At 41.7% G+C, this 144,179-nt stretch overlaps 4 protein-coding genes across 17 annotated transcripts in view; 3 read left to right on the plus strand and 1 right to left on the minus strand.

The window, feature by feature from the left end:
• Positions 1–19,670: 19,670 nt before the first annotated feature.
• LOC106571412 (neuromedin-B receptor) lies at positions 19,671–34,737 on the minus strand. The gene is made up of 3 exons (XM_014144470.2): positions 34,143–34,737; positions 26,569–26,914; positions 19,671–22,333 (listed from the first exon to the last, which is right to left on the minus strand). The coding sequence occupies exons 1-3, from the start codon at positions 34,541–34,543 to the stop codon at positions 21,950–21,952; spliced, it is 1,131 nt and encodes a 376-aa protein (XP_013999945.1). The 5' UTR covers positions 34,544–34,737; the 3' UTR covers positions 19,671–21,949.
• Positions 34,738–35,857: 1,120 nt separating this feature from the next.
• Positions 35,858–40,631, plus strand: LOC106571413 (gap junction epsilon-1 protein). 3 transcript variants are annotated; one of them, XM_014144473.1, is made up of 3 exons: positions 35,858–36,424; positions 37,762–37,944; positions 38,346–40,631. In XM_014144473.1, exons 1-3 carry the CDS (start codon positions 36,395–36,397, stop codon positions 38,739–38,741), a joined length of 609 nt encoding a protein of 202 aa, XP_013999948.1. In that variant the 5' UTR covers positions 35,858–36,394; the 3' UTR covers positions 38,742–40,631. The 3 variants fall into 3 exon arrangements, with proteins under 3 accessions (XP_013999948.1, XP_013999946.1, XP_013999951.1); XM_014144471.2 differs by lacking the exon at positions 35,858–36,424 and adding an exon at positions 37,097–37,268; XM_014144476.2 differs by lacking the exon at positions 35,858–36,424 and adding an exon at positions 37,102–37,332.
• A 636-nt stretch (positions 40,632–41,267) lies between these two features.
• On the plus strand, positions 41,268–90,925 carry LOC106571414 (vacuolar protein sorting-associated protein VTA1 homolog). Its single transcript, XM_014144477.2, has 8 exons — positions 41,268–41,533; positions 54,396–54,490; positions 62,410–62,537; positions 66,356–66,431; positions 68,984–69,095; positions 80,886–81,128; positions 82,072–82,149; positions 89,645–90,925. Exons 1-8 carry the CDS (start codon positions 41,443–41,445, stop codon positions 89,788–89,790), a joined length of 969 nt encoding a protein of 322 aa, XP_013999952.1. The 5' UTR covers positions 41,268–41,442; the 3' UTR covers positions 89,791–90,925.
• A 4,088-nt stretch (positions 90,926–95,013) lies between these two features.
• LOC106571415 (adhesion G-protein coupled receptor G6-like) overlaps positions 95,014–144,179 on the plus strand; it is a 62,255-nt gene continuing 13,089 nt past the window's right edge. For 2 of the 12 annotated variants that reach the window (XM_014144486.2, XM_014144478.2), the window contains exons 1-18: positions 95,014–95,322; positions 99,517–99,605; positions 118,524–118,874; positions 121,209–121,811; positions 122,998–123,045; positions 126,656–126,721; positions 128,032–128,100; positions 130,038–130,103; positions 130,220–130,285; positions 130,681–130,749; positions 131,065–131,142; positions 134,370–134,438; positions 142,427–142,515; positions 142,707–142,759; positions 142,888–142,926; positions 143,122–143,264; positions 143,572–143,683; positions 143,952–144,040. In XM_014144486.2, coding sequence (XP_013999961.2) covers positions 95,321–95,322; positions 99,517–99,605; positions 118,524–118,874; positions 121,209–121,811; positions 122,998–123,045; positions 126,656–126,721; positions 128,032–128,100; positions 130,038–130,103; positions 130,220–130,285; positions 130,681–130,749; positions 131,065–131,142; positions 134,370–134,438; positions 142,427–142,515; positions 142,707–142,759; positions 142,888–142,926; positions 143,122–143,264; positions 143,572–143,683; positions 143,952–144,040 — 2,101 coding nt within the window. In that variant the 5' untranslated portion in view covers positions 95,014–95,320. The remainder of the gene's footprint in view (positions 95,323–99,516; positions 99,606–118,523; positions 118,875–121,208; positions 121,812–122,997; positions 123,046–126,655; positions 126,722–128,031; positions 128,101–130,037; positions 130,104–130,219; positions 130,286–130,680; positions 130,750–131,064; positions 131,143–134,369; positions 134,439–142,426; positions 142,516–142,706; positions 142,760–142,887; positions 142,927–143,121; positions 143,265–143,571; positions 143,684–143,951; positions 144,041–144,179) is intronic. The other 10 variants (XM_014144479.2, XM_014144480.2, XM_014144483.2 and 7 more) reach the window with 10 other exon arrangements.

Here is a 144,179-nt window from a genome sequence, read left to right on the forward strand (position 1 = left end):
TTAAATGTCAGGAATTGTGAAAAACTGAGTGTATGTAAACTTCCGACTTCAACTGTATGTCACAAAAATAGGTAAAGCCTCGTTAGTGTGTTGCGTCTTTCCGTCTTAAACAGTATTGCAGAGAAATTCCAGTAAAGCAGTATAACTCACAGATTTCTCAAACGGACATTTTGAGACTTGCTAGCCACAGTCTAATGCTATCAACAGCAATCAGATCACAGTCTGCTACCTAGCAGGACCTAACAGCACTTATTGGATCACCAAGTAACAGGCCTGATGTTAAAAAAAACACAACATTTGTCTAGAAAAACACGTTTTTCCAAAAGAATGTGATGCTGACTAGATTCCATCTGTTGTGTGTGTATGTGCATTTGCATGTGTAGGTCTCCATACTCACACTTATACAGACACACTTATTGCTTTCCTCAACCAACTCTCTGCCTCAGGATAGGAGGATCCACTAACTCATAAATAATCGCAGGCGCCTCAGCTCAGTACTTCCACTCTGCTGGGTAAATGCATTCACTGTGACAACTTTGACATTGACTTGGCACTTAATGTTTTGTCTATATTTTCTTACCCTGAAGAAGATGAGCTCATACTGAGGGTAACACAATACGGTTCATTATCACCTTTCTCTGATTCTTTGTGCTGTGCAATTCAGCTCTTCCTCAGCCATACATTTTGTAATGGTGTTCAACAAAACAAGGAAAATTATAATTCAATCAAATTGATATCAAATGAAGAGATTGTTTCCAACTACAGTTACCATCCTCAGAGGAAATTCAATTTAATAGAAGACAGAGTGTCACCCTTCAACATTCATTTTCATTGGATAATATTGTGTTTCACAGATCTGGCAACGAAAATAACATTCAAAAATAATAGATTAATTCATAAGTTAAGAACAATTCTAGAGAATTAACTTTAAAGTTTAAATTAAGTTAAGATTATTCTCTCTGTCTGTTTGAAACATTGGCCTAATGTTCTCTGCACTGTTAATAGGGCAACAGTAATGGCCATTTTGTTCCAAAGGGGCAGCTAATATTGAACTTTTGTTTATTATTATTATAAAAGTCTATCTGAGTAGGCACAGATGCAATAACATTGGCACATTGACATTTACAACAGTAAGATGCATTGTACCATAACACATTAGCTTGAGCTAATTTGCAGTGCCCGGCCCTAGATAAACATTAACATGACAAGAAAATCCAGAAAAGAAACTAAACAAAATAAAATAAAAAACAAATAAATACACATACCTAAAGATATACAATACCAGTCAAAAGTTAATTTTACTATTTTCTACATTCTACAAAACTATGAAATAACACATATGGAATCATGTAGTAACCAATAAAAGTGTTGCCAGTCTTTGCCTTGATGACAGCTTTGCACACACTTGGCATTCTCTCAACCAGCTTCACCTGGAATGCTTTTCAGGAGTTCCCACATATGCAGAGAACTTGTTGGCTGCTTTTCCTTCACTCTGCGGTCCAACTCATCCCAAACCATCTCAATTGTGTTGAGGTCGGGTGATTGTGGAGGCCAGTGTCATCTGATGCAGCACTCATCACTCTCCTTCTTGGTCAAATAGCCCTTACACAGCCTGGAGGTGTGTTGGGTCATTGTCCTGTTGAAAAACAAATAGTCCCACTAAGAGCAAACCAGATGGGATGGTGTATCGCTGCAGATTGCTGTGGTAGCCATGCTGGTTAAGTGTGCCTTGAATTCTAAATAAATCAGCAACAGTGTCACCAGCAAAGCACATTTCCTCCTCATTGCTTCATGGTGGGAACCGCACATCTGTTTACAAAGACATGGAGGTTGGAACCAAAAATCTCAAATTTAAACTCATCAGACCAAAGGACAGATTTTCACTGGTCTAATGTCTATTGCTCGTGTTTTTTGGCCCAAGCAAGTCTCTTCTTCTTATTGGTGTCCTTTAGTAGTGGTTTCTTTGCAGCAATTTGACCATGAAGTCCTTATTCACGCAGTCTCCTCTGAAGAGTTGATGTTGAGATGTGCCTGTTACTTGAACTCTGTGAAGCATTTATTTGGGCTGCAATCTGAGGTGCAGTTAACTCTAATGAATTTATCCTCTGCAGCAGAGGTAACTCTGGGTCTTCCTTTCCTGTGGCGGTCCTCATGAGAGCCAGTTTCATCATATCGCTTGGTGGTTTTTGCGACTGCACTTGAAGAAACTTTTTTCCCGGATTGACTGACCTTCATGTCTTAAAGTAATGATGGACTGTTGTTTCTCTTTGTTTATTTGAGCTGTTCTTGCCATAATATGGACTTGGTCTTTTACCAAACAGGGCTATCTTCTGTATACCACCCCTACCTTGTCACAACACAACTGATTGGCTCAAACGCATTAAGAAGGAAATCAATTCTACAAAATAACTTTTAACAAGGCACACCTGTTAATTGAAATGCATTCCAGGTGACTGCCTCATGAAGCTGGTTCAGAGAATGCTAAGAGTGTGCAAAGCTGTCATCAAAGCAAATGGTGGCTACTTTGAAGAATCTCAAATATAAAATATATTTTGATTTGTTTAGCATTTTTTTTGCTTACTACATGATTCCATATGTGTTATTTCATAGTTTTGATATCTTCACTATTATTCTACAATGTATATAATAGTAAAAATAAAGACAAACGAATGAGTAGGTGTGTCCAAACTTTTGCCTGCTACTGTACATGCACACAATACTGTACATATACATGTAAACAATAACAAACAAAAACTAAACATACAGTTACAAAAACACAGCCCCAGACCAAGCCCACAAGTAAATGACCAAGCCTGATGGATAATAGCCATTGCCCTCCAGTCCAGAACATGGCATTATCTGTGTCCAGAAACCCTATTAATAAGAGGTCTATAAGTGATCATATGTTTGACCCAATTTGAAGTAGGATATTTGTGAAATCAACATTGTGTGTAGAAACAAAAGTGCAGTATCAAATTAATCTCCTAAAACAGTTGAGACTTGTTTTCACTGTTCTACTGATTTTCTTTCCATGTTTATCAAACTTAAGCCGAGAGTCTAAAATGATTCTGTGATATTTAATATTAGAAATCTGCCTGATTCGCTCTCCTTTGATCATAATGTTGAGTGACTCTACCATTTGCTGTTTTCTGGAGGAAATGCAAATCACAAAAGTCTTGATATTCAATGTCAAGCATGAGTTATCAAGCCATTCTACACTTGAAACCATATGTTGTGTCAACAGATCAGTAACCGCAAGACATGTTTTTCCTGCCACATAAACTACAGCAAGGGTTTCCCCCCAAAAAAATTGGCCCATGACCCCATTTTGATATTTGAAAATTCTTGCAACCCCAACCATGTGCAAAAAAATATGCAATTAACAACCAATGTATACTTTTTTATTTGGGGCTAAGACAGTCAAATGAAATATATTCTAACAGTATTTCTGATTGTCTTCTCAACTCACCATCGCATACTTTTAATGTGGGGCTACTTTGAAAGTCAATTGCAAATTAGTCTGACGTAATGTATCTTATCGCTCCACCACTAATGAGATGGGTGTGGCTTGATGCATGTCGTGCCAGAGCTTATCAAAGTCGGTGGGCGTGGACGACAGTGCGCATCTGATCTCTGCTGTCACGTCCAACCTGGATGGATATTTGGTTTTAATGCAGACAAGAGCACTGAATCCAGCTTCAGACAGATATGAGCTGATGAAGGGTACCATGAGTTTAATGGTGCTTTCAAGACAGCTAGGAACTTAAACATACGAGGTCAAATCGTGATGTCAGTGGTCTTCAGGTCGGAAAGTCAGAAAGTCGGAGCTCTAGAAAGAGGCCCGAGTTCCCGAGTTGGAATTCCGAGTTAGATGACCATTCCAAACTATTTTTCCCAGTCGGAGCTAGTTTTGTCTTCAGTTGTCTTGAAGGCACTGAAGTCAGAAGTTTGACATTTCCAAGATCCCAGTTCCGAGTTCAGTGCTTTTAACACGGCAGGGTATTCCCTTTTGAGTCAGGAACCAAAGCTCCCCCGTAGTGACCCGTGAATGGATTCGGTCACATGACAGCTCGATCAACTGTTCCATTTCACTTACTGGCATGTCAATTGAGCCAGGATCATAGTCAAATGGATTGGGAAGTAAGTCCCAAAGTGCTCTTCCAAGCATTGGAGGTGAGCAGTCATCCCTTGTGTGGGACACTTACTGATGCTGTTTTCTGTTAGAAACATACACAGCCGAGTGAATGTGGCATGTTTCGCTTTTCAAAGACTCTCTCCAATAATAATTATTTCCGCTGAATCCACTAATTTGGTCACTCATCTGTAGAATGTTTTTTATTTTCCCTGCATGCTTGCGTTCAGCTCATTCAGTTTCCCAAATATGTCTGTTACATAGGCAAGGAGAAACATTATTTTCATCACACAGAAAGTCATCCAAGTCTCTTTTTCTTTTTTACATCCATTGTGAATGACAACAGTTCCACTCTCAATATTTCCAACATTCCCCCTCGATAACCACCATCGGTATGAAATAGAACATGGTCATGCTCTGATCCCATATCTCCGCATAGTTTTGCGAACAAGCGTGCGCGCAGTGGATGCGGTTTGATGTAGTTTACAATTGAAGTTACCAGCTGCAGTATACTGTATCTCCAAGTGTTGTGCTCAGCTCTTTTGACGCCGTTTGCTCTCAGTGTATCATAAAATGCGTCCATATAGCAGAGGGAGACACATTAATAACTAGAGTGTAGTGGCCTGCCCACCGTCACGCCATAGATGGAGCCCCATCTGTATAAAAGCCCACTATTCGACCCCATTGAATCTGGTTTGCGTCACTATAGCCACACAGCACACTGCACATCCCCTGTGCCCTTTCATTCTCGGGAATCGTGAGACAGAACAATATGTCCTCGTGAATAGCATCCCCGACATGTATAGCAAACAAAAGTCAGTACATGGGCATCTCCGCCCTCTCAGGAGACCATAAGCTGGGGAGTTTTTGAGTTGTTCAGTCGGTTTCCTCTTGATTGTTAGCAATAACATAAATTATTTGTTTAACAGTGTTATTTGACAAAAGTATTGATGTGAGTTTCTGTGCCTCTGCCTCCCCACACACTGTTTTTGTCACGTCCTGACCAGTAGAGGGTGTAGTTGGGTCAGGACGTGGCAGAAGGGAGTGTGTGTTTTTTATTGTTTCATTGATTTTGGCCGTGTGACTTCCAATCAAGCACAGCTGTAGAGGGTTGTGGTTGATTGGGAGTCACACATAAGTTGCCTATGTTTCCTTTGTGTTTCGTGGGTAATTGTGCTTGTCAATGTGGTTGCACCTGACAGGACTGTGTTGGCTGTCAGTTTTTGTTGTTTTTGTAAATGCATAGTGTTCGTGACATTAAATATGACGAACCCTAACCCCGCCGCATTTTGGTCCACTTCTTCCATAGACAGCCGTTACAGAATTACCCACCAAACCCGGACCAAGCGGCGTAAGAGGAAGGAGCAGCAGGAGTACAGCGTGATGGACCAATGGACTTGGGAACAGATCCTGGACGGAGAGGGACCATGGACTCAGGCTGGGGAATATCGCCTCCCGCAGTGGGAGATTGAAGCGGCGAGAGCGGAGAGACGCTATTACGAGGAGAGAGAGCACAACGAGCGCGAGAGGCAGCCCCAATAATTTTTTTGGGGGGGGCACACGGGACAGTCGGTGGAGCTGAGGTCGGAACCAGAGCCAGTCGGGATGACATTGGAGGTGAGCGAGGGATATGAGACAGAGACTGTGATGGGATTAATGGGGAAATTAGGAGAGAGAGAGATGAGAGAGCTGCTAGTATGGTGCATTAAGTACGGCATTCGCCCTAATGAGCGTGTCGTGGGAATGATGTCACTTGAGGCAGCTCTCCATACTCGTCCTGAGGTGCGTGCTGGTTGTCTGGTAAAGACTGTGCCTGCGCCCAGAAACAGGCCTCCTGTATGTCTTCCCAGCCCTGCACGTCCTGTGCCTACGCCCAGAACCAAGCCTCCTGCATGTCTTCCTAGCCTGGTCAAGCCCGTGTCTCCTCCGCAGACCAGTCCTCCAGTGGGTCTCTCCACCCTGGTCTCTCCTGTGCCACCTCCTCAAACCAGGCCTCCAGCGGGTCTTCCCAGACTGGTGAGTCCAGGGCCTGCGCCCAGAGCCAGGGCTCCGTTATGTCTCCCCAGCCTGGTGAATCCTGAGCCGGAACTGCCACAGTCACCAGAGCTGCCCGCCAGTCAACTGTCACCAGAGCTGCCCGCCAGTCAACAGTCGTCAGAGCTGCCCGCCCGTCAACAGTCGTCAGAGCTGCCCGCCCGTCAACAGTCGTCAGAGCTGCCCGCCAGTCAACAGTCGTCAGAGCTGCCCGCCAGTCAACAGTCGTCAGAGCTGCCCGCCAGTCAACAGTCGTCAGAGCTGCCCGCCAGTCAACAGTCGTCAGAGCTGCCCGCCAGTCAACAGTCGTCAGAGCTGCCCGCCAGTCAACAGTCGTCAGAGCTGCCCGCCAGTCAGGTCTACAGCTGGGTGTCCCACAACAATCGGTTGCCCTGAACTGCCGGAGTGGCCAGACTGCCCTGAACTGCCGGAGTGGCCAGACTGCCCTGAACTGCCGGAGTGGCCAGACTGCCCTGACTTGCCCGAGTTGCCAGACTGCCCTGAACTGCCGGAGTGGCCAGACTGCCCGGAGCTGCCGGAGTGGCCAGACTGCCCGGAGCTGCCGGAGTGGCCAGACTGCCCGGAGCTGCCGGAGTGGCCAGACTGCCCGGAGCTGCCGGAGTGGCCAGACTGCCCGGAGCTGCCGGAGTGGCCAGACTGCCCGGAGCTGCCAGAGGTGCCCGCCTGCCAGGATCTGCCAGGGTGCCCTGCCTGTCCTCCGGCCCAGCCCGAGGGGCCCTCCTGTCCTCCGGCCCAGCCCGAGTGGCCCTCCAGTCCTCCGGCCAAGCCCGAGTGGTCTGTCTGCCAGGGTCAGCCCGAGTGGCCCGTCTGCCCGGCGCAGCTATCGGCGCCACCAAAGTGGGCGACGCCGAAGGTGGAGCGAGGTCCACGTCCTGCACCTGAGCCACCTCCAGGATAGGTGGGTTGGGGAGGGAGGGTGTAGCACAGTGCCGTCGGTGACGGCAGCCACCCTCCCTTCCCTCCCTTATTGTTTAGGTGTTCCTTTTTGTTGGGGATTTTCTTGTGTGTTCTTTTTTTAGGTGCATCCCGGGGTCTGCACCTTGAGGGGGTACTGTCACGTCCTGACCAGTAGAGGGTGTAGTTGGGTCAGGACGTGGCAGAAGGGAGTGTGTTTTTTTTATTGTTTCATTGATTTTGGCTGTGTGACTTCCAATCAAGCACAGCTGTAGAGGGTTGTGGTTGATTGGGAGTCACACATAAGTTGCCTACGTTTCCTTTGTGTTTCGTGGGTAATTGTGCTTGTCAATGTGGTTGCACCTGACAGGACTGTGTTGGCTGTCAGTTTTTGTTGTTTTTGTAAATGCATAGTGTTCGTGACATTAAATATGACGAACCCTAACCCCGCCGCATTTTGGTCCACTTCTTCCATAGACAGCCGTTACAGTTTTCACCATATCAATTGTGGCCGGTAATATCAAAGTCTCTGCAATAGTGTGTGGTTTCATAGCATAGTAAGCCATTCACTGTAGGAATGATTCAAGTGCAACAGTCAAGTGCAGCCTCTTGCCATGATCTAAGGGCACTCTCTGGCTGAATTTTATATTTTAAATTAGAATAATTTTCTTTTAGATTTTTCAGGTTAACCACATTACACAAAGATGATATTATATATTATTTTGTATAATATAATACTTTTTCCCGTGACCCTATTTTCATATCAGGCGGGTCACGACCCTTAGTTTGGGAACTGCCAAACTACAGTGTCATCAGCATACATCTGAATAGTAGCCCCTGGACATACCTCAGGAAGATAATTTATGTATAAACCAAAAATATCGGACCTACAACCGATTGTTGTGGGACACCCAGCTGTAGACCTGATGCTATTGATCACTACATTTTGTTCCATGTTCTTGAGATATGATTCAAACCATCTTAGTGCTTTGTTAGAAACATTTTACCTCGAATGCTTTGAGGCCAGGATACTGTCTGACTGTTTCTGGTTATTCTGGTGGGCCCATGAAGCATTTGACAGAAATCTAGCTTTGTCATGACTGCTTTTGCCCGGTTTTTCCATTTTGTTGATATGGAAAGTCACCAAAAACCAGCCATTTTGACTTGGATTTAAAATATTTAAGTAGTTCTTCTAATTTTACATAATATCACATGCAGGGGGATTATACACAACTAGAATATTACAATTAATGTGTGATGACAGAGACACACTTACACCTAGAGATTCTATAGATGTTTCACTTCTTTGCACTTAATCGAGTCCTGTACTCCATGTACTGTTTCTGCCTTGATGCAAAGCTGTCATCAAGGCAAAGAGTGGCTACTTTGAAGAATCTCAAATATAAAATATATTTTGATTTGTTTTACACTTTTTTAGTTACTACATGATTCCATATGTGTTATTTCATAGTTTTGATGTCTTCACTATTATTCTACAATGTATAAAATAGTAAAAAATAAAGAGAAACCCTTGAATGAGTAGGTGTGTCAAAACTTTTGACTGGTACTGTATATAAAACGCCCCTCCTCTCCCAGTGGTTCTATTTCTTCTAAAACATTTGTATCCAGGAACATCAGTTAGCAATCATATAAAATGTTACTACGAAGCCAGGTTTCTTTAAGGCATCAAAAAAACATCTAGATTCGACCCAGTAAGCAATGATCTAATCTCGTCATACTTTGGGATCTAACTTCTTATATTCAGATGTCCTCCAAATATGCCTTTTGATCTTACTCAGGGATCTCAGACCACTTTAGCATGATTGACCGTTAGGAAAATTAAAGCTTCCTCTGTTTTTATATAACAATGCCTGCAAGACTCTTCGATGTTCTCCCCTCTTGGACATTCAAAATGTGTTAGTCATACAACAATACACTAGGGTTTTTTCAGTCACTTAGGAGACTAGAAAGTTATATACATTTTCTCCATCTCCATTCAAATCATGTAGTATTCTTATGTTTTGTCATTGCCTGCTATCTGCTCTCTCTCTCTCTGATTGATAGTTTTGCAATCTGTTTTGGTTGAGAGCTGGACATCCCTTTCTTGGCTAGGAGGCTGATCCAGGGGAAGTTTCTCCCCTCCATAACGCCCTCTTCTTATCAGGTGTCACTATTCCAGACTCTGATGTTGAGCCCGGTGATCTTGATACTCTAGGCCACTTTCTTGATTGCTGATTGGATGTAGGAAAGAAGTGAAGATTGATTATCCTCTTCTCCACTTCCTAATGAGTTGCACCATCTTTGATTCCCCTTGTTGTCCTCCACTCTGCCTTTGTTGATTGAGTTTAGGGTTCCTTTTTTGGTATTTGTTTCCTTTTTGCTCCTTTTCTCATTCTCTGCTACTTCCTCAGCCTTCGTTTTCTTTTAATCATCCTTCAGTAATTGCATTTTAATCGATTCTGACTGCCAAGTCACAGGTTAGTAATGTAGATATGGGTCAAGGAGGAGGAAATCTCATGCACTAAGAACAGTTGCTCTCTAGGCAAAATAGTATAGACATGGTTATGCAATGTAATTGTAATGAATACTCAGGGAGAAAAAGGTGTAGATTCACCCACAGAGCGCGGCAGGTGTTTATTTCGCCTTCACAGAAGGCAGGAATCATGGTCACAGGCAGGCAATGGTCATACACAGGTAGACAAACAGGCAGGTGAATCAAAACTAGGACTGAAGGCTATAACTGGTTCTCACAAACAAGCTAGGAAAAGACTTAGTAGAGTCAAAACAAAAAATACCTCACAAAGGCACAAACAGCATGAACTGAACTAAATAAGGAGCTGATGAGACCAGGTGAGTGACGAACACAGGTGAAATCAATGAACAAAAATGAAAGACAGGGCTACGTTCAAGAACACAACGAAACAGAACATAATGTTGACTAATAAAATAAAAACAGAACCTTACAGTAATACAAAGTAAGTACTGCATAACAATGCTTCTCAGTCTTTGTTTTGGATTGTGAAGCTTTTTATGTAAGTGTGACTGTCTCTGATTTATCCCCTACTTATCCACTTTGAATTATTTCCAGCAATAATAGCAGAACTGCCAAGTCTGTAATCCCTATTCAATGATGACAATAGCAGTTTTCTCAATGCATAATAATTAAGTTCACACAACATGTAATTTAGGTGCTGTTGAACACATTCGTAATTACTGTACACAGCTGGAAATACTTTCCCTATAGGCGCTGGTGACAAGGTGACAAGACTCCATTCAGCCTGTTGAAGCTTTCCTCAGAGGACTCTCCTCTCTTCATTCATTGATGACCTCCCATGGCTGCAATAGCGTTGAAGATAAAGGATTGTCATGGAAAGTGCACAAACAACAGCAATCATCTCTCCAACAGACCAATCAATTGATTGTGAAGCGCATTGGTCCACAGAGATCTGTTGGAGCTGACGGTGGACTACAGAAGACAGCAGACACAGCAGAGAAAGCATGCCCCCATCCATATTTACGGGGCCGCAGTGGAGAGGGTCAAAAGCTTCAAGTTCCCTGGGCAGTATTTCTGTTATATATCTGAAATATGTATTTAAATTACTTCTGAGTGATTTGTAATTTGTATTACACTAGGCTGAACTACACTCCAATGTATTTTGTAACAAGATACTTTTGAGAGCTGTAATTTGTATTTTCAAAATACAAAATACTTTTGTAAGCAGTTCACCATTTTGTGGCCCCCATTCACCCTGTTAGTATCAGAAGTCTGATGGCACTGTGGTGTGATAGGAGAGTCTGCTAAATCAACTAAATATAAATGTAATGTAAAAATGAACAATTGCAAAGCATGCTGAGTATTATTCTAATGAGCCCCGCTCCTAAACAAGTCCAATACTAATACACAGTGTTCTTTGCAGTTCATTTGGCTATGTTCATATACAGTACATTTACATTTTGGTCATTTAGCAGACACTCTTATCCAGTGTAAAGGAGTGTGTTACTGGCTGCAGAGAAGTCAGGCACAGAAGAGCAGATATGGGTAGCAAACGGAGCCCTTTGTTGAGGCAAACAAAACACGGCACTCAGAAAACGAAACACACACGGGTTACAATAACCCGGCGCAAACCAGCCTGGAGTACACGTACATTTACACATAACAATTCCACACACAGACATGGGGGGAAACAGAGGGTTATATGCAAGACGAGTAATGAGGGAATGCAAACCAGGTGTGCGAGAAAACAAGACAAAACAAATGGAAAATGAAAGGTGGATCGGCGATGGCTAGAAGACCAGTGACGTCGACCGCCGAACGCCGCCCGAACAAGGAGAGGGACTGACCTCGGTGGATGTCGTGACATCCAGAGTGTCTTACAGTCAGTGAATTCAACTAAATATGTTTTTGTATTTTAAAATACATGTACTTTAATTAAATACATAGTTTATTTTGATACATTCATCTTCATCATATTTTGTCATTTTATTTTGTAATTGTATTTGGTAATTTTTGGCAAATCTCTGGCAACAGTGCCTCAGGAGGCTGAAGAAAATTGGCTTCGTTGGCCCGTTAAACCCTCACCAACTTCTATAGATGTACCATAGAGAGCATCATGTCGGGCTGTATCACCACCTGCTAAGGCAATTGCACCGTCCTCAACCGCAGGGCTCTCCAGGGGGCACACTGCCTGCTCTCTAGGACATCTACAGCACCTGGTGTCACAGGAAGGCCAAGAAGATCATCAAGGATCTCAGCCACCCAAGCCACGGCCTGTTTACCCCACGACCATTTAGAAGGCGGAGACAATACATGTGCATCAAAGCTGGGACCGAGAGACTGAGAAACAGCTTCTCTCTCCAGGCCATCAGACTGTTAAACAGTCACCACTAGCTGGCCTCCGACCAGTAGTTTGCATTCTACCCTGCGCTGTAGAGTCTGTTGCCCTATGTACATAGAGTGGATGAACACTGGTCACTTTAATAATGTTTACATACTGTTTCACCCACTTTATATGTACAGTACAGTTGAAGTCGGAAGTTTACATACACCTTAGCCAAGTATATTTAAACTCAGTTTTTCAAAATTCCTGACATTTAATCCTAGTAAAAATTCCCTTTCTAGGTCAGTTAGGGTCAACAGTTTATTTTAAGAATGTGAAATGTCAGAATAATAGTAGTGATTTATTTCAGCTTTTATTTCTTTCATCACATTCCCAGTGGTTCAGAAGTTTACATACACTCAATTCATAGTATGGTAGCTTGCCTTTAAATTGTTTAACTTGGTGCAAACGTTTCGGGTAGCCTTCCACAAGCATCCCACAATAAGTTGGGTAAATTTTGGCCCATTCCTCCTGACAGAGCTGATGTAACTGAGTTAGGTTTGTAGGCCTCCTTGCTCGCACATGCTTTTTCAGTTCTGCCAACAAATTTTCTATAGGATTGAGGTCAGGGCTTTGTGATGGCCACTCCAATACCTTTGACTTTGTTGTCCTTAAACCATTTTGCCACAACTTTGGAAGTATGCTTAGGGTCATTGTTGATTTGGAAGACCCATTTGCTTTAACTTCCTGACTGATGTCTTGAGATGTTGCTTCAATATATCCACATCATTTTCCTCCCTTATGATGCCATCTATTTTGTGAAGTGCACCAGTCCCTCCTGCAGCAAAGCACCTCCACAACATGATGCTGCCACCCCCGTGCTTCACGGTTAGGATGGTGTTCTTCGGCTTGCAAGCCTCCCCCTTTTTCCTCCAAACATAACGATGGTCATTATGGCCAAACAGTTCTATTTTTGTTTCATCAGACCGGAGGACATTTCTCCAAAAAGTCCGACCTTTGCCCCCATATGCAGTTGCAAACCGTAGTCTGGCTTTTTTATGGCGGTTTTGGAGCAGTGGCTTCTTCCTTGCTGAGTGGCCTTTCAGGTTATGTCAATATAGGACTCATTTTACTGTGGATATAGATACTTTTGTACCTGTTTCCTCCAGCATCTTCACAAGGTCCTTTGCTGTTGTTATGGGATTGATTTGCACTTTTCACACCAAAGTAAGTACATCTCTAGGAGACAGAACGCGTCTCCTTCCTGAGAGGTATGACGGCTGCTTGCTTACTATTGTTTGTACAGATGAACGTGGTACCTTCAGGCGTTTGGGAATTGCTCCCAAGGATGAACCAGACTTGTGGAGGTCTACAATTTTTTTTCTAAGGTTTTGGCTGATTAAAGGCACAGTCAAGCTGTTTTCCAAGGTGTTTAAAGGCACAGTCAACCTAGTGTATGTAAACTTCTGCCCTGCTGGAATTGTGATAGAGTGAATTACAAGTGAAATAATCTGTCTGTCAACAATTGTTGGAAGAATGACTTGTGTCATGCCTTAACCGACTTGCTACAACTCTAGTTTGTTAACAAGACATTTGTGGAGTGGTTGAAAAACAAGTTTTAATGACTCCAACCTAAGTGTATGTGAACTTCCGACTTCAACTGTATATACTGTATTGTAGTCATAATAATTTTTTCTGGATTATGTGTGTGTTGTTGTTGTACTATTGCTAGGTATTAATGCACTGTTGGAGCTAGAAGCACAAGCATTTTGCTGCAGCTGCGATAACATCTGCAAATCTGTGCATGGGTTCAAAAAACATTGATATGATTTTGATGGTGTTTGTTTCTGCTGCTTTGCTGGAGATGTTTGTACACTGCCTGCCTGTCTATAAGTGGGATAAGCCACTTCAGCAGTGGCTCCCAGTCATATCTAATAAGAGAGCTAATAAGTGGAAACTGCCTGACAAGACAGAGATGGTTTGACTGAGGCAGATGGAGAGAGAGGGAGCTAAAGTAGGAACCACACATCACCTCCTCACACTAACACCACATGGGGTGGATGGCATAGAGCAGCTCCCCTGGCAAGCCTCTGGTCTCTGTGATGACAACCTTTCACAATTAAATCCAATTAATAATGTCCTCGAAAGGCCGACCTGGAATTTACAGATGAGATACCAACAAATAAACAAATGGGATGGTTTGTACACTAATTACATGATATGTGTGCTAATCAGAGGGCATAATATAGGTTAAGAGAACTACAACTTGTGTTCTGTGTTGTGTTGTACAATCATGTTTAATAATAACACAGAGCCCTAGGCTCACATTATCTGTATAGTGGAATGGTTCTTTCGAGTATACGGCTGAATTCAAATAGTCTTTTGAGGCAAAGGAAAGTTCCTAATGCTTTTGGTTACCTGGATGTTTTTGACGGGCAGCAAGGAAAAGAGCGTTTTAATTTGTTGAGTGAACAAAGGAAGGACACTACATCAGTGCTACCTACTTTCTTTTACCAAGAATGCACAAGAGCAACCTTTGCAGAAACCTTTTTGACAAATGTCAACGAAACTCTACCTAAAGAGTGGCAGCAAGTAGCCTAGCAGTTAGGAGTGCTGGGCCAGTAACCAAAAAGTTGCTGGTTGAAATCCCTGAGCTGGCTAGGTGTATTTTTTACCTGATGTGCCCTTGAGCAAGGCACTTCATCCTAATTGCTCCTGTAAATCGCTCTGGATAAGAACATCTGCTATATGACAAAACATTTTAATAATGGTGTGGTTTGACAGTTTAAAATAATCTAGGGACATTCTCTGAAACATTTGGTGAAATTATTCAATGCCACTAACTAATTGTGAGTTTTTTCAATAAATATGGATTAATAAATCATGCTTCATATTTCAATTTAGTTACATCTCAGAAACAATCCAAATGCACCCTATGTGTTTCTGCCACTTCGTCATTCAAAGGAAGTTAATCCTCCAGCTATGTTTTTTTTTACTTTTACTGTTGAAAAGCGATATCCCAAGTATAAATACAGTAAAGTACACACACTAAAGGGTAAAAGAAAATATGTTTTACGCAAAATAGTTTTTTTAGACACAACTGCAAACTTCAAGGAGTAGGGCATTCAAGGAGTTGGTTTGATGGGAAGTTCTTGAGATACTCTTTGAAGAGGTAGAGTTTCAGATGTTTTCGGAAGATGGGCAGGGACTCTGCTGACACAGCCTCCAGGGTAAGCTAGTTCCACCATTCGGGTGCCAGGACAGAGAAGAGCTTGGACTAGGCTGAGAGGGAACTGCCCTTCCGTAGGGGTGGGAGGGCCAAGAGACCAGAGGTGGCAGAACGGAGTATTCAGGTTGAGGTGTAGGGTTTGAGCATAGCCTGAAGGTAGGGAGGGGCAGCTTCTCTTGCTGCTCTGTAGGCAAGTACCATGGTCTTGGAGTGGATGCGAGCTTCGTCTGGAAGCCAGTGGATTGTGCGGAGGAGTGGGGTGACATGGGAGAACTTGGGAAGGTTTAACACAATGTGGGTTACAGCATTCTGGATGAGTTGCAGGGGTTTGATGGCAAAAGCAGGGAGCCCAGCCAACTGTGAGTTGTAGTAGTCCAGACAGGAGATGACAAGTGCCTGGATTAGGGCCTGCAACGCTTCCTGTGTGAGGTAGGGTCGTACTCTATGGATGTTGTAGAGCATGAACCTGCACCGCTTTGATGTTTACAGAGAACGGCAGGGTGTTGTCCAGGGTCACGCCAAGGTTCTCTGCACTCTGGTTCTTTACTTCAATGGGTCTTTTTAAAACATCATTGCTATGTAGACACATCAAATGAAGTCATGCATAGTTTATATAATTATTTCGTCAATATTAATGTGTTGAATTATAATGTCCTCAATGGCAACTGATGTCAATTTAACCGACAAGCTTTGATTAGATTATTCTGGTCATGTAACATTCAAACGGGAATGACATGCATCAATAGCTACTATAGTTATGAAAATCTGAATATCTGGATTGAATATCTGGCTTGTTCTAACTATTTAAAAAAGTCAGTTACGTTAGCAAAAAGTATGCTGTTCTCATGTAGGATAACTGATTTGAATTTGATGTGACTTATGTTTTGTGTTTTTCATCATTTATGAATTGGGCCAGGAGTAATTCCAGACCATGTTGTCTGGCCATGAAGCTGATAGCAAAGTTGATGTTCACCAGTGGTATCATACCAAATCAGACTTTGGTTCTTCCAGAGAAATCAACAAACTTCAGACCTGTTTTTGACACATGCTGAAAGTGTTTTGGATCCATCATTCAAGTACGCGTTTTCACAGGTTCTGCCTTCGAGGATATGTCTTTGTTTGTGGCTACTTAATGCACCCTTGTCTTCTCATGCATGTGGCAAATGAATGCTTGAAATGGTCTGTTTTATCAAATGTTGAAAGCAGGAACACTTGAGACCAAATAATGCACATATTGCGTTACCTTTACATTAATGAGCGTATGTTACATCAAACACCTAGTTGTGGCACAAAAATGATTATAAAGTAGACTGTATACATATTTCTCCTTGTATTTTATTTTATCTCTATGCACACTCACGCACACTGTCACTCCAACACGTACGCACGCACGCACACACACACACACATACAAGCTGCTGCTACTCTGTTTAACTTCTTCTGAAAAAACCTACACTCGATCCCTCCGATGTCAACAACTACAGACCAGTATCCCTTCTTTCCTTTCTCTCCAAAACTCTTGAACGCGCCGTCCTTGGCCAGCTCTCTTGCTATCTCTCTCAGAATGACCTTCTTGATCCTAATCAGTCAGGTTTCAAGACTGGGCATTCAACTGAGACTGCTCTTCTCTGTGTCACGGAGGCTCTCCGCACTGCTAAAGCTAACTCTCTCTCCTCTGCTCTCATCCTTCTAGACCTATCTGCTGCCTTTGATACCGTGAACCATCAGATCCTCCTCTCCACCCTCTCCGAGCTGGGCATCTCCGGCGCCGCCCACGCTTGGATTGCGTCCTACCTGACAGGTCGCTCCTACCAGGTGGCGTGGCGAGAATCTGTCTCCGCACCACGTGCTCTCACCACTGGTGTCCCCCAGGGCTCTGTTCTTGGCCCACTCCTATTCTCGCTATACACCAAGTCACTTGGTTCTGTCATATCCTCACATGGTCTGTCATATCATTGCTATGCAGATGACACACAATTAATCTTCTCCTTTCCCCCTTCTGACAACCAGGTGGCGAGTCGCATCTCTGCATGTCTGGCAGACATATCAGTGTGGATGACGGATCACCACCTCAAGCTGAACCTCGGCAAGACGGAGCTGCTCTTCCTCCCGGGGAAGGACTGCCCGTTCCATGATCTCGCCATCACGGTTGACAACTCCCTTGTGTCCTCCTCCCAGAGTGCTAAGAGCCTTGGCGTGACCCTGGACAACACCCTGTCGTTCTCCACTAACATCAAGGCGGTGACCCGATCCTGTAGGTTGATGCTCTACAACATTCGCAGAGTACGACCCTGCCTCACACAGGAAGCGGCGCAGGTCCTAATCCAGGCACTTGTCATCTCCCGTCTGGATTATTGCAACTCGCTGCTGGCTGGGCTCCCTGCCTGTGCCATTAAACCCCTACAACTCATCCAGAACGCCGCAGCCCGTCTGGTGTTCAACCTTCCCAAGTTCTCTCACATCACCCCGCTCCTCCGCTCTCTCCACTGGCTTCCAGTCGAAGCTCGCATCCGCTACAAGACCATGGTGCTTGCCTACGGAGCTGTGAGGGGAACGGCACCTCCGTACCTTCAGGCTCTGATCAGGCCCTACACCCAAACAAGGGCACTCCGTTCATCCACCTCTGGCCTGCTCGCCTCCCTACCTCTGAGGAAGCACAGTACCCGCTCAGCCCAGTCAAAACTGTTCGCTGCTCTGGCACCCCAATGGTGGAACAAGCTCCCTCACGACGCCAGGACAGCGGAGTCAATCACCACCTTCCGGAGACACCTGAAACCCCGCCTCTTCAAGGAATACCTGGGATAGGATAAAGTAATCCTTCTAACCCCCCCTTAAAAGATTTAGATGCACTATTGTAAAGTGGTTGTTCCACTGGATATTATAAGGTGAATGCACCAATTTGAAAGTCGCTCTGGATAAGAGCGTCTGCTAAATGACTTAAATGTAAATGTAAATGTAACTTATACCCTGTTGCCTAGTCACCTTACCCCTATACATATCTACCACTATCACTCCAGTATATCCCTGCACATTGTAAATATGGTACTGGAACTGACTGACCTTGTATATAGTATGCTTACTTACTTTCTTGTTCTCTTCATATTTCTTGTTTTTATTTCTTGTGTGTTTTTGTTCTACCTTATGTTATTTTTAGTATTACTTATTATTATTTAGTTGTCGATTACTGCATTGTTGGGTTTAGAGCTTGCAAGAAAGGCATTTCACAGTACTTGTGCATGTAACATTAAAACTTGTAACTTGAACAAGGAAGTAAAATTCTGTGTATTTCCAACCCAGTAGTATTTCATATGATAGATGCACAATGGTGTGCTGGTTCATAAATCGTATCATAAGCTAAAAGCTAATCATACTCTGCCAGCAAGCCATTCATTGTGTCTCTCACTTTATGCCAAAAATGTATACTGTTTGCATATCCTCGTCAAGCAGGTGTAACCTGTGTTGTACATATTGTTGATGGATAAACAACTCACAGCACAATTAACACAATTCAGTAGTAAACTTCCTTCTTTCTAGGAGTCTTTATTTGTTGAATACTCCTGAGAGCCTGAAAAAGTCTAAATCGGCAATTAAAACCACATCAAATTATGTTGATGTATGTCAATTTTGTGTATAGAGCACACTTCCTCCAGGATTTTTTCAATTTTCTGCAATGTTGTTTCAATTTTCTGCAAACCAGCATATGGAACAACTCTCTGAAAAATGTGTCCTTCCTGGTCTGAAAACAGTGACAAACATACTGTAACACCAACTGTTCATGCCATCTGGAATCCTTGGGACGTCTCAACTCTGACATTACCCCACTGAAGTTGACATTTAAAGGGGTTAAGGTAAGGATTAAGGATAGGGTTAGGTAAGGGTTAAGGTTAAAGTCAAGGTTAGGGTAAGGGTAAAGGTAAGGGTAGGGTTTAGTGTAGGGACGTCCCAAGGATCCTGGATTTGCCCTAATCTAGCACCAACGGCATGTGGGGGGAGGGTTCTTGAAATGTAACATCCAATCAAAACGTTTTTGCAATACAAAATTCTCCAGGCCTCCAAGGGAGGCGTGACAACGACGTGATTTTGGAGGTATGGCAACGTGAGACTACAGGTTTCTATACATTTCCCTCTACTTCTATCAGTGCATACATACAGTATATTCATGTATCAGGACATCGACCTCCCACCTCCTATGGCTATAAGCCCACCGTGTTTGCGCTGGGAATCACCCTATTCAGAAAATGATGAAGGAAATGAAAACAAGATGAACCACTGCGATTTCAAACCAAATCAGGCCTGGGAGATGGAGATAAAGTCCCCTTTAAAAAGAGTGTTTTATTTACAACAGATCCATTATCTCTGCTGTGTCTCTCTTGTCTGACTAAATGCGCTCTCTGAAATTAATAAAGACAGGTTGCTCACCTTAACATTGGCATGGTCCTGAATAAATAAGACTAATGCATGTTGGGGAGGAATGTGAAATATGCATACGGACAAACATCTATGGACATACCACATGTAGGTGCATACCACAGACCCAACAGGCTAAATCTTGTGAGTAGAATTTATTAATTTGATCACATTTATATTATATGTAATAACGTAATAGCAACACAAAGTATATATTTGCATGTCAAATATCAATATTCCATAAATAATATGTGATTCATAAGCAGAACAAATTTGAATGAAAGCATACATATCATAACATTACAATTGTTCACAGACAATTTCACCTGGCACATTTAACATGACATACTTTCACATTTGTTGTGATGGTATTACATGCTGTGGATATACTTTTCCACAGACAAACAGCAGGAGCCTTGGAGGATCCGTTCCTAATTCAACAAACATTGTAAATCCACAGAAATTAGGAGCTCATAGTATCACATTGCGTTGATAGCAACGAGGTCCTTTATATGATGAAGAATTTCAAACACATGCATTTTTCATTGTACATTGTACATAGTGTTTCAAGGTATCACAAATGATGAAGGAATCGAGAACTATGGTAGAATAACACAGATATATTTCCATGGCACTGAAAAGGGGACAGACGATAGAAAATAGCTGTAGACTCAGCCATTTACTTTTCTCTGTTGTTACGGACACAGATCTCTTTTCCAGTGAGGGACCTGTTGACTTATCACTTGAGATCAGTGTATCAGGACATGTTACTAAGGCTGCATTTAGGCAGCCTGATTCTAATCTTTTTACACTTTTTTCCACATCAGATCAGCTCTTTTGCCAATAATTGAGTAAAAGACTCAAATTGGGCTGCCTATGTAAATGCAGCCTATTAAACAGATTGATTTTGTACAAAAACGGCCGTTTTTCTGTTTAAGAGGAAGAGATAGGATTTGATTGAGGACGTTAATGTGTAACGTGTTAGTTGGTTTAATCCAGTAATCATGATCTCCTGAGTGATAAGTGTAATTAAAGATATTCTCTGGTACTTTTGTATACTTGTTAGCCAGTAGTTCTGAAAGTAGCACCCACGAGCCAAAAGTGGTCCCCCGAGTATTGCATACTCCATCACAAATGTACAGATATGTGCACCACGTCATTGCTCTCTATCTCTTGTTCTACTGTGTGTGAGCGTTGCTAACTGTCACTCAAATGGCAAAGGGCTGAAACTCATTGACTGAACTCAAATTGCTACGGAGCTTGCCCACGTGGGGGTAAATGTAGGAAACTGGAGCCTACAGCTTACAGAAAACAGTCGCTTTCAAACTAGGAATTTCGTGGCTTATTGAGGTCAGACAGTAATTCTGCTCATAGATTATGTATGTATGAACTACACATTGACACATCCAGCCCAAAGGTTTAAAAAATACTTACTAGTTGCCAAAGTATAGAAGCATGTCTTTAAATGTAATTGAGTGTAATTGAGCATGATTAATCATGTTCAGAAAGCACACTGTTCTTAGAGCGTATTCCTTTACATGCTCAATGAAGCTATGCTGTGCATGGAATGGTCAACGTTTGCAAAATAACAACACAATATTATACAAAAAATGTACAGCATTGTTGCAGCATTTGCAGTTCAACGTACTGGGACACGTTTTACTTAACAAAACAGCAAACATTGGTGTCACATTGAGCATCTGAAGATAAACATTCAAACATAGCACAGGAAATGGCATTGTCAAAGTGAATATATATCTCATGAACAAATTTGTATGGTGTTTATCATCTCACTGTCCTGCAATAGTGGCATGCAGGTTCCCATCAACACTTGGTAAATGTTGGTTTCATTTCCAGCGTACATTTCCTGTGGTCCCCTCTGTCTGCTTTGGCACTTCTATCCACTTTCAGGCAGATGTTTGAGGGAAATAATTACTTAAAGGGACATTATGATTTTTGTTGAAATTACCCTTAACTCCTGTGCCCCCTTGGGAGCCATTATAATGTTGTTTTTAAGTGCATGGACAGATTTCCTGTCATAAAAGCAATTGCCTGCTCTTTAGGTTTGGAGTTTGGGCAGTATGTGTCACAGACAGCATACAGTATATCTATACAAACTCTGTGAAGTGATACATGCATCAGATTGACCAAAAAACATGAAAAGTGGAACATTGTGGATACCAGTATTTACGACAGATTTGTTGACAAACATGTTCAGTTCAATACTTTCAGTTCATAGGTGACCATCTCATCTGCAGCAATATGTAGCATTGTGGGAAATGTATAGACAAGGCGGCTTCAAGCCAAACATTTTCTTTTGAGCACACATGCATGTCCTTTTCAGAATAGTCCACCTTGTAAAGTTTTGCACGTTATCTTTTTTTGTTGTTGGTGCCACTCCTACCACTCCTAAACCTACAGAGAGACCTCCTGCCTGTTGCCATGTCCATTGATGACAGTAGGGGTGGTCTTCTTGATGGAGGTCATTCTTATGGCTGAGGTGCTCTGCTGGTAGCTCGTGTTGCGCTCGTGGTGGGGCTTCTTCTTGCAGTGCAGTGAGCTGTTGAAGTGCCTGCGGAAGCTTTCGCTCAGCAGGTAGAGAGCAAACGGGTTGACACAGGAGCTGGAGAAACTTAACACCCGGGCTAGCAGGGTGATGATGAGGTGGGTCAGGGAGGAGTCGATCTGACGGTAGTTGAAGGAGCGGTACATGTACAAGACATGGTTGGGGAACCAACAGAGAGCGAAGAGGCCCACGAAAACCAGAACAATTTTGGCAAGCCGTTTTCTCGTCTCCATCTTGGGAAAAAAAAAGACATGTAGTGTTTGAAAATACATATTATATAACATAAAGCCATTTCAATCTTCCAGAAGGATTACAGAATACAAAATACAGAAGGTCTCCCTCCAGAACGACTAGAGAATACAAAATACTGAAGGCATCCCTCCAGAAGGATTACAGAATAGAAAATCCAGAAGGATCACAGAATACAGAAGCCCTATGAAATAAAATGTGTCCAAATCACTCTCTTCTGTATTTTGAATAATAGTGCACAGGCTACAGGCTACAGGCTACAAGTAGTATGGCTATTGTCCTTTAGTATCAATACAGTATGTACCAGACACCAATCAAGTATGAACAAACAAACAAGAGCCATCAGTACTTTAAGTGCCCTGCAGTCAGCACTCTTCAGAAGGGTCAAAGATATCTGTACTGTCATAACCTTTTATCGTATGAGCAGAAATGTCAAACAAGAAGGTCCAGTCCAATCAACATTTCATCCCACAGAGTGTCTGACAAACAGCACAGATAACAGCTTCTGAGTACTGCTGTCATCCTATTTGAACCATCAGTGAAGTGAGCAGGAGATTGAGCTCTGAAATGCAAGTCTGGGTTGGTTTTATATCCTGGGTAATTGTCATGATTTAGCTCGCCATTCAATGGCAGCCAGCTATCAAGACGTGATGCTGGCACTCTGCCCACAATCCTTTTAGGTTCTTCAACAAAAACCTGAACAATCCACTAACTTGTCAGCAACTTTTCTTCTGATCAGCACTATATCTTGTATTGAACTGGACTTCATAAATTATTCAGAAATGTATTAGAATCTTAGTCAATAGCAAGCTGTTATATCTGGTTAGTTAGACAGTAAAGATGGTCTACATTGATATGGATGTCAAAATTAAATAACTTTGCTTATAATTCGGCACAGTATCAACAATCTTTCATAGCCAAACATGTAATTCCCTACATTGTTGTTATCGCGTCACAATAAGTTATTCACTGTTGTATTTGCTGGTCTCAGTAAGAAGTGTGGGGTATGAATTATAAACTATTCCTACTATAAACTTCTACAGCCGACAAGGAAAGTTTTATTTATGGAACTGTGTGCCAGGGAAAGTTAACAGACTGTAGCCAAGGCCATAGTTCTAAATACAGGAGGCTTAACTAATATTGTCTTGATTATGCTGTCACTGTGTTTTGTGTGTTAGCCTACTTTTGTGTAGAAAGCCTGCCAAATGAATCCTTCCAGAGCAATTGTTGCATATCATAACAGCACAATAACACCCCTGGCATAGGGAGATGGTTGGACTGTATGTTTACATTCATACATATCACGTCTGAAATCATATTCACTAGCAGTGTCTGCCTGGACAGTGTCATTGTTCATATTAAATTGTAAATCTGCAAACACCATTGTAGGGACCATCCTCTATTCCAAAGTGATTTAAAATAGATAAAGATTAGATGATTATCGGAAAGCCTATTTTCTACGGCCTTTATTGAAAATGTATCGTACAGCAGTTCATCATTTCCAGCACCACCCCAACATCAACATATGTGAAAATGTCGCGTTTCTATGTTTTGTAGTAAAACGTTTAGAGAAAGGTAACTGTTTCCAATGACATCATCAACCAATTAGTAGGCAATGCATACTCACGATTGGTCAAAATCACACAATTCACACCAATGATGTCATTGGAAACACTTATTTTCCTGTATCTTTCTTCTACAAAACATAGAAACGCACAATTTTCACATATGTTGATGTTGGGGTGGTGCTGGAGATAATGATTAGGAAGTTGAAAAATGGTGAAGTTTCCCTTTAAGACCACTGTTACTATAGCTTTTCATAAAGTAATGAATAGAAACTGTCTTTCCGAAGTGCATGTCTGTTAGACATGATAGATAGAGATTCAACCAATACTGTTTCATTATGTCTCAAACAATTACCAGAATCATGTGTTTAGGGTCAGCAAATCTCTCTCTCTCTCTCTCTCTCTCTCTCTCTCTCTCTATCCCGTCTTTCATCAGGCTAATGCAACTTGTCATATAATTAGTGTTAAATACCTTTAAATGTCTTTCAGTAGAGACAGATGCTATCAGAGTTTTCCTCTAAATGAGACTTGAGCCTCTGCAGCCCAATCCCCCTGGACCTGTCTAATAGGAGATGTACACAGCCACAACATCAACAGTCTGTGTTGTTCTTCTATTTTAAGGGTTCACCCAAATGATTAAGTCCTTTAATTTGATTTGAAATACAAATGCACAGAAACAAATCTAGAGACAATAACTTTGATTAGTGGGGATATAGTGCCGGGGATTACTTTGAGGCAGAGACAGTAAAAGCTAATGTGCATTTGAAGGTTCAATGATTTGGTCATCCTCCAGGCTTCTCGTATTTTCACGTGTCGCACAGATGTATACCAGATTCACTGGGTATCTACTGTAGAGGATAGCTGGGTCTCGGGTCTCTTATTGCCTCACAGCTGTGAATAAGACAACACATGAAGCCCTTCCAGCACCACTCATCAATACTGTTTACTATGCATTGCTCATTGTTGATATCAGCCTCACATTGGCCAGTGTAAGCACCTACTTGCATATTTTATGACCTGGATTCAGGTCAGGTCTGAGTCAGGTTCTCATTGATTGGAAGCTGGGTATGGGTTTTGGTTTTGGACTATATCTGTTTACTCATGCTCTTGGTTGGGTAGTGATCTGGATTTGAGCCCATTTGTCTGATGATTAGTTAGAAGTTCTTAACTTTGTATGAAATATTAAAGCAAAGCAGCATCTGATTTAATGTTCTTTGGTCAATGGACGCTCAAATGAATGTACCTGACCAGATCATTGCTTACATTTAGAATTTACTTCCTCCTTCCCCTGATGTATAATTTATTACCTCTGCAGACAGTAAAGATCGAGCATCCATGCAACGATCAGTGATACATCTTGACATGGTCCTCCACTTGCCCTTTACAACATTTAAAATATTTACTTGGTGTATTTGACTACAAATGGAAATGTCTGCATTAAAACCCGGAGCCTCTTCACATTAAAACCTGTAACTAGGGTTCCGGGGTTATGTCAAAAATAAAACAAATCCTGTGTAGCAAGAAAATGTGTGATGCTGTTCAGTTTCGTCAAATTCAAATGTGCACTCTATCTCAACGTGCACTCTAGCTTAATATGCACTATAACATGCAATAATGTTTGGGACTTTTTCAGGAAACCTGGTTACTGGATTTCATGTAACAAGCCCCAAGATTCATGTGACCAACATACAGTGCCTTCGGAAAGTATTCAGACCCGTCTGCCTACCCTACCATAAAGGCCTGATTGGTGGAGTGCTGCAGAGATGGTTGTCCTTATGGAAGGTTTTCCCATCTTCACAGAAGAACTCTGGAGTGACCATCAGGTTCTTGGTCACCTCCCTGACCAAGGCCCTTCTCCCCTGATTGCTCAGTTTGGCCAGACAGCCAGCTCTAGGAAGAGTCTTGGTGGTTCCAAACTTCTTCCATTTAAGAATGATGGAGGCCACTGCGTTCTTGTGGACCTTCAATGCTGGAGAAATTCTTTGGTACCCTTCCCCAGATCTGTGCCTCGACACAATCTTGTCTCAGAGCTCTACGGACAATTCCTTCGACCTCATGGCTTGGTTTTTGCATTGACATGCACTGTCAACTGTGTGACCTTATGTAGACAGGTGTGTGCCTTTCCAAATCGTGTCCAATCAATTGAATTTAGCACAGGTAGACTAGAATCAAGTTGTAGAAACATCTCAGGGATGATCAATGGAAACAGGATGCACCTGAGCTCAATTTTGAGTCTCATAGCAAAAGGTCTGAATACTTAATTAAGGTTTTTTTGTTTTTTATTTTTAATACATTAGCAAAAATTTCTAAAACCTGTTTTCACTTTGTTATTATGGGCTATTGTGTTTAGATTGATGAGGGGGACAAATTACTTCATAAATCTTAGAATAAGCCTGTAACGTAATAAAATGTGGAAAAAGTCAAGGGGTCTGAATCCTTTCCGGATGCACTGTATGCTCCCTACACCGGTATTATCAAACAACAGATGTGTTGTACCCTAAAAGCATGGAATGAGATATTCAAAATGTCCAATTCAAATGGATCCATCAAGTTACCTAATGTTCTTAATATGCCGTTCCTAATAACCACAACTGTAAAAGTCAAACCTCATTCGTGACTTGTTTGATATACAGGATGTTGTTGTTGTTACCTACCTGTCTCTTAGTGTGCTCACTGATCTCCCCAGGCATGTCGTGAGCACTCTTGACCAGCGTCCTGGCGATGTGGTAGTAGTACACAGAGATGATCCACAGGGGAATCAGGAAGTACACCAGGAATATGAGGACAGAGTGGATCTTGGGATGCATCTCATTGGAGAGGGGATAGGGCACACAGGCGGTGAAGGTCACGTTCTTGTCCTGGATGTGTACTACCTGGGAGAAGATGGCCTCGGGCACCGCCAGCAGGACGGAGATCACCCAGATGGACACAGCTTTCAGACACGTCCAGAACACAGCACTAGATGTCTGGATGTCCATAGGATTCACAATGGCTTTGTACCTGAAAACACAACAACACAAGACCAAAATGTAATCTTGGTGTCAAAGGCTACAGCGAAACTCCAGGATCAGGACAGACATGACACTCAGAAGCAGTGATAGACAGATATGACTGAACCTGTGATCATTAATTATTTGATGGTTCGCTGCAACTCACACACTGATAATAGACTCACAAAACCTTTTTCAGACTCTCCAAACTTTTTTCAACCTCAGTGAAGCATTACTGTAGATAGAACAAATTAACGTTAATGGAAAGCCTTTACTGACATTTTCATATTAATAATGAAATTACATTCAAAGCAGTCTTTTCCATGCAAATGGGATTAAATGGCCAGCTGTCCTTACTGTTCTAATTTCCTTGTCTAAAATCAAATGTCAATTATGTGATTATATTTAATTAATCTAATTAACTTTAGGAGGCTTTGACAAAGACAAGGAATTTCTGAGTCCATGAGTACCGAATAGAAGCTTTATGGAGTGTTAGAGGGGATATTTTACATACACATGAAAGATCTATGGAGTGCATGATGATTGCACTAGCTAACAAATGAATGTCCTGACCGTAACACACCCAAAATAATGATATCCTTGGATTGAGATCAAGGGTTCCAATAATTACCAGTAAATGAAATTATAAAGATTTAACTGAAACAATAATGTGTTTCTGCACTGCTGCCAAAGTGCATCTAAATATTGATATAAACCCAAATGTTTACAAGCTGATCAATAAAACAAATGTATAGGTTAGACTTTGGCCTGATCTCCCGTGTAAATCAACACTCAGTGTTATGTGTATAGAATAATTAAGTTCTGCTAAGTCAAACAATATAGGAAATGCGGGGGAAAAATATAGGAAATGCGGGTGCAACAGAGGATGTTCGCTCCATTGGGCATAAAGAGATTTGTTGCTCCAATGATATAAGATTTTCCACATCCTGACTGTTTTCTAACGATATTTCTGCAGATGAAATGTCTGATCTGGAGGAGAATCTCGATTGGCAGTTGGAGGTTTGTACACTGCCCTTGACTGTGCTGTTCCAGCAGCCTCGGATGCCTTCTGCCTGTGTAGAAATCCCCCATAGTCATAGACCACGCTGCCTCAGGCGGCAACAGACAAGCACAGAAAATGGACACATTGATACCGCACCAGAGAGAAACAAGGATGGGTTTATTGTCTGAATTTACATGAACAAACCACTGTAATCCCACTTTATTGTGTTTTCATGTTTGTGAGCATTACCCAGGTGAGTGCTAATAAGATACAATTATTTAAAGCCCTCACATCGAGTAAGCATACAAATGGCTTATTTTCATTGCTCTTCACCACAAAATGACATGCTGAATTGGACTAGGGAAACCATAGAGAGAACAGCTGTAGACTGCAATCTCACCATATGGCCCCTAGTGACAGGGATGGCCAAAAGTCATGGTCATCTCCAGTGACGATTGACATAGCCAAACTTTTCCTCCAACTGATAGAGCTCTATATTACATTCTGTGTCATAGAAAGAGTCATTACAAAGCACTGTACCATTTTTGGACTTCTATAATGGCATGCACAATGGGTATTATTTATATCAGAGAATCCCATGGACTTTAATATGATAATAAAACATTTATACTTTCATATTGATGTCCAGACCTGAGTCAGACCAGGAATTTTCATGACACCAGTTAACTTTTAGCTGAGGTAGGAGCTCTTAATACCAGAAGACAGGTTATTTGTTGGGATATAGAATGGTAACTTGAGAAGGTCACTGTCTCCATGCATCAGTGGTCTTGGTGAGGGTATGTGTGGGGGAGGAAATGGTCTGCTAGGTCAAATTAAGGTCCCAAACAAAGATTCAGGCATGGTTGCCCTTTTAATCTCACACACTCAGACAGTAAATTATGCACTGTGCAGATTATTCTGTATGACTCCTCTTGAATGCCTGATGATAACTGAATACAACTGAACTGGGCTTGCCACCCTCATTCTTTATGGAATACAACATGAAGAGCTTATTTTCAAAACACTATATATACACTACCAGTCAAAAGTTTCAAAACACCTACTCATTCAAGTTTTATTTTTTATTTTTACTATTTTCTACATTGACAACATCAAAACTATGGAATTACACATATGGAATCATGTAGTAACCAAAAAAAGTGTTAAACAAATCAAAATACTGTATATTTTATATTAGAGATTCTTCAAATAGCCACCCTTTGCCTTGATGAAAGCTTTGCACACTCTTGGCATTCTCTCAACCAGCTTCACCTGGAATGCTTTTCCAACAGTCTTGAAGGAGTTCCCATATATGCTGAGCACTTGTTGGCTGCTTTTCCTTCACTCTGCGGTCCGACTCATCCCAAACCATCTCAGTTTGTTTGACGTCAAGGGATTGTAGAGGCCAGGTCATCTGATGCAGCACTCCATCACTCTCCTTCTTGGTCAGATAGCCCTTACACATCGTGGAGGTGTGTTGGGTCATTGTCCTGTTGAAAACACTAAGCCCAAACCAGATGGGATGGCATATCGCTGCAGAATGCTGTGGTAGCCATACTGGTTAAGTATGCCTTGAATTCTAAATAAATCACAGACAGTGTCACCAGCAAAACACCTCGACACCATAACACCTCCTCCTCCATGCTTTACGGTGGGAAATACACATGCAGAGATCATCCGTTCACCCACACCGCATCTCACAAAGACACGGCGGTTGGAACCAAAAATCGCCAATTTGGACTCCAGACCACAGGACAAACTTCCACCGCCTAATGTCCATTGCTCATGTTTCTTGGACCAAACAAGTCTCTTCGTCTTATTGGTGTCCTTTAGAAGTGGTTTCTTTGCAGCAATTCGACCATGAAGGCCTGATTCACACAGTTTCCTCTGAACAGTTGATGTTGAGATGTGTCTGTTACTTGAACTCTGTGAAGCATTTATTTTGGACTGCAATTTCTGAGGCTGGTAACTCTAATGAACTTATCCTCTGCAGCAGAGGTAACCCTGGGTCTTCCATTCCTGTGGCGATCCTCATGAGAGCCAGTTTCATCATAGCATTTGATGATTTTTGCAACTGCTCTTGAATTAACTTAAAATGTTCTTGAAATGTTCCATATTGACTGATCTTCATGTCTTAAAGTAATGATGGACTGTTGTTTCTCTTTGCTTATTTGAGCTGTTCTTGCCATAATATGGACTTGGTATTTGACCAAATAGGGCTGTCTTCTGTATACCCCCCTCTACCTTGTCACCACAGAACTGATTGGCTCAAATGCATTAAGAAGGAAAGACATTCCACAAATTAACTTTTAAGAAGGCACCCATGTTAATTGAAATGCATTCCAGGTGACTACCTCATGAATCTGGTTGAGAGAATTCCAAGAGTGTGCAAAGCTGTCATCAAGTCAAATGGTGGCTATTTGAAGAATGTCAAATATAAAATTGATTTTGATTTGTTTAACACTTTTTTGGTTACTACATGATTAGATATGTGTTTGTTCATAGTTTTGATGTATTCACTCTTATTCTACAATGTAGAAAATAGTCCCAAAAAAATTAAGAAAAACCCTTGAATGAGTAGGTGTTCTAAATCTTTTCACCGGTAGTGTACATTTTCTGAAATTGTCACATTCTGACCAGTAAAGGGGTTATTTGTTATTGTAGTTTGGTCAGGACGTGGCAGGGGGGTATTTGTTTTATGTGGTTCGGGGTGTGTGTTTATGTAGAGGGGTGTTTGGTTAGTGTTTTTCGGGGTTTTTGGACTATGTTCTATGTTAGTATATTTCTATGTTCTAGTCTAGTCGTTTTAGTTCTATGTTTAGTTTATTGATTTGGCCTTCAATTGGAGGCAGCTGTTCCTCGTTGCCTCTGATTGAAGGTCCTATATAGAGGGGTATGTTTTGTTAGGGTTTTGTGGGAAGTTGTGATTGCATAGCTGTGTTTAGCCTGTAATCCTGTTCGTTTGTATGTTTTCTTGTTTTGTTTTCTTGTTTTGTTTTCTTAAGTGTTCAAAATAAATATATAATGAGCACTCAACCCGCTGCGCTTTGGTCCACTTACTACGACGCCCGTTACAGAAATGTTTAAAGAACTTCTGAAAGAGTGAAAAACACACAGATCTATCTAATCATAGCATGGGGTTGTTTAATGACAGACAGGTCATTCCAGTGCGTCAGCCCAGTCCAACTCGTCCTGTTCCTGCTCCTCGCACTAGCCTTGAGGTGCGTGTATCCAGTCTGGCATCTCCAGTACCAGCCCCACGCACCAGGCCTCCAGTGCGTCAGCCCAGTCCAACTCGTCCTGTTCCTGCTCCTCGCACTAGCCTTGGGGTGCGTGTATCCAGTCTGGTACCTCCAGTACCAGCCCCACGCACCAGGCCTTCAGTGCGTCAGCCCAGTCCAACTCGTCCTGTTCCTGCCCTCGCACTAGCCTTGGGCGTGTCTCCAGTCTGGTACCTCCAGTACCAGCCCCACGCATCAGGCTTTCAGTGCGCAGTCCCCGTCCAGAGCTTCCGACGACAGTACCCCCGTCCAGAGCTTCCGGCGACAGTACCCCCGTCCAGAGCTTCCGGCGACAGTACCCCCGTCCAGAGCTTTCGGCGACAGTACCCCCGTCCAGAGCTTCCGACGACAGTACCCCCGTCCAGAGCTTCCGACGACGGTACCCCCGTCCAGAGCTTCCGGCGACGGTACCCCCGTCCAGAGCTTTCGGCGACAGTACCCCCGTCCAGAGCTTCCGACGACAGTACCCCCGTCCAGAGCTTCCGACGACGGTACCCCCGTCCAGAGCTTCCGGCGACGGTACCCCCGTCCAGAGCTTCCGGCGACGGTACCCCCGTCCAGAGCTTCCGGCGACGGTACCCCCGTCCAGAGCTTAAGGCGACGGTACCCCCGTCCAGAGCTTCCGGCGACGGTACCCCCATCCAGAGCTTCCGGCGACGGTACCCCCGTCCAGAGCTTCCGGCGACGGTACCCCCGTCCAGAGCTTCCGGCGACAGTACCCCCGTCCAGAACCGAGTGAGACGGCCCACAGTCCGGAACCAAGTGAGACGGCCCACAGTCCGGAACCGAGTGAGATGGCCCACAGTCCAAAACCGAGTGAGTCGCCCTACAGTCTGGAGCTCCCAGAATCGTCCGTCTGCCCGAGGTCTACAGCAAAGTGCTTCAGCCCGAGGTCTACAGCGATGCGCTTCAGCCAGAGGCATTCAGCGGGGGTGGACAGGTTAGGTGGGGGACTAAGGCCAGAGCCTGAGCCACCTCCACAGTAGGAGGATTGGGGAGGGGGGGGGTGTAGCACGGGAACCGTCGGTGATGGCAGCCACCCTCCCTTCCCTCCCTTTAGTTTGGGGGGTTTATTTAGTGTCGTCCAACTCATCCTGTTCCTGCTCCTCGCACTAGCCTTGAGGTGCGTGTATCCAGTCTGGCATCTCCAGTAAAGGGGTTATTTGTTATTGTAGTTTGGTCAGGACGTGGCAGGGGGGTATTTGTTTTGTGGTTCGGGGTGTGTGTTTATGTAGAGGAGTGTTTGTTTAGTGTTTTCCGGGGTTTTTGGGCTATGTTCTATGTTAGTATATTTCTATGTTCTAGTCTAGTCTTTTTAGTTCTATGTTTAGTTTATTGATTTGGCCTTCAATTGGAGGCAGCTGTTCCTCGTTGCCTCTGATTGAAGGTCCTATATAGAGGGGTATGTTTTGTTAGGGTTTTGTGGGAAGTTGTGATTGCATAGCTGTGTTTAGCCTGTAATCCTGTTCGTTTGTATGTTTTCTTGTTTTGTTTTCTTAAGTGTTCAAAATAAATATATAATGAGCACTCAACCCGCTGCGCTTTGGTCCACTTACTACAACGCCCGTTACAGAAATGTTTAAAGAACTTCTGAAAGAGTGAAAAACACACAGATCTATCTAATCATAGCATGGGGTTGTTTAATGACAGACAGGTATTTGCAAGACAAATAAACATGTTTTTTTTGCTAAACGCAGTATATCTGTCACATCCTGACCATAGAAAGCTGTTATTTTCTATGGTAGAGTAGATCAGGGGGGTGTTCTAGTTTAGTTTTTCTATGTTGTCATGTTCTAGTTTTGTATTTCTATGTTGGGTTTTGTTTGGGATGATCTCCAATTAGAGGGAGGTGGTCATTGTCTCTAATTGGAGATCATACTTAAGTAGGTGTTTTTTCCACCTGGGTTTGTGGGAGATTGTCTTTGAGTTAGTGTTTGTGTCACCTCTGCGTCACGGTTTGTTTTGTTATTCAGTTTATTTATATGTATTGCATAGTTTCACAGTGGAAAATAAAATATGGAATGACACACACGCTGCATTTTGGTCCGCTCCTTCCTACTACAACCGTAACAACCGTAACAATATCCGCCTAAGTAGTACTGCTAGGTTTTACACTGTCAAATGTAACAAAAAACTACATTTTTTATAAAGAACTGTACAAATGATATATTTGTGAAATCAATATAAAAAATTATAAATACAGTAATATGAGATCTGTATGTAAAACATTAACATTTAACATTTTAGTAATTTAGCAGACACAGAACGACTTAGTTAGTGCATTCATCTTAAGATAGCTAGTTGAGACAACCACATATCACAGATACATATTCAGCATATGAACATTCCATTCCAGCTAAAGAATAGATATGTAGCGTTTGTTAGAAGAAAAAAATAACATTTTAATACACACCTAAAATCTATGAAGCAATATTTTACACACACATGAAGGTACTCATAAGCAATCATTTCTGGTGAAAAAAACACAACTGTGAAAAATGTGTGGATATAGTGTTTTGGAAATAAACTCAAAATACTCTTATTCTTGTGATTTGTCAAATGTACAGTGCCATTTTTTTCGAATCTCAGCATTCATGCTGCTACTTCCAGGGAAGATAAATGGCCATTCTAACCGTGTCTCTCCTGAATAAAACAATATAACACAAATCAGGCTTATTGAAGTCAATACAACCAGCAGGTGTACACTATTTGATTAATTTTAAACATTTCTGAGGCCACACTTGGTTTGTCAATCAAAATATCCACAGATTTGTCAGTGACATTTACACAGCATTGAATTATGATAAAACTTGTGTTGTCAATAAAAATAATCATAACAATTGATGAATCATTATGAATTACATTGGTAATTATTCTTAACATTTGCAATTAGGTATACATAACAATAATATTGGCAATAAGAATACTTCCCATTCATCTATTCTTGATCTTACCTGTCAGCGCTGAGAGCCGTGAGAGTGAACACTGAGACTCCGACTGAGGTGAGTTGAATGACCGGTATTAGTTTACAAGCCACAACACCGAAGATCCACTCCTCAAAGAAGTATCTGAATGCGTCCACTGGAACACAAGTGACCAAAAGCAAAAGATCCCCAGCTGCCAAACTCGAAATAAATATGTTGGGGACGCTCCTCATTGCACTGTTGGTGATAAAAATCTTAACCAAGGTAATGTTCCCCAACAACCCAATCGTTATGATCAGAATATACACAGTCGGTATGACACATCGTATAATAAAATAAATAGTTTCCCTTCCATCAGGTATCCAATCATCAGTAAAGTTATAAAAGACAGAATGTCCAGTAAAAGATAAGTTATCTAAAATGTCGTCCATTGCTACTCGGGGATTTGTACAATGATCACTTTGCTGAAGATGTTGACCATCTGCCAAAGCAGGTCTGAGGCGCGGGAGCTGTCCTTCCAACAAAGTGCTGAAACCGCCGGGGTGCTAAAACGCACGACTGAAGCCACACTGACTGGCGCGCAAAAGAAGGAGGCACTTTTTCAACACGCATACAGCACCGATGACGGAAAATAACTCACACCAGTTTTGCATATGATGTGTACCATTGTCAAGGTTACTCACATACTATTTCATAGTGGTAATTTGATTGACTATAAACGGAATAAACTAATAAGCTATACTGGATTTCCTTAAACAAGCACCAAATACCCATTTCACGTTCAGGATGAGAAAGCTGTGCTTGAAAACATTTGTGATATAGGATGAGCTGTTCCTTGAGTCTACTAAGGAAAATCCAATGTCATTTTTCGAAACGGAAACCTCTCATTATGCAAACTGAGCGGGGTTTTGGTCTCCTGCACAGGTATTTCATTGTCAGCCAGCCCTTATCTGTAGGAGCTGTATGGTGTCGTTATTTGAGTCACCAGCCACCAGGGGAAGTGAGTGGAGGGAGAAATCCAATAAATACGTAATCAGGAAAGCAAAGCAGTGAGAGTGGGAAAGTTACAGAGACCAGAAGAGGTCCTATAGGGGCGAGTGACATATATCAGAACATAAACGAACCTATTCCCCACACAGCGGTTAAATAAAAGCCGAAAGAAAAGCGAATGTCATTTTTCGAAACGGAAACCTCTCATTATGCAAACTGAGCGGGATTTTGATCTCCTGAATGTCAATTTGAAGTGATAAAACACAGATTAGATAGATAGATAGATAGATAGATAGATAGATAGATAGATAGATAGATAGATAGATAGATAGATAGATAGATAGATAGATAGATAGATAGATAGATAGATAGATAGATAGATAGAGAGAGAGAGAGAGAGAGAGAGAGAGAGAGAGAGAGAGAGAGAGAGAGAGAGAGAGAGGCACATTGAGTATTTCCAAGTTAATACAATCGGAAAATCTAATTTGTTATTATGAAATATTCACAGTACTTTACCATGACTGATTAATATGAATGAAGTCATTCAATGCTAACTCTATCTATCCGTCACTGTCCATCAATGCAGAGCAGTCTACAGTGCCAATGGAAATGGGTATGGCTGTGAGTTGTATTTTAAAGTGTTTTTAATGACATGGCAAGGACTAGAAATCCCGTAGGCGTAATCCTATCACAGAAAAATCTGCCTTAAATGCCAATGTGCCATTGAGAATGTCCATAATCAATGTGGTCTAGGCTACTGTTATTCTCAGTTTGTGCGTACAACGGATTCAAATTCAAACCACTCATCTAGTTAATGTAGTTGTAGGCTATTCTAGTTATAGCATATGTGCTTAGTCCTTATGTTTGAATTGACTAAAAACGAGTCTATTATGAAATGGTATCGTTTTATTATCCCATATGATAAACTCCATAGCGCACTTGTTTAGGGAATTTCCCTCCGTTAGGCTGTGTGGCTTTACGCTGACGGATGAGGACAGCGACAGCTAAGCGCTTGCGTCGTCGTGTGGACCACTTGCCCTCTGACTGGATGTTTGCGGGACAGTGTTAGCTTTATTTAGGTAATTAGTGCCTCTGTCCGTAACGCTCTCTACTGACTGCCACAAATGCCTGATCTCACTGGTGCTTTGCTTTTTGGTTTGTTGTTTGATCTCTGACACAAGAACACCTTAAGTAAAAGAAACGCATCCATCATGGTACTCTTCCAGCAGGTATCTCCCAGGGAGCGCAAGAGTGGCATGAGTTTAGGACCCAAGCTCTGATTGAGAGGGGGAATGAACAGCACTCCGCCTGGATTATGGTTGGTGTGTGGACTTTATTTTATTACCTGATTTGTTTATTATGTCGTTTTTTGTCTGCTGTGTGTTTGCTCTAGCTCGCCGAGGCTGGGACAATTTGGTGAATGATCTTCCAGAAGTACTTACAGTGCAGGGTGTGTACCGCGATGTTGCAACAGGGAGAAATTGCGTAAAGTTATTTTCATAACTTTTTCGTGTGCCTCAAGTCAGATAAAATATGTCACAGTATTCTGAGTTAAATATATTTGAAGATGATAAAAATGATAAAACATTAGCTTAAATATTTTGTTTTTGACTCTTATTTTGTCAGAAGTTGTTTACTAGGTCCTAAATCACTTCTTTACAATTGTCATTTCAAATGTCATCCATGAAATTATGTGGAAATTGACATTACAATTCTTTAGATGTAGTGCTAAAACTAACTTTCGAACACCATTTTCATCTCAAATTGTTCATTTGGAAGCTCAAAATAACGTGCCCTCAGGTGCCACTATTGTATTGTACTATTTTGTTTTCTCTCCCCCATTGTGTTTTACAAAAGTTTTTTCGCTGACTTAGTTCAATGGGGATTATGAGCCGACCACATGCCCCGTGCCTTTGTTTTCCCTTTCCTGTTGTGTTTTTTTCTACTGAGTGAGTAAATTGATGAAGGCACCGCGGATAAAAGACAAATATGCATTGACAAGGGCTTTCAGTGGCAAAAGGTCATTAGGAGCTTCAGAATTATAGTGGGCTTTGCCTGATGCCAGCATATTGGCAATGAGGGCCACGGGTTACAATATAATTGAACTGGGAGAATAGCAGCAAAGTCATGTCTTTAAACTACATTAAGAACTTTTACGAAGGATGTGTAAGTATGGTGATACCAAGAATATATAGAATATTGGACGATGGTCGTGGTCACTTTGAGCCCAGTGAGTTCTCTGAATTATTTATCTATCTGACTGTAGCATAATAGAGTGGATAGACTTGTATTTGTTGCAGAATTAAATAAGAGTGTAAATATAGTAAATGTCCTACTCTCTGAATAGATGTGTGTTGTTTAAATATGACCCTATTACTGCCATTCTCCATGCATTACTGATTTATAAGCATGTTTGTAGTTGTTCCATTTAAATCTGATCATATTTGGTCCATCTGCTATTGTCGATGAGGATGCATTCCAAACGTTTCATCTGTTCATTACTCCCTTTCCAAGCTGTTTTGATAGTTTGTGTAATTCATTAAATTACAATCATACTCATGCTTCCTCAATCAGTTTTCACACATTCATTTATTAAATTTGTTTTATAAACAAATGCTGTTTTAAAGCCTTTTTGTGTGTTTGTGTGTTTGTGTTTTAGCTCAGGCCTCCGACGGTGATAGGCCAGTTCCACACCCTGTTCTTTGGCTCTGTTCGGATGTTCTTTCTGGGCGTCTTGGGCTTTGCAGTGTATGGCAATGAAGCTCTCCATTTCAGCTGCGATCCAGACAGGAGGGAGTTAAACCTATACTGTTACAACCAATTTAGGCCTATAACACCTCAGGTAAGAGTGCTTCCTGCATTAAATGATTTCACATGAGAAAGTCCATCTCTTCAACTATTCAGAAACCTTTTATAATCTGCCAGAATCAGCAAACAGTGCTCATTTGAGAGCTAATCTGATAAATGGTATTGGTAAAGAATCAGAGATCACCAGTTTGCACGCTATGCCATGGTGATATGCGAACAAAGGATTTTCGTGCACTTTTCACATCATCCATTCAAATGACAAAACATTTTATTCCAGTCATGAAAAGACAGACTCGAATATGTACTTTTATTCAATGTGAATAACAAAGTAATGAACAGACAGGACTCAAAGATTAGCTGTTATTGAATGTGAACTTGTGAATAGGTTGTTTTTCCACTCATCTGACCATAACCATAATGTTCTTCTGCTTGCAGGTATTCTGGGCATTGCAGCTGGTAACTGTTTTAGTCCCTGGAGCTGTATTTCATCTCTATGCTGCCTGTAAAAACATTGACCAGGAGGAAATCCTTCAGAGACCTATATACACCGTCTTCTACATAATCTCTGTCCTACTAAGAATTATTCTGGAAGTCATCGCTTTTTGGCTACAGAGCCATCTCTTTGGTTTCCAGGTTCACCCACTCTACATGTGTGATGCCAGTGCCCTAGAAAAGACGTTCAACATCACCAAATGCATGGTGCCGGAACACTTTGAAAAGACCATATTTTTAAGTGCAATGTACACTTTCACTGTGATCACGTTGCTGCTGTGTGTTGCTGAGATATTTGAGATACTCTGTAGGAGATTAGGTTACTTGACCAATCAATGACCTGTGTGTTATTTGCTACAGAGTTCTAGGTCATATTTCAAATTTCTGTTTGTCTTATCCAGGTCTGACATGGACACAAAGGCCGAAAACGACATACCTCTGCTTTTTTTGTTGGGAGTTGACAAGCAAAGACACTTCTTTCCATAATCCCATTGTTAAAATCAAGTAACACAGATTTAAATCTACTTTTGTCAGTAGGCTAAGGATATAGTTGTATCGTATGCAGCTTTCAATCATTGGCCCAAGTAAGAAAGAAACCTGTTATGAAAAATTATAGTTCTTGTACCCAGTGAAAAGTATTATAGCATTGTTGTAGTCTTCTTAGGGGCCTATAGACATATAATGTTGTCTAATTGTCCAGTTTAACATATGGCCAATGTCATGTCATCAAGGTTAACATCCTAATACCCTACGACACAAGCTAAAAATGGGTTCATTTTAAGGCATTGAACTAGGCCTACAGATGAAAAAAGGCAGGCAAAAATGTATCCTAATGAAACTTAGATTTGATTTCAATAGTTGGCCTTTAATATGTTCAGGTCATAATAAATTATTAAAGGGATACTTTGGGATTTTGACAATGAGGCTCTTTATGTAGATCCCCAGAGCCAGATTAACTTGTAGATACCATTTTTGTGTCTCTGTGTCCAGTATGAAGTAAGTTAGAGGTAGTTTTGCGAGCCATCGCTAACTAGCGTTAGCTCAGCAACTGGAAGTCTATGGGTATCTACTAGCATAATAGCAGACTTTGAGTCATTGCACTAACACTAGTTAGCACTGACTCGCAAAACTACCCTAACTTCCTTCATACTGGACACAGAGATATACAAATTGTATCCACGAGTTCATTGGATTCTGGGGAAGTGGATAAAGGGCCTAATTGTCAAAATCCTGAAGTATTCCTTTAATAGAAAATGTGTATTCATTGAAGAACCGGAGTATATAAAGGTGCTCAAGATAGTTTGAATTTGAAAGATTTTGGAACATCTCCTTTGATGATTACTAAATTAAGGTTTTGAAATACTGTAAATAGGAATGATATCATTAACAGTTAAAGAAAATGGGTTTCCATGCTCCCAGATTTATCATGCAGTTCTACAACCCACTGTAGGTTTAAGTGTAATTGCTGATAAGTGCGCTGGTCACAGTGTGTATGGATAACCCATATTTGACTGTTTTAAGACCCTTTTCATAGCATGTAGTATCATGCTTTTGATTTAACCCTGTGTTGTAGCCGTACTGAAAATGATTACCTCTTTTGTTTTGTATCTGTAAGTTATTATCAGGCATCCATCCAACTTTTGTTATTATTTTCAGCTAAATGTATCATCTCAGGTACAATATGGCACACTGCTTTCTGGTATTTGTGACAGATGGATGGTTTTAATGTTTGCCTCTTACATTTTGTACAATAAGCTGAGGTAACTGTTAAAAGAAGCAATGACATTCATTTGGTTGTCAGTAAATCTGAGGAGTATTTTTGGGAAGTGGGATCAATTAGTTAGCAAGCTAATTCCGATATACACTCAGTCTGAAATTCTGCGGATTGTATGCTTAAAAAAGATGTTAACTTGATTTGAGCTAATTTCAGGTTCATCTTTATTAATCAGAAACTCCAGGTTTCAATGAAACTATGAATATCTAGCTGACAAGAAATTAATCCTACATCATGAAATACACCACAAGGACATATTATTTGTTTTGTATGTTTTTGATTTAACTAATGTTTAGTTGCATTGTTTAGTTTTCTTAGGGTAATTGAAATTCATTTAATAACATCTAGTTTGTCTGTTTTGACTTTCCGATATGTACTTCATAAAAATGCATTCAACTTTTCACATTTGTTTAATAAAAGGGGCACATTTTATGACCCTCTTTATGTTCAGACAATATTGTTCTGCAATGTGCTGTTTCTGAAAAATCTGTCTGTGCTGCTTTTTAGGTAAAGCTCAAACACTTTCTTATGTCTCAAAAGTATCAGTGAGATGATAGATTTTTTAATTTTATTAGAGGTGGTGCTATGCTGCTACTATTTTGTACTGAAAACTGTATTGACAAAGCAATCCTACAATAAGAGGTATGCTGCATGCCCTGTTTCAATTTTTTTCTATACATACCATATGTTCATGATAGCCCCATGCATTTGCTTGGGGAAAAGTTGTCCTAATGTAGTAGGCATAGAATGACACTTGAGCAGAGGTCCCACTTTGAATATTAAGGGGAACGAAAGTTGTATCCCTGAAAAACGGATGGTAGCGTATTCTGGCGAGTCTAGGGAAAAATCTATATGCAGTTTAATCACAGTGGATCATTGTGGTGTTGAAAAACTTACCTACTAATCTATAAGCTGCATGCAGATCCTTGATGACAATTTACTACAGATATGCCGTAATTCTCGTTGATTCTCATTCCATTCATATCATAATAAGATTGTTGGCTACTCACAACCCGTAAGATCACCATGGAACGCATTGCAAATAGGCTCACACAGTAATCAATATGTTGTCAATGTCAATATGATGCCGTTTTGCTTTGACAGTCCTCCTTTCCTGCAGATGGCGCTAAACGTATTGAACAAGAAAGCGGAAGAATTCTGCGCAAGGAGGAGCATTGTTGTTGAGAGTTAGCTAGTTTGCAAGCCACATTGCCATTAATGTTGACTAATCTACCATAGTTAGCTAGTGTATTTACATTATTAGAGATGGCGCTCCCACCACAGCTAAAAGCCATTCAACACTATCTAAGAACCGCACAGGAACATGAGAAGAGGGATCCTGTCGTGGCTTACTACTGTGAGTTTGTACTTGCTAGCCAACTCGGATAGCTTGCCATTATTGTACGTTTATGTTCAGCTGTCAACTCCATTAGGGGGACAGGAACCGTTAAATCGCTAGCTAACTGTTCTGTGAATATAACGTATGAGGTCGACAGCTAGCCAGCCATGTCATTTATCTAACTATAGCTAGTTAACGTTAGTTAGTTATGGAATCATAACAATAATACCAGAGGTACAGTAGTTAGCTGCTAACGAATGACAGCTTGCTAGCTACAACTTCGACACTTTTTTGTTGTTGTTGTTGTTGTTGTTGTTGTTGTTGTTGCTGCTGCCAGTCTTACTAATGTTAGTGGTTACTTAACAGATGTTTACTTCTTAACTTTGCCGACTTCTCAGTCGGCTTTATCAAAAGTAGTCGAGGTTCATAGTATTCATAACTAACGAATTGTTAGCTAGCTAACGTTAGCTAGCTAGTGTATTGCAAAGAGTACTATAAGAGTACTCTATCTAACTATGTCACATTCTTTGAAAAAGGCTATGCCAGTTAACTATATGGTAAGCTTTGTGGTATGGCATGACTCATTTGTAAGGCGTTGCCAGCTGCCTAGGGTAGGGATACAGTTCATGTGACCAGAGCCTGGCTCGATATCTAGCTTGCCAAACAGGAAAATAAAAATAGGTATATTTTCTCAAGTCTAGAAACGTCTACAAATGACTTACTTTACTTGACCCTTTCTTAGCAAGCACATTTCATTCAGTGCCACTACATGGTCTATGACTAGGCTATGTTGTTATCAAGCGCAGCCTAATTGCTTTCTGGTGGATTGTGGCAAGCTAACGTTAGCTAGCTAGTTATTTTACACAAAGGACGTTTTCTTTCAAAATAGTGTGACCGACAGGGCACTGTACTGTCTCTTGGTCATCTGGGCGATTTAAGACTTTGTTAGCCTACTGAGCTTAAGCCTTGTTTTAGGCTAGCTCTGGGAGCTGACAGGAGTCCTAAACTCTCTGACAAAATCATGAAAACATTATAGTTTAGTGAACTACTAGGCTGCAGTACCTCTGCAGTGTCTAACATAAGGCTAGCTGCCATCCAATGCAATGTTATCACAAGAATCCTTTTGTGATAGGGTCAATCTTTCCTGCCATTCTCATTGATCGTATTTGGTTATTCTACAACATGCTTTGGGGACTTCTGTAATATAAGGCTTAAGAGTTGTTAGATGTTAGATGGAATGTTTCAAAACAAGTGTTTGAAAAACATTTTTATTCATGTACTGTAAGGTTGAGAAAAAAGTGTTTTATTAAAGATTATACTCTGGGTGGTTCGAGTCCTGAATGCTGATTGGCTGACAGCTGTGGTATATCAGTCCATATACCACGGATATGACAAAACATACATTTGTATTGCTCTAATTACGTTGGTAACCAGTTTATAATAGCAATAAGGCATCTCAGGGGTTTGTGGTATATGACCGATATACCACGGCTAAAGGCCGGACAAGTAGGTGTGCAAAGGATTATGGTCATTGTAGTTAATTACCATGTTTTCTGCACTAAATTGTTGAATATTTGCTTGTTGGAAACAACAACTCCCTACTACATCAGAGTTTGGGTTTGATCTGATTTAGCTCTAGAGAAACTGCTCAATGTGCATTGAGCAACAGAAACAAATTAAATGGAATTCAAATAATTGAAACAACAGGTCAAATAGTTGTTTAAAAAACGTAAAATAACAAATGTCAGTTAATTGCTTAGCACTACTAAGCTACAACATATGCGAATATGAAACCAATGGGAGTTTGTGTTTTTAGATAATTGAGACTAGTTTTTTTATTTTTACACAATATTTAAAATAATTCCAGAAATTATTAAATAGTTTGACAATTCTGTTTGTAAGCTTTTAAATTATATAATTCTCAATCGTTTATCTTTTCCAGTGACGAAGACATGGATCAACTCTGAGAACCTTTTATCTCTTGAATGTTCTGGCATTGATGTCCAAAGTCACCTTCTGAGCACTTCTACAATGGGCAAATATATATATATATATATATATATATATATGGTTTCATTCAAATCAAAACTGCTGTTGTCAAAAGTGATTGAATTTAAATATATTTACCATGGCTCATTACAGAGATACTGATGACTGACAATGGCTGCTTTTGGCTGAATGGGATGTGCAGAACATGCTATGAGGTGGATTAGCCAAATATGCTGAGGAACATGTTTTTCCAGTTTGGCATCACTGCGCAGTTTCACTGCCCGCCTGGTTCTTGTATTTTAATTGCAATGGCGGGTGTGTTGGTAGAATTGAAAGGACATGAGTAGAGAAATTAGTGTCCTTTGGATGAAGTCTGTCCTGTTTTTGTGTGCCTTATTGGATAAACCCTATTGATATTTTTCTTGTGTATATAATTAGGGCTGGGGATTGTCAGTTGATGGGCTTAGACAAAGTCTGGTAGCTTTGGTGTTTCTTGAGTTCTCCAATTGTGTCTGATTTTATTTAGGCTGGTTTGGGGTTTGGACTGAAGCAGAGATGGTTGAAGGTCTTTCAGCGTGAGTTCCTTGTTTCATGGCCCATGAGCATCAGAGTGGACCAGTAATTCAACATGCCACTGGAGGTCAGCATCGACATATCTCTGAATGACTCAACCCCATTGTCTTTGGAAGAAGGTTGTAGAGCTGACGGCCATAGTGACTCAGGCTTTTCTCTCAAACTGAATTTGCCTTTGTTTTGAAATGTTATGGTTAAGAGAACCTTCATTGCTCTAAATCGAATTGTCAAGAATCAAGACGATATAGTAACCTACTTGATTGCAGAGTATCCTATATCCCAGGCTATTCTAGCTTCCAAGGTCCAATGTAAATCAGACTCTCAAGAGGAAAATGGCTACCATTATTTGAACCAGACTGAATAGGATCAAATTGACTAGTCTACCTAATGTAATAAGGATTTTCTCACAGTTATTAGCCTGAAATGTTGATGGTCTGGATGAAACCATCTGAATAGCAAATGAGCTTCCTCTTTTGTCAAGCATTCAGCACATGACAATGGTTAGAGGACTCAAGACCTATAGGAGCCCTAGGTTAGTGTATTCATTTAGCGGATTAGTGGTGGCAGGCTTTACAAAAGAGTGGTGCAACAATCATTATTTTTCTTTATCGGCGAGCCATTATATTACATTGACCAAAATACGCAAAGCCTATTTGTGCAATGTTCATCATCTGGGCTATAGCTTACTTGATCCATTCCATACAACTAGGGAAATTCATGGTTTAAACAAAAGCACTGATTTGTTTCCCTATAATTACCCACCATTATTGAACCCAAGCACCCCCAGGCCAAACAATGACTACAAACAAACTTCCACTTAATGGATTGCATTTTCCCTAATATGAATGTCCAAGCTAGCAGCAGGATACCACAGTGATTTAATATCCCGCCTCAGCAGCACATAGTAACCCTAACCAACACAAAGGCTTTCATTTCAAATAGAACATTGTGTTCTCCTGCTGCTTTATATTGTATAAAACCTGGCCAACTTGAAGCACAGAAGTAAAAATGGCTGAACCTCCGGTTCGACTGTAGCACCATGGGCCTGTATTCTGCCTCCTAGTGTAGGCCCCTGCGCCCTGGCATTGTGCTATAGTATTAACCTATGGAAAAGGCTCTCTTTGAGTTGTTTTCCCTCACGCTTCCGGGACTTGATCTAGTCTTCCGATTGAACTGCAGCTATAGTACATAATAACATCCTTGTAGTGAGGAGAGCTGAATGCGCGGGCTACCATCCCAGAGTACACAATTCTGTTCTCATTGCAAATGTCAGTGAAGACTTGGTGACGCCCAAACTGAGGACTCAGCTCACACTCTTTTTATGACTAATGTCAAGCTTGCGTTGGGGATGCATGCCAGGACAGGCATGTATTCCTCCCATTTATTTCCATTTGACAAGGATTTTAGTCAAGTTCTACCATATCTCAAACCAGAAAGATTGACAAAGTTATAGGCCGATTTGTTACTTCAACATACATTAACACGGATGTCATGGTTTAGGCCTACGCAGTGGAGGTTCAACTACCACACTGTCTATTTCTGTGGAAGAACATCTGCAGGGGGAAAAGTTGACTCACTTTTGAGATGGGAAATATTCGTAACATTCAGTGTATTAAATGAATGACACTAATCCCTGTGAATCAAGCTACATTGGACAGTCAACCATCCCCTTTAGCTATATTCCACATTTATGAAATAAAAGTAAATACAATTTTATTCATCACGTGCTTCGTAAACAACAGGTGTAGACTAACAGTGAAATGCTTACTTACTGGTCCTTCTCAACAATACAGAGAGAAAGAAAATAGAGAAATAATGGAAAAGTAAAATAAATAATAATAAATAGAAAATAAGTAACGTTAACTTTGCTATATACACAGGGTACTGAGTACATGTGCAGGGGTAAGAGGTAATTGAGGTAGATATGTACGTATAACTTGGAATAAAGTGACTGATATTAAACTGTAGCAGCAGCATATGTGATGAGTCAAAGTTAGTGCAAAAAGGGTCAATGCAGATAGTCCAGGTAGCTATTTGGCTACCTATTTAACTTTCTATCAGGAATGGCTTGGGGGTAGAAGCTGTTCAGGGTCCTGTTGGCTCTAGACATGATGCATCGGCACCGCCGCTGTTCGGTAGCAGAGAGAACAGTCCACGACTTGGGTGGCTGGAGTCCTCAAATTTTTGGGACCTTCCTCTGACACCGCCTGTTATAGAGGTCCTGGATGGCAGGGAGCTCGGCCCCAGTGATGTACTGGGCTGCACGCACAACCATCTGTGGAGCCTTGCAGAGGAATGAATGCTGCTGACTGTCTCTTTTTGTGTCATTGGACACTGTAGTTTGTCATTCTCCTACATCTCTATCTGGGGGAGAGAATACTGTAACCCCCCTGGCCATTCATGAAGTTCCCTTACTCATCAACCCCCTTCCACACTCACACACACAGTTCTGCCCATGGCAAAATAATTTCCCCTTCTGAAGTACAGTGGATTATGGATTTTATTTTCATGGCCTTGCGTCTGTCGTGAATGGTCTCAGTGTTGCATTGTTTCAGAAGAGGAGAATTAGATGTTAAGCTGTATGGGCGTAATGGCTTGACAAAGGATGACATTGTTAGTGCCCGCTGTGATGTGCAGTGACCATCATCATATCTGAGCAAAATGATCCCCATTGCTTTCGTTATGGCTAACTGTTTAGGGAATATCAACACGTGGCCTTTGGCATAGTTTTAATGGACTTTTACCCCTTTTTCTCCATAATTTCGTGGTATCCAATTAGTAGTTAGTGTTGTCCCATCGCTGCAACTCCTGTACGGACTCGGGAGAGGCGAAGATCGAGAGCCATGCTTCCTCTGAAACACGACCTCGCCAAGCCGCACTGCTTCTTGACACACTGCTCGCTTAACCCGGAAGCCAGCCGCACCAATGTGTTGGAGGAAACACCGTACAACTGGCGACCGAAGTCAGTATGCAGGCGCCCGGCCCGCCACAAGGAGTCCCTAGAGCATAATGGAACAACGACATCCCAGCCAGCCAAACCCTCCCCTAACCCGGTCGACGCTGGGCCAATTGTGCACCGCCTCATGGGTCTCCCGGTCATGGCCGGCTGCGACAGCTCGGGATCGAACCCGGGCCTGTAGTGACGCCTCAAGTACTGCGATGCAGTGCCTTACACCGCTGCACCTTGGCTCAAACTTTTGGAAAGAGTTTTCTAAAATTGTATTTTCTCCTGATTTCTGACATGCTTTGTTTTGATATATGACAAATGGTGAAGCCATTTTAAAAGCTAATTGTGAGCATAATGAATATTGTGCTTCTATCTAAGCTGAACCTACTAGAATCAAATCTAAACTGCTTCAGCCAACCAAAAGTAGTGACTGTATTCTGTTTTGCTTCTGTCTTGTAAATTGGTCACCTTAACGTGTCTTTCCGGGGTTTTATGTTCAGTTGTAATTTGAATTGAGTCAGTGTTATTGTAGGAGAGATGGAGATAACCATGTAACAGGCCCACTATTGGTTTCAAGCCCCAGGCTTTTTCTTGTTAATTTTTAATGCAGCAGCATTCAACCTGCCATACACTATGATGGCGTCCCAGGTGTTGAAAACCAAACAAAATATAGAATTTTGCTCACTATATGAGGCCGTACAACAATATCTGTGCCTTGAATGCAGAATTTAGCCTAGCTAGATATCTTAAGGCAATGTTGTTACAATTATAACTGACACATGCCTATCACACATGGATCTGGACTTTTGCCCACTCATAGGCTTCATACTTAGAGCAGCCCTGTATCAAAGACACAGACCCCTTCATTAAAATGAACGATCAGTGTTTTTGCCATACTTAGAGAACTCCCAGCTGGGTATATTTGCTTTTTTATTTTCCGCTGGGAAGTAGTAATTGCCAGTCCACCCTGTTTTACAATGTAATGACTGTGAAATTAGAGTTAGATGAGTGATTTAAAACTCAACCTTTGTCATAACATGCACTGTATGATACCCTATCCCACCTTGGAAATGTGACATTTGCTGATTTAGTATAACTTTATTTTTGTATTACTAAAATGCTCTATTGATGTGCTGCTGACGTGGAAGCTGATGTTGGCTTGCCTACTTTTTCAGCTCACAGGCGGGTCTATGGAAACCTGTTGCATTCAAGGCAAACAGGGCTGGCCAGGCAGTTGTCAAAACGTATAGGTCAGAATGACAAGTGCACCACTTGTTGTAGCCTATTCTATGAAGACAGCTTGCTGTTGAAATGTTGGTGAATAAATTATTGCATCGGTGCTAGGGATGGACATGAGTAATCGAGTACTGAACGGACGTCACAAAGCTCTGTCTTTAACCAGAGATAATAATAATAATAATAATAATAATAATCAAATACTGTAAAACTATTTGATGGAATGTGCTTTGTGGCTGCCCGAACGGGCCATTGAAAATTGTTTTGAAGACAACGTTGATTTGCTTTGACTCTAGTGTTCCATTTGAGCATGTGCATTTGCGGGGCACAACAAGAAATAAACCAAGCCATGCATCACACAGTTCCATGTCTCATTCCCTCAATTGCGTTCTGACCGCTCCATACATACACGTGCTGACTGCGCACACGAGCTCCTGTTAGGTCTACATAAATAAATGCCTATAAAAACGTATCTAACTGATGGGATACACAAGCTACATTCCTTGCCAAATGACGACAATTTTATCACACATTCAAAATGGACTGGTTGACTGAAGTAGGAAAACGTGTTCCAACAATGAGCTGCAGTTTTGGAATAATATTCCCATCTATTTTCCGCTTAGGCTACATTGCGAACTGCTAGTGCCATTTTAAAATTGGTTAGCCTAGGCTATAACCCCCTAAACATAGACAGGTTCCACACTGAAAATACGCACAAAAATAGTTTGATAAAGACAGAGCATGTTTCACCAGAATCATTAAGCATAGGGCTGGCTACTCACCAAACAAATGTATAGGCTGTAATTCATTACCATGCAGTGTTCAATGTGGAGTTGTTCATCCATTCAGAAAAGTCTAAACAACTGGCAGAATAAACTAATATCTGCATAGCGAAAAGACAGATTTTGTAACCCTGAAAAAATATTTTAATTCGCCAAATTGAGCCACGTTAAAAAAAAATTCTAGACGCGAGATGATCCGCACTTCGCAGTGGAAACTTTTTTCATTTGGAAAAATATTCTCTTATTACTTTTTTTTTACTATAAAATAGGTGTTTTGATTGTGATAAGGGCTTGGGAAATAAGTGCGTCTTGTCTGCAAAATTAACAATATAAGGCCATAGTCTTCTACAAGCAATCGCCACTGCTGAGGTTACTGCCTATTTGAAGATTGTGTTTCACGATATAGTTTATATTACGGTTTCATTAAATTAAATGGCACATGCTTTTTTATTGAATGAATATATATATGGGTCAATTTAGCAATTAAGATAGTATCTCTAATGGTTATGATAAATCAGGGGCGAAAATCTGATATCAACTTTGGAGGGGACAATTACATGAAATTTTCTCAAGAGCAATTCCTGAGGGGGACACCAAAAGTAGTGCTGTAACACATAGCCTACATTGTAATATGGTAAATGTATATTGAGGAACCAAAGAAATAAGGTGTTTGCCGTACTCCTAACTACCGGTACCCAAAACTACACAACTAATCACAACAGCAATACCATTGCCTTTAACAAATCTTAGTTCAGTCACCAGTTTAAGTTGAGAGTGGGGGTATCCATGGCATTTTCCAATTATGTTCCTATTTTACAAGTCAAAAAAATTGAGAACCTTTCATAATGTTGCCAAACAAAGACTCAACAAACTTACCTGAGACTCCCTGTCTCTGCCAGTCTGTCCCTGCATATCTGTCCCCAACTCTGCTGTCTGTGTGCCATCTGTTGCCTGCTCTGCCTAATGACATCATTGTGAAACATTTCCATTAGAATTTCATTTCTTTCTTATAAACATTTTATCAACTAGTCTTTGAGATATTAAGGCTACTAGGGTTCTTACTATGCGTTTTGGTGTATTGAAAAATACTCTGATGTCCGTCTTTTATTTTTCTGCCATTTTTCTACCTGGCTGGCTGGCTGGCTACACACACAGTGTGTAGGTTATTTACAGTAGGAGATGGGCTTCTATCATCTTTAATCATTCTATTTGGGCTTCAATCTAAAAGGTAGCTAGCAAATGTGAAACGGATTAAAATGACAAGAGTTGACAGCTGTATGAGTTCACCATTTACACAACATATGCTGCAACCTTTTGTAATTTTAATAGTTTGTTTCATATTGGCTGGCTTCCAACAATAGCTGAATTTGCAAAGCTAGCGAGCACCAATTCAGTTTCAGTGGTGTTTGCTATAATCTTTGCTACCCGGGTTAAATAAAGGTGAAATAAAATAAATAAATAAATAAAAGTTCCCTTGCGACAATTTAGCTTTTGCAACGAGACCATTAAATATATTTATTAAGACAATGGTAGAAGAGAGTGTAGTTCTGTTCAGTTTGGATTTCAGTTTATCGCTAACCTTATCACAGGGACTTTGAAGCACTAACTTACAGTAGATACGACCTCTCTGTTACCTAGCAAGCTAAGGAACTGGCAGTGGATCAAACCATTGTGAGGCAAAGGGTGGGGGGGGTCGCAATCTTTTGAAACTTAAAAACGCGCTATTAAGTGTCTATAATCAGCACAATTGCTTTCATTGCGTATTATTAATATTATTTAAATTACATAGTTATGTTTCAGTGATATATTGGGGGGGACAAATCATATTTTTCCCAGGATGGGGGGGTCGTGTCCCCCCCGTCCCCCCCCGGGATTTCCGCCCCTGTAATAAATGAGGCATTGTCGCAACACTTGGCATAGGCCTATAGATAAATGCACACATTTCTTTACAGTTTGGGTCCCACCTAGGGCGGCAAATTCAAAAACAACAAAATGTCATAATTCAACTTTCTCAAACATACGACTATTTTACACCATTTTAAAGATACGTCTCGTTGATGTAACCACATTGTCCGATTTCAAAAAGGCTTTACAGCGAAAGAAAAACATTAGATTATGTTAGGAGAGTACATAGACAAAAATAATCACACAGCCATTTTCCAAGCAAGGACATGTGTCAATAAAACCCAAAACACAGCGAAATGAAGCATTAACCTTTGATTATCTTAGGACACTCCTAGGACATTATGTTACACAATACATGTATGTTTTGTTCGATAAAGTTCATATTTATATCCAAAAACAGCATTTTACATTGGCGCGTGACGTTCAGAAAATATTTGGCCTCCAATACTGCCGGTGAATCAGCACAACAATTTACAAAAATACTCTTCATAAACGTTGAGAAAATATTCAACTGTTATTCAAAGAATTATAGATGAACATCTCCTTTATGCAACCGCTGTGACAGATTTCAAAAAAGCTTCACGGGGAAAGCACACTTTGCAATAATCTGAGTACTGCGCTCAGAAAAATACACCAGGCAATACAGATACCCGCCATTTTGGAGTCATCTAAAATCATAAATAGCATTAGAAATATTCACTTACCTTTGATCTTCATCAGAAGGCACTTCCAGGAATCCCAGGTCCACAATAAATGTTGTTTTGTTCAATAAAGTCCATAATTTATGTCCAAATAACTTCTTGTTTGCATGTTCAGTAAGCTACTCCAAATGTAGAAAGCGCGCCGAAAATTTCAGGACAAAAAGTTATATTTACGTTCGTTGAAACATGTCAAACGTTGTAAAACATGAATCTTTAGGGCCTTTTTAACGTAAAACTTTAGTAATATTCCAACCGGACGCTTCCAATGTCTTGAAAAACGTTATGGAACACAGCTACCTCCTCACGTGAAAGCGCGTAATTGTGGCCTGTCATTCTCTCGGTCATCAGACTCCAGGAGGTCTTATTCGCTCTCTGTTGACTGCAAAAGCCTGAAACACGTTCTAAAGACGGTTGACATCTAGTGGAAGCCTTAGGAAGTGCAAATTGAACCCTAAGTCACTGTATACTGAATAGGCCCAGTCTTGAAAAACTACAATCCAATTCCTGGTTGGATTTTTTTCTCAGGTTTTTGCCTGCCATATGAGTTCTGTTATACTCACAGACACCATTCAAACAGTTTTAGAAACTACTAATAATATGCATATTGTAGTTTCTGAGCCAGAGTAGTAACCTGTTTATATTGGGTACGTTTTTTCATCCGGCCGTGAAAATACTGCCCCCTAGCCCAGACAGGTTTTTAAAGCACTCTTTGAAGAATGGCAAACAATTATGTCATGTTTTTTGGCTAGACAGGCTCTAGGCTACAAGCTGATCTAGTGGCTCATCTTTTAATTTCCTAAGGGACAGCAGCATCCTTCACACTGTTAGCATTTAAATCGCGAACGTGTGGAAGGTATGATCTTAATTTTAGAGGCGGACACCTACTTGGGTGCTGGTCCGGAAAAAAAATTAACCTGCCTGTCTGACTTTGTGTAGCTAATGACTTTGAACTCACTGCATCGATGATTGTTGTTTTGTCCCGGTTGGAGACCGCTCATTATTAAGGCTCTGACTGCAGTCCTTCAGAGGCTCACACTTCAGGCTGTAGACTACACGTTCAAAGCATCAGTGTGCTGCTTTTTTGTTCTGCCTCTTCACGGCATTGCTCTTATTCTGAGTGGCTTCTTCCAGGCAGTGTTTTGTGTTATGTCTATAGCCTAGTCAGTTCAGGGGTCGGCAACAGGCGGCCCACGGGCCCCAACTCACCCAAGTGATTATACATTTTTGGCCCCCCAAAAGTTTTTTTTGTCAAAATAAAAAATATAGATCTGGGGGTGGGATAAAAGGATTGTTATTTTCCAATCCAATCTCATTAGCGCTTACTTGTCAATTTGAAGTGTAAAAACAAAATAGAATTACGTTTTGGTCCCCCAACCATCCACTTCACCCACGGCTGAATCTAGTTGCCTAGTCATATATAATTTCCCACATCTTCATTCATGTATCACGTCAATAGAAGGTCTGTCAATTAGGTATGGCGCTTTAGAGTTCTTTGTTGGTTGGAAACTGCAGCACTCGAAACAGCTGTAAACCCAGAGCTGTTGGATTTGGCAATGGCCTCTCAAACATTGAGTGTGTGTCAAAGTTGCACACAGGGAACACTTTAAGGCTCATGGGACAGTCCTTCACCAGATGTCTGGGTGTGCGCATGTTTTCAATCTCTGAAAACTGAGAGAAGAGCGCTAATGGTCCTGAGCCTGGATGCATAAAATCAAAGGATGCAAGGATCTGTCAACATGGAGGAGAGGGTGGATGGACAGCGTGTGTTGAAAACATGAGCCAAGATTCCCTCTTGGCTGCTATGTGCTGAGTGAAACAATGCTAAGGATATAATAACAATAATGCTAATATTTACACAGCCTCTTTCACGGACTTGCACTGTTGGGAGGTTGAATCAGTTAACTCAAAGTGAGCGTCATAACTCAGAGAAGAACGTGAAAACAATCTTGCAACCTTTCGGTTACTAGTCCAACGCTCTAACCACTAGGCTACCTGCCGCCCCAACATGCTGGACAAATGGACACTTTGGGTGATTTAGGGTAGCCTACTTTAATTTGAAAGACCTTACCCTGAACCCCAAAAATGTTTGACCATGTAACAGAACTATGTCCAGTCCACATTTGATTTTACCATATGAATTGCTGTTCGTGATAATAAAGAGAGAGACTCTACTCTAACTTTTAGTTTCAACACAGTGTACAAAACATTAGGAACACCTGCTCTTTCCATGGCATAGACTGACCAGGTGAATCCAGGCTATGATCCCATATTGATGTCACCTGTTAAATCCATTTTAGTCAGTGTAGATTAAGGGGGGGGCAGGTTAAGCCTTGAGATAATTGAGACATGGATTGTGTATGTGTTCCATTTCAGAGGGTGAATGCAAGACAAAATATTTAAGTGCCTTTTTAAACGGGGTATGGTAGTAGGCGCAGGCGCACAGGTTTGTGTGTGTCAAGAACTGCAACGCGGCTGAGTTTTTCACGCTCAACAGTTTCCTGTGTGTATCAAGAATTGTCCAACACTCAAAGGACATACATCTAACTTGACACAACTGTGGGAAGCTTTGGAGTAAATATAGCCCAGCATCCCTGTCGAACACTTTCGACACCTTGTCGTCCATGCCCCGACGAATTGAGGCTGTTCTGAGGGCACTCAGTGTTATTCTGGGAAACATGAAGTGTCGTCATCACCCCTGACACATTGCTCTGAGATAAAATAGTGATACCCTTTTCCTTCTCTTTCAGGTCGGCTTTATGCCATGCAGACGGGAATGAAACTGGACAGCAAAACCCCAGAATGTCGGAAGTTTCTTGTGCAACTGATGGATCAGTTAGAAACGGTGAGATAATTAGTCAGCTACACTAAAGGTTGGATACAGCCTTTGGAATGTTTAAACAAGTTTGCACACAATGACACATTTATCTACTATTTCCCAATTGTCTTCACATTATGATTTGTTGATTTTTGGGTAAGATATCATAATGTAGTTATCATAATGTACTTCTTCATATTCCTTGTTAATTCTATCTATTTCCTCTATTCTGTACCAATATCCACTAAATGAAGCTTATCACGTCGTGAATCTCTGAGGGCAGTTTAGTAATGAATATCTTCAAAGCCATTGGCTGCTAAGTGCACTTTAGGAGTCTTGACATTTGACTATTTTCAAAGCTGGTCAGGAACAGGCCTTTCAGTGGATTCAGTTTCCCTTCAGAATTGGATTTTGACACTGCCTCTCAAAAAGGACATTAACAACAAAGCGGCAGCCTCCCTTGATTTGAGTTCTGCGAACATGATTGAAATGTCTGCACCTCATCATTTTCAGTTATAAGAGTGAAATACTCGTTGATTCCAAACATCTGTAGTGTAATTGCCGTATGATCTAAATATAGGAGGAATTTTGTGATTTACATTGTCAAATTTCTCAAAAGGTGAATGCCAAATGTAATTTCTGCTTGTTTTGAGGGTCTAACAGTAATTCTTTAGCTTGTCCATCAGATATTCATATCTATAATCGTTAATAATGTAGCCCCTATATGTGATTAGGTCTACTTTTAAAGTTATCCAAGGAGAAATTTGAATCTTTGAGATAGTTAGATCACACATTTAGTCAAAGCTTCGGTAAGACTGTAATCTGAACCACCATTAGTTACGGAAAGCATGCCTTTTGAATAATGGATTCCTTCAGAAATGTACTTCTGAAATTTCTTGAGTGGAATTGTGAGACATGCAATAAAAAAAACATCTGCTTTGAGTTTTAAGCTCTGTGTTTAATGTAAGACCTGCTCGGCATATACAGTACGTTAGGAAAGTATTCAGACCCCTTGACTTTTTCTACATTTGTTACGTTACAGCCTTATTCTAAAGTGGATTAAATTGTTTTTTTTCCATCATAAATATACACACAATACCCCATAATGACAAAGCAAAAACTGTATTTTTTTTATTTTCCAAATGTATTAAACAGAAATATCACATTTACGCAAGTATTCAGACCCTTGACTCAGTACTTTGTTGAAACACATTTGGCAGCAATAACAGCCTCAAGTCTTCTTGGGTATGACTCTACAAGTTTGGCACTCCTGTATTTGGGGAGTTTCTCTCATTCTTCTCTGCAGATGCTCTCAAGCTGTGTCAGGTTGGATGGGGAGCGTTGCTGCACAGCTATTTTCAGGTCTCTCCAGAGACGTTAGTCCGGGCTCTGGCTGGACCTCTCAAGGACATTCAGAGACTTGTCCAGAAGCCACTCCTGCATTTTCTTGGTTGTGTGCTTAGGGTCGTTGTCCTGTTGGAAGGTGAACCTTCGCCCCAGTCTGAGTTCCTGAGCGCTATGGAGCAGGTTTTCATCAAGGATCTCTCTACTTTGTTCCGTTCATCTTGTCATCATCCTGGCTAGTCTCCCAGTCCCTGCAGCTGAAAAACATCCCCACAGCATGATGCTGCCACCACAATGCTTCACTGTAAGGATGGTGCCAGGTTTCCTCCAGACCTGACGCTTGGCATTCATCAGATCAGAGAATCTTGTTTCTCATGGTATAAGAGTCCTTCAGGTGTCATGTGCCTTTTACTGAGGAGTGGCTTCCGTCTGGCCATTCTACCGTAAAGAGATGGTTGTCGTTCTGGAAGGTTCTCCCATCTCCACAGAGGAACTCTGGAGCTCTGTCAGAGTGACAATCGGGTTCTTGGTCACCCCCCTGACCAAGGCCCTTCTCCCCTGATTGCTCAGTTTGGCCCAGCAGCCAGCTCTAGGAAGAGTTTTGGTGGTTCCAAACTTCTTCCACTTAAGAATAATGGAGGCCACTGTGTTCTTGGGGACCTTCAATGCTGCAGAAATCTTTGGGTACTCTTCCCCAGATCTGTGCCTCGACACAATCCTGTCTCAGAGCTTTAGGGACAATTCCTTTGACCTCATGGCTTGGTTTTTGCCCTGACATGCACTGTCAACTGTGGGACCTTTTATATAGACTGGTGTGTGCCTTTCCAAATGTGTGTAGATTAATGAGACATTTGTTATTTGATACTTTTTAGAATAAGGCTGTAACGTGGAAAAAGTCAAGGGGTCTGAATTCTTTCAAAATGCACTGTATTTTCCTTGAGATTTGCTTAAGGTTTTAATGCAACATGGGTGTTCTCTCTCACACTGTAGCGAACTCTTGATACGTCACACATTTGCACATCCTTCGGTAAGGAATGTTTGTTAGATGTCATGGAAAGGAAGCAACTATAATAACCAATACATTCTTATGTGAAAGAGAACGGTTATATCATATTATGAAAAAATATATATTTCTTAACTATCCTATCTGTTAATTGTTTCCTTTGAGAAAATGTAAGAGCACTGTATTCTCATCAAGATTTCAAAAGACTGGGTTTATGGTCTTCCTCTAAAAGAGGAGCAGGAAACAACCTCTGGATGCTGTTTACTCAGGGATTTTTATAGAGCTAGTGTCTCAGCCAGCGAAGAGCCCAGACCTGGTGGGTGCATCCCGTTTAAAGGGCTTTTAAAAAGGTGGTGAAGAAACTTCTATGAGATACATCTTTGACCTACTTTCACAGATTATGTCAATGTGAACTCGAGACAGATTGTTAAACTTCTTTTGTTTTATGTCTTGCGCCTTGTATGATATTTCTGGAAGTTAATGCGAAATCATTGTTTTATTTTTCCTCCCTAATCATGGGAACATGAATGAGACTTTCATTCCATTCCAGAAGAGGAAGCACAGTATGAAATTGAAGATGGCGACGAAGAACATGGTTGACGTTTTACATTCTCCCAACCAATTGTGCTATTGTTTTTTTGTTATTTTTTAAATTATTTTAAATTATTGTGTACATAATGTTGCTGCTACTGTCTCGTCTGACCGAAAATAACTTCTGGACATCAGAAAAGCGATTACTCATTGCGGACTGGAAGAAACTTTTTCCTTTAACGAGTCCGACGAGAAGGATATCCTGCTTTCACTGGAACAGGCACAGATCCATGCCTTTTGCGTGAAAAGATGCCGGAAAAGGGGACACAGATCGGGGATCCTTCTGAGAATCTGTAGGCGAGCGAGTAAACTCCCACTGCCATCCGTTCTTCTTGCTAACGTGCAATCATTGGAAAATAAAATTTGATGACCTACTATTAAGATTATCCTACCAACGGGACATTTAAAAACTGTATCATCTTATGTTTCATCGAGACGTGGCTGAACGAAGAAACGGACAATATAGAGCTAGCAGGATTTTCCATGCACCTGCAGAACAGAGACACTACCTCTGGTAAGACACGGGGTGGGGGGGGGGGCTTTTGTCAATAACAGTTGGTGCGCGATGTCTAATATTAAAGAATTCTCGAGGTATTGCTCGCCTGAGGTAGAGTACCTTATGGTAAGCTGTAGACCACACTGTCTACCAAGAGAGTTCTCATCTGTATTATTCGTAGCCATCTATTTACCATCACAAAGCGAAGCTGGCACTAAGACCGCTCTCATTGAACTCTATAAGGCCATAAGCAAAGAAGAAAATGCTCATCCAGAAGCAGCGCTCTTAGTGGCCTGGGATTTTAATGCAGGCAAACTTAAATCAGTTTTACCAATTTTTTTACCAGCATGTCACATGTACAACCAGGGGGGAAAAAATCCTACACCACCTTTACTCCACACACAGAGATGCATAAAAAGCTCTCCCCCCGCCCTCCATCTGACCACAATTCTATCCTCCTGATTCCTGCTTACAAGCAAAAACTAAAGCAGGAAGTACCAGTGAATCGCTCAATACAGAGGTGGTCAGATGACACGGATGCTACACTACAGGACTGTTTTGCTAGCACAGACTGGAATATGTTCCGGGATTCATCCAATGGCATTGAGGAATACATCACCTCAGTCATTGGCTTCATCAATAAGTGTATCGACAACGTCGTCCCCACAGTGACTGTACGTACATATCCCAACCAAAAGCCATAAATTATAGGCAACATCCGCATCGAGCTAGAGCTGCCGCTTTCAAGGAGCGGGAGACTAATCCGGACACTTATAAGAAATCCCGCTATGCCCTCAGACAAACCATCATACAAGCAAAGCGTCAATACAGGATTAAGATTGAATCCTACTACACCGGCTCTGACGCTCGTCGAATGTGGCAGGGCTTGAAAACTATTACGGACTACAAAGGGAAACCCAGACGCGAGCTGCCCAGTGACGCGAGCCTACCAGACGAGCTAAATGCCTTTTTATGCTCGCTTCGAGGCAAGCAACACTGAAGCATGCACGAGAGCACCAGCTGTTCTGGATGACTGTGTGTGAACTCTCTCGGTAGCTGATGTGAACAAAGCCTGCTGGGCCAGACGGATTACCAGGACGTGTACTCAAAGCATACGCGGACCAACTAGCAAGTGTCTTCACTGACATTTTCAACCTCTCCCTGACTGAGTCTGTAATACCTACATGTTTCAAGCAGACCACCATAGTCCCTGGGCCCAGGGAAGCAAATGTAACCTGCCTAAATGATTACCGCACCATGTCACTCACGTCGGTAGCCATGAAGTGCTTTGAAAGGCTGGTCATGGCTCACATCAACAGCATCCTCCTGCACACCCTAGACCCACTCTAATTCACATACTGCCCCAACAGATCCACAAATGAAGCATTCTTAATCACACTCCACACCGCCCTGTCTCATCTGGACAAAAGGAACACCTATGTGAGAATGCTGTTCATCGACTACAGCTCAGCATTCAACACCATAGTGCTCACGAAGCTCATCACTAAGCTAAGGACTCTGGGACTAAACACCTCCCTCTGCAACTGGATCCTGGACTTCCTGATGGGCCGCCCCCAGGTGGTAAGCGTAGGCAACAACACGTCTGCCACGCTGATCCTTAACACTGTGGCCCCTCAGGGGTGTGTACTTAGTCCCCTCCTGTATTCCCTGTTCACCCTCGACTGCGTGGCCAAACACGACTCCAACACCATCATTAAGTTTGCTGACGACACAACAGTGGTAGGCCTGATCATCGACAACGATGAGACGGCCTATAGGGAGGAGGCCAGAGAACTGGCAGTGCGGTGCCAGGACAACAACTTCTCCCTCAATGTGAGCAAGACAAAGGAGCTGATTGTGGGCTACAGGAAAAGGCGGGCCGAACAGGCCCCCATTAACATTGACAGGGCTGTAGTGGAGCGGGTCGAGAGTTTCAAGTTCCTTGGTGTCCACATCACCAACAAACTATCATGGGCCAAATATACCAAGACAGTCATGAAGAGGGCACGACAAAACCTTTTCCCCCTCAGACTGAAAAGATTTGGCGTGGGTCCCCAGATCCTAAACTTTCTACAGCTGAACCATCGAGAGCATCCTGACCGGTTGCATCACTGCCTGGTATGGCAACTGCTCGGCATCTGACCGTAAGACGCTTCAGAGGGTAGTGCATACGGCCCAGTACATCACTGGAGCCAAGCTTCCTGCCATCCAGGACCTCTAGAATAGGCAGTGTCAGAGAAAAGCCCATAAAATTGTCAGACTCCAGTCACCCAAGTTATAGACTTTTCTCTGCTACCGCACGGCAAGCGGTAGCAGAGCAAGTCTAGGACCAAAAGGCTCCTCAACAGCTTCTACCCCCAAGCCATTAGACTGCTGAACAATTCATAAAAATCGCCACCGGCCAATTTACATTTACACCCCCCCTCCCCTCTTGTACACTTCTGCTACTCGCTGTTTGTTTGTTACCTATGCATAGTCACTTCACCCCCACCTACATTTACAGATTACCTCAACTAGCCTGTACCCCTGCACACTGACTTGGTACCGGTGCCCCCTGTATATAGCCTCGTTATTCTTATTGTGTTACTTTTTATTGTTACTTTTTATTTTAGCCTACTTGGTAAATATTTTCTTCTTCTTGAACTGCACTGTTGGTTAAGGGCTTGTAAGTAAGCATTTCACGGTAAAGTCTACACTTGTTGTATTCAGCGCATGTGGCAAATAAAGTTTGATTTGAAGAAACAGAAATCTTACATCGCACCATGTGGTTCTTTATCATTTTACCTCTTAACAGTTTAATATCCACTAAAGCTACACATTTTTAGGGAAACAAACAACCAATTATTATTATTTTGTGCAGAGGATGGATAATTAAGGTGCCAATCTGTCTTTTTTTGTTCTGGTATTGAAGATGAACTAAAGCATGCCCTCAGCATATTGACCAGCACACTTGGCTCGTTCTCTCCATCGTTAAATTAGCGTTCGGAGAGCAGTGGATTAGGGAGCGAAGGTGTGGTGGAAGAGACTGTCTGTATTTAGGCTATACACTGATGGGCCTCTGTTTCATGGAAACAGCAGTTTTTGTTTTCCTGATCGCCGCTTTGGCGGTCTTTAACATTGCATTGTCAGTCGCTTCAATGCACTAGCTGTTTGTTTTTGTTGGCCTACAATGCCTATACAGACCTGATGAGTGTCAGTAGACCTAGTTCTCGTCTGTTAGGGTTGCTTTACCCCAAGGGTACGAAACACATTTCTCACTCATTCTGTTTTGCAATGACAGCAAAACCATCAAAGAAGATGCAGCCTTTCATGGTAATATTGTCCTGACGTATTGAAAATGACTATTGTGTTTTGCTAAGCTGTTCTAGTACAACAGGGACTTCTAGAGAACCCCAGAGTAGTTTTAGTGGTGTTTTGTGATCCAAGCTGAATCCTTTGATTCAATTAGAAACGGCTGGCTCGACTTTCTAGAAAGTCGGCACACTTCCTTCTAAGTTATGTTTTTAAAGTCCTTCGCTAACACAAGTAATGTACTGTGCTGCGTGTTACCTGCTTTTTTTTCAGCTTTTTTTTTTTAAGCATAGGTTGAGATTTCATTAAAACATGAACAGTAAGTCCATTCAGGAGAGCAGAGTGCACCTGTTGAAATGTAATCAGTATTATTTGCTTTACTGATTTTACAAGGAAACCTCTCTAGCAGACTGTAACATCTCAGAGAGAGGCTGGCTCTGTGACAGTGAGTGGGCTTTGCGGCTGCATTTTTGGCAACTGGCCACAATCCATTAAGGCACAATATGGGTACAGCAATAATTGAAAGTGTCAGCTGCATGCAGGGGTTGACCATACACAGACAATGAAGTTTTGACAAAACAAACAAGTCACAGTTAGAAATATAAAAATTGTGTGAGTTTTCCAGTGTCTGTGTCACTGGTATTGTCATGGATGATTGTCATGTAAGAGCAGTGTGATAAAGTAAACTGCCAGTTCTTTGCAACTGGCTTTGATGTTTCTGGTTAAATATCCTTTTGGTGAGTGGTGCTCAGCACATGATTTATTGTCCCGCACTGTTGAAATGAAAGCGGTAAAATACACCCTTGGTTATTGTCCATGTAATGATCTGTGGGTGCATCTCCAGAGACCCTCCACTCCACCATACTAGACTCTATTGGAGTGGAATCAGTGTCTGCGCTCTGCTGCATCCCAGGAATGTATTATTCACGCCATGGAAAGCCTCGCCTCACACGTTTCATGCACACTACAGTACACAGGCTCCCTCTATGTATAGACCATGTCTGTGCTGTTCAGGAACCTAGGAGGAACATTTTGTATCAGATGAAAGATTGATAAGCTGAAAAGTCAAAGTGAATGTGCATTTTGAAACTACTCTGTATTGATTGATTGCCTTTTGTAAAATGTTTGCCACTTCCAACCTGTGGTTTTTCAGGTTGAATGTGCCTACCTGCAGAACATAATTTACTTTTGTGTGATTTGATGCTGTTGTGTGTTTTTCAGATGAAGAAGGAGCTGACTGACAATGACTCAATCTCCCAGGAAGTTGTCGGCAATGCCCACATCGAAAACTATGCCTTAAAAATGTTCCTCTACGCTGACAACGAGGATCGATCTGGACGATTCCACAAGTAAGGCTACTTCTTCACTCACTGTCTTACTACCTGCTTAGCATGGGGAGAAGTCTTACTGTACTGTAGCTGCAGACAGCTCCCTGCCTCTTGAATCTCAGCATGGCAGTGGACTGTTTCCAATTTTCTGATTCCAATACGTAAGCCCTCATGAATACCATTTCCTTTCACTGAACCACGACACAAAATAATCACACTGTTGCTTTTGCACATGAAGGGTCCTTTCCAGAGTCTAAAATTAGCAACAAAGCCCTGTCTGTGTGAATAGATTGCCACAGGGGTGAGATGATTCCTATTGGCCATGCAGGTGTAGCGTTACAGGTCTGGCTGCCATAATGAGTGTGTCGTTGGCCCTGACGTCAGCAGCAGGCTGGACAGTAGAGCAGAGTTTTCCAGGAACGGTGGTTGCCTGGTCAGGCCAGGCCAGCCAGGGTCTCCAGTACTGTAGGCAGGGACAGGATGCTGTCTCCTGTGTGCTGATTCCAGGCCCCAGATACAGCGCCAGACACAGTCCTGAACATGGGAGAGAAATAACATTTGAGTTTTGCAGCTAGTAATTAAAGACTTCATCCATTTTGCATATGTCTGTGTGCCCATTCATCTTGTGCAATGTAGCAATTTGGATGAAAAATGTTTTCTGCCTATATTTTAAGATGACAGGTTTTCACTAATCCGCTAAATTGTTTCTAAGCAATGAGCAATGTTTCATTAAAGCCCCATTGAACTCGCTACCCAACTGATGAGTAGAAGTCAAATCAACAGTTCTGATGATTCATATTCTTATCCCAACAAGTAAAACTTTGATATTTTGGGGACTCCATTGAGTATAAAGGGGTAATCATATAAGCATTGGACTTTTATCCAGCTATTATGTTGTTGGCCGGTTATGGTCTTTGTATTTTCAAAAGCTTAAATCGAGTCAGTGCCAAAGTGTTGACAAATCTAATGTGGTTTCAACTTCTAAATTGATCAGGAGGCTTTAAATCCATCAGTTCCAGTGAAAGATTTTATCCTTCAATTTAAAAAAAGATTGTGCATAAAAGTAGGGTCAGATAAAATATCTCATAGCTGGAAGCGTGGAAGTCATTCACTGAGGTCTTGAGGCTCTGTCCAGAGCCTTTGACATAATGCATGTAAATAGCCTGAGGCAGGCCCAATTTCTGTCCAATATGCTGACCTCTGCAGAGCCAGCCAGATAAAAGCCATGAAAGCACACACTGTTGTGTTGAGAATGCAGGCTAGAATGTGCTGTAAATTAACCTCCATGCTGTTTCATCCCTTTCTGTTTTCACATTTGCCTCCCCTTCCCCGCAACCCACCCCCTGCGTCATGAGAATCCAAATGCCAATGACGTTAATCAAGTGAGAAGTGGGCGGAGATGGACTTCCAAATCTTTCAGTAATAGGCCTGGATCTCTTTTTTTCAACGTAGGCTAGTCGTCTTACCTCCAGCCATGTATTGTTATTCAAGATGCATTTTGTTTTCCTTTTCGTCTTACCGTCTTGTTTCCACAACACGACAGTGAGACGTGCTACAAACCCACAAAAATATTGCTCAACCTTCAGTAAGGTCTGCTGAAGTAGCGGTCCGCCATGAATTGCCTCCCAGTGAACACCATCTTAGTTAACCTCAGGTTAAGGTGAAGCGGTGTGGAAGGATTTACTGTGATCAACCCAGACATCAGGATGGTTTCCACGGTGCTCTGCAGTACTAGTATTTTGCAGACCATTAAATAGGAATGGATGAAGTGTGGTCAGCCTTTGATTAATGCTGGCTGCAGACGGAGAGGGAGTGGCTGCTCTGCACTGTGTGTTGAAGAAAGGATGCTGTATGGTTTCTGTCTCACAAAATTATTTTTCTTAGGAAATTGAAAACATTAAATATACCCAGTGTTTAATAATTGATATTTGAACAAGGAATGCACTTGAGGCCAATCTTGAGAGTTATATAGTATACCTATAGTATGTTTTGATGACGTCATTTCTGTTTGTCTGGTAAAACTGGTGCCAGCAATGGTATGTAGGCAAATGCGTACAACCACATTTGAAAATACAAATAAAACACGCTTGTCTTCAAGTCGGGATAACGAGAAGTGGGCTATATTAATATTCCACTCCGGCACAAAAAGAGCTTTGATTTACAAGAAACTGGATCTACATAAACAAGCTATAAATGTTACGTTATGTCATGTGTGGAGGTGCAGAGTTGAATGTTTATGGGAACTAATCCTGAATAGGAAACTTCCTTCAGCTTTTCAATACATTGGTCTACTTTCCACTCTGCACTGCTCTGCTCCACGACAAGTCTTACATTGACATGGCACACCTCTGCGCTGGAAGCCCCCAGAAAGCAAGCCCCTATGTTTCTGTGTTTTTTTTACTGCCTTGTGTTTATGCTTCCTGGAACCAGCTGTGGGATTTTATGACATTTTTCCTCCCTCCTTCCTGTCCTGTGATCTACACTGAATTCCCATAAGTGGTGTCGCCTCTGAACTCTGACTCCAGACCCACATTCCTCTCTTTGTGTCATGACTCGTGTCATAGTTTGATATTTACAGACCTGTTTGATTCCTTGGATCCAATTATCATTCAAATTCATAAGAGACAAATCCACATACACTACATGGCCAAAAGTCACCTGGCTCGCAGTCCACGTTTCAATTTATCCCAAAGGTGTTCGATGGGGTTGAGGTCAGGGCTCTGTGCAGGCCAGTCAAGTTCTTCTACACCGATCTCGAAAAACCATTTATGTATGGACCTTGCTTTGTGCACAGGGGCATTGTCATGCTGAAACAGCCAAGGGCCTTCCCCAAACTGTTGCCACAAAGTTGGAAGCACAAAATCGTCTAGAATGTCATTGTATGCTGTAGCATTAAGATTTCCCTTCACTGGAACTAAGGGGCGAACCATGAAAAACAGCCCCAGACCATTATTCCTCCTCCACCAAACTTTACAGTTGGTACTGTGCATTCAGGCAGGTGTAGCGTCCTCCTGGCATCCACCAAACCCAGATTCATCCGTCAGACTGCCTGATGGTGAAGTGATTCATCACTCCAAAGAATGCGTTTCCACCAGTGGCGAGCTTTACACCACTCCACCCGATGCTTGGCATTGCACATGGTGATCTTAGGCTTGTGTGTGGCTGCTCGGCCATGGAAACCCATTTGATGAAGCTCCCAACGAACAGTTCTTGTGCCAACTTTGCTTCCAGAGGCAGTTTGGAACTCATTAGTGAGTGTTGCAGCTGAGGACGGATGATTTTTTACGTGCTTCAGCACTCGGTGGTCCCATTCTGTGAGCTTGTGTGGCCTACAACTTCTCAGCTGAACCGTTGTTGCTCCTAGACGTTTCCACTTTACAATAACAGCACTTACAGTTGACTGGGGCAGCTCTAGCAGGGGAGAAATTTTAAGAAAAGGTGGCATCCTATGACGGTGCCACGTTGTAAGTCTTCAGTAAGGCCATTCTACTGCCAACGTTTGTCTTATTATTATTCTTCTTCTTATTATTATTATTATCATTATTGTTATTGTTTATTTGTATTGTCCATGGAGATTGTATGACTCTATGCTTGATTTTATACACCTGTCAGCAACCGGTATGACTGAAAAAACTGAATCCACTCAGTTGAAGGGGTGTCCACATACTTTTCTGTATATATATAGTGTATTTGATAATTATAGAATTATCCATGTTCTGTGACGCAGCCTAATCCGTTCTTGTAGAAGACATTTGTCACAGTTGGCAGGTTTAAAACACTTGGGTCTAATGACTTCAGTATGCCTTAATTAACTTCTTTTTTTTTGTCTCTCTTTGTAGGAATATGATTAAGTCCTTCTATACATCTAGCCTTTTGTTAGATGTCCTGTCAGTTTTCGGCGAGTTATCAGAGGAGGTAAGTTAAAAAAAAATATATATATATATATTAAAAATTACATTTTTTTTACATATTTTTCACCTAGTCGGCTCTGGGATTCAAACCCGTGAGCTTTCAGTTACTGGCCCAACACTCCTAATCACTAGGCTACCTGCAGCGCATACTATATTGAATACCCTTATCCTACTGTATAAGGCCTATAAATTACTGTAACTACATATACCTTTTTATTTCAGCATATTAATTAATGTGTGAAGTAATACGAACTGACTAGCCACAATTCCATCCTTCCATCAGTCTACGGCTGCTCTCAAAGACATAGAAAATATGAGGAATTTCTATTTGATCTACTCATTCCAGTCTTGAGATTACTGACTGATCTGACTGGAAAACAGTGTGTTCCTGGAAACAGCTTGTAACATATAGAGCCTCCAGTCTAGAACTGTAGGCTACTAGACAGGGTGTTTCTCAGAATGCATACTAGAGTGCTCCACACTCTCATGCTCCGAGTGCATTCTCCGACCACGTTCTCTTGACTACGTCCTTCTGAGGACGAGAGTGTGGAGAATGCACACAACAATACATTTGAGAAGCACTCACACTCCCCCAACTGTGTCTGTATTACCTCAAGCTTCACCCCCTCATTCACTGGAACTTCTTCCAGCCAGCACAATGGACGAAACAAGATATACACAAAGCAAACGCTTTACTTCATAAATATCAGCTAGATTTGTGAATTTTAATAATCTAGCTATCCAGCTAGTTCAACAGTCAAAAATTACCTAAAACTAATGTTATGCAAGGTAGATGTACATTTTTTTGTGTGTAGCTACCAATTCTTCATGGCTAGCCAGTTAGCTAAATTGACTTACTATGGACTTACCCATTCCCCCAACTGTCTTCCAGCCAGGACAACAATGGCAATGGAAACGAAACAAGACACACACACACACACACACACACACACACACACACACACACACACACACACACACACAAAACAACCGTTTTACTTCATAACTATCAGCTAGCTATATGTGAATCCTAATAATGTAGCAAACCAGATAGTTTAACAGGCAAAAGTGACTGAAAATGTATATTATACAAGATATCAATTCTTCGTGGATAGCTAGCTAACAATTCTTCATGGCTAGCTAACAGTACTAGTAGCTAGCCAGTTAGCCCGATTGCCTTATTTTGGACTTGCTATCTACGGTATGTTGGCAGGTAGACATACCAAAATTAACACAGCATGTATTTATTAAGATATCAAGATGAAATATTGTGGTCAGGCAACATGAAATGTGAATAGGCAACATTTAATTCCTTAGTATGTGTGAATTTTCTCTCGCTTCAGCTCAAATAAAGGCTGCCATTGATTTCAAGAAATGTAGCTTCATTTTTTACGTGGTTGAGTCATATTTGTTTGCTTAGTTTCTATTGAAGCTTGCATCGGTGCATGCTTCAAAATATTTACAAACGGAGTATGCATTTGTGAAGTGTCCTCCGTGCTCTGTTTCGAATACTTTGATTTGGACTCCAACCCTCCCGCGCTCCAATTTGCGTGCTCGGAGCACGGTAGTATGCATTTTGAGAAACACTCATAGACCCCATCTCAGCAGCTGTGGGCTTATTAAAGCTTCTCTCTCTATGGCTACAGATGGCTTTTCTACTGAGGGAAGTGGCCTGTGGCAGACAACAGACAATGTTTCATTGAGTGGCTTGTCTCTCCCTAAGGGCCATGCATTTTCCTGCTGCAGATAGCTCATTGGAGAGGCTGCTTTAAAACTCAGTTTTTTTCTCTGTACCACTAACCCAGACAATCGAGCCTCACAGTTCCCCGCTCGCTGATTGCTGTATATACTTTTCTTTATACAAAGCACGTCACAATGCATTGTGGGAGATTGGATTTCTTACAGAAAAAAAAAGACATTTCATCACCAGAGAGTGGAGGACCCAAACTTTTAGAAAATGGTGTTTGAGGGAGTATGTGAGACTATTAAGTGTGAGCTCTAATCATAGCTACCATCAGTCCTAAACTTCCCCTCAGGGCTAGCATGTTGTTATCTCCAGGGATAATTTAGATTAGAATTATGATTGTGTGTGTTAGTTGCTTCAGAAAGAAATGTCTTCATTGTATTAATTTTGCTAAGTCATTTAGAAAGAAACCACCTGGATGTACTGGTTTGGAATAACCCTTGTGGCTGAAGTGAATGTGTAGTTTAGGACATTGAAGTTTTGTTTTCTCCAAAGGAAGCTCCTCAATGAATTTCCATTTAATTAATCTACAGATAAGATTAACAGGGGGAGAACTTTTAAATTAGGTGCATAGAACTTCTAATGAATTTGGTGACCTGGGTGTTAGACCACAGTTATTGCTTCACCCCCTCCCCTTCCATCCCTTTACCGTAAGCCAAAGGAAAATAAATATAGTCCTACCTTAAGCCTTTCATCCAGTCTCCATTGTTTAACTAATTGCTTTTAATTCAACATCTCTTATCTTGAATATTTCTGTATTTATTTACCCCCTCTCCTCCTCCCTGCCTCCCTTGTTCCTTTCCCTTTTTCAGAATATCCAGCACAGGAAGTATGCGAGATGGAAGGCCACTTACATCCACAACTGTCTGAAGAGCGGTGAAACCCCACAGGCTGGCCCTGATGGCTATGAGGAGGAAACATATGGTAAGGACTGATATTATATCAGCACTGCCACCCAAACAAACAGTGTCTCCCGTTAAGAAAATACCTCTTCTCCTGGCCTTTCCTTCAGGAGCCTTTAGACCCGCTTTCCTCCGTCAGGGTGACGTGGTACTTCAGTTAGTAAAGGTTAGCCGCCATTGTGTGCCTTACAGTGGCTTGTGAAAGTATTCACCCCCCTTGGCATTTTTCCTATTTTGTTGCCTTACAACCTGGAATTAAAATATTTTTTTTGGGGGGGGGGTTGTATCATTTGGTTTACACAACATGCCTACTACATTGAAGATGCAAAATATTTTTTATTGTGAAACAAACAAGAAATAAGACGAATAAAACTGAAAACTTGAGCGTGCATAACTATTCACCCCCCCAAAGTCAATACTTTGTAGAGCCAGCTTTTGCAGCAATTATAGCGGCAAGTCTCTTGGGGTATGTCTCTATAAGCTTGGCACATCTAGCCACTGGGATTTTTTTCCCATTCTTCAAAGCAAAACTGCTCCAGCTCCTTCAAGTTGGATGGGTTCCGTTGGTGTACGGCAATCTTTAAGTCATATCACAGATTCTGAATTGGATTGAGTTCTGGGCTTTGACTAGGCCATTCCAAGACATTTAAATCTTTACCCTTAAACCACTCGAGTGTTGCTTTAGCAGTGTGCTTAGGGTCATTGTCCTGCTGAAAGGTGAACCTCTGTCCGAGTCTCAAATCTCTTGAAGACTGAAACAGTTTTCCCTCAAGAATTTCCCTGTGTTTAGCAATATCCGTCATTCCTTAAATTCTGACCAGTTTCCCAGTCCCTGCTGATGGAAAAACATCCCCACAGCAAAGCATGGTGGTGTCAGCATCATGCTGTGGGGATGTGTTCTCGGAGTGATGAGAGGTGTTGGGTTTGCGCCAGACATTGCGTTTTCCTTGATGGCCAAAAAGCTTGATCTGACCAGAGTACCTTCTTCCATATGTTTGGGGAGTCTCCCACATGCCTTTTGGGGAACACCAAAAGTGTTTGCTTTTTTTTTTCTTTAAGCAATGTCTTTTTTCTGGGCACTCTCCCGTAAAGCCCAGCTCTGTGGAGTGTACGTCTTAAAGTGGTCCTATAGACAGATACTCCAATCTCCGCCGTGGAGCTTTGCAGCTCCTTCAGGGTTATCTTTGGTCTCTTTGTTGCCTCTCTGATTAATGCCCTCCTTGCCTGGTCTGTGAGTTTTGGTAGGCGGCTCTCTCTTGGCAGGTTTGTTGTGATGCCCTATTCTTTCCATTTTTAATAATGGATTTAATGGTGCTCTGTGGGATGTTCAAAGTTTCAGATATTTTTTTATAACCTAACCCTGATCTGTACTTCTCCACAACTTTGTCCTTGACATGCTTGGAGAGCTCCTTGGTCTTCATGGTGCCGCTTGCTTGGTGGTGCCCCTTGCTTAGTGGTGTTACAGACTCTGGGGCCTTTCAGAACAGGTGTGTGTGTGTGTGTGTGTGTGTGTGTGTGTGTGTGTGTGTGTATTACTGAGATCATGTGATACTTAGATTGCACACAGGTGGACTTTATTTAACTAATTATGTGACTTATGAAGGTAATTGGTTGCACCAGATCTTATTTAGGGGCTTCATAGCAAAGGGGTTGAATACAAAAATGAAAATCCAAATAAAAATCAATTTAAATTACAGGTTATAATGCAACAAAATAGGAAAAATGCCCATGGGGATGAATACTTTTGCAAGGCACTGTATCAAGTGTAGCACCCGAGGCTTGCAGTGGCCCTTGCGGTGTTGCGTCTGTGTGAGAGAGCTGATATTTATTTTATGATGCTTTCTGACACCTTATCCTGAGAGGATCAGGCAGGGTGGTTTTACCTCTGCGGTGTAACAATTATATAATGCTACAAAACATTGTATTGAAGGTTACAGCTGAAACCCACTGGTTAAGAACAGTCTTACAATGTGTGTGTATGACTGTGTTACATACTTCAGTTTCATGTTGGTTTGTGTGCAAGAGCCCATGCCTGTCTGTCGGTGTACGTTTTTAACACCCTTCAGAGACTGATACTTTCAGAGCAACTACATCTCGGACCAAGAACAGAGCGTTTGGCCAGGTTGAGTAGGGGGACAGGGGTACCTTCCTAACCACCCATTAGATGCCGACCATGGCGCTGCAGAGCTGTTAGATCACTGTGCTCCTCTCTGAACATCTGCCCGGATGTGCTACAGTGTGTTTGACCTGAGCAGCACGTCAGAGATTTAAGTCATCTCTGTAGCCCTCCACTCCACTGCGAGCTGACCCGCACGCAGGCAGAAACTGAGGACGGGGCCTCTTAAGTCAACGTGTCGCTACCCTGTCCCCTATTAGAGTATGACTGTCAGTGTAGCCTATTAGCCATGTTGTCAGTCATAGCCTACTTTCTGTTGTAGTTCATCCCTTTTGTTAGGGAAGACCAACGGCCCTCCCCTCCCGCCTGTTGTGAATCTGGGCCTCCCTCTGTAAGTGGTGACATCATGCAGGGTTATTCCCACTAAGGTGTAACATTGCCAAGAGAAAGCTGATATTTTACTCTCTCCTCTCTCTCGTATTGCGTCTAACTCAGTCCACACGCTTCAGAATCTTATCACTGCATCTTCCACATGTCAGCCGAACACCTCAGGAAACACCTCACCAAATGAAAATATGAAAACAAGCAGACATGCTGCGGGGTGAAAATGGAAAAGAAAATAGTATGTGTTTCAAAGATAAACAGTGACTGTAATTTAGGTGGTCATTTTGTATTTTCGACTTTCCTTTTGAGTCTTGAGTTGGTTGATTGGTTTTACGATATGGGATAGATTTTCTGAGTTTTTGTATTCAATTAGGTTGTTTTGAGAAGCATTTTTTTTCTGAATTTTATTGCTTGTACTCTTACAACCAGTAATATTATTTTCTTATGTTAATACCTTTTATTTGACCTGTTTTAAAGTGGTTAAATGCAGAAGACACATTTCAGTTGAAGGCCTTCACTTGTACAACTGACTAGGTATCCTAATGAAACGTGGGAATAAATCTTGCTTTGTTTAGAGGCCACAGTAACTGCATTGTCTCAGATACATATTTCCTTAACTTTACACTTCCGAGGAGGAGATGATTAGCAATGGGAAAGGGATGGAGGAAAACACTCTTGTTGAAATGATGGAAAGCCAAAAGGAAGCAACTTTGTTGATTAGCATATTTTCCCAGAGCTACAACCATGGTGCTGAACCCTGGTACTGACATGTTCCGATGGAAGAGCGAGTGCGCCATGCTTCCATCTGGGTAGAACAAACAAGTGCAAGCTTCATGCCATGTTGCCCACCAGTCTAGTCAGAGAAGGCACGTTTGTTTTGTAGCCATGCCACCAAACGATGGAAACTAGTACAGACGGATTCATTAACATTTCATAAGAAATAAGGTCCCATCTCAAATAACAAAGGTGACAAGGGGAAAGTATGGAAAGGGGTGACATTTCGGGAGAGTTTCTCTCCAATTTAACTTCAAAAGCTGCAAATTCTCAACATTCAACATTCTCACGCTGTCATTGGCAAAGGTATCAATAATGTATTGAAGTTTCTTTTCTAGTCCATCATTGGATGGCTCTTTCAGAACACTCAGTACCTCTGGAGTCCCCAATGCCATTTTTGAGAGTGACTTTTGGCCAAGCAGAGGACTGTCATCAGCTCAGCTCTGATAAGAATCAGCACATATGTTTCGAGACTACTTTGTTTGAATCTTTATAATTGGGTTCCTAAATGTATAATTTATGAGTGTCCTTTGGATATTAGGAGAGTTTCAGTGCAGTGGATCAATGGTCTGTGATTTCAGAACTGAATTTAGATAGTGTCAGCAGTGCATGTCTTTTCAAACTTTGGGACTGTCTGTCCTATGCACAAGGCAGCAGGCGACTCAAATGTGAAACGACATTCCGAGCCTATCCACACCCATTTAAAATGCCCATCACTCCCATCTGTTATTGGCACAAATCGAGATTAAGTGGCCCATGGGCGAAAACGCTCAACCACTGGTCCGGTCTCTCTGCCTTTACTGTCTGTCTCTCACGTGGCTCTAATCGTGGGAGTTTCTTCTGATCCAAAGAGAGAGAGGGGGGGTGGGAGACATTTTATAGTTTTATCTCAGGGCAATCAAGTTCCTGCTCTGTAAGTAAGCAGGATACAAAGCTGCTTAGTGTGTGAGGCTGTGCAGGCCAGGCAGGGACCGGCTGTGCAGGGCTGGCTGGCTGGCCTGTGACAGACTGGAGCAGAGCAGGGGGAGTCAGGGGGGAGTGTCTGCAGGGAAACGATCCACTTCCTGTTTCACAGCTCCATAGGGAGAGCTATCTCAGAGAGCTGTTCTGGGACCAGCCCTCCCCTCATCATCTGGGCCCTTGCGCACTCCTTCATATTATCCCTCAATACTCTGGTTCTCCCTATAGACTTGCCTTTCGTATCATTTCAAATGCAGACAAACCATCTTGACTTATGTCAGTACATTTGAGTTAACCCACCCATATTATTTAACTTAGTCTGGGGGAAAATGGGACAATAGGCTAGAAAAACACATATTGGCAGAGAAACTGGTTTTAAGACTGACACAGATGCATACAGTTGTGGGCGGACAAATAAATTGGCACCCTTGCACTTTTCTTCAATAATTCCCTATTTAAAATAAGTAGAAATTGGTGGAAAAAAACGTTTGGACTCCGCTAGGGCTATGGTGGTCATGAAGTTCTGTCAGCTGGTGATTGTCAAGCAAATAACTGCCTGTCTCACGGTAATTGACTGTTAATTAACATAAACACATTTAGCATCTCCTGTCTTCCACACACAGCCTACAAGCCACTGATGCAGACCTTTGGAACTTTTACATTTTAAAAAGTATAAGTCAATTTTAATATAGCCTACACATCACAATAAATCCATTTATTTATTTATTTATTTATTTTAGACGGGTCTCTTAAGAAATATCATATGAAGAAAATGTAGTCTATTGACCGTAAGATGCTACAGAGGGTACTGCGTACGGCCCAGTACATCACTGGGGCCAAGCTTCCTGCCATCCAGGACCTATATACTTGGGTTGGCAGGTAGCCTAGTGGTTAGAGCGTTGGGCCAGTAACCGAAAGGTTGCTAGATCGAATCCCCGAGCTGTCAAGGTAAAAATCTGTTGTTCTGCCCCTGAACAAGGCAGTTAACCCACTGTTCCTAGGCCGTCATTGTAAATAAGAATTTGTTTTTAACTGACTTGTCTAGTTAAATAAAGGTTAAATAAAATAGAAATGTACTAGGCAGTGTCAAAGGAAGGCCCAAAAAATTGTCAAACACCCATGTCGTAGACTGTTCTCTGCTACCGCACAGCAAGCGGTACCGGAGCGCCAAGTCTAGGTCCAAAAGGCTTCTTAACAGCTTCTACCTCCAAGCCATAAGACTGCTGGACAATTAATCAGATGGCCTCCCGGACTATTTCCACCTTTGTTTTTACACTGGTGCTACTCGCTGTTTATTATCTATGCATAGTCATAGTCACTACTTACATTTACAAATTACCTCGACTAACCTGTAGCCCCACACATTGACCCGCACACAGCCTCGTTATTTTATAGTTTTATTTTTTTATTTATTAAATATTTTCTTAACTGCGTTGTTGGTTAAGGGCTTTTAAGTAAGTATTTCGGCGCATGTGACAAATAGAATTAGATTTATTTTGATTTCAGAAGAACAGAATATTGTACTCGGAGTTGTCCTTATGTTAGGCCCTGATCTGGCTATGCAGTATGGCTGTGAGCTACACTAGTTCATTTAGCCAGCAATATTTGCTTAGAATTTCATGGCATTATTTTATAGTATGAAGAATGCGACTCTAATGACAATTTTTAAAAGGTTGCGTGAAAGGCATGCACTCAGCTTTGTTTTTTGTGCAAGCTGAACACACTTCATCAGTCTCTCATTCACAAATTGACAAGCACTTGATAATGCCTTAAATTTACGGGCTGCATCCCCTTTGTGTGGCCGTAATGCACCCTAAAAAAATCCATTCTCTTTGCAGCGAGTGGCTGTTGTGCCCTTGGGCTGAATATAATAATTATAATTCTCTTCTCCCAGCTGCGTGCCAAAGCACCTCACTCACATAGCTCTCCATCACGTGATTGGGTCTTTCTCACAGGCAACAAGTGAAGACCGACACATCTGGGACACAACTGCGCGCATCCTTTTCCGAGGCGCATATTGAAGATATTGGAATAACTGTCCACATTTACTTTTCGTCGGCCTTCAAGATGAGTTGGCCTAACCAACAGCAAAAGCACTAGCCTATGTCAATCCCCCATAGTACAAAAGTTGACCTATTCTGTGTGAGAAATAAATATTCCAATCATAGTCTTGGACAGTTGTGGGACGCGATAGATCCCAAATGAATACAACCACTAGCTTAAAAAACCCTGTTTTGAGCAATGAGCCTGACAGAACAGATGATAATGTTTGGCTGAAAATGATGATAATCTATTAGGCTATTTCTTCACATTGTAAGTGCAGCAATGCGCACACGGCAGTAGGCTATTAGCGCGAATGTTCCATTTGCTGAAAACACCATTCTCAAAAGTGACCACATGCGATTATGAATGTAATGCTTTTATTATAAAGGTGCATTTTTATGGTGAAAATGATCTTCCCCAAACTTGAAACTTGCGCACTGCGTATGTACAGTTGAAGTCGGAAGTTTACATACACTTATGTTGGACTCATTAAAACTTGTTTTTCAACCACTCCACAAATTTCTTGTTAACAAACTATAGTTTTGGCAAGTCGGTTAGGACATCTACTTTGTGCATGACACAAGTAATTTTTCCAACAATTGTTTACAGACAGATTATTTCACTTATAATTCACTGTATCACATTTCCAGTGGGTCAGAAGTTTACATACACTAAGTTGACTGTGCCTTTAAACATCTTGAAAAATTCCAGAAAATTATGTCATGGCTTTAGAAGCTTCTGATAGGCTAATTGACATCATTTGAGTCAATTGGAGGTGTACCTGTGGATGTATTTCAAGGCCTACTGTCAAACTCGGTGCCTCTTTCCTTGACATCATGGGAAATCCAAAGAAATCAGCCAAGACCTCAGAAAAAAAAATTGTAGACCTCCACAAGTCTAGTTCATCCTTGGGAGAAATTTCCAAACGCCCGAAGGTACCACGTTCATCTCTACAAACAATAGTACGCCAGTATAAACACCATGGGACCAAACAGCCGTCATACCGCTCAGGAAGGAGACGCGTTCTGTCTCCTAGAGATGAACGTACTTTGGTGTGAAATGTGCAAATCAATCCCAAAACAACAGCAAAGGACCTTGTGAAGATGCTGGAGGAAACCGGTACAAATGTATCCACAGTAAAATGAGTCCTATATCGACATAAACTGAAAGGCCGCTCAGCAAGGAAGAAGCCACCCCTCCAAAATCACCATTAAAAAAAGCCAGACTACAGTTTGCAACTGCACATGGGGACAAAGATCGTACTTTTTGGAGAAATGTCCTCTGGTCTGATGAAACAAAAATAGAACTGTTTGGCCATAATGACCATCATTATGTTTGGAGGAAAAAGGGGGAGGCTTGCAAGCCGAAGAACACCATCCCAACCGTGAAGCACCGGGGGGGCAGCATCATGTTGTGGGTGTGCTTTGCTGCAGGAGGGACTGGTGCACTTCACAAAATATATGGCATCATGAAGAAAAAAATGGTGGATATATTGAAGCAACATCTCAAGACATCAGTCAGGAAGTTAAAGCTTGGTCGCAAATGGGTCTTCCAAATGGACAGTGACCCGAAGCACACTTCAAACGTTGTGGTAAAATGGCTTAAGGACAACAAAGTCAAGGTATTGGAGTGGCCATCACAAAGCCCTGACCTCAATCCTATAGATAATTTTTGGGCAGAACTGAAAAGGCGTGTGCGAGCAAGGAGGCCTACAAACCTGACTTAGTTACACCAGTCCTGTCAGGAGGAATGGGCCAGAATTCACCTAACTTATTGTGGGAAGCTTGTTGGAAGGCTACCTGAAACGTTTGACCCAAGTTAAACAATTTAAAGGCAATGCTACCAAATACTAATTGAGTGTATGTACATTTCTGACCCACTGGGAATGTGATGAAATAAATAAAAGCTGAAATAAATCATTCTCTCTACGATTATTCTGACATTTCACATTCTTGAAATAAAGTGGTGATCTTAACTGTAATTTTTACTAGGATTAAATGTCAGGAATTGTGAAAAACTAAGTTTAAATGTATTTGGCTAAGGTGTATGTAAACTTCCGACTTCAACTGTATGCCAGTTAGGCTCTACACCTGTTGTAAATCCCCTGCATGGGGCATCCAAATCACTAAGACCACCCCTGTCTATGTGCAGGACATCACGAAATCAGCAGATTATCAAGGTCTTTCGGAGTGCAATGTTCTATCCAGTGTCCAAAAACTGTCTGTGTAGAAGGTAGTGGATCTTCCAGAAGGACAACAACCCCAAACACACATAAAAAGAACCCTGGAATGGTTCAAGAAGACTCTTCTTGAGTGTCCAGCGAGGAGTACTGACCCAAATCACATCACATCACATCCAAAACCTATCTCGAGAGCTGAAAATAGCAGTTGGTGGAGGGCACCTCTCAAACATTGACGAATTAGAGCAGTCTGTTGCTAAAAAGTGGGACAAATTGCCAGTAGGAGGGTGCAGCAAGCTCATTGATGGCTACAATAAACATTTGTTGGCAGTTATCTTGGCCGAAAGCTGTGCAACCAAGTACTAGCTCCAGGGTGCCAATCATTTTTTCCATGTCAATTTTTCTACCTTTTTTAAAATAAAATTGGTTCTGCAGTGTTGAAAATCCAATAACATGGTGTGGGGAACAAAGGTTTTTCAATTTCAACTTATTTTAGAAGAAACAGTAGTATTTAAGAAAAGTGCCATCTTGCCGATATGTTTTGCCGCAACTGTATATGAAAATGTGTTATAGTCTGTTTTTCATTCATCTCACACTTCCTACAGTATGTCCAAAGTGGTGTCAAATATAGCACATAGAATGTTTGATTTTTAATCTCTGAAAATACACTACATGACCATAAGTATGTGGACACCTGCTAGTCGAACATCTCATTCCAAAATCATGGGCATTAATATGGAGTTGGACCCCCCTTTGCTGCTATAATAATGCCCTCCACTCTTCGGGGAAGGCATTCCACTAGATTTTGGAGCATTTCTGCAGGGACTTGCTTCCATTCAGCCATGAGCATTAGTGAGATCGGGCACGGATGTAGGGCGATTAGGCCTGGCTCGCAGTCGGTGTTCTAATTCATCCCAAAGGTGTTTTGATGGGGTAGAGGTCAGGGCTCTCTGCAGGCCAGTCAAGTTCTTCTACACTGATCTCGACAAACCATTTCTGTATGGACCTTGCTTTGTGCATGGGGGCATTGTCATGCTGAAACAGAAAAGGGACTTCCCCAAACTGTTGCCACAAAGCACAGAATCGTCTACAATGTTGTTGATAGCTGTAGCGTTAAGATTACAAGAACTAAGGGGTCTAGCCCAAACCATAAAAACAGCCCAGTACCATTATTCCTCCTCCACCAAACTTTACAGTTGGGACTATGCATTGGGGCAGGTAGCGTTCTCCTGGCATCTGCCAAACCCAGATTCGTCTGTTGGACTGCCAGATGGTGAAGCGTGATTCATCCCTCCAGAGAAAGTGTTTCCACTGCTCCACTGCGTCCAATGGCGGAGAGCTTTGCACCACTCCAGCCGACCCTTGGCATTGCGCATGGTTATCTTAGGCTTGTGTGTGGCTGCTCGGCCATGGTTACCGATTTCATAAAACTCCAAACGAACAGTTATTGTACTGACGTTGCTTCCAGAGGCAGTTTGGAACACGGTAGTTCTGTGAGCTTGGGTGGTCTACCACTTTGCATATGAGCCGTTCTTGCTCCTATATGTTTCCACTTCACAATAACAACACTTACAGTTGAACGGGGCAGTTCTAGCAGGGCAGAAATATGACACTGACTTGTTGGAAAGGTGGCATCCTATGACGGTGCCACGTTGAAAGTCACTGAGCTCTTCAGTAAGGCCATTCTGCTGCCAATGCTGTGTGCTCGATTTTATACACCTTTCAGCAATGGGTGTGGCTGTAATAGCCGACTCCACAAATTTGAAGGGGTGTCCACATACTTTTGTGTATATATAGTGTATGGATGTAATATAATATTTTCTTTAAATTAAATGTGGTCACTCCAAAATATGTTTTGAACATATTACTTTTAATGAGTTTAAAGAATAGGTGCCTTACCCATTTTAAATGGAATTTCCTTCTTTTTTATTTTTCTTCAGTACTTGATTTAAGCTTTTTCTTCTGGGAATTGGCTCACTGTGCTATATAAACATGGTGCATATCGTAGCTCAAAGACAGAGTAGATCACTTTTTCCAATTCAAGCTGATTTAAGTTCAGTACACACAACATTTATTCAAATTTTGTTTTTGTCTGAATAAACTTTTAAAGTAAAATATGTTTAGTCTGCTATACATCACTAATCAAGTACATAGGCTTCATCTTTGCATAACAAAACTTAGGCTAATGCTTGATATGTTTTTCCACAACTTACTGTTCATATGTACTGAATGTACATCGTTCCGTTTGAGCAGTATGTCGGCACTCGGCACATTGCCCCAAAGTGGCCATTTAATTCATCTCCGCCAATCCGTGCCAAGAAGCTGTCACAGTGTGTTGGAAGCTCAGATCCACTTCCATAGCTGTAGGGTTTCCTGTAACATTCCTTTGCATCAGTGGTTGCATGAAGGAAAAGAGTGGCTCCTTGGTGACTCATTCCTCATGTTGCATGAGGAGAGGATGGCTGGTCTGGGACCTGGTGCTGCACATAGTTTAAACTTAAAGCATACCCACGGTCTGACTCCTCAATGAACTAAACTAAACCGATTTTAGATTAAGGCATATTGCGAGTTGATGCATTAGAAGTAAATTCCACATGATTGAAAGATAATGTGGGTGATGTTTGGAAGGGAATTACTAAGATAAAGTGTAGCAGTCTGTTGGGCTTTGATTTAAAAGTGTTTTGAGCTTTACAGAATTGTAACACGTACTTAGACATTTGCATTTGTGTCATTTACCAGATACTCTTATCCAGAGCGATTTACACTTAGTGCATTCATCTTAATATAGGTGGAACATCCACATATCACAGTCCATAGTAAGTAAATGTTTCCTTAATAAAGTTGTGATCAGCGAAGTTGGAGCTAGTAAGGGGGGGAAAAAAGTAAAGTGCAAGTGTTTAGTTCACAATTCTTGCATTTTTTTATATTTTTTTGCTCTTGGATTATTTAAAAAACTCTTTGAAGAGGTTGGGCTTCAGATGTTTTCAGAAGATGGGCAGGGACTCTGATGACCTAACTTAAATTGTTATAGTTCCTAGCCATATTGAGTCAGCCTCTGATATTGTTGCCACAGCAAGGTAATGATGTAACTCAGTGGGTAGTCTACCAGCATGTTCATCTGCAGAAAATAGATTTTATTGCAAAGATTTATAGATCTATACCTCATGTAGCTAACACTCAGTCTTGCATAAGTTCTGCCTCATCAGATGTCTGACGTGGTATGGGGTCGGTGTATTGTCATGTTGAAAAAATGTTAGCGTAAATCTACAATATGAGTTCCCTGACATAAGTCTGAGGTACTACAAACTACACTTCTTAAAATCCTCCGTCTTATTTTTGTCTTCCTGTCTTCCAAGATGAGGAGTATGGTGCTGAGGGTGGAGGGGGACCGTCGTACCAGTCCTCCCAGCCTGCTCAGCCACAGTCTCCACCCCATTCCCAGCCCGGCTTTGGGGATCCAGACCTGGGGCCAGGGTCCATGGGGGGTCCCCCCTACCCTCAGGGTCCGGGGTCCATGGGGGGTCCCCCCTACCCCCCCACCAACTACAACAACATCCACATCCCTCCTGGAGCCCACTGTCCAGCTAACACACCTGCAGGTAGAGAATGGGACCTCTACACACCACCCTGTCACTCAGCAGAGCCTCAGGAAATGATACAATGCCATCAGAATCTATAGGGCCCCTATGGACTCTTGATCAATTCCTCTCTGCAGTCTTGCTATGTCATTACAATCCTATTCAGCAACCAACAGCTAATTTGACTAATTCTTCACCTGACCATTGGGAAAGTTTTCACAAACCTGATGTATAATAGACTGGTGTTCTTAAGTTGAAGTTAAGACAAATTGTATCCACTGGCATAACTTGAGTACAGCTTAGCTCAAGCCCGTGGGATAAACTTTGCCATTATACCTGTTTTTGTATATTTTGGCATAGTCGACAAGCATAGAAAAAGGGCCTAATAATTTTTCCTTTGCAGCTCTTTGTGAGCGGAGGGACAGTATTGTGTATATGAACCCTAATGACTGCTTTCTTTGTGGCTGACTTGGGTGTTGTCACATATCACCCAGAAAACAGTTACCTCACACAAAGCAGCCAACACTGTCATTTGTAACAGCCCCACCAGATAATGACCAACTAGATGTTTGTTTATTCATTCTCTAGTGGTTATTATTAATATGTCACAGGCTCATTAAAGTAGTTGTTGATGTAATATGGACAGTCAATATGTATTCCTTATTGACTCAGGCTTGGCAGGCTGTGGTACCAGAGGTCTGTCTGTCTGCCCTCTCTCTCTCCACCTTTTAAAGATCAAAGCAAAGCCAGGGGTGAGGGCAGGGTCCACTCTGAGGCTCAGATAGGGTGCTTTTCCCTAGATGCCCAGGGGAAAGCATTCTATCAGAGCCTCAGTGACCCATCTCCACCCAGTGACCCCTGAGGTTCTCTGGTGCTAATTGAATCAGGGGCGGCACACTGCAGACTCCAGGACCTGCAAAACAAACACATTAAATATTGCCCTGTTCCCCTGTGTTGTTTACAGGAGAGCCCATTAAACCAGTGCCTGTTCCCCGAAGCATTCCGGCGGTCGACCCCTCACTGCTGAGTGCCACTCAGGAAGGTAAGGACAGGGACGGCATAGTACCCCCTTCCCTTCCCCTAAGCACCCTGGGCCTCACCACACCCACACCCCAAAACCACCATGCCACACCTGCTGTCCCACAGGCCTCTGTGAAAAACCCTGACTGCTGAGTTTTTACAACATGAAGCCCCTGCAGCTCATCTGAAGTGGCCGGGATGAGATGGTTCCCCTCTTGGTTGTGAGGAGATGAAGGGGGGGTGAGGAGATGGAGAGGGAGACTGGCAGGTCTCCTCATAACGGTTTATGGAAAACAGACTGTGGGCTCTCGGTTTCCAGCACTGGTGGGAAAAATATGACCACAGACAAACCCAAATAATCAGTCTGTGGCTGATGAAAAGAAAATGACTACATGAACAATTGCAGTGTCATAGCAATGCGGCTTTAATAAATCGTAATGAATAGAGAGCAGAATACACAGCATTGGGTTGGCATGAGAGGTGATAATTACATGGCTTACTCAGCAGAGTCCAGTTTAATAGTGTTGTAGGACGTATGTAAGGGGGGAACATTACCAAAAACACTGCGGCAAATGAAACATTTTCTCTGCTTGAAGTGTATAGAATAAAAGTGTCCAGTATAATATAATTTACAAAAAGCAGATCACCCATAATCTGGCCGGATCTAATCCTATTTAAGTGGTTGAGTTACAGTTTCTGTAGATTCAAGCTCTAAGCTAGGACTCTAACCTTTCAAAGCCAAGCAAAATAAGAGTATAGGGTCTGGCTCCAGCAGATACCTTCTCACGCCACAGACTCTGTAATACATACGAGATGAGACCAAATTCTCGAATGGTGCCAGATAGGATGATGCGTTATCTCCACCAACAGCACGGGTGGTGAAATTACATTTAGATTTAGAAGCTAGTGTGTACTAGCTGTCTGCTAGCTAGCTACAGTGTCCAAGCTTGCTAGGTAGCTAGCACGTAATACATAGCTGCACAAGCAACAGTGGTTAGCGTAACGCCCTGGACCAGAGCTAGTGCGCTGCCTGGTATGTACGTAGCACACTGACACGAGACCAACAAATGTCTACAGGTTGTGCCCGCACATACCATTTCAGACGCAAAAATACAATTTGAGATGCATGCGCTTTGAGGTTCCCAGACCTTGCGGCGTCAGCACGCATTATCTGAACCTGGATTCTTCTCAAATAAGACTAAGTATTGTATAATGACATTCTCGTTCTCTATTTGAGACAGCGTTAGGCGACGTTGAGAGCGCAGTCTTTGACCAGACCATTTATTCTGCCCCCAAATATTAAGTACAGTAACCACCCCTCAGAGCTGTATACATCTTTAATCAGATGGAACTGCGTTTTCGTGGTGGTATATTCTGAAGGTCAAGGGTTATAAAATGAACAAAATGCCCACCAGCATCTGCCATGACTTAACGCAAGTGTTCAGAATCTACCAACCTCAGCCTTACCCTATAATTTAAATGGCTGGTGGTAAATAGGAGCTTCTTGTGGCAAGCCACAAATACATTGCTTGCCATGCTGCTAATGCATGAGTATGTTCTGCCTGTAATGTCTCCTTTTTAAAAAATTGGGCAGTCACTGGTAGACAATGCTAGATTCTGGAAATTTTGTCCATGACCATATTTCAGTGTATCAATCACTGTGGTTGAGGAGTGAAAAGGTAAGCATGTTAAATTATTTTCATACAGATTTTGTTACCCTCTATTTTTAAACAGCTGCAAAACCTCATGTTTTTGTTCAATGTCTACACTAATAAATGGGCATTAACATTAATTTGAATTTTCAGTTGAAGTCGGAAGTTTAGATGCACCTTGGCCAAATACATTTAAACTCAGTTTTTCACAATTCCTGACATTTAATCCTAGTAAAAATTCCCTGTCTTAGGTCAGTTAGGATCACCACTTTATTTTAAGAATGTGAAATGTCAGAATAATAGTAGAGAAATTATTTCTTTCAGCTTTTATTTCTTTCATCACATTGCCAGTGGGTCAGAAGTTTACATACACTTAATTAGTATTTGGTAGCATTGCCTTTAAATTGTTTAACTTGGGTCAAATGTTTCAGGTAGCCTTCCACAAGTTTCCCACAATAAGTTGGGTGAATTTTGGCCCATTCCTCCTGACAGAGCTGGTGTAACTGAGTCAGGTTTGTAGGCCTCCTTGCTCGCACATGCTTTTTCAGTTCTGCCCACAAATTGTCTATAGGATTGAGGTCAGGGCTTTGTGATGGCCACTCCAATACTTTGACTTTGTTGTCCATAAGCCATTTTGCCACAACTTTGGAAGTATGCTTAGGGTCATTGTCCATTTGGAAGACCCATTTGCGACCAAGCTTTAACTTCCTGACTGATGTCTTGAGACGTTGCTTCAATATATCCACATCATTTTCCCTCCTCATGATGTCCTCTATTTTGTGAAGTGCACCAGTCCCTCCTGCAGCAAAGCACCCCCACAACATGATGCTGCCACCCCAGTGCTTCACGATTGGGATGATGTTCTTCGGCTTGCAAGCCTCCCCCTTTTTCCTCCAAATATAACGATGGTCATTATGGCCAAACAGTTCTATTTGTGTTTCATCAGACCAGAGGACATTTCTCCAAAAAGTACGATCTTTATCCCCATGTACAGTTGCAAACCATAGTCTGGCTTTTTTATGGCGATTTTGTAGCAGTGGCTTCTTCCTTGCTGAGCAGCCTTTCAGGTTATGTCGGTATAGGACTCGTCTTACTGTGGATATAGATACTTTTGTACCTGTTTCCTCCAGCATCTTCACAAGGTCATTTGCTGTTGCGGTCTCATGACATCATTTTCTGGAATTTTCCAAGCTGTTTAAAGGCACAGTCAACTTAGGGTATGTAAACCTCTGACCCACTGGAATTGTGATCCAGTGAATTATAAGTGAAATGATCTGTCTGTAAACAATTGTTAGAAAAATGACTTGTGTCATGCACAAAGTAGATGTCCTAACCGACTTGCCAAAACTATAGTTTGTTAACAAGAAATTTGTGGAGTGTTTGAGAAACGAGTTTTAATGACTCCAACCTAAGTGTATGTAAACTTCTGACTTCAACTGTACACAAAAAACATTAATTTTGAATTACACCATTCAATTTTTGTTATGTTCATGTTACCACAAATGTTTTTTAAACCTTTTGGAATTCGGAGAATATTAAAAAGGCTTAGCGTATGTGTTTAGACCAGAGTATGTGAACGGAGTTGAGCTCATCGCTCACAGAGCTGTGCTCCATGTTCTTTCCAACAGCTCCACTAAAAAACGCTCCTCGCTAACAGGAAGAAGAAAAATGCAGCTCCATTCATTGAAATCACCATTTAACTAAGATCCATCTGTTTTGGTGACTATCTGGACCAACCATTTGATTTTGAAGTATTGAAACCAAACCATGTGATTTGAATTAAAAGTATTTTAATAAACAACATGAAAAGGTGACTGTAAGAAGCACTCATCATTTCAAATGTACTCCACACACAGAGACGCGTACAAAGCTCTCCCTCGCCCTCCATTTGTTAAATCCATCCACAACTCTATCCTTCTGATTCCTGCTAACAAGCAAAAATTAAAGCAGGAAGCACCAGTGACTCGGTATATAAAAAAAGTGGTCCGATGAAGCAGACGCTGAACTACAGGACGGTTTTGCTATCACAGACTGGAACATGTTCCGGGATACTTCCGATGGCATTGAGGAGTACACCACATCAGTCACTGGCTTTATCAATAAGTGCATGAGGACGTTGTCCTCAGTGACTGTACGTACATACCCCAACCAGAAGCCATGGATTACAGGCAACATTCGCACTGAGCTAAAGGGTAGAGCAGCCGCTTTCAAGGTGTGGGACTCTAACCCGGAAGCTTGTAAGAAATCCTGCTATGCCCTGCGAAGAACCATCAAACAGGAAAAGCGTCAATACAGGGCTAAGATTGAATCATACTACACCGGCTCCGACGCTCGTCTTATGTGGCAGGGCTTGCAAACTATTACAGACTACAAAGGGAAGCACAGCCGCGAGCTGCCCAGTGACACGAGCCTACCAGACGAGCTAAATCACTTCTATGCTCACTTCGAGGCAAGCAACTCTGAGGCATGCATGAGAGCATCAGCTGTTCTGGACAACTGTGTGATCACGCTCTCCGTAGCCGACGTGAGTAAGACCTTTAAACAGGTCAACATTCAGAAGGCTGCGGGGCCAGACGGATTACCAGGACGTGTGCTCCGGGCATGTGCTGACCAACTGGCAGGTGTCTTCACTGACATTTTCAACATGTCCCTGATTGAGTCTGTAATACCAACATGTTTCAAGCAGACCACCATAGTCCATGTGCCCAAGAACACGAAGGCAACCTGCCTAAATGACTACAGACCCGTAGCACTCACGTCCGTAGCCATGAAGTGCTTTGAAAGGCTGGTAATGGCTCACATCAACACCGTTATCCCAGAAACCCTAGACCCACTCCAATTTGCATACTGCCCAAACAGATCCACAGATCCACACTGCCCTTTCCCTCCTGGACAAAAGGAACACCTATGTGAGAATGCTATTCATTGACTACAGCTCAGCCTTCAACATCATAGTACCCTCAAAGCTCATCACTAAGCTAAGGATCCTGGCACCTCCCTCTGCAACTGGATCCTGCACTTCCTGACGGGCCGCCCCCAGGTGGTGAGGGTAGGTAGCAACACATCTGCCACGCTGATCCTCAACACTGGAGCCCCCCAGGGGTGCGTGCTCAGTCCCCCCCTGTACTCCCTGTTCACCCACGACTGCATGGCCAGGCAAGACTCCAACTCCATCATTAAGTTTGCAGACGACACAACAGTGGTAGGCCTGGTCATCGACAATGTCGAGACAGCCTATAGGGAGGAGGTCAGAGACCTGGCCGGGTGGTGCCAGAATAACAACCTATCCCTCAACGTAACCAAGACTAAGGAGATAATTGTGGACTACAGGAAAAGGAGGGCCGAGCACGCCCCCATTCTCATCGACGGGGCTGTAGTGGAGCAGGTTGAGCGCTTCAAGTTCCTTGGTGTCCACATCACCAACAATCTAGAAGTGTCCAAACACACCAAGACAGTCGTGAAGAGGGCACGACAAAGCCTATTCCCCCTCAGGAAACTGAAATGATTTGGCATGGGTCCTGAGATCCTCAAAAGGTTCTACAGCTGCAACATTGACAGCATCCTGACTGGTTGCATCACTTGCTCGGCCTCAAGGCACTACGGAGGGTAGTGCGTACGGCCCAGTATATCACTGGGGCTAAGCTGCCTGCCATCCAGGACCTCTACACCAGGCAAGGAGTGCCTTAAAAATTGTCCAAGACCCCAGCCACCCCAGTCATAGACTGTTCTCTCTACTACCGCATGGCAAGTGGTACCGGAGTGACAAGTCTAGGACAAAAAGGCTTCTCAACAGTTTTTTTCCCTCACTTTAACTATACATTCATGTACATACTACCTCAATTGGCCCGACCAACCAGTTCTCCCGGCACATTGGTTAACCGGGCTATCTGCATTGTCCCACCATCCGCCAACCCCTCTTTTACGCTACTGCTACTCTCTGTTCATCATATATGCATAGTCACTTTAACCATATCTACATGTACATACTACCTCAATCAGCCCGACTAACCGGTGTCTGTATGTAGCCTCACTACTTTTATAGCCTCGTTACTGTATATAGCCTCGCTACTGTTATTTTTCACTGTCCTTTTACTGTTGTTGTTATTTCTTTACCTACCTATTGTTCACCTAATACCTTTTTTGCACTATTGGTTAGAGCCTGTATGTAAGTATTTCACTGTAAGGTCTACACCTGTTCTATTCAGCGCACGTGACAAACATTGATTTGATATGCTACATGTCATATTAAACAGCATCAAAACACTAAAAAGGACATGAGAAGGAGCTGTTCTTGGCATAATATGGACTTGGTCTTTTACCAAATAGGGATATCTTCTGTACACCCCCACCCCCCCTTGTCACAACACAGCTGATTGGCTGAAATTCATTAAGAAGGAAAGAAATTCCACAAATTAACTTTTAAGAAGGCACTCTGGTTAATTGAAATGCATTCCAGGTGACTACCTCATGAAGCTGGTTAAGAGAATGCCAAGTGTGTGCAAAGCTGTCAAGTCAAAGGGTAGCTATTTGAAAAATCTCAAATATAAAATATATTTTGTTTTGTTTAATGCTTTTTTGGTTACTACATGATTCCTTATGTGTTATGTCATACTTTTGATGTCTTCACTGTTATTCTACAATGTAGAAAATAGTAAAAATAAAGTAAAACCCTTGAATGAGTGGGTGTTCTAAAACTTTCGATCGGTTGTGTACTTAGCCTTACTAGGTTCATAGCATCTAATGCCTTTTGATTCACTTTTAGAAACGTCAGTTTCGCCAAAGTCTGTGACTTCAGACTCATGCGATGGTGCCTGGAGAGCAGATCAGCAGCAGAAAATACCCTCTCCACGCTTGCAGAGCCACTGGGGATGCTAAACACCCTTCGGGCCACTCTTGCCAGGCTGGGCAGGGATGCGGATTTGTATTTTTACTTTTCTATAGGTAGGCCTAAAGGTTTTTAGGCAAAATAACCCTATCAAAACAGAAAGTTCCTTAAAAGAGGTATTATGTCAGGCCTATTGGGCCAAAATCAATGATAGAACGAAAATGAACAAAACCTTTAAGAGATCTGATTTTTTGGTTTATAAATACTTTGCTACAATGACTCACTTGGCTAGCTACCCACCTCGTTAATTTATGTTATGTGCACGTACTACACCATCATCCTTTCAGGATACGTGTCTTTTCAGATTCCACAATGATTCTTTAGTTGTGGACACTACATCACCTCTCATGCTCTTGGTCCTCCTCGTCTTTGTAAGTCACCTTGATTTTTGCACCTGTGTATTTTATCAGTTTCTTTATGAAAATATTTTGCGAACTCCTGACAGTAGCTAAAGCAAGGGGCTATAGCAGCACCCAAGTATCTTACAAATGCATGCTGGGCTAGAAATGCCTTGAGCTGGTGAAGTGAGCGCTACTGGAGCAGTACTGGAGTTAAATTGGAGCGGGCGAGAAGGCCGGCACTCCAGCCTTTGGGAAACATGCTCCGCTCTCCAGTCAAATTGGGCACACTCCGCTCACATACTCTGGTCTTGACCGACATGATTCTTTAAGAGTTCTAAATAGCATCTTCTATTAAAAAATAGTCATGGGACTTATGGCCAGTGTCTCAAATTCTGGTGATATTGAATAGGGAGGTTGGATTTGGAATATGTTTTGAGTTAAAGGATAAATCAGAGAGCTGTGTCAGGCTGGTGTTAACTCACAGTTGATGACCTAATACGGTGGGTCAGTGAGAGTGTAACGGGTGGCGTGTGTTACTCAGACACACAATCTCTCTTAATTAAGTGATCACATAGAATGTAACTTTCATTTTCAATAATTACTCGTCTCAAAGGAACACCTAATTCTTTGTCTCGGCAGGTGACGTGCGCCTCACGCCAGAGGACTACACCAGGGCTCAGAAGTACTGCAAGTACGCCGGCAGCGCCCTGCAGTATGAAGACGTGGGCACGGCGGTGCAAAATCTGCAGAAGGCCCTCAACTTACTGACCACTGGAAAAGAATGAGACCCATTGTCCCCTGGTGTCACTGTATTGCTGATCTGGTCCAGAAGAACTGAGAGACCATTAGCCTCTAGTCTACGGCATGCGTCTGAAGAGAGCAATTCTGTCCCAAGCCTTCAACATCACTGTAAACAACAATGACATCTGTGTCTCCATATTGGACTCCTGTTGTGGAGCTTCCAACATGGCTGTCCATGACTAGAGTGAAGCGCTCAATAAAGACTTCCTGAGCCTGTATATTAAAACAGTGCATCCTTCCTCTATTAGCACAGTATACACCTCATTAGTTTACACTAGCAACTAACTGACTGTTTTGATAACACTTCTGTGTAACACACATCCCCTCTGTATGCATGTATGTTTTGGGGACATGCTCAGAGTTTGCAGCTCATAATCCTTGAAGACTACACAGTTTCTCTTGTTAATCTTAATTTATAGACCAATGCTTCAATAGATTATTATCAGGGGACATTATTGATCTGCCCTTTAATGTGTTTTCAAATCACTATCTATCTCCTTTTCTCGGGTGAAAGACTGTCCTTTCTGCATCAACACAATTTAAATAAATGTTTTAAAGTGATTGATTAATGCTTGGTACTCTGTTTGTACTGATGCTGTCTGCTTTAGTACACAGAGCTGCACAAACAAAACTGTCCAAGCAAGAGGAAGACTTGTTCATGTTTACTTGGTGTGATGACTTCTTGGGGAGGGAGCAGTCAGGGAAGGGACATTTGGGGCCAGTTTCCCCAGACGTAGATTAAGCCTAGTCCTGGACTAAAAAAAATATTTTAATGGAGTTTCTTCATTGTATGTTTTTTATTCTAGGACAAAGCTTAATCTCTGTCCAGGAAACCGCCTCATAGAGAACTAATTCCAAGGGTACGGTAATGTCACTTTAGTTAAAAGTGCTTCCCTTACTTTAACACTAAACTTGTAATTTTGTATTTTGTCAACTTTGACTGAGCAGTAGATCAGTCCATCCTCAAATATGCAAAAGTTCCTGAGTTTTCTGTGTTTGTGATATTTCTTTATTTTTCATTTAAACTCCCTTGTTTTGTTTTTTTTACATTTTGTAGTCAATGTGTACTTAATGTAAATGAAGGACTCATTTGACCATTATTAAAACAAATCAATTGAAGTGTTTAGGTCATTGTTCATTATTTAATACATTTCCATAAGCTTGTTGAACTAGGAAATAATTAAGCATGCCAGTGCTACACCGTAGAGACAGCAACAGTCCCAGTTGATGGGTTCTTTGAATAAATATATCCAGAACGTGCGATTGCTGAACAAAAATATAGACGAAACATGAAACAATTTCAAAAATGTTACTGAGTTACAGTTCATACAAAGAAATCAGTCAATTGAAATCAATTAATTAGGCCCTAATCTATGGATTTCACATGACTGTGCAGGGGCACAGCCATGGGTGGGCCTGGGAGGGCATAGGTCCACCCACTTGGGATCCAGGCCCAGCCAATCCGAATGAGTTTTTCCCCCAAAAAAGGGCTTTATTACAGACAGAAATACTCCTGTTTCATCAGCTGTCCGGGTGGCTGGTCACCGACGATCCAGCAGGTGAAGAAGCCGTTTGTGGAGTTCCTGGGCTGGCGTGGTTGCACTTGGTCTGCGGTTGTGAAGCAGGTTGGACGTACTGCCAAATTCTCTAAAATGAGGTTATGGTAGAGAAATTATCTGGCAACAGCTCTGGTGGACATTCCTGCTCCCTTAACTTGAGACATCTCTGGCATAACAAAATTTCAGAGTGGCCTTTTATTGTCCCCAGCACAAGGTGCACCTGTGTATTTTTATACCTTTATTTAACTAGGCAAGTCAGTTAAGAACAAATTCTTATTTTCAATGACAGCCTAGGATCAGTGGCAGAACGACAGATTTGTACCTTGTCAGCTCAGGGATTTGAACTTGCAACCTTTCGGTTATTTGTCCAATGCTCTAACCACTAGGCTACGCTGCCGCCCAATGTAATGATCATGCTGTTTAATCGGCTTCTTGATATGCCACACCTGTCAGGTGGATGGATTGTCTTGGCAAAGGACACATGTTCACTTACAGGGATGAAAACAAATGTGTGCACAAAATTTGAGAGAAATAAGCTTTTTGTGCGTATGGAAAATGTCTGGGATCTTTTATTTCAGCTAATGAAACATGAGACCAACACTTTACATATTGCATTTATATTTTTGTTCAGTATATTTAACTAATTTGCTCTGTTTATGTAGCTAAGCTTTGAAGATGACCTTCTCCAAGTCATTATCCCCTAATGTCTCTTACTGCTCCTTGGATAATGGTAATTGAACTGTAATTTATAGCCATCAGCCATTATTAAAATGTGCTGAAACTCTAAGAGCAGATAATTGAGTGGACCTCATAGTGGAATATTCACTCTGCGGGCACATTAAAAGAAACGCTTCAATGTGCAATTTGAGGAAATGAGACGAAAGGTGTGAACAAAAACGTAGAATATTTATAATGTCACCAGGAAGTCATTTCAAGAGGCATAGAAAGTAAACCTGTAATGAACTACATGACTGCTGACTGACATTTTTGAGTCGTCCATTTCCAAAATACCACATTTACTGTTTAACCCCACTTATGTTTAGTAAATTAATCCGGTTTCTGTGTTCCACTCCATTTGAGTGTCCCAAGCCCTTTACTTATTAAGGAAATAATCAATTAGTCCTCTGGGGTCACGTTTTGTTTTGCTCGACCTGTTCAATGTGATTATCATGCCTAGTTTCTTGATGTCATCGCGCTCATTGTCTTATCTTCATTGCCTGCCTATTGCCTTAAGAGTTATTTTTTTATTTATTTTTATTTCACCTTTATTTAACCAGTTAGGCAAGTTGAGAACAAGTTCTCATTTACAATTGCGACCTGGCCAAGATAAAGCAAGCAGTTTGACACATACAACAACACAGAGTTACACATGGAGTAAAACAAACATACAGTCAATAATATAGTAGAAAAATAAGTCTATGTACAAAGTGAGCAAATGAGGTGAGATAAGGGAGGTAAAGGCAAAAAAGGCCACACTGGAATGGTAGATTTGCAGTGGAAGAAAGTGCAAAGTAAAAATACAACTAATGGGGTGCAAAGGAGCAAAATAAATAAATAAATACAGTAGGGGAAGGGGTAGTTGTTTGGGCTAAATTATAGATGGGCTATGTACAGGTGTAGTAATCTGTGAGCTGCTCTGACAGTTGGTGCTTAAGCTAGTGAGGGAGATAAGTGTTTCCAGTTTTAGAGATTTTTGTAGTTCGTTCAAGTCATTGGCAGCAGAGAACTGTAAGGAGAGGCGGCCGAAGGACGAATTGGCTTTGGAGGTGACCAGAGAGATATACCTGCTGGAGCGCGTGCTACAGGTGGGTGCTGTTATGGTGACCAGCGAGCTGAGATAAGGGGGAACTTTACCTAGCAGGGTCTTGTAGATGACCTGGAGCCAGTGGGATTGGCGACGAGTATGAAGCGAGGGCCAGCCAAAGGGTATTGTGAGCTGTCACCACCAGCATTTTCTGACTCCCTTCCTCCTTGTTGATGGGCATGGTGTTGATGCAAATTAAAATCAGGTGGGTTCCTTGCACATATCTATTCTAGCTGTATGGTTATTGGGGGAGAAAAGTCACTGGTCAGTTGAAATAGGTAATTCTCTCACAGTGACCGTGAACAACAGTACAATTTCATGTCACACATGGCAGTTTGTCGTCTAAGTTCTTGCATTAAATATTGAAAGTATACCCCCTCTTACACACATGATGTAAACACTGTCTTTTCATGAGATCAATACTGGCCCTACTGAGCTCACATATGACAGTACTGTGGGGAACGTCAGCTGGGTTTGATCATCCCTTTCAGTCATGATTCATTGTTATGTACTGGTAGGAGAACAGCCACTTCTTTGGCTTTTGTGAAAGTTTACAGCCTCTCCTCTCCGCCATATAAAACAGCTGTGCTGTCCCAAGCTATACAAGAAACTCACAACTGGAAACCATACTTTAAAATTAGTTTATGACATTTTCATCACCCCATAAAAGAGTCAATGTGGATAAAGTGCTTCCCATTAGTTTCATTCAAATATCTCTCATGCCCATTCATCTTTATTGAACTCCCAACCCAATTAATGAGCTGATAGAACTACAGTGACTTTATTGTAGTTCTATATACAATAGAAGACATGTCATTTTGTCTTTTGGCTATGGATAAACCTCATCTACATAAAAGTGATGGCTGTGGAGACCAAAATGCTGAAAAAGTGGATAAGGCATGCAAATTCAGATATCCAACCCTGTTGAGAGTTATCACAAAAGAAGATTATCTGAACTGACATTCGAAGCAAATGATGGATCAAAAAGCCAACAAATCAAAGTCTGTTTATTGTACAGACTTCAGTCCAAAATGTAACTTGTTTCAGTCTTGTCCTCCCTCATTTCAATTTCACAGTAGTAAAATAAGAATTTGTTCTTAACTGACTTTTTTAAAAAGCAGAAAAGACAGAACACAAAAAAAATGTCATATGACTAATACAGTGGTACAAAAGTACCCATTTGGCATACTTGAGTAAAAGTAAAGATACCTTAATAGAAAATGATTCAGGTAAAAGTGAAAGTCACCCAGTAAAATACTACTTGAGTAAAAGTCTAAAAGTATTTGGTTTTAAATATACTTAAGTATCAAAAGTAAAACTGTAAATAATTTCAAATTCCTTAAGCCAGACGGCACCATTTTCTTGTTTTTGAAAGCTACGGATAGGTAGGGACACACTCCAACACTCAGACATAATTTACACATGAAGCATGTGTGTTTAGTGAGTACCTAGATCAGACTCATGATGATAAGGGATGTTCTCTTGATACAATTTCCCTATCATGCTAAGCATTCAAAATGTAACGAATAATTAAAAAGTACATTATTTTCTTAAGGAATGTAGTGAAGTAAAAGTAAAATTTGTCAAAAATATAAAAGGTAAAGTACAGATACCAAAAAAAACACTACTTAAGTAATACTTTCAAGTATTTTTTACTTAAGAAGTACTTTACACCACTGGACTAATAACTGTACATGTAAATGTAATTTGTCCATTTTCAGTGTGATGGAGAAGCAACGTAGAATTCTATGTGATTTTGAGCACATTTTCTTAAAAATTCTAGGTGATTTTGAGCACATTTTCTTAAATGTTCTTAACCCTCGGGACTTGGTTTGGGGTGGGGCGCCAGAGTGAGAGAGAACGTCCTCCAGCTGTGTGCAAGGACATGCTCCTTGAATGTTAAAACTACTTTGCTGCTGTTTCAAGCATCTTGCGTGACAGGGGAACAGGGTCAACAGTCGATTTGAGGTTTCGACTTTGGGATAAGCGCGTGTTTTGCGTTTATACACTGAATTACGTTTTGAAACGTCGGCGTGGCACGAATTTGAAGAAGTTGCCAAAAGTTTTCAAAAACTGAAAACTCCAGTCGGATCGACAGCGGAGTAGATAATATGATCCTTCAATGAGACCAGCTCCCTCTCCAATAAGAGGATGTAAGTTATAAATGTTGTTGTTATTGTCAGACGCTTTTCTTTTCCATTGTCTTGGAGATAATTGACCTGAGTGTGACCAGAGGATCAATGAATGTCACATTGTTGTCAGCGTATGTGTTTATTTACAACATTAGCCGATTGACTTTGAGAATGGTCCTGCAGTTTATTAATTAATCTTCTATAGCAGTATATCAAGACATGATAAATTATTACATGCTAAATGTATGTATGATATGACACAAGGTAAACTCAACTACTTTTGAGGTAGGCCTAGTGAAAATAGTCTACATTATAGCTGAGGAACGCTAAACTCTCTTATCTCAAATCGAACGGAGTTGAGCGTTCCTCAGCTACCTACTTTACAGAGAACACTTTTTTAAAAGGGATTTTCCCCCTAGCTCAATTATTGAAGACACTACTGAACACTCCATTTCGTGAAATGCTTGTTATTCCATCTCTTTGACTGCTGTGTTGGTGTGGGGTATTTTTTTAGGTATCATTAAGCACTTTTAAACAATATTTTGTGTCTTCATGAAGACTATGCCATGACATGTATTATCTTCTGAAGTGCAGTCTGCATGTGAGAAATTGTTATTGAAAGAGTGGTCTTATTATGTGCTTACTTACTTGTGTTACACAACCTAGAACATTCATCCAAAAGTTGAATGATTGCAGACTAAATTTACAGCTGCCAGTCAGTTCCACCAGGTCCTAAATGTGGAACTTCTGACAGGACAGAACATTTTAGGAGATGTGAGATGAAGTCATAGAGAATCTGTTGAAAGGAAGATGAATAGTCTATACCTGTCCAGGTGGCTGACATCAGACACACCACTAAATTGGGGGATTTAATGATAAATGAAAGATCTGATGGCCCTCATATTCTGAGACCAGCAGCTCAGTGATGACACTATACCATGATAAGGTTGAGAAAGACAGGCCTTTACATATCATCAAGAATGTGTCTGAAGATGGTTCATGACTCCAACCATCTTGACACCTGGATAGTTCTCTACAATGATTAATCAGTCATTATCATTTTTGTACTCCTAGTTTGAATATTGGTAATGGCATATTAATTTACAACTGGCCATTTGTTAGTATGGCATCAATGGGTTTGATGGATATGCAGTACAGTCCATCCATCCTCTCTACCAGATGAATCAAAGTCTTTATGTGGTCTCCAAGGGACACGGAGAACTGACCTCTCAGCTTGTTTTGCGTTCATATTAACATATTTGAGAGAAACAAGTCAACAAAGACCAAATTTTCTCTAATGTCAGAAATTTCATGAATATATGAATATGAATGTATGTAATAAGTGCGCAATTAATTCAGTTTGTTCGCTCAGCCCTAATGCTATAAATGATGTATAAAGATTTAATTAACTTCGTTATGCAAAACAAGTTCTACATTTTGAAATACTGCTGTCTACTACACTGTTTAGGCTACTGGCAAATTAAAAGAAGCAATTGTTAGAAATTGAAAGTTTCAATGTATACTTTTAATCTGTCTGTCTGCATATTTCAAGACAAGGCATATGGGGATGTAGTGACATAGTCAATGGGCTGGACGATTCCCAGACAAATAATGCAGGCACTAGGGATGGGGGTGGGAGCATGTGAGTCTGGGCAGATGAGATGCAGTCATTGTTTGTGCGCGTCTGTAAGTTGTTGTTCGTGTGTGTATGTTTGTATCTGATGTGAAAAGAAATAGGAAAGTTTATTTTTGAAGGTTCCCATCGTCTGTAGAACACAATCATTTCCAATAACCATATTAGTCATCTATTTGAATAATCCAGGAAACAATAGATGGATTTAGAGTTATGAGGAAGTATAGCCTATCTGTGGCTTTTTTGTGTGAAATGTGAATAGAATATATATTCCTGTATTTCCATTATTTATACTGTGTGTGTTTAGCAAGAATAATTACTTTGAGATAAGGTTGTGAGTTATTAGGTCGTGGAGTCGCAAACATGCCAGTTCTTCACTACTGAGTGTTGTTTTCTGAATGACTATAAAATCAGATTTTACTTCCTTATCTCCATGAGGACAATGTAAGCTGGACTCAGGTTTCTCTTGATCTTTGTTTCCTGACAGCCATGATGAACATGATGAGCTAAAATCCTGCTGTTGTCTGAATAAAATATGATCAGTGATCATGGCCTTTGTGTGGGTGGCCTATTCATAGCTCCATATCACTTTTCTCAGTGCTCCTTGTGCTTGCGAGGAAGTTGAAGTTGAATTGCGATACTCATCACCTGGTCTAAGTTGGTGAACTTGGGAGGGCACACGGTGAACAAAACAGAACCGGGATCAGACATGCAGACCTATCATTATTCAATGGATGAAGTTTGGTGAATTGAATTATATTATGAAAAGGTCTGCATGGAGGAGAGGGAGAGGGTCTGGTATTCTTCCATACTCTGACACTGTCACTGTGAAGATTCTCCGAGTCATCAGGTTCTGGCTACCATCTCTTGAGTACAGTGATTGTTTCTCTTGAGGAATCGTTCGATGTGGGATACCTACTACCTTCTAAAAAAATGCAAATTAGAAAGACTGGGAAGCTGTGAAATGTTATTTTGAACCTTCCTCCAGCACCACCCATGGCTCAGGCTCAGGCAACACCTAGAGTAATTGGTATCAATTAGGCCCAGACCAGATGGGGCTATTGTCTAATAAACGTAGTGTTTGCTGAAGTGGAAAAGCCGTCCGTCCAGTTCCCCTCAGTGTAGTGGAAATGAACAGAGGAGGCTGAGGCTCTATTCTCTAAGATGGAGGAGGAGAACAGGGCCTCTTGGCAGACTCTCCATCCAGTCCATATAGTTTGGGCCCACAGCAGCACAACCATATGATTTAACTAATAGTAGCTAACCCAGCTCTGTGAAATGACTTGGGTTTGGAGTATGCTGCAATTTCCTGACTAATAGGTTTGTTTATGTGTGTGGCCTTGAGTTAATTGGGAGACCACAATTACATTTTATACAGAAATGTTAGAACAATTGACTCTTTTGATTGAGAAGCAGATTCAGATGGGGTCATGATCACGTATGAACTCAGAGGGAAATTACACCGAGAAACCAATGACAAGAGGTTGACGAGGTTGATTTTGTAGTATCTGTAATAACCCCACATAGATGCATCTGGACTGCAGAGACCCAGCTATAGAAATGTGTTGATATGAGTGGATTGACTCTGGCTGCTATTTTTGTCTTCTCTATTCCCATCACATTTCATTTTTCATTCCGTATTCTTGCTGTAAACCTGTTTTTATATTTGTACTGCTTGATTGTCCAACTGGGCTCCCTGTGGCTCAGTTGGTAGAGCATGGTGTTTGTAATGGTGTTTGCAATGCCAGGGTTGTGGGTCCGATTCCCACGGGGGGCCAGTACAAAAAAATAAATAATAATAATAATAATAAAAAAATAATGAATGAAATGAATTGAAATGTATGCTTTCACTACTGTAAGTCGCTCTGGATAAGAGCGTCTGCTAAATGACTAAAATGTAAAAATTGTAAGTGATTTATCCAATTCACTTGCGTACAGGTTAGATAAGATTACAGGGAACTTATCCTGACTGACTTCCATGTATCTATGCTGAACTCCTCCCAGACAGAATTGTATATCAGACAATGTGGATTTTTCATATTGTAGACAAGGCTTTTATCCAAGCCTAGTCATGTCATTAATCAAATGATATTCCTGGAATGTAAAGTCTACAGGCGATGGGGTTGTATATATTTTCCCAGTGATCAAAACGACCACATTGGTTATTATGGAGGCATGACTAATCGCGGTAATTGGTATATTTACCTTCATTCTAATTTAGATTTTTATGTTAGATTCAAACAAGGAGCATCTCTTGTAAGTCATTGTATGAACCACACTGATGTAGTCTGTCGGGTACTCGCCACTGGTGCTCTCTAACTCTGGAAGTCATTACAACTGACATGAAAGAATGATTTATCATTATATAACAAAACTGCATTTGCTTCGCTGTGGTCCCTCTTTGTGCTGAAAATATGTTTCCATACCACAAATGCATCATTCAAACTTTTAAAGCGGACCCAAATTGCAGACACATCAGTATGAATAAATATACTGTATTTGTGTGCTTGTGTGTACTGCATGTGTAAGACTGTACTATAAGACGATACCTAGTATGTCTCCATCTTAACTGTGATTGACAGGGAGTCTTACATCCGTGGAGGATGGTGGCGATGGATGTTCCGTAACGTCCTGCCAGTCGCCCTGCTGTGGATGTCCCTGCAAAGACAAGGTACACAGTCTGATTTAACTATTGGCATCGATTGTGTTTTCTTATGTTTAGAACAGTATGAATCATGAAATAAAAAAAGACAAATGGATATTAATTGATCGTTTCACTTTTATACTGTATGCCATTGCTTTCTCTCAACATTGCCCTTCTTTCGTTCTCTTTCATTCATGTCTTTTTTTCTGTTTCATTGATTGTGCTTGTTGCAACCTCTGCTTTCTCATGTCTGTGTTTCAGTTAACACTAGCACTTGTTGATTTACATATGCACATTCAGAATGATTGAACACCTGAAAGCGATTGTTGTCCTAAGTACAATAGTTTGATATCAAAGTAGACCTACTTGATCAGTCTTTGGCAAGTGGAACTACTCTCTGGTCAGAAATATTGGTGATACCATTTTATAATCTGTGATTTTGATGGTAGATATAATGAAGAACAAGACCGTCTCGATAGCTGAACAAGTGATGGCTTACAGTCCATCAGAAATATATGTAGCAGTCAATACCAGTGATGGATAAATGCAGTCAGTATGCAGAACTGGATAGAATCACGATGACAAGCCATGTTCTATTTACCACCACCAGGTAATCACAAGAGGGGATTTCAAATGTGTTTCATTACACCAACAGACTCTGAAACAGGGTCAATGTTTCCCAAATTGCATCAAGCAAATCACTTTTTACTGACTTTGCTTTAGTGAGTGCATTTCCATTTTTCGTTGTGTGCCATTTTTGACAAACACATTAAACAAGCACACGGAACCAAAAAACTCCCCATTTTTATAATGTCGCCCAAGGGTGCCGTTGGACATTCTGCTAAGAGAGTTTTTAGTCTCACCATGTGTTGTATGTACTGGGCTAATGTGTTTACCACACGAACTAGCCCCCTTGAAGCCAGGAAAAGGCCTCTACTCTGGTCCATTTCATACTTCATAAAGCTCACACCATTTCTCTCACCTAGGAGTTATAACATTGCACGTTTTGTGCATGTTGTATGCGTAACTTTATGTTGTAGTAAGCCTGACTGACTGACTGTTCTATTTTATGCTGTATTGTAACTGATGTATGTTATGTTAGTTTATTTAGAAAGGATAGTCTTTTTTTCTGTTTGTGACATGCCATAGCTGGCTGTGTTGGTTGGTATTGGCAGGCAGACCTGAAGCAGAAACACTTATAGTTCTGGCTGGTGTTCAGATAAGGCTTGGATCATAGGAGATTCAGTGCTGGGAAAGAGGGCATTTTTAAAGTATATTTAGTGCCAGAGAGAGAATCAACAGAGTAATCTCACACTCTCATAAAATGATTCTCATAAAATGCTGCCCCCTTTTTGACAATTAACAATAGAGCTTCTTATCACAAGAAAGAGGGCAGGTATGATTATGAATCACTGATTAGAAGATTGAGATTGCAGGAGTGTCAATACAGGACATTAGAAAGGGAATCCTCTTGACTGAGACATGTCAACATCTTCTGATTAAATCCACTTGGGTATGTGGCACCACAGAGCAGAAAACTCCCATTTTTGTTGTGTTTTAATTGTGATAGGACGCTTCTTCCAACCACAAATGAACAGAACGTCAATCTTGCCCCCATCAATTTTCATTCCACAAAAATATAATATAGGGGCTTAGATTGACATTCTGTTCATTTGCGGTTGGAAGAAGCGTCCTATCACAATAAAAACACAACAGAAATGATAGTTTTCTGCTCTGTGGTGCCACAGATTCCCCTTCTAATGTCCTTTATTGACACTCCTGCAATCTCAATCTTCTACTCAGTAATTCATAATCATACCTATTATGATCTAGTGTTACGCAGGGAGCAGCTTTGACACTGTCATAACATGTGTAGTTGGGTTCCTAGTGATGAGCCACGGTCTCAGCAGACCTTTGGAAATAAATAAAAATACCTTGGCAGAGCTGTTCCGTGCTCCGCCATGTTCCAGCAGCATAACTAGGGCTGCTACAATGACTGTATTACCAACACACTGGCGGTCACGAGTCATGACGGCAGTCAAATTCAGCGTGACCATTTAGCCACAGTAATTAGGCTTCTCCAAGCTCTGATGCTGCTGATGGTCATTAGTAGCCTACCAAACTTGCTAATTGCCTGGTACTCAGCACTCTATTGTCCCTCTACTCACTCTGACATCAATGCAAATGTATCGAAAATCGAATCAAACACTTCATGAGAGACCATGAGCTCATGTTGCGCAACATTTCTATAGTCTATGCAATTGCATGAGAAAACAGAGTGATGGCCTCTATTAAAAAGAGGAGGATCCCATCAGCTTTCAATAGGTTAGGCCTACTAATATTTATTTATCAACTTTCCTAATATTAAACACATTGCTTTGCTTTGCAACAGGACTATAGCCTACCTGGCTGGCATGAAAATGAACCACAGAAAAAGCGTCCTCCATTTGCTATTTAAGTGCATAAATTACATGTATTTTCAAGACAGGTGCATGATAATGGTCCATTCTAAATCAAAACAAATGTCACACATATTATTTAGTACTGTATACGTAAAGACAAGATTAAATCAAGGATAGTCTGATGGGGGACAATATTAGCCTATCGCTTGTGAATTATATATTATCACTTGTGAATGGTGCCCAGCTTAAGGCAAGAACCAGCGCATGCCTTTTTTTGTCACTTTTTCAAATCACATTCCCACATCTCATCTAGCCCATAGGCCTATATATTTTGATAAGGTTTGTATCACAACTAAAGTGGCCAAATAACTTAACTTCTTGGGGCTATATGGGACGCTAGCGTGCCACCCGTGGTGCACCCTATCAACAGCAGGTGCATTTCAAGAGCGGCAAATTTGAAACCAAATAAATGTCAAAATTCACATTTTTCAAACATACAACTATCTTACACCCTTTGAAAGATAAACATCTCCTTAATCTAACCACGTTGTCCGATTTCAAAAAGGTTTTACGGCGAAAGCATAAAGTTAGATTATGTTAGGAGAGTACATTGACAATAGCTGTGTGTAATGTTTTGTCAATTCAAAGACAGGCGTCACCAAAACCATAAAACCAGCTAAAATGATGCACTAACCTTTTACAATCTCCATCAGATGACACTCCTAGGACATTATGTTAGACAATGCATGCATTTTTAGTTCTATCAAGTTCATATTTATATCCAAAAACAGCGTTTTACTATGGCATTGATGTTGAGGAAATCGTTTCCCTCCAATAACCGGCAGTCAAGTCAGCACCACAAATTAAATAATTAAAATTAGAAAACATTGGTAAAATATTATATTGTCATTTAAAGAATTATAGATTTACATCTCTTGAACGCAATCAACTTGCCAGATTTAAAAATAACCTTACTGGGAAATCACACTTTGCAATAATCTGAGCACTGCGCCCAGAAAAATATGCTTTGCTATACAGACAAACGGCCATGTTGGAGAGATTTAAAATCGAAAATACTATGTAAATAATCCATTACCTTTGATTCTCTTCATCAGATGTCACTTCCAGGAATCCCAGGTCCATAACGAATGTAGTTTTGTTCAAAAAAGCTCATCATTTATATCCAAAAAGCTCCGTGTTGTTAGCACATGATCTAAGCCAGCCGGACTTCTCGTCATGAACGAGGGGAAAAAATATATTTACGTTCGTTCAAACATGTCAAACGTTGTATAGCATAAATCATTAGTGCCTTTTTTAACCAGAACATGAATAATATTCAAGGTGGACGAATGCATTCTCTTTTATAACGTATTGGAACGAGGGTACCCAACATGAACTCGCGCCAGAGTCTAATCGGCCATCACCGTTCCATGGCTCTTGTTCGGTCAGATCTCACAGTAAAAGACTCAAAACACTTTGTAAAGGCTGGTGACATCTAGTGGAAGCAATAGGAAGTGCCAAAACATTAATCAACCCCTGTGTGTTTCAATGGCATAGGCTTAAAGGTAATTCAACACATCAGGTATCCACTTCCTGTCAGAAAATGTCTCAGGGTTTTGCCTGCCAAATGAGTTCTGTTATACTCACAGACACCATTCAAACAGTTTTAGAAACTTTAGGGTGTTTTCTATCCATATATAATAAGTATATGCATATTCTAGTTACTGGGTAGGATTAGTAACCAGATTAAATCGGGTACGGTTTTTTATCCAGCCGTGAAAATACTGCCCCCTAGCCCCAACAGGTTAAAATGAAGCACATGAATCTGCTTTACAATGGGTGTAGAGCCTAACTGGCATACATACGCAGCGAGTGAGTTTCAAGTTTGGGGAAGATCATTTTCACCATAAAAATGCATTTGCCGTCACTTTTGAGAATTGTGTTTCCCTGCTAATGGAACATTCACACGTATAGCCTACTGCCGTGTGCGCATTTCTGCGCTTATGTGAAGAAATAGCCAAATAGTTTATCAACATTTTAAGCAAAGAGTTCTGATCTGTTGTGTCAGGCTCATTGCTCAATTTTCATGCTAGTGGTTGTATTCATTTGGGATCTATCGCGTCCCACAACTGTCCAAGACTATGATTGGAATATTTATTTCTCACACAGAATAGAATAGGTCAACTTTTGTACTATGGGGGATAGTAGATTGACATAGGCTAGTGCTTTTGCTGTTAGTTAGGCCTACTCATCTTGTTGGCTGACGGAGAGTAAATGTTGACAGTTATTCCAATATCTTCAATATGCGCCACGGACTTGGATAAGGATGCATGCAGTTGCATCCCAGATGTGTCTGTCTTCACTTAGCCTGTGAAAAAGACCTGATCACTTGATGGAGAGCTATGTGAGTGAGAGGTGCTTCGGCATGCAGCCAGGAGAAGGTAATTATAATTGTTATATTCAGCCCAAGGGCACAACGGCCACTGGCCGCAAAAGGCATGGATTCTTTATGGGGCATTACGGCCACACAAAGGGGATGCAGTCGGGAAATTGGAGGCATTATCAATTGCTTGTCAAATTGTGAATGAGAGACTGATGAAGTGTGTACAGCCTGCGCAAAAAAACAAAGCAGAGCTCATGCCATTCATGCAGCTGTTTTCAAATCATCATTAAAGTCGAATCATGCAGCCTTAGAATGTATTAAAAATCAAAACATATAGCCCAACGTTTGTAGAACAACAAAAGTTACATAACTCTAAATTAAGCATATAGTAGTATCTGTTTCTTTGTTAACCGCTCAACACAGAATAGCCACATGTGCACACTCCCTCAAATCGTTTGTAGAAAATATCCTTTCTATTTTATTAAGCTATGTTCAATTGTATTATTCATACTATAAAACAATGCCACGGAATTCTAAGCGAGTCTTGTCTGCTAAATGAACTAGTGTAGCCCACAGCCATATGGCATAGTTAAATCATGGCCTAACATAAGGACAACTCAGAGTATGCTAATCTGTCATCTGAAATAGACTACATTTTCTTCATATCATGTTTCTTTAAAAATGTTTAAAATAAATAATGGATTTATTGTGATGGTGTAGGCTATATTACATGGATTTATTCGACTTTTTAAAATGTAGATGTTCTTAAGGTCTACATCAGTGGTTTGTAGGCTATGCGTGGAAGCCAGGAGATGCTCAATGTGTTTATGTTAATTAAGAGTCTATTACTGTGAGACCAGCAGTTATTTGCTTGACAATCACCAGCTGACAACATTTTATGACCGCCATAGCCCTAAGCAAAACTCCTGTCTGTTAAAAGATGGGGTCATATGCGATTAAACTGCATGGGTCATCACAAGCCCCCCAACCCCCCTCCCTTGCCTTCCCTCCTCTCCCCTCCTAAGGTATAGCACTTAATTAGCCCTCATGAAAACAGGGGTGAGGCAGATACCAGCTGAGATACAGCTAGCTGGTGAGCTACCAAGAGACAAGGAGGGGGCTGCTTGAAAGCAGTAGAGTAATCTGGAGGATTAAACCTTCTCAGAGGTCCTCTATCTGAAATAATCTATTTTTAGGCCGCACGCATAATACTTGAAAGTAATACTTTCAAGTATTTTTCAGTTATTGTTTAAACCCCTTTCTTCCCCTCTTTTGTATCTGGCATTCCATCCCCTGGCACCATCCCACTGCAGCCTGCCCTGCCGCCTCTCAAAGGAGCTTTCTGATCAAATCCTGTTTTTAAGGCACTCTCTTCACTGGCACACTTCACATTTTCAGTCATGCTACAGTAACAACAATGTGCGAATTTCATTACAAGTCGGCGTCTTGAGGTTTATACAGCAACAATGGGGTTTTGTGTTCTTATGTTAATGTGTCCTTCAAAACTTTTAATCACAGAAATATACAGTTTTCCATCTCTTTGACAGTTAAATGTATACACATGTTGCTCTTTTTCAACACTGTACTGTACACAGTCACTTTTTGTAACCCACAATTATTGAACACATTGCCAGTCAGATGGAAAATTCTTTGAACATTTTTAAACAAAAGATGTATTTTTATTTAACATGATATAACTTCCTAGGAGTTGCTGAAGCCAGTTATTCAACATGTACTCTCACATGTAATTGGCAGAAATCAGTTACAGTGATTATGTGTATTAACTTAAAAATGATATACTTCGGTGTGGGTCTAAGTGTGTATGCGTGCGTGCAGCCGTACCAATGATGTACAGTGAGCTCCAAATGTATTGTGACAGTGAAATAACATGATTAAGGATAATCCTGAATGAATTGTGAATAATGTTGAGTGAGAAAATTACAGAGGCATGTCATACCCTCCCCCTACCCCCAACATTTTTTAAATAAAAATCCCCCTCTTATTGTAATGTTGAGAGGTTAGCATGTCTTGGGGGTATGATTATTAAAAATTCATTCAGGACTATCTGTAAAAATGGTAGCATCCACATTAATGGTAGCATCCACGTTAGCTCCTGAGTGGTGCAGTGGTCTAAGGCACTGCATTTCAGTGCAAGAGGTGCCACTACAGTCCCTGGTTCAAATCCAGTCCGTATCACATTCGGCCGTGATTGGGAGTCCATAGGGCAGCGCACAATTGGCCCATCCGGGTTTGGCCTTGGTAGGCGGTCATTGTAAATAAGATTTTGTTCTTAACTGCCTTGCCTAGTTAAATAAAGGTCAAATAAAATAATAATTTAGAAGTGTTTAGAAACGTATTATATTGTTATTTACAATAAAAGTGACACATTTTTTACGATTCTTTTCTATTGGGCACAAAATAATCTGAAACAGAAAATAATCTGAAACACAACCAAACAAACAGCAAATGCATCCAACAAGTTTGTAGTCACAAGCAGTGTTCCCTCTTAACTGCTAAAATGTGCGCGTGCTCAGCCTAGACTGCAGCGCAGAAGAAATGCCAGGCTGTGCAGAGACGCAAGAGATTGAACTTCACCGAGTTCGCCCCATTAGTTTTCACTATATAGATCATTGTTTTTTTCTGTGATTGAATCAACATTATATCAGCCCCTTTTCAATGCAACAAACCAAAAACAAATCCAAGCTTTGCAAGATTGAGTCTGTGATTTTGTTGTAGGAAGAGCCAGAGAGCAACGGAGTAGAATTGTATTTGTGGGGGTAGCCCACGAGCGGTCAGATCAGAGCGCAGAGCCACGCTTGTACTCATTTCTTGATATTCTTTGCTAGTTATAGTTAGCGACTTATTAGCCCAGTTATAGATACGTAGAGTTCAGCAATGGGGAGTGCTTCCTCATGCTTCCTGCAAGAGCACAAATCCTGTATGCTACATTTCACGCTGTCTTTTAAAACCCAATCAGTTAAAAAGAATATACACTGCTCAAAAAAATTAAGGGAACACTAAAATAACACATCCTAGATCTGAATGAATGAAATAATCTTATTAAATACTTTTTTCTTTACATAGTTGAATGTGCTGACAACAAAATCACACAAAAATAATCAATGGAAATCCAATTTATCAACCCATGGAGGTCTGGATTTGGAGTCACACTCAAAATTAAAGTGGAAAACCACACTACAGGCTGATCCAACTTTGGTGTAATGTCCTTAAAACAAGTCAAAATGAGGCTCAGTAGTGTGTGTGGCCTCCACGTGCCTGTATGACCTCCCTACAACGCCTGGGCATGCTCCTGATGAGGTGGCGGATGGTCTCCTGAGGGATCTCCTCCCAGACCTGGACTAAAGCATCTGCCAACTCCTGGACAGTCTGTGGTGCAACGTGGCGTTGGTGGATGGAGCGAGACATGATGTCCCAGATGTGCTCAATTGGATTCAGGTCTGGGGAACGGGCCAGTCCATAGCATCAATGCCTTCCTCTTGCAGGAACTGCTGACTCACTACAGCCACATGAGGTCTAGCATTGTCTTGCATTAGGAGGAACCCAGGGCCAACCGCACCAGCATATGGTCTCACAAGGGGTCTGAGGATCTCATCTCGGTACCTAATGGCAGTCAGGCTACCTCTGGCGAGCACATGGAGGGCTGTGCGGCCCCCCAAAGAAATGCCACCCCACATCATGACTGACCCACCGCCAAACCGGTCATGCTGGAGGATGTTGCAGGCAGCAGAACGTTCTCCACGGCGTCTCCAGACTGTCACGTCTGTCACATGTGCTCAGTGTGAACCTGCTTTCATCTGTGAAGAGCACAGGGCGCCAGTGGCGAATTTGCCAATGTTGGTGTTCTCTGGCAAATGCCAAATGTCCTGCACGGTGTTGGGCTGTAAGCACAACCCCCACCTGTGGACGTCGGGCCCTCATACCACCCTCATGGAGTCTGTTTCTGACCGTTTGAGCAGACACATGCACATTTGTGGCCTGCTGGAGGTCATTTTGCAGGGCTCTGGCAGTGCTCCTCCTGCTCCTCCTTGCACAAAGGCGGAGGTAGCGGTCCTGCTGCTGGGTTGTTGCCCTCCTACGGCCTCCTCCACGTCTCCTGATGTACTGGCCTGTCTCCAGGTAGCGCCTCCATGCTCTGGACACTACGCTGACAAACACAGCAAACCTTCTTGCCACAGCTCGCATTGATGTGCCATCCTGGATGAGCTGCACTACCTGAGTCACTTGTGTGGATTGTAGACTCCGTCTCATGTTACCACTAGAGTGAAAGCACCGCCAGCATTCAAAAGTGACCAAAACATCAGCCAGGAAGCATAGGAACTGAGAAGTGGTCTGTGGTTACCACCTGCAGAACCACTCCTTTATTGGGGGTGTCTTGCTAATTGCCTATAATTTCCACCTGTTGTCTATTCCATTTGCACAACAGCATGTGAAATTTATTGTCAATCAGTGTTGCTTCCTAAGTGGACAGTTTGATTTCACAGAAGTGTGATTGACTTGGAGTTACATTGTGTTGTTTAAGTGTTCCCTTTATTTTTTTGAGCAGTATATCTTAATTAAAGGAGCAGTGTTGTATTTTGAGACAGGTTTGAACATGCAAATAAGCCAATAGGCAGAGAGTTCGGCATACATTGTCGAATTCTCTGCAGTGGTGGAATAAGTACCCAATTGTCATACTTGAGTAAAAGTAAAGATACCTTAAAACCTCTATGGGCTAAAACCTCTATGGCTACTCAACAGCCAGTGGAATCCCGTGGCGCGATATTCAAATACCTTAGAAATGCTATTACTTCAATTTCTCAAACATATGACTATTTTACACCATTTTAAAGACAAGACTCTCATTAATCTAACCACACTGTCCGATTTCAAAAAGGCTTTACAACGAAAGCAAAACATTAGATTATGTCAGCAGAGTACCCAGCCAGAAATAATCAGACACCCATTTTTCAAGCTAGCATATAATGTCACAAAAACCAAAACCACAGCTAAATGCAGCACTAACCTTTGATGATCTTCATCAGATGACACTCCTAGGACATTATGTTATACAATACATGCATGTTTTGTTCAATCAAGTTCATATTTATATCACAAACCAGCTTTTTACATTAGCATGTGACTAGCATGTGACTAGCATTCCCACCGAACACTTCCTGTGAATTTACTAAATTACTCACGATAAACGTTCACAAAAAACATACATTATTTTAAGAAATATAGATACAGAACTCCTTTATGCAATCGCTATGTCCGATTTTAAAATAGCTTTTCGGTGAAAGCATATTTTGCAATATTCTGAGTAGATAGCCCGGCCATCATAGGCTAGCTATTTTGACACCCACCAAGTGTGGTACTCACCAAACTCAGATATACTATAAGAAAAATTGGATTACCTTTGCTGTTCTTCGTCAGAATGCACTCCCAGGACGTCTACTTCAATAACAAATGTTGGTTTGGTTCCAAATAATCCATAGTTATATCCAAATAGCGGCGTTTTGTTCGTGCGTTCAAGACACTATCCGAAGGGTAAAGAAGGGTGACTCGCCCGGCGCGTTTCGTGACAAAAAAATTCAAAATATTCCATTACCGTACTTCGAAGCATGTCAAACGCTGTTTAAAATCAATTTTTATGCGATTTTTCTCGTAAAAAAGCGATAATATTCCGACCGGGAAACCCTGTTTTCGTTCAAAGACAGAAAATGTAAACATGGTGGAGGCTCGTGCACGAGCGCCCCAGTCTCATTGTTCTCAGATCGACCACTATCCAAATGCGCTACTGTTTTTCAGCAAAGTCATCATTCAAGTTTCTGGTGCCTTCTGAGAGCCTATGGGAGCGTTAGAAAATGTCACGTTATGCCAGAGATCCCCTGTTTTGGATAGAGATGATCAAGAAGGCCAAGAAATAGTCAGAGAGAGCGCTTCCTGTTTGGAATCTTCTCAGGTTTTGGCCTGCCAAATGAGTTCTGTTATACTCACAGACACCATTCAAACAGTTTTAGAAACTTTAGGGTGTTTTCTATCCAAATCAAACAATTATATGCATATTCTAGTTACTGGGCAGGAGTAGTAACCAGATTAAATCGGGTATGTTTTTTATCCGGCCGTGCAAATACTGCCCCCTATCCCCAACAGGTTAATAGAAAATGACTCAAGTAAAAGTGAAAGTCACCCAGTAAAAACCTATTTGAGTAAAAGTTTTAAAGTATTAGATTTTAAATGTAGTTAAGTATCAAAAGTAAATGTAATTTCAAAAATATACTTAAATATCAAAAGTACAAGTAAATGTATAAGTAATTTCTAATTTCTTATATTAAGCAAACCAGATGGCACCATTTTCTTGTTTTTTATTTTATTTACAGATAGCCAGGGGCATGCTCCAACAAATCAGAGGCAGTAGGGATGACCAGGGATATTCTCTTGATAAGTGTGTGAATTAGACCATTTTTCTTTCCTGCTAAGCATTCAAAATGTAATGACTATTTTCGGGTGTCATGGGAAAAGTATGGACTAAAAAGTACACTATTTTCTTTAGGAATGTAATGAAGTAAAAGTTGTAAAAAATATAAATAGTAAAGTACAGATACTCAAAAAAAAACTACATAAGTAATACTTTCAAGTATTTTTACTTAAGTACTTTACACCACTGATCCTCTGTATGGTAATAATAATTAATTATATTTTGCAAAGTGGTTTCTTGCATCATACAACACAATACAATGCAATTTACAGTCACCTATTTGGCCCATGGTATTACAGACCTCATACAAAAACATTAATGTCTAGCCCATAATCATGTAAAAACATTTTTAAAAGTCTCATTCAATGTAGTCCTTCATTGAACACGACATATAGGCTAATGTAGGCTATATCTTAAAAATCAAAAGCTATTTCCATGTGAAAATGTTGGGATTTGCTCCATTGGTTTTGTTGGTAGGCCTACATTATGCTATAGCCACAATAGCCTATTGGCTGCTGTCTAAAACTGTAAGTGTACAGCCTCAGTGTTAACTGTAAACGCGTGCTGGAAGTTGCACAGAATTCTCACAACGTTCAAGTTTCCACTCACAAGACCTAAAATTTGCTCAGTGCCCCCAAAAGGTTGAGGGAACATTGGTCACAAGCTTGATGTAATCATTACGTGCTAGGAATTTGCTTCCTACTGCTTCTTACAAGAGCACAAATCGTGTCCCAATACTTTTGGTCCCCTAAAATGGGGGGACTATGTACAAAAAGTGCTGTAATTTCTAAACGGTTCACCTGATATGCATGAAAATACCCTCAAATTAAAGCTGTCAGTCTGCACTTTAACCTCACAGTCATTGTATAATTTCAAAGTGCTGGAGTACAGAGCGAAAACCACAAAATATGTGTCTCTGTCCAAATGCTTTTGGAGCTCACTGTAAAGTATATAAACCCGTGTGTGTGTGTGTGTGTGTGTGTGTGTGTGTGTCCATGTGTCCTCTGGGCCATGTGAGTGCAGGGTGGTTCAGTACACAGGGGGCTGGTCAGGCCCATGGCAGCGGTCAGGGCTTAGTGGGTCTCAGAGGGATGTGAACAGGGACATACAAACTGAGTAAACATCATTTGGCATGTTGTTTTTCCTCTTGCGCACCACACACACCACACCAGTGGCTGACAGCATCACACACACACACACACACACACACACACACACACGTCTGTAAAACTGCAGGGTATTCCAGTAGCATGATTCCGTCCAATAGTGATTTCACTCTCCTTTGCAAAACAGACTCAGTCCAGTTGTCAAACGTTGATCCCATTACTTGTTTATTTAAATCCTGACCATGAAGGGAGTTTGTTCATGCTGTTGTTTTTTCTCTGGACCCTGCCAAATATTATATGAAATTGCCACCATTTTGTTGGGAGGGTTTCTAGTTGACTCCACTAAATGGTAACCACAGCAGCACAACCACAGTTCTGTTGGTATGCAAATGCTGAGGCATCACCCTTGTTGTTGTCTAATGTATCTCAATGTTGTGGAAGTGAAACGACGATGGACTGACTGTCTGGACATCCAGTCACACTCTCCAACATGTGTTCACATTTTCAATACCATGATTTATGTGTCTGTTTTGCATTAGCTCTGTTAATTCCTTATAATTCATGTTCAGGGTCTATTCTCATAACATGGAAAAACGGAAAAAAAACATTTTCAAAGCAGAGTGGATCAAGGTAAAGTATTTTACGGAAAACCACTGTGTTAGAACTCCTTACTAGTCACAGAATCAGGAAAGATTCAGACTTTCCAACGTGCTAAGTAGTACATTTAGGAACAAAGGGTAATAAAACAAATGACCTTTATTCTTTGCAGTCGTGCTCATTCCAAGACCATCCAAAATCAGTATTTTGATGTTTACACACATTTATTTTCTAATTCAGTCGTATTTTAATCTTATTCAAGTGCTAGCATGACATGCAGGAAAAAAATCAAACTAATGCTGCATGTCAAATGTATTATTAAAGTGGGATGATTATCATTGGCCGGGCTCCTATTACATAGAAATGTATGGATACAAACTTTTTTTAAATGTATTTAGATACTGACAAGTCCAATTGCTTTGTGCAATTGGAACCACAGTGAATACCAATGCCTGCATTCTGAGAGTACATTTGCTAGGATACATCATTGATTATTGTTGGATTAAATGCTTGTGGGAGTTAAGACAGACATTTACATTCAAATGTGTTTTTGTTTGGTTTACCAAAGAGATAATGGAATTAATACTTGTCATGTCAATGATGTTCCCTTAACAATTACCTGCAGACACTGAGCACACTTTTGTTATGGCAAGTAATAAAAAATACAGCTCTGCCACCAATGATGCTTAAAAACTCAGTTGTTTCTCCTTCGATCAATCTACAAACCCGACCACAACTCCTGAGCTCACAAGTGCGCACCATTGTAACCTTAATAACTTTTTGACATGTCTCCTATCAATGGTTATCATGGTCATCATTTGCGTTGGTGTTACTTCCTCACCAGTGTTTGCTCAGAGCCTCTCACCGTTCCTTTTGTCTCAGTTTTTCTCATTGTAAAACCATACATATGTAGGATCTTAATTTGATCACCCTGTGGCAGGATAACTTTACTGCAACGCAGAACATTTAAAACGTGTAGTGTATATGAGATTTAATAAGGCTTCTAAAGTTTGTGATATCCACTTAGAAATTTCAAACTTGATTTTCACTTACGGAAAATGTATCAACCGTTACAAAAATGTCCATTAATTATAACCCACATAATAATTCAAATTTCCTCTTGTTGCAGGATTATTTTCCTGCTGTAGGAGACTGGTTCAGATTAAGATTCTACATCTGTATCACAACACCCAACGTCCTCCCTCGTATTTCTCTCTGTTTGCACATAGATGGTAAATCACTAGTGATTCTGACTGGTTAAAAGAAGATACCCAGTCACTTTATTACACCACGTACCTTATATTTGACCACTTGTTGACCTGGGGTGTAGAAATGTTCTCTGTGTCTTTTATGGGACTGGGCTATGGCCCTGATAAATCCTAGAGGCAAATGAGAGGGGCTGTCGCTCACTCTGCGTTTCATCCTCCATTCAGACACTCCTAATGAAACCAGCGCACAGCATCAGTATGTCTAGGCCATTAATTGGACTGTTTGGTAATCCCTTACATCAATATGAGTATAATAGCTTTCACTTGGAGTACTATAATTGTATCAATCTATGTTTATTTTGAATAGAAGTGTGGCTGTTACTTTTTGATGGCTTTTAAAAAAAGACAAGTGGATAATGTGTACAGTTAGCTTCATATTTAGATGACAGGTGATGTGGCATGTGATTGAGTGCAGCCTGAATAGTACACTATTCAGTGTACTGGTGGGATGTTTGCAGTGGTGTAAAAAGTACCCAATTATCATACTCTAGTAAAAGTAAAGATATCTTAATACAAAATGACTCAAGTAAAAGTGAAAGTCAGCCAGTAAAATACTACTTAAGTAGAAGTCTAAAAGTATTTGGTTTTAAATATACTAAAGTATCAAAAGTAAAAGTATAAATCATTTCAAATTCCTTATATTAAACACATTTACCGATAGCCAGGGGCACACTCCAACACTCAGACATCATTTACAAACGAAACATGTGTATTTAGTGAGTCCACCAGATCAGACGCAGTAGGGATGACCAGGGTTGTTCTCTTGTTAAGTGTGTGAATTGGACCATTTTCCTGTCCTGCTAAGTATTGAAAATATTATGAGTACTTTTGGGTTTTAGGGAAAATGTATAGAGTTAAAAAGTACATCATTTTCTTTAGGAATGTAGTGAAGTAAAAGTAAAAGTTGTCAAAAATATAAATAGTGAAGTACAGATACCCCCCAAAAACTGCTTAAGTAGTACTTAAAGTATTTTTTACTTAAGTACTTTACACCACTTGATGTTTGGATAGTTGACCTTTAAATTGTACACTGGCTCTTTATAAACGTTCACGTTTGTGATGAGGACATGCAACAGATCAGTCATTCATACAATGCTATGATCATTGTTCTCCTGAAGAAGATATCGCTTTTCCTGTCTTTCTGTTCCCCCAAATATTTGGATATACTTGTAAAGTTACCAAGTTATTAGCTAACTAGCCAATGAGGTAACATGACAGAACAAGGTGTAAACAAATGGTTAACGACGTGTGAGTAGTTTTAGAACGGCACATGACATGGTTTATAAAGTAAATGCAGTCCTGGCTATCCGCTAGAGGAATATAAAATGTTGCCCCGGTATTATTGGTCAGATCTGTTGACCTGGTATGGTTAGAAGCAAACCATTTTCATTGTTATAATGGTGCAATCTTGACGCTATCGAATCTGCACTCTTTTTTTCTTTAGGGCACAAGGAAACAAATGTACAGCGAAGCCTTATCATTACAACAATAATTATCTGAAAACTCTTGGTCGCACAGCAAAATATTTCATTGCATATACTACCAAATTGGTCGCACTTTAGAGCCCTGAATATGTATGATAATGCTTGAGACTCATGTTGCTGGCAGTAATAGTTTTTTCTTTGACTGGGCCATTCACTTTTTCAAAAAAAAAATTATATTACAGCCTTATTCTAAAATTGATTCAATTCATTTATTTCCTCATCTATCTACATACAATACCCCATAATGACAAAGCGAAAACAGGTTTTTAGAAATGTTTCCAAATGTATAAAAAAAATAAAAAACAGAAAGGCCTTATTTACATAAGTATTCAGACTTTGCTATGAGACTTGAAATTGAGCTCAGGTGCATCCTGTTTCCATTGATCATCCTTGAGCTGTTTCTACAACTTCTTTGGAGTCCAACTGTGGTAAATTCAATTGATTGGACATGACTTGTCTAATAGAAAGGCACATACCTGTCTATATAAGGCCCACAGTTGACAGTGCATGTCAGAGCAGAAACCAAGCCATGAGGTCATAGAAATAGTCCATAGAGCTCAGAGACAGGATTGTGTCAAAGCACATCTGGGGAAGGGTAACAAAACATTTCTGCAGCATTGAAGGTCCCCAAGAACAAGGTGGAAGAAGTTTGGAACCACCAAGACTCTTCCTAGAGCTGGCCACCCGGCCAAACTGAGCAATCGGGGGAGAAGGGCCTTGGTCAGGGAGGTGACCAAGAACCCGATAGTCACTCTGACAGAGCTCCAGAGTTCCTCTGGAGATGGGAGAACCTTCCTGAAGGACAACCATCTCTGCAGCACTCCACCAATCAGACCTTAATGGTAGAGTGGCCAGACGGTAGCCACTCCTCAGTAAAAGGCTCATGACAGCCCGCTTGGAGTTTGCCAAAAGGCACCAAAAGAACTCTCAGACCATGAGAAACAAGATTCTCTGGTCTGATGAAACCAATATTGAACTCTTTGGCCTAAATGCCAAGCGTCACGTCTGGAGGAAACCAGGTACCGCTCATCACCTGGCCAATACATCTCTACGGTGAAGCATGGTGGTGGCAGCATCATGCTGTGTGGTTGTTTTTCAGTGGCAGGGACTGGGAGACTAGTCAGGCTCGAGGGAAAGATGAGAGTAGCAAAGTACAGAGAGATCCTTGATGTAAACCTGCTCTAGAGCGCTCAGGACGTCAGACTGGGGTGAAGGTTCACCTTCCAACAGGACAAGACCTTAAGCACACAGTCAAGACAATGCAAGAGTGGCTTCGGGACAAGTCTCTGAATGTCCTTGAGTGGCCCAGCCAGAACTCGGAGGTGAACCCGATCTAACATTTCTGGAGAGACCTGAAAATAGCTGTGCAGCGACGCTCCCCATCAAACTGACAGAGCTTGAGAGGACCTGCAGAGAAGAATGGGAGAAACTCCCCAAATGCAGGTGTGCCAAGCTTGTAGCGTCATACCCAAGAAGACTCGAGGCTGTAATCGCTGCCAAAGGTGCTTCAACAAAGTACTGAGTAAAGGGTCTGAATACTTATGTAAATGTTATAAATTATTTTATTTTTTATTTTTGGGCCAAAAAAATGGAAAAACCTGTTTTTGCTTTGTCATTATGGGGTATTGTGTGTAGCTTGATGAGGGGGAAAAAAACGATTTAATCCTTTTTAGAATAAGGCTGTAACGTAACAAAATGTGGAAAAAGTCAAGGGGTCTGAATACTTTCTGAATGCACGTTAATAGGTGTTTTTGGACCAGGAAAAGGAACAGCCACTTAAAGCTGTAATTTGGTCGGCCTGAGTGAGTGGATTTAGTTTTTAGGACCCTCTTGACCCTCTTGGCTGAGAAGAGGGCACATGTTGGCAGGTATAACAGTGCCACAGTAGGACCAGGCTGTAATCTGACCTTGCATCAGTCATCCATTGTGGGGTACATAACACTTCTAATGAGTCAATTTTCTGAAGCAACGACAACTCTGGACTGTAATCAGGCGATAAACAAAAACGTATGGTTTTGGTAGTCTTTTTTGCCGGTGGATAATTTGCTCTTACTGTTCCCTCGACCCTCTCCAAGGGTAGAATTCTCTGGATTGTTGCCTTCCAGGTTTCCTAATACCTGATTTGATTCAGTTTGCAGAGAAATCACACCCCAAAGGTAACATGGCTCCTGCCTGTAAGGCATCAGGATCCAGGATCAGAGAGTTAGGCAAGTAAACGAAAACACCCAACATAACAACTGCTGATTTCCATTGTATGGGTGTTATCCAGGCTTTGGCTTTTGAATTGTAATATAAATGTTCCTGAAATTTCATAGAGAAAGACTTACAGAAGATGCACTGTTGCTCACAATCAAGTTAAAAAGTTGGATCAATAAGCTAATGGAGAAGAGACAAACACGATTACTGGCCATATTGAGATTGCTGTATTTAATTCTGTCTTATTACAGTTCTAGAAGACTGTATTACATAACCGTGTTAAATGACTTTGAACGATTCTGAAAGGGATCCCATCATTATGCCGACTTTGAGTGTCTTCTGATTGTACTAGCTACGCACAGTACTTGTTTCAGTTGAGCCTATGTTTAGATGTCTGCAGACCGCTCTCATTACTATTCACATTTAATGTTTATTTATGCGAAATAAAATAGACGGTCTTGTAACTTGTGTTGAATGCCGATCAAGAATGGCACTTGACAAATTTGCGTTGCTTTGCAGTGGTATTTTTCTCAAATGTTTCTGCCAGTGTTTGCTGTGGTTTTGGCTCACACATTAGCCTGCCCTGGATGAACATAAGTCATTGTTTTCTGAGTGAAGGTTTCTTTTCAGCCCATTAACATTTTTATCTGTGCATAGTTTTTAGGTGACCTTTAAATCATAGCTATGGTATTTTATTATCTCAACACATATTTTTCAACTGCAGAAGTAGTATTAGTGCCTTTTTTCACTGACTGACACTTGACTCTTTGCTACTCCTAATCTAAATCTCCTGTAAGTCTAAACTTGAGATGGTCCCTGTTGTCTGACTCTATTGGTCCACTAACACAGTCTCTCTGACCTCTGACCTTGGTCTTGCACTGGCCTTGCACTGTTGCACTACTGACCTGACTCCTCCTCCACTGCCTTACCTGTCCTGTCCTGTCCTGGTGTCCCCTGGTGTCTCCTGGTGTCTTCCTGTACTCCCTGGTTCTGGGGTATAGTTGTGACAACATGTCCATGTTTTGCTTCAGCAGTGTTGAGCTGTAGTAACTCCAACTGCGTTGTGGTGCTCACGGACTCCCAGGGTACCTTTACCTCCCCCTGCTACCCCCAAGTGTACCCCAAAAGTCAGGCCTGCAAGTGGACTCTGCAGGCCCCGGCTGGATTCATTGTGCAAATAACCTTCTTCGACTTTGATCTCGAGGAGGCCCTGGGGTGCATCTATGACCGCGTCATTGTCAACACCGGAAACCAAGATATGAAATTTTGTGGCTTGACAGCCAACGGACTGACACTAAACTCCACCGGCAATGTGATGGAGATGTCATTTAACTCAGACTTTAGCGTCCAAAAGAAAGGATTCAATGTCAGTTACAGGCAAGGTATGTTTTAAAGCGGGCACATTTTTACAGGTATATTTGAATGATTATGATTTTTATGTTTATTATGGTTATTATTGTTATTATGATTCTTCTTGTGTTTATAGTTGGAATGTTTTTACATTACATTTTATTTTCTATTTTGAACATGGTAGTTTACATGTTAGTGTTTAGCCATGCTCTATTACAGTAAGCTTCAGGTATTTTTAAGTAATTCCCCGTGTCATTTTAGAGGAATTTCACATAACACAAGCATCAAACATCTCCGTCACTATACTAACCAAACAGCAACAACATGGCTTAGGACAAACATGTCTTCCATCCATTATGCTAACCAAACAGCAACAACATGGCTTAGGACAAACATGTCTTCCATCCATTATGCTAACCAAACAGCAACAACATGGCTTAGGACAAACATGTCTTCCATCCATTATGCTAACCAAACAGCAACAACATGGCTTAGGACAAACATGTCTTCCATCCATTATACTAAACACACTAGCGCTAATAACTCAAATGTTGTATTCTCAATATATATAGGATATCTAATAACATTGATTGTTTTATAGTGTATAGCCTATAAATGGTGTATGTTCCGTTTATAGAATCTTAGTCCCAGCCTTTATCTAGGCACCACATGTAAACCCTGCACATCAAAGAGTTACAGTAAGTGTATTCACTTACAGCCCCCCCCCAGTAACCTTTTAAAGAGCACTAGTCCATCAAAATCACTCCCAGCTTGAACAGAACCTCCGATTTACATCGAGTCCAAGTGCGAATCAAGTGTCAGGGACTGGTGCCGTAGCTATTCAATGCCTTCACATTATTTAAAACATTTTCACAAAATTCTGGAGACCAATTTTACTGTGAGAGACCACAGGACAAAACATTTCAGCCAGTCAAGTTGGAACATGGTATGCTTTGCAATATGCAAGCAATCTTTCTGTTGCTGTGAAACACCAGGGAGGCCAAGGAGGCCAAGGAAAACTTGCTTTGGGAGGTTTTCACCGTGCTTGGTTCTGGTTGGCTCCTTCGCCGTCCTCAAGCATTGGGTATCAATTTAACGCATGGCTGTCAGATGAGCTAGAGTTGTCAGCGTCTATCATTTAAATTGAATAATTCATACAGTGCATCACATGAGCCTTTATTCTCCCACATTCATCAGTCTTGTGGTCTAAGCTCCTATTGGGTTTAAACTCAAGGTGATATCCCAACCGGCAGGCAACCTATTGAACTTGGCTTTCAATCTGTTAGCAGCCCAACGTCCTGCCTGGAGCCCTGGAATCATATGACGGTGTCACAGTAAGCCCTGGCCCTTCCGTACGGCTCGCAAAGCAGATCGGAGATCAACAACACAAACAGAGCCCTGCAGGATCTATCAAAAGGGCCTCTCAACTGTGTCAAATCCTGATACCACATTCAAAGCTGAGTTTTTCCATTCCAAATTGGCTGTCACTCTGGCAGTGGGGATGGCCAACAGCAACAAACCAGAGCTTCATTAAAATGAAACGTGTCAGAAAGTATGAAATGAGCGTACAGTACATTTTAAAAGGAACAGAAAAAAACTTTTTCTTCCTGAAAAACCTCATTTATTGGTGGGAATGGGAAATGTGGAGTGATAGTTGACATTTAATCTTAGTGATAAGAGGAAGGCCTGAGATGTCACCTGCCTAACTGGCACTGTTCATCCTCTGGGCTGTGGAACACTATGCAGTCATATAACGATGATGTGGAAATGGTGCCTCATTAAATGAAGAAAAGTGAATAACGACAGACAGTAGGAGAGTGACACATGAAGATTATTCAATTGGTTAGCCTATCATTTAGATGTAGTAATTTATACAGTGCCTCACATGAACGTTTATTCTCCCACACTCATCAGTCAATGAATTAGCCTTTAAGCATTCAAAAGTCAGAGTATGACTGAATAGCAGTAATGGCCGGCATTAGTCAGGTAAATGGTGAGTTTACCTACACATATGGATTATTAGTTGTGTCGTTATTCAGACAAGATGTTCTGTACAATTTAGAGCCCCTGGTTCTACTGAACATCTGACAGTCATCTAATGCAGTGGTTCTCAACTTCAATCCACGAGACCCACAGTGCTGGCTTTTGTTCCAGCCCAGCACTAACAAAACCGATTAAACTGATCAAAGGCTTAATGATTAGTTTATGACTTGATGAGGCAGGTTGAATTTCTTTTACTCTTGTATTGTAGGAAGCTCTGCCCCGCAGGAAGAATGATTGTGATCGGTTGATTCCGCAGTTTAATTAGGCCTGGAGGTGAAAACACTTTGTTCTCTAATGCTCTTCTTTCTACTTGTGTGCTGTAGTTGCCGTGGCGCTGAGGAATCAGAAGGTCATGTTGCCAAACGGCAATGGCAAAGTGGTCAAGGTCTCCAATTCAGTGACCATACCGACCATTCAGCAGTTCACCGTGTGCTTTGAGGTAGCCCGCTCCAACCAAAAGAACAAGGAAACCATCTTCTCTTACACCCGGCTAGAGGACAGCAGTGGTGATGAAGCCCTAAGTTTCGGAATGAACCAGGATGGAATGGCACTGGTCATGAGTAACGAGACATGTCTGGTAGACTCTATCCTCAATCCCTCGGACTTCACCTCCACCATGAAGCCATTCTGTCTCACATGGGCCTCCACCACAGGCAAGGTGGCCCTTTACTACAACAGCAACTACCGGACCAAGACCTGCTCTAACACAAGTGGGCGCTTGGTGGGGGCCGGGGGCCTTTTCAGGCTGGGGGGTAAGAATAGCTTCGATGGGAGCATCTATAACTTCCGCCTATGGGATAGCGCCATGAGCAGGACACAGTTGGCCGCCCTCACCTGTGACGCCGTTGGCAACGTCATCGACTGGGACAACAGCTTCTGGGACATCCCCTCTTCACTGGCACAGACGGACAGAACACTGAGCTGCAGTGAGTATCCAAATATAGTCACATCCTTTGCACACTGGTATGTTCTATTTATGATGACTGGTTTCCAGTCAGCAGAACTTCAAAAGTGTTTGACTGACAGAAGTCTATATATTGTTATCGGGACAATTTCCTGGTTCATTAGTAACAGTTCATGCAATATTATTCCAAGTGATATACTAGTTATGAGAGAGCCTAAATCCTAAGTAACTCAAACAGTCCAGTGTTATCCGAACTGCTAAGGAAGATGAAAGCAGCAGCAGCAGGACAAAGATATGCTCCATGTCTCTACCTTTGAAAGTATTAGGATTCTGTTTGTAGCGATAGGAGCGTAGCCACAGCGAAGGAGCCAGGGCTGTCAGGAAATGTCTGCCGATCGCCCGGTGCCCACTAGAGAATGGTGCTGTGTGTGGTTTAGCTGTGGAAAGTACGAAGTGCAGAATCATGCATTTCTCCTACCCGTTATGAGTCTCACAGAACACACACACAGGCCCCATGGCTGAGGAAACTCTTTTTACTTAGCCCCATTCCTGAAACACTATCTGCTCGGCTACAGCTTGGGCCTGAGAGTCTGTGAAAAAGAGTTCAGCTCAGAGGACTTTTAAGATCAAATTGTAGGAGTTCCCTTCCCAACGCTAAGCTCTCCGTTTCACAGAGGTGCACAGAGAAAGATGTCTGTCTCTCTGAACATTCCTCTAACTCTTGTGTTAGTCTTGAAACTGCTCATGGGTGTGGATGATCTGGAACAACCAACTCTCCCTTTTGTACTCCGAGCAATGTTTCTACATTTCATAACCCACCACACTGCAGTTTGAGTTAAGATCTCTGCTGCTGCTCCAGTTCAGAATCATACATACCAGATGTTAAAACAGATAGACTCTAGCTCTACTGTACTGCACACTATTTAGAAGAGGAGTAGGGTAGACAATATACTGTTGTTCAGAAGTATATCACCTCTGGTATATATTTATATGTCCTTGTGTCCTTGTTTGTCTTTACATAAACACACCTCCATGTTGCATTGTGGTCCATTAGATTATTAAATGTTAATTCACTTATTAAGACAACAAATGCTTTGCTTTGCCCACAGGAGTTTGTTTCCATGTCACTGGCTGATGCAGCTGCTGCTAATTAAATGCCCATGGCTGACTGTTGTGATACCTACTCATGTCAAGTTTTCTCTTTACAGTCTGTTTCCCACATTGCATACACTTAACAACAGCTGTTCCATCTAGTGGTGAGTGTGCTGCTAACAACTTGATTGCTTTGTGAAAGTTGCTTGCTTGAGTGCTTAGTGCCATGGGAAATGATGCATGTGAAATACGGTGTTAACTAATATAGCATTTAAACTAATGGTTCCAGGAAACAGAGGGTTGCGTTAGTTATATTATGGAGGAACTTTCTACCTAGACTCTGGACGTAACATGTCAATGATAAATCAGGTCCCAGTTTGAGTCATCTTCAGTCAATATGCCAAATCTATACACAGATAGATGACTATTAGTCTTGCGTCATACATTGAAAGCCTCAACTCAAGATCAACCAAGTAAAGTTCTAGGTAAAGTTCTAAGTTATTTTTCTGCTCCCAGACTTTGTGTTGTGACAAAATGAGACTCTGCATGATGCGAGTCTGTCCCTGCTTTGAATAACAGCAATGTATCTGCCAGGCTCGTCTGTCCAGGGCTTCTAATGCAGGAAGCACATTAAAGACCCCATGCTTACAGAGCAGACAGAGACTTCTTAGGAACTAAGATGTAACAACCAAACCACATGTACACTGATCCACAGCTGAGCCAACGATGTTGTCAGGAGGCTGAGGGGCCCAAACCTTAGGTAGTCTGGTAGGTAGTTTGATTGGTAGTCTGGTTGGTAGTCTGGTAGGTAGTCTGGTTGGTACTCTGGTAGGTAGTCTGGTTTGTAGCCTGGTAGATAATCTGATTGGTAGTTTGGTAGTCTGATTGGTAGTCTGGTTGGTAGTCTGGTTGGTAGTCTGGTAGGTAGTTTGATTGGTAGTCTGGTTGGTAGCCTGGTTGGTAGTCTGGTTTGTAGCCTGGTAGATAATCTGATTGGTAGTTTGGTAGTCTGATTGGTAGTCTGGTTGGTAGTCTGGTTGGTAGTCTGGTAGGTAGTTTGATTGGTAGTCTGGTTGGTAGCCTGGTTGGTAGTCTGGTTTGTAGCCTGGTAGATAATCTGATTGGTAGTTTGGTAGTCTGATTGGTAGTCTGGTTGGTAGTCTGGTTGGTAGTCTGGTAGGTAGTTTGATTGGTAGTCTGGTTGGTAGCCTGGTTGGTAGTCTAGTAGGTAGTCTGGTTGGTAGTCTGGTTGGTAGTCTGGTAGGTAGTCCGGTAGGTAGTCTGGTAGGTAGTTTGATTGGTAGTTTGATTGGTAGTCTGGTTGGTAGCCTGGAAGGTAGTCTGGTAGGTAGTCTGTTAGGTAGTCTGGTTGGTAGTCTGTTAGGTAGTCTGGTAGGTAGTCTGGTTGGTAGTCTGGTAGGTAGTCTGGTAGGTAGTCTGGTAGGTAGTCTGGTAGGTAGTCTGTTAGGTAGTCTGGTTGGTAGTCTGGTTGGTAGTCTGGTAGGTAGTCTGGTAGGTAGTCTGGTTGGTAGTCTGGTAGGTAGTCTGGTAGGTAGTCTGGTTGGTAGTCTGGTAGGTAGTCTGTTAGGTAGTCTGGTTGGTAGTCTGGTAGGTAGTCTGGTAGGTAGTCTGATTGGTAGTCTGGTTGGTAGTCTGGTAGGTAGTCTGGTTGGTAGTCTGGTAGGTAGTCTGGTTGGTAGTCTGGTAGGTAGTCTGGTTGGTAGTCTGGTTGGTAGTCTGGTAGGTAGTCCGGTAGGTAGTCTGGTAGGTAGTTTGATTGGTAGCCTGGAAGGTAGCCTGGAAGGTAGTCTGGTAGGTAGTCTGGTTGGTAGTCTGGTAGGTAGTCTGGTAGGTAGTCTGGTTGGTAGTCTGGTTGGTAGTCTGGTAGGTAGTCTGGTTGGTAGTCTGGTAGGTAGTCTGATTGGTAGTCTGGTTGGTAGTCTGGTTGGTAGTCTGGTAGGTAGTCTGGTTGGTAGTCTGGTTGGTAGTCTGGTAGGTAGTCTGATTGGTAGTCTGGTAGGTAGTCTGGTAGGTAGTCTGTTAGGTAGTCTGGTTGGTAGTCTGGTAGGTAGTCTGGTAGGTAGTCTGGTTGGTAGTCTGGTAGGTAGTCTGATTGGTAGTCTGGTAGGTAGTCTGGTTGGTAGTCTGGTAGGTAGTCTGGTTGGTAGTCTGCTTGGTAGTCTGGTAGGTAGTCCGGTAGGTAGTCTGGTAGGTAGTTTGATTGGTAGTCTGGTTGGTAGCCTGGAAGGTAGTCTGGTAGGTAGTCTGTTAGGTAGTCTGGTTGGTAGTCTGGTAGGTAGTCTGGTAGGTAGTCTGGTAGGTAGTCTGGTTGGTAGTCTGGTAGGTAGTCTGGTAGGTAGTCTGATTGGTAGTCTGGTTGGTAGTCTGGTTGGTAGTCTGGTAGGTAGTCTGGTTTGTAGTCTGGTAGGTAGTCTGGTAGGTAGTCTGGTTGGTAGTCTGGTTGGTAGTCTGGTAGGTAGTCTGGTTGGTAGTCTGGTAGGTAGTCTGGTAGGTAGTCTGGTTGGTAGTCTGGTAGGTAGTCTGTTAGGTAGTCTGGTTGGTAGTCTGGTAGGTAGTCTGGTAGGTAGTCTGATTGGTAGTCTGGTTGGTAGTCTGGTTGGTAGTCTGGTAGGTAGTCTGGTTGGCCAACAGTGTGTGGCACACGAGGCTGTAGCTGTAGTCTGTCTGGTGTCATCTAGCTCTGGGCTAATTATCAGGCTTGTGAAGAGGACTGGCCCCAGGGAAGCTCTTTGGGCCTTCTTTCATCTCTCTGTAAGGTCAGTGGAGGAGTGAATGTCTGCACGGCTAAACTCTGTCAGAGATCCACTATTCACTGAGTCCTCACAGTCCTGGCCCAGGCACGATGGGGTTGTTTACTCTTGTTGGTCTACTAGTCTAGATATATGGAATAGCACTAGCCATTCATCCACATCACCTAAGGCACAAGGCTTTTTGAGTGGGAATGATGGGTACTGGCCTGGGAGTGACAAGATAGTCGTTTCTGATGTTTCACATCTATGTGGACTCAGCAGTGCATGAGGTAATTGTTGAAGACTGATTATTGGAATCCACCAGCCACCAGAACGATGTGTCAGTGGACCATAGGACAGTGTCAATAATGACAACTCACATACACTAACTGATATTAAACATGGCCTCGCTCTCCTCTGACATGTGATTACTTTTTATTGCCAGCGATTACCATATTGATTAGCCATGTCCATCAAGTCCAGGTGGGTCTGTCTCGCTGTGTTCTCCTCTAATCACTCTTCTGTTTAACAACGTTAGAAAATATGCGAGGGGTGCAAGCAAATCAGCATCATCCCTATATCACAAAGTGGTGCATATTTTATACAAGAGAGGAAGTGTTGGCAGTTGGACTGGGCACAGCTACAGAACAGTGAGGAAAATATCAAACTCCTCGCCCTTTTCAACAAGATGATAAGTATTTAGGCTTATGAAATTCCAACATTTATATGGCAGATCATTCTGATTATTTATTGACAATTCTGGGTCCCATACCTGCCTGAGAGCATGTAGCTAGCTGAGCTGAGCGGCTGCTGGGAAACTGTCAATCTTTTTACAATGGCGGTGCTTAATACCCAGCCCGAAGTCATGCCAAATATAAAAGTTTGATGAATTTATAATGTGTGGGACTGTACTGAAATTAACATAATAATGCATAAACTTGTTTGTGTTCTTTTTAATCACTCACCATAGGAAATATTGTTGATTATGGTGATTTAACATGTTTATTTCCAATCCACTTTGAAGGTACCTCTGTACCCATCTATACATCACACACCACCAGCTGTTCCTCTCCTGGACTGGACTGCCCAGGTAGGAAACCAACGACTGTTACACATGTCAATCATTTACAACAGACAGTACAATGATTATCAAGCATCACACAATATCAATTATTAAATGTGATTAAATATTGATTAACATACTTACAGACATACCATTTGACCCTTCTTCCACATGCTTGTGTGTAAGCTCCCTGTTATGTTTTATTCAGCTTGTTTTTTTTTAACGTATTTACATCCTGCCAGCACACAGTACTTCACTCTTTCTATGTCACTTTGCATTGATGGCCACGGTATCGAGTCAATGCAGATTATGACGTAATTTTCTGGAGCCTCTGTGGAATCACATTAAAATGAGTGTTCCTGTCCAGTTTGACCCCATGTTCTGGATAAGACGATGCAGGGCTAATATGGCCTCTCCTTCCCATAGACATCAGCCACAGCTAAATGTTGACTTACAAGCGACACTTTCCAAAATGTCAGTTCTCATGCTGTGAGCAAATCTATTAAGCTCTGTCTATGGTGCATTTATTCGAAGGTCAACTCTCATATATTTTGCTTATAAGAAACACCTGTAGCACTGTGCTGGAGATTCAACAAGGTGATTGGATGAAAATAAATGAGACTAGGATGAAGCCCATCAAAGGATGGCGTCCATGGCTTGTGATGGCTTAATGCAGGGTTTCTCTATTGGCAGCTGGTGATTTTATTATTCGGCCCGCCAAGTTTTCTGAAGAAAAGAATATATAAATATTTGGTCATAAAAGACTGTAAAATCACCAGGAAATGAGCTCAACGTGATTTTAATTTAAGAAATCTGTCCAAGAATTCACATGCATAAATAGAGACATGCGATCGTATCCCAATGTAATCAAGGTTTGATATGATTCTGTTTTTCTCAAATACTATATCTGATTGAGATTCTTGCGGTCAATTTGCAGTGTACAAATGATTTATAACTATGTTCCAGCCCCCCGACCATCTGCTCAAGGAAAAATCGCCCTACGGCTGAATGTAATTGGGGACCCCTGACTTTGTGTATGTTTCACAGAAGAAATAACTTTCAACTATAAACCTGTTGATCCTATCCTGGTAGAAACCGTATGTTTACTGAGTAAATATTAAAACTGTCTTTCATAGGCGTGCTAATCATCGCTTCTAAAGCTACTGCATTACACAACTGTACAAGATTTCTCTGCATATTTGTATTTATATTCCTTATGCTATGCTTCGTTGCGCCATCAGTCATCTTTTGTGGCTGGTGGATGGTGCATTTGTGTTGTCTCACTTTACATTCAATTAATGCATATGTAACCTTTCTCCATACATCCCTGCAACCAGCAACATTAACTCCTACCAGCTCATCCATTGTCACCACTAACATGATTTCTACTAATTCAACAACCCACGGTAAGCATCCATCCCTCCTTCACATTGTTTGTAAAGAGCACATGTTATTTTCAGCCTGTTGTTATGAAGGTAAGCCAATATGATCTACTTAAAGGTAGAATCCTTAGTTTGGACTTTTTTGGACGTATAAATGAATGATACAGACCCATTGATTCTTGAAGAAAATAACTTAGAAATGCCTCAACTATCGTATGCCATCAGAATCCAAAATGTAAGCTTATTGTACTCCAATGTTTGTAAACAACGTAAATGTAAACACTGTGTAGCCCCAAAACATGGTTGAAACTATAATCTTGATGTCATGGATAATCAGTCCTTGCATTTATAGCTCTGTCTATGAATTTGAGAGTGATTACATTTCTCCAGGCCCATCCCTCAGCTTTTTACCAATACAGAGGCGGGTTGATGGCTTTGTTATTGTTTTAATTAAGGACTCTAGCTTTAATGCAGTTTGCAGCTGATGGATCACCCCTGTTTTAATCAATATGTAAAATGTCCACTGACTGACTTAGGGGATATTTACATGTGGCCCTTTAAACTAGAGAGATTTAGGTCTTATCCCAAAGTCTCTGTGATTGCTCTCATGGTTCCCTCTCAAATATCGCACAGCCAATTCCAATCTGTTAAACCCTCATAATACTGAATCCACTGTTTGAGGAATGGAGGTGCATTCACATAAACTTCTATCTAATCTAAGAAAATGTGTTGATAAAGGAAGTTTATGATTTGATTAACTGTCAATGGCTCATATGAAACGCTTGGTTAATTTCTGAAATGAAATGAATTTCCCAGCCCAAATAAATAAAGATTTGTGAAAAGCAGCCACCAGTTTTAGCAAGTATGATTCTGTAATGAGGGAAGCCACTTATTAAACATGGAAGATGAAGACATGAAGAACAGCTGTGTTTGAGTTATTTGGCAGTTTGGTGGGTTGCAGGCCATGCAGTAGGTAAACACCATGTCTCTGATACTGTACTTCAGAGGATGCTTGTGGGAGGAGCTATAGGAGGGCAGGCTCATTGTAATGTCTGGAATGAATAAATGGAACGGTATCAAACACATCAAACATATGGAAACAACAGGTTTGACTCCGTTCCAAAAAATACCATTGCTGCCATTACAATGAGCCTGTCCTCTACTGCTGTACTTCCTACCTAATGGGTTTGATGCAGGAGACATTTCATCTCCATCTTTTTCTTATCTGACCCTTCCTTGAAGTAATGCAACCAAGGTCCTGGGTTTTCCCTTTTAAGTTTGAAGCCACTATATATTGACTATATATATTTAGACATGATATATTTAGACATGACGTCAATTGGATGGTTGAACAACATTGATTTAACTCACGCTATACTCTTGGAAGATAAGGTGGTATTTAGAACCAAAAAGGGTTCTTCGGCTGTCCCCATAGGAGAACCCTTTGAAGAACCCTTTTTGGTTTCAGGTAGAACCCTTTTGGTTCCAGGAAGAACCCTTTTGGGTTACATGTAGAACCCTTTCCACAGATGGTTCTACATGGAACCCAAAAGAGTTCTACCTGGAACCAAAAATGGTTCTCCTGTGGGGACAGTCAAATAACCCTTTTGGAACCCTTTTTTCTAAGAGTGTTGGTTATCTCCTATCCAAAACAGAGTACAATGGTTCATGTGACAGTCAAATGTAACTGTCCTGTCCTCAGGCTGTATCACATCCAGCCGTGATTGGGAAATCCCGTAGGGCGGCGCACAATTGGCTCAGCGCCGTCCTAGTTTGGCCGGTGTAGGCCGTCATTGTAAATATGAATTTGTTTTTAACTGACTTGCCTAGTTATTAAATAAAGGGTAAATATATTTTTTTAAATGGCCAACTCATACCCATCTACGTCTATGATCTCAACCTCAGCTCTCAATACTTCACCATCCTTTATTCATCTCATACTGTCTGCTGTCCATCACCAGTTCTCTCTGCTACCACTTCATCTGCCACAACTACTAGCATGCCTCTAACTTCCAGCTCAACAACTGGTAAGGCCATCTTTACTTCTCAACATTATTTTCCCTCTAAGAGATGAGAGCCTCAACCATTAACCACTTTGTTATTATACCCTCCTTTTGCTGTCTTGTGCTGTAAATGTCACCAGTTCAAACCACTACCCCGACCACTACTGCAGGAACTAATGTTCCAACATTACCCAGCACAACCACTGGTAAGGTATCTCTCCCAATGGAACTGATCGCAGTTTATGCAAATTGTATCTGATTATAGTTATAGTGCAAATTGCATTTTTCGGAATGTGTTACTTATAAGACCTTTATAAACACTTCAATATGGTACATCCATATAATATGTCTACGTAGTTTAGTCTGATTTCTTAGAACATTTAGCAAACACATGACATTTGACAGTCACTACATTGTCATTTACTTTCAGGAAAAAAGGTAAAGATGAGAGATCTTCCCAGTGATGTTGCAAATGGCATGGCCACGTATTGACCCATATAACCCCATGCATACTCTCTAGCGCATTGCTTATTGTTTGTGTGTGTGTGTTCATTTCACTCTTTCAAACAATTTAGTTCACATTTGCTGTCCTTGTCACCAGTTACTCAAACCGTTATCCCATCTGCAGCAGCCGCTACTAACACAACTCTATTCTACAGCACAACCAATGGTAAGATGTCTATTTGTTTTTTCTTGTTTTGTACTCGGCTTGTGGCAGGTTTCTTTATGTGTCGGGCATGGGTTTGAAAGCAGTGCTATCCTTGACCAACTTGGAACTTTGGATTAAGCTGGGAAAGCAATTGTCATGGCTTCTCAGTGGGAGTATGTTTTTCCATGTAGCTTCCTTTTAACAATGGACTCAGCAGTGAATACTGTCTAAGTGGTTCTTGACATTTTGAAAACACCTATAGTAGCCCTGTATAGTGTGTTTTGCTGTTATTGCCTTCCATTTTCTTTTTTAACAATTCTTTTGACAATTTTCCAGCACCGACAGCTTCTGCTACTACTTTTGTTTCAAACCCAGCTACGACTAACTCACCTACCACTAACAACACAGTGCATGGTAAGACAGCCCACTTTCCTTTTTTGCCTGTTAGTGACTAAGGACTGATTGGGGAAAATTCAATATCAACTGTCTATTTTGTTCCCTTTTGTCTCAAATGTGTCTCTCTTAATTATGAATTTCATTTTCTATCCCTTACTCTTATGAACAGTGACAAATCCTCCCCTATTATCCCTTACTACTACTAACACACCAGCTAACGTCACTACTACTACTAACACACCAGCTAACGTCACTACTACTACTAACACACCAGCTAACATCACTACTACTACTAACACACCAGCTAACGTCACTACTACTACTAACACACCAGCTAACGTCACTACTACTACTAACACACCAGCTAACGTCACTACTACTACTACTAACACACCAGCTAACGTCACTACTACTACTAACACACCAGCTAACATCACTACTACTACTACTAACACACCAGCTAACGTCACTACTACTACTAACACACCAGCTAACGTCACTACTACTACTAACACACCAGCTAACGTCACTACTACTACTACTAACACACCAGCTAACGTCACTACTACTACTACTAACACACCAGCTAACGTCACTACTACTACTAACACACCAGCTAACGTCACTACTACTACTAACACACCAGCTAACGTCACTACTACTACTAACACACCAGCTAACGTCACTACTACTACTAACACACCAGCTAACGTCATTACTACTACTAACACACCAGCTAACGTCACTACTACTACTAACACACCAGCTAACATCACTACTACTACTAACACACCAGCTAACGTCACTACTACTACTAACACACCAGCTAACGTCACTACTACTACTAACACACCAGCTAACGTCACTACTACTACTAACACACCAGCTAACGTCACTACTACTACTACTAACACACCAGCTAACGTCACTACTACTACTAACACACCAGCTAACATCACTACTACTACTACTAACACACCAGCTAACGTCACTACTACTACTAACACACCAGCTAACGTCACTACTACTACTAACACACCAGCTAACGTCACTACTACTACTACTAACACACCAGCTAACGTCACTACTACTACTACTAACACACCAGCTAACGTCACTACTACTACTACTAACACACCAGCTAACGTCACTACTACTACTACTAACACACCAGCTAACGTCACTACTACTACTAACACACCAGCTAACGTCACTACTACTACTAACACACCAGCTAACGTCATTACTACTACTAACACACCAGCTAACGTCACTACTACTACTAACACACCAGCTAACGTCACTACTACTACTAACACACCAGCTAACGTCACTACTACTACTAACACACCAGCTAACGTCACTACTACTACTAACACACCAGCTAACGTCACTACTAGTACTAACACACCAGCTAACGTCACTATTACTACTAACACACCAGCTAACGTCACTACTACTACTACTAACACACCAGCTAACGTCACTACTACTACTAACACACCAGCTAACGTCACTACTACTACTAACACACCAGCTAACGTCACTACTACTACTAACACACCAGCTAACGTCACTACTACTACTAACACACCAGCTAACGTCACTACCACTACTACTAACACACCAGCTAACGTCACTACTACTACTACTAACACACCAGCTAACGTCACTACTACTACTAACACACCAGCTAACGTCACTACTACTACTAACACACCAGCTAACGTCACTACTACTACTAACACACCAGCTAACGTCAATACTACTACTAACACACCAGCTAACGTCACTACTACTACTAACACACCAGCTAACGTCACTACTACTACTAACACACCAGCTAACGTCACTACTACTACTAACACACCAGCTAACGTCACTACTACTACTAACACACCAGCTAACGTCACTACTACTACTACTAACACACCAGCTAACGTCACTACTACTACTACTAACACACCAGCTAACGTCACTACTACTACTAACACACCAGCTAACGTCACTACTACTACTAACACACCAGCTAACGTCACTACTACTACTAACACACCAGCTAACGTCACTACTACTACTAACACACCAGCTAACGTCACTACTACTACTACTAACACACCAGCTAACGTCACTACTACTACTAACACACCAGCTAACGTCACTACTACTACTAACACACCAGCTAACGTCACTACTACTACTAACACACCAGCTAACGTCACTACTACTACTAACACACCAGCTAACGTCACTACTACTACTAACACACCAGCTAACGTCACTACTACTACTAACACACCAGCTAACGTCACTACTACTACTAACACACCAGCTAACGTCACTACTACTACTAACACACCAGCTAACGTCACTACTACTACTAACACACCAGCTAACGTCACTACTACTACTAACACACCAGCTAACGTCACTACTACTACTAACACACCAGCTAACGTCACTACTACTACTAACACACCAGCTAACGTCACTACTACTACTAACACACCAGCTAACGTCACTACTACTACTAACACACCAGCTAACGTCACTACTACTACTAACACACCAGCTAACGTCACTACTACTACTAACACACCAGCTAACGTCACTACTACTACTAACACACCAGCTAACGTCACTACTACTACTACTAACACACCAGCTAACGTCACTACTACTACTACTAACACACCAGCTAACGTCACTACTACTACTAACACACCAGCTAACGTCACTACTACTCCGAGTAAGACACATCTGCTGCTCCTTGTCTGGTTGTTTGTTCTAAGGCTTTGCAGAAATAAAAAGTATTCTGTGTACCTTTGTTCAGTACACCTTGCCTCTATCACTGTAACTTTCAAGCACTTTGTGCAAACATATCTCAAAGTGTAGTCTGAAGATATGGGGCCTCTATTTTTCTATGTTTGGCATCCAAATGACTAATTACTAATATAATCAAGGTAGACTAGCCGTCACAAGGTTTTAGGACGTGTTTATAATGGTTTCAGAAGTAGTTACTATACACAACTTTAAAATTAGACACTTGACTAATCACATACTATTTCTATTTTCCACTTCTTCAGTAGTTGAAGCTTTTACTTTGTTCTTGGTTTCTTCTACTATCATGTCCTCTGTCATTGCTCAGATTCTGCTCAGCTGGGTAAAACATACACTTAGGAAATCTTGAGATGCTCTCCTTGTTGAGTTACTTGTGCTGTCACTCTTGCTTACATTGTCTGAAGCCACTACTACACCACCGTCCTCGACTAACCTGTCTTCTACTGTCTTGTCCACCAACATCATTACCCTGGGTAAGACACACACTTCACATCTCCTTGACTTGTTTGTAGTGAGACGCAGCAGCTTCCTTTGGCAAACTGTTCTCTCTCTCAGCCTGCTTCCACCTGTCTGCTTGCCTCTCACTCTCACTCTATCCTGTCCTCAGCCAAAATGCATTTGAAAATATCTGTATCTTTTCTGTCAACTCAAAATGAAGGTCTAGTTAACTGCCATAAATCTAGGTGATCCTAATATTGTATTCTTCCATACAGCGGCTACTATTTTGTATTTGTTTATTCAGCTACAGTATATGCTGGATGTCAGTCTGTATTTAAAATATGCAACCTGCTTTGACCCCTCTGTTTTTACATTGACTGGACTGGTGTGCCACAGACAAGGAGAGAACAGTGTATCTGTGGTCTGCGCTCTGGCTCACCCCCTGGCCAGTGGCCTCCTCCACCACCACCACCCCCCACACCAGGCCTCACGTCCTGCCTGGCCCCCACAGCTCTAAAACCTCACTGGGCTACATCTCCACCCCCCTCTTCTGGCCCGTGAGGAAGAAACCTGAGGCCACAATCAAACCCATCCTCTATCCGACCAAGCCTCCTCCTGTACCCAAGGTGACCACAACAACAACAGCGCTGGTGGCTAGTAAGACACGCCGTATCCAGGGCCACGACCAGTCCCCAGGGGTTGTTCCCAGGGCGACCGGTGGATGTTGGGAACAGTAGTGATGAGGAGGACCTGGAATCTTTCCCAGCAGCGGCATCAGCATCACTCAGCAACCGTAAGAAGAGTAAGCCCATGGCCCCCACCGCTGGGTGCCACTGAGTCTCAGCAGAGAGAACAGCAGCAGCACTGTGAACTTGACTGAGCCCCTGGTGGAGGACACATCAGGCTTTGAGCCATTCATTTACGACCTGGACCTAGGGAACAACCCCTTCAGCCTCTTCCAATATGACTCACCCTACTCCCTGGATGAAGGCCTGGCTCTGGCCGCCTCTGGCCCACACAACCTTTCCCACGCTGGGGCTGGAGTCAGCACTGAGGGCCCAGACCGTGTGACTATGGGCGGCCCTGTTACCACCGGGGGAGGAGGGGAACATTTACCCAATCAATCAGAGCCCAGTTTGCCCTGGGAGGCGTTGGCAGGAGGCATTCTGGCAGAGGCTGGAGGAGAGGCTGGGACTGGGGAGCAGGGTGGGGTGGTGGCAGCACACAGCAGCTGGACTCAAATCCCTCCTTTCAGCACAGCTCCAGAGAAGACAGGTATGCAAATGGATCAGGCCCGGCCAAGCAGTGGCTTCAGTGAGCAAACAGCAGAGAGAACCACTCAGTCCCTCTCAAACATCGCCACACAGTCTCCCTCATTATTAACTTCACTAGGGTAGGGGGCAGCATTCGTAATTTTGGATGAAAAGCGTGCCCAAATTAAACTGCCTGCTACTCAGGCCCAGAACCTAGGATATGCTTTTGAATGGTAGATTTGGATAGAAAACACTCTAACGTTTCCAAAACTGTTAAAATAACGTCTGTGAGTATAACAAAACTGATATGGCAGGCGAAAACCTGAGGAAAATCCATCCAGGAAGTACTATTATTTTGAAAGTTTTTCCATTGAAAGCCTATCCACCATACAAAGACTTAGGACCCAGTTCACGATCTCTATGGCTTCTTCTATGTGGCAAGTCTTTAGGCATTGTTTCAGGCTTTTACTCTGAAAAATGAGGGAGATACAGCACTTTCAATGAGTGGACAGTGGAAATTTCCAGACATGAGCCCAGCACGTGATCGGGAGCGCGCCTTTCTTGTTTCTCCTTTTCTATTGACGAAGCTTTTGTCCGGTTGAAATATTATTGATTATTTATGGCAAAAAACAACCTGAGGATTGATTTTAAACATCTTTTCACATGTTTCTACAAACTTTTATTGTACTTTTTTTACTTTTTGTCTGGGTGTTGAGAGCACGCATTGTGCCTTTGGATTACTGAACTAAACGCACCAACAAAACTGAGGTTTTTGGACATACAGAGGGACATTATCAAACAAAACAAACATTTATTGTGTAACATGGAGTCCTGGGAGTGCCACCAGATGAAGATCATCAAAGGTAAGTGATTAATTTAATAGCGATTAAATTATGATTTCTGACTTTTGTGAGTCCTCTCCTTGGCTGGAAAATGTCTGTATGGTGTTTTGTGGCTAGGCGCAGTCCTAACATAACCGCATGGTGTGCTTTCGCCGTAAAGCCTTTTTGAAATCTGACACAGCGGCTGGATTAACAAGAAGTGTATCTTTAAGCCTACGTATAACACTTGTATCTTTCATCAATGTTTATGATGAGTATTTCTGTAATTTGATTTGGCTCTCTGCAATTTCACCGGATGTTATTTGAGACAATGCATTACTGAACATAATACGCCAATTTAAACAGAGGTTTTTGGACATAAAGAGGGACATTATCGAACAAAATTAACATTTATTGTGTAACATGGAGTCCTGAGAGTGCCACCAGATGAAGATCATCAAAGGTTAGTGATTCATTTAATCGCTATTTCTGACTTTTGTGAGTCCTCTCCTTGGCTGTGAAATGTCTGTATGGTTTCTTGTGGCTAGGCGCTGTCCTAACATAATCGCATGGTGTGCTTTCGCCGTAAAGCCATTTTGAAATCGGACACTGTGGATGGATTAACAAGAAGTTTATCTTTAAAATGGTGTATAATACTTGTATGTTTGAGGAATTTTAATTATGGGATTTCTGTTGTTTGAATTTGGCGCCCTGCAATTTCACTGGCTGTTGTCAAGGTGGGACGCTAGTGTCCCAATGATACCAGAGAGGTTAACAATAGCAGAGCTCAGAGTCTCTATGAGGGTCGAGATGATCTCTGAAAGTGACCTCACTGGAAATCTCCAGACCAACAGTCTACTACACCCTAACCTACTCCCACACCTACCATGTCTACTACACTGCAGCAGCTCCAGCCTCCAGAGCTGTGATCACAGATATATTGGCCCCTATCTCCCTCCACTCCAACCATACCTCTCCCCACCTCTCCCTACCCTGTGTTCTCCTCCTTACCCATCCACAGGATGGAACAAGGTGATGTTAGTCATTCAGGACACGTCAGGCTATATGCCACTGAGACAGACCCGGTGCTCTTAGAGAGTTCACAGGCGAGTGTGCTGCAGCCTTCAATGGAGGTTCAAAGTGATTTATTGATGCGGGAGGGCAAAAGGCCCAGTCCACTGTCTCCGTCAGTCCTTAAAACAGCTCTAACACCTGTCCTTGAGGAAACACACCTCTCTTCCTCTGACAAACACCACAGTGAGCTGGTTTTACCCTCTTTGAGGAATCAGTTGAGTTCCTTCTCAACTAACTCTCATCCTGTGGACAGTAGGGTAGCTAGTATGGTACTAAGTGAGAGTATTGCGAGTGAATGAGGGGATAAGGTTAGATTCGCCTCTGGCTCTGGAGCAATCATCAAATTTATAAACAATGTGTCAGACAGCAGTATGTTGGGCAGCACCGAGAGGAAAGAGGGCTTTTATCCACTCAGTTCTAATCTGAGAGGTTTGTCACGTTCATCCCATCTATCTGTCACTCCTATCACAGAACAACCACACCACCAGGCGCTCCTCCCAGCCACCATGACAGACGAATGGGCCTCCTCTCAGTCCTCACCTCCTAATACAATCTCCCCAAGCAGACAGGAGTGGATGGATGTATTGCCCACCACGTTCAGCTTGGTCTCTCTCAGCTCTGACCCCCTGTCTGAGACAGCCTTGCCAGAGAAGCTTCATATCACCAATTTTACTGAATGGGAAAGTAAAGATGGGATGGAGAGACACTCGGCTCCAGAGTAAGGAGAGGAAGTCCACGTCACCCGTAAGTGGCTCTTCGTTCTCTCCATCTCCGATCTCTCTCTTCCGCCCCAGCACGCAGAGCAACCCGTCTGTATCCCAGCTTGGACACCATGGGACCTTACACAACTATGATGATGGATCTGAATATGTCTCCCAGACCAGCCCTCTCCTCCTCCATGCTAGCCCCCTCTCCCTCTCCAGCTCTGCCAACGCCATACATCAGCAGCACATCGTCAGAATATGGCAGCGTCGTTACCCATGAACCCCAGCGGCAGGCATAAATGCATGAATTAGGCTGGTCACGGCCGGTCAGTGGTCTTGGTTGTGTGATTCACACAGACACACACTCTCCGCCGTGACCTCCAGGTCAGATCAGCTCATGTCAGATGCTTCTGAATCTCCCTTATTCCACAGACCGATGACAACAAACGCTCCTCGTATTGGAGAGCTGGCGCCTCACTGCCCACCCGACCAATGGCTGCATTCCGACAATCCTCTACACTCACTGGCAGCCAGTCAGAGCCCTCTCAGCCTGCTGGAACTGATGGAACACTGGCCTGGCCTGAAGAGAGCAGAGAGAACACAGCATTGACTGCTTCCCCAGACACACAGCTCACTGCTGCTGCCTCTGGTAACCTCACCATTAGGGCTGCAATTATACAGCCTACCACTGTTACCACAATTATCGAGCCTCCTTCTACCTCAAACACACAGTCTGCCACATACACACAACTCACCACTGCCAACAAACAGCCAACTGTTTCTCCAAATATCCAGTTCACCGATACCCTCACCAACCAGCCTCTTACAGCCCTAAACACCTACCCTGCTGGGGCTGGCCCTGTATCAGTCCCCTTCAGGGCCAACCACAGTGAGGACAAACAGGGTAATAGAGATGGACCGGCCCTCATCCAACACACACCCTCCACTGCTGCAAGCACGTCAGTAAGCAGATTGGGCCCTGGCAACAATGGGACTGTGAATCAGAGCACCGTCACAGACAGAGAGACACAGACCACTCCCATGCCACAAGCATTCATTGATATGGATCATCAGTCTTTTGTTCCTACAGAGAGCCCCTACTTTCCTCTTACCACTCCACATGAAGTGCTGAATGCAGGCAGTGGCACGGTGTCCACCACAAACGCCATCGCACGTACCACAGCCTGCATCACGGACACCCCTGTTCTTGCCCCATGCCATTGTAAAGCTCGCTTTAATTTTTCATGTCTGTGTGGACTTGAACTGGGAACAGTATGTTTTGCAATAACTTATACAGTGCGAGAGTATTCAGACCCCTGTAACGTAACATTTTGTTATGTTACAGCGTTATTCTAAAATTGATTAAATAAGAAAATATCCTCAGTAATCTACACACAATATCCCATAATGACAAAACGTAAAGAGGATTTTACAAATTTTTGCAAATATATTACAAATAAAAAACAGATACCTTATTTACATAAGTATTTAGACCCTTTACTATGAGACTCGAAATTGAGCTCAGGTGCATTCTGATTCCATTGATCATCCTTGAGATGTTTCTACAACTTGATTGGAGTCCACCTGTGGTAAATTCAATTGGTTGGACATGATTTGGAAAGGTACACACCTGTCTATATAAGGTCCCACAGTTGACAGTGCATGTCAGAGCAAAAACCATGCCATGAGAAGAAGGAAGAAGGAATTGTCCGTAGAGCTCCGAGACAGGATTGTGTCGAGGCACAGATCTGGGGAAGGGTACCAAAACATTTTCTGCAGCGTTGAAGGTCCCCAAGAACACAGTGACCTCCATCATTCTTAAGTGGAAGAAGTTTGGAACCACCAAGACTCTTCCTAGAGCTGGCCGCCTGGCCAAACTGAGTAATCGGGTGAGAAGGGCCTTGGTCAGGGAGGTGACCAAGAACCTGATGGTCACTCTGACAGAGCTCCAGAGTTCCTCTGTGGAGATGGAAGAACATTCCAGAAGGACAACCATCTTTGTAGCACTCCGCCAATCAGGCCTTTATGGTAGAGTGGCCAGACGGAAGCCACTCCTCTAGTAAAAGGCACATAACAGTCCACTTGGAGTTTGCCAAAAGGCACGTAAAGACTTTCAGACCATGAGAAACAAGATTCTCTGGTCTGATGAAATGGTGGCATTATCATGCTGTGGGGATGTTTTTCAGCGGCAGGGACTGGGAGACTAGTCAGGATCGAGGGAAAGATGAACGAAGCAAAGTACAGAGAGATCCTGCTCCAGAGCGCTCAGGACCTCAGACTGGGGCGAAGGTTCACCTTCCAACAGGACAATGACCCTAAGCACACAGCCAAGACAACACAGGAGTGGCATCGGGACATGTCTCTGAATGTCCTTGAGGGGCCTAGCCAGAGCCTGGACTTGAACCCGATCTCTGGAGAGACCTGAAAATAGTTGTGGGTGCAACACTCCACATCCAACCTGACAGAGTTTGAGAGGATCTGCAGAGAAGAATGGGAGAAACTCCCAAAATACAGGTGTGCCAAGCTTGTAGCGTCATACCCAAGAAGACTCGAGGCTGTAATCGTTGCCAAATGTGCTTCAACAAAGTACTGAGGGAAGGGTCTGAATACTTATGTTAATGTGGTATTTCCAATTTCTAAAAAACAGTTTTTGCTTTGTCATTATGGGGTATTGTATGTAGATTGATGAGGGGGAAAAAATATTTAATCAATTTTAGAATAAGGCTGTAACCTAACAAAATGTGGAAAAAGTCAAGAGGTCTGAATACTTTCCAAAGCACTATATGTAGAAACATAAAGATAGAGAGCCTCTTTTGCTGAATTTTAGCTGTCAGAGCAGCTTACCGATCACTGCAGCTGTATACAGCCCATCTGTAAATAGCCCATCCAACCAACCTCATCCCCATATTTGTTTTTGTTTTTCTGCTCTTTTGCACACCAGTGTTTTCTACTTGCACATTCTCATCTGCACATGTATCACTCCAGTGTAAATTGCTGAATTGTAATTACTTTGCCACTATTGGCCTATTTATTGCCTTACCTCCTTACTTCATTTTGTACACACTGTACACAGATTTTTCTATTGTGTTATTGAATGTATTTTTGTTTATCCCATGTGTAACCCTGTGTTGTTGTTTTTGTCGCACTGCTTTGCTTTATCTTGGTCAGGTCGCAGTTGTAAATGAGAACTTGTTCTCAACTGGCCTACCTGGTTAAATAAAGGTGAATAAATAAATACATCTCTGCTTTGAATGCTACTGTAGTAGTGGTGGGATGAGGTTGACAGAGGAAAACCAAAACTGGTGAAAATCACATGGAGGAGGAGGTTGATTGAGGTTGTGTTGTGATTTTGGACGGGCCGTAGAACATTAACATTGGAGTGTTCTGTAGGTGACCAATCACTGAACTCTAGAATGGCTTCTTCTCTGCTGATGGGGCCCAGCTCTCATCTTGTGATTTCAAGTTTTTAATCACACATGTCTTTTTGGAGACTTCCAATGCTGTTATCATTTGATTTTAGAGCAAATAATTGCTCCTCTAAATGTAATCTGTTATTGCTCTACGATAGAAAATCGAAGAAAAAATAACACTCTTGATCAACAAAGATAAATATATATATATATTTTAGATACTTCAGAACTTTCTTAGGTGACCTACCTACTGAATCTCTAATTACTGGAGTCTCCTAAGAAAAGTTTTGATATGGATTAGAAACAGCATTGTACTGTACTTAGATCAGCACTAACAACAGAAGAGGCTTGGGAGCCATCTTGTGATGGCTGTGAGGCATAGCAGCAGATCACCGACACGGTCAAACAGAGTGATGTATTACACAGTACATGCTCTCATACAATCAACCATTTGGGCACTGAATACAGATCAGTCATATAATGGCATGTACTATATCTATTAGTTCTGTTTTGATTACTGTCATCTATGATGATAACAGAGTATTTTAATTTAGCCTCTTCCTTATGAAAAAACCCCCACATTTTTTATTCCGTGGAGGAGCAGCTTGTCAACATCATTTGTCATATGAAATTGGATTTTACTTAACTCAATTGTGTCTCAACCCTCGCGCTCCTGCTGTGCAGCACAGACACGTGTTCCATTGAGAGTTGTAAATGAACTGCGTCAAATATAGATTGACGTGTTTTCTTTTCAATTGCAGAGGGTCTTTTCTACAGGATCTCCTTTCTTGTCAATGACAAGGAGGCCGAAGTAAGAGAGTCTGATGTTGAGAAAACTGTTGCACAATGGGTAAGGCTTCTGGTCATGTTCAATTCATCTTGTTTCAAATCATCAATAGAATACAAGATGAACTGAATTAATTACATTTACATTTTAGTCATTTAGCAGACGCTCTTATCCAGAGTTAGTGCATTACAATTAGTGCATTCATCTTAAGATGGCTAGGTGAGAACTTCACTGTTTTACTGGTTCATTTACAGCTCAATCAAACGTTCCAAAACTGGACACACATGGTCTATGTCGCTAATGTCAGGTAAGCAATTAGATCTTTGTACCATCATAAAATGCAGCTCCATGTCCATTCTATGTATTTTTCGTTAGAGCTGTATTACAGGTCAATAATGATGATCACCCTCCATTTCCTTTTTATCTTGTTCCCAGTGTCCAACCTAGCAGTGACTTACAGCTAGAGAGTAAAAGGTAAAGACAATATTTAATATGGTATACTGTAGTAGGTAGGGAGTTGTTCCTGACCATGTCACGTGACTCGGGAAAACTCTAAAAGAAGAATGGTAATTCACTAGGTCTGCCTTTCCATGTGAATTAAGTGTCCTGCTACTCTTCTTCCCTCTTCATTTTTCCCCACCCGTCCTCCTCTTCCTTCTCCCCCTCCAGATACACCTGCCAGGCCCTGCTGGTCTACAAGACCACCACCAACGTGACCCTGGGAGAAGCTGCCATCTCCACCAGGATGGGCAGAAGCGGCGCCAGCATCAGCAACGGACTGGAGCTAGACACTGTCGCCGTGCAGTCTATCGGTAGGACATGATCTCACCCAGACCCGTTTAAATCACTTCAATGCCTCCCTTCTTACTGCAGGAAGTGACTGGGGCAGCGATACTCGCCAAGATCACAAAAACATGACCCTCACACAGCCCAGAGAAAGAACCCAATTTCACAGCGCACGGTCACACATCGACTCTAAAGCACCTCCTAATTAGATTAGGTTTGAAATGTGAATGCCTCGAAGGTTTCTGAACTTCTTATTGTAGTCATTGGATCTTAATATATTGCTGGTGTTCAGTGTTAAAAATGTTCTGCTGCATGCTTTTCTCTGTCATTCAGAGAACTGCACAGGGGAAACTCCCATCCATTACATCTGGCCAGAGAGCAGACCAACGGTCACTCAGTACATCCCTTGTTTCCCCAACAAAGACCAGACTGCATCCAGAACATGGTGAGACTGATACATTCACTGTATCAAATGATGTCCTATCTTTATACAAACAATTAGCAAGTTCATTTTCATTTCCAGGAATATTACATCACCCATTTCCAGGGATATCTGTGGGATGTCAATGGGATATCAATGGGATATCAGCCTGCTTTTAAAAGTTCTAAGAACTTGACATTACTGATATTCTGACAATGAACGCATTAATTTGTTGAGGTAATTTATCTTTCCTCAAAATACCAGATCTCATTCTGTGTTTGTTTATCCCCAGTGTGATCAGCCCCCTGAATTACACAGCGTTTTGGGGCGCCCCAGACCTCAGCAATTGCATTGATATCGATACCATCAAAGTGTCAGCAGGTAGGCCACAGACTTCTTCACGCTCTCTCAAATCACTTTAATGACTCCTCAGCAGATGAAATCAAAACGGCTGCCCGAATGAATACTTGCGATGTATTTGATCTAGAGGGACAGAGATGCCCACTGAGATGCAATTTTA

Source organism: Salmo salar, chromosome ssa15 (genome assembly GCF_905237065.1).
Source record: "Salmo salar chromosome ssa15, Ssal_v3.1, whole genome shotgun sequence".
In the NCBI taxonomy this organism is placed as follows: Eukaryota; Metazoa; Chordata; class Actinopteri; order Salmoniformes; family Salmonidae; genus Salmo; species Salmo salar.

Excerpts from the sequence above, each read along its gene's own strand:
- LOC106571413 (XM_014144471.2), top strand. The coding sequence starts at position 37,230 with ATGTCTTTAAACTACATTAAGAACTTTTACGAAGGATGT. Across the intron at positions 37,269-37,761 it reads AGAACTTTTACGAAGGATGT|CTCAGGCCTCCGACGGTGAT; the intron begins GTAAGTATGGTG and ends TTTGTGTTTTAG. Across the intron at positions 37,945-38,345 it reads TTAGGCCTATAACACCTCAG|GTATTCTGGGCATTGCAGCT; the intron begins GTAAGAGTGCTT and ends TTCTGCTTGCAG.
- LOC106571414 (XM_014144477.2), top strand. The coding sequence starts at position 41,443 with ATGGCGCTCCCACCACAGCTAAAAGCCATTCAACACTATCTAAGAACC. Across the intron at positions 66,432-68,983 it reads TCGGCGAGTTATCAGAGGAG|AATATCCAGCACAGGAAGTA; the intron begins GTAAGTTAAAAA and ends TCCCTTTTTCAG. Across the intron at positions 82,150-89,644 it reads GCTGAGTGCCACTCAGGAAG|GTGACGTGCGCCTCACGCCA; the intron begins GTAAGGACAGGG and ends TTGTCTCGGCAG.
- LOC106571412 (XM_014144470.2), bottom strand. The coding sequence starts at position 34,543 with ATGGACGACATTTTAGATAACTTATCTTTTACTGGACATTCTGTCTTT. Across the intron at positions 26,915-34,142 it reads ACGGCTCTCAGCGCTGACAG|GTACAAAGCCATTGTGAATC; the intron begins GTAAGATCAAGA and ends TTGTGTTTTCAG. Across the intron at positions 22,334-26,568 it reads GTGAGCACACTAAGAGACAG|ATGGAGACGAGAAAACGGCT; the intron begins GTAGGTAACAAC and ends TTTTTTCCCAAG.